The sequence below is a fragment of the Bufo bufo genome, chromosome 10 (assembly GCF_905171765.1).
Source record: "Bufo bufo chromosome 10, aBufBuf1.1, whole genome shotgun sequence".
NCBI lineage: Eukaryota > Metazoa > Chordata > Amphibia > Anura > Bufonidae > Bufo > Bufo bufo.
This window is the reverse complement of record NC_053398.1, coordinates 58,147,164-58,291,342: the sequence shown is the minus strand read 5'-3', so window position 1 is coordinate 58,291,342 and position 144,179 is coordinate 58,147,164. Positions and strand designations below refer to the sequence as shown.

General features: G+C 42.6%; 1 protein-coding gene across 1 annotated transcript; it reads right to left on the bottom strand.

Moving 5' to 3' along the window:
- Positions 1-50,694: 50,694 nt before the first annotated feature.
- Positions 50,695-122,384, bottom strand: FLRT1 (fibronectin leucine rich transmembrane protein 1). Its single transcript, XM_040409902.1, has 2 exons — positions 122,310-122,384; positions 50,695-52,788 (listed from the first exon to the last, which is right to left on the bottom strand). Exon 2 carries the CDS (start codon positions 52,726-52,728, stop codon positions 50,695-50,697), a length of 2,034 nt encoding a protein of 677 aa, XP_040265836.1. The 5' UTR covers positions 52,729-52,788; positions 122,310-122,384.
- Between the last annotated feature and the right edge of the window lie 21,795 nt (positions 122,385-144,179).

Genomic DNA, 144,179 nt, shown 5'->3' with positions numbered 1-144,179 from the left:
TTTATTTTTAATTTTTATTTTACACTTTTCGTTCCCCATAAGGTCATACAAGACCTCTGGGGGACATTTAAAGAGGACCTTTCACCAGAGGAAAGCCTCTAAACTAACTATACAGAGGTGTAGAGCGGCGCCCAGGGATCCCCCTGCACTTACTGTTATCCCCGGGCGCCGCTCCGTTCGCCCGGTACAGCCTCCGGTATGTAAGGAGTTAGGCTCCACCCATTTGATCCTGCCGGCGTCTTCTTCTCCTATGCTGTAGCGCTGGCCAATGGCAGCGCTCAGCTCATAGCCTATGTGGTTAAATACACACACACATGTACACGTATATACACACACATACACATATACGTGTATATACATATACACACACATACACATGTGTATCCATCCACATCCATGTGGCCACATACAGAGATTCTCCATGTGGAGTGGACAGAGCAAATGGTATGAGATGGGATATGACCGATATATTCATAAAATAGTCTCACTAATTTCATGAAGTCCCCGTGGGCTAAGCGTGTCTAGTTGGTATATCCAATATACTTCTCTTTTTTGTAAATTTTCAAAGCGATTCAACGGATTTTCTGGTATGAAGTCAATAGGGGTGATTTTTATCTAATGTTTATCTTTTTCTGGGGTGGACGCACATTGTCTAGAAACACCATGCTTCAAGTATTGTCTTCGGATATTATATCTGTGCTGGTTAACACGACAATGGAGAGCTTGTGTGGTGCGGCCTACATATTGTAAGCCACACCCACATTCAATAAGATATATCACATAGCTGGAGTGACATGTGAGATGGTGTTTTATTGGGAATATCGTACCATTATGGTTAGAAGTGAAAGAAATTTGTTTATGTGTGATGATTTTACAGCATAAAATATTTGGGCTCCGCATCTATAGCTCCCGTTTTCTGTATAGCGATTATGTATAGTGATGAGCGGGAGGTGCCATATTCGATTTTGCGATATTTCGCGAATATTCGATTGAATATTCGTCTTATATTCATCGAAATCGAATATTCGTCATTATTCTATTTATCTCGATTAATATGCAATTTAATTATCCGCGTATTGCGATTTTTAATGGTTTAAGGCAACTATCCTATTGGATTGCTAATGGTATGTGTATTTTACGAATATTTGCTATATTGCCCTATATTCTTGTTTTAGAATATGACGAATATTCTAAAAAACAAAGTTATAGCAATATAGCGAATATTCGTAAAATACACATATAGACTGCAATTTCACTAATATAGTGCTATAATCTTTTTTTTTATAGTCTAATTTTTTTTGTCTCTTTCTGAACTTCAGATTTTGAAAAGATTCACCCTATTAAAGGGTTTCTATCACTTCGTTTCACCTATTTAGCTTTCAGACACTAGAGATCCGCTAGTGTCTGCTTTATCTAACCATCCTAATATAAGAGCTTATTGTCCTGCCGTTTAGCTAAAAAAATAACTTATATAGATATGCAAATGAGCCTCTAGGTGCTATGGGGGCGTGATTAGCACCTAGAGGCTCCGTCTACCTTAACAAACTGCCGCCGCCCAGCGCGTCCCTCCAGCCCGCCCATCTCCTCCGGAATGCGATGCTCCTCGTATTCGGCGCATGCGCAGTGAATGTCTGATCGCTTCCCTGCTCAGACATCTCCACTGCGCCTGCGCCGATGACGTCATAGTGCTCCGAGGAACAGGCGCAGTGGAGATGTCTGAGCAGGGAAGCGATCAGACATTCACTGCGCATGCGCCGAATACGAGGAGCATCGCATTCCGGAGGAGATGGGCGGGCTGGAGGGACGCGCTGGGCGGCGGCAGTTTGTTAAGGTAGACGGAGCCTCTAGGTGCTTATCACGCCCCTATAGCACCTAGAGGCTCATTTGCATATCTATATAAGTTATTTTTTTAGCTAAACGGCAGGACAATAAGCTCTTATATTAGGATGGTTAGATAAAGCAGACACTAGCGGATCGCTAGTGTCTGAAAGCTAAATAGGTGAAACGAAGTGATAGAAACCCTTTAAAAAAAAATACTATACCACTATATTAGCTAAATTGCAGTCTATATGTGTATTTTATGAATATTCGCTATATTGCTATATATTCTTGTCTTAGAATATGACGAATATTCTAAAAAACTAAGTTATAGCAATATAGCGAATTTATTCGTTATTTCGAATATTCGTCTTTTTTTTTTCTATGTGTACTGTTATTTCACTTTGGCATAATCCTCCCCGACAAACGTCCCCGTCACCTTGGGAACGCCTGTGGGTTAGAATATACCATCGGATCTGAGTTTTCACGATCTCAGGGAAAACTCAGATCCGATGGTATTTTCTAGCCCACAGGCGTTCCCATGGTGACGGGGACGCTTGTTGGGGAGGAGAATGCTGAAGTTGATTAACATTAACAGTACACTTTTAAAAAAAAAAAAAATTCTAAATAATGAATATATTCGCTATATTGCTATATATTTGTTTTTTCTTAATATGGGTGCAATAATCTAAATCGTGATTTTGAATAAAAAAAATTATTATTTTTTTTTTTAAAGAAGGTTCGGAGGGCGGATGAGAGTAACCGTCAAATAATGAAAGATATAGTTGCTTTCCATGAAAAAATAAAAAAAATAGGCCAGAAAGGACAGTAAAGGCTACTTTCACACTTGCGTTCGGAGCGGATCCGTCTGGTGTCTGCACAGACGGATCCGCTCCTATAATGCAAATGATGGTATCCGTTCAGAATGGATCCGTCTGCATTATATTTCACAAAACAATGTAAGTCAATGGGGACGGATCCGTTTGAAGTTGACACAATATGGTGCAATTTTCAAACGGATCCGTCCCCCATTGACTTTCAATGCAAAGTCTGGACGGATCCATTTGAAAATTGCACCATATTGTGTCAACTTCAAACGGATCCGTCCCCATTGACTTACATTGTAAGTCTGGACGGATCCGTTTGGCTCCGCACAGCCAGGCGGACACCCGAACACTGCAAGCTGCGTTCGGGTGTCCGCCTGCTGAGCGGAACGGAGGCCAAGCGGAGCCAGACTGAGGCATTCTAAGCGGATCCGCATCCACTCAGAATGCATTGGGGCTGTACGGATGCGTTCGGGGCCGCTTGTGAGAGCCTTCAAACGGAGCTTACAAGCGGAACCCCGAACGCAAGTGTGAAAGTAGCCTAAAATGTTGTAAATTGTTATTGTTAAAATGTTATTAAAAATATTTATCTGCCACAGACTTGATGTTATCTGCCCGATCATGAAAGTTCAGTTCTAGCAGTCGAAGGAACGCGTCGTGTCTTAAGTAGCTAATTTTGTACTTCTTTTTCTTGTTGTTTAAAAAAATAATTATTTATTGAAACAAAAATTTTAGAAAGTCAAATAGTGTAATTTTTTTCATGTTAGCCCATTCCCGCTGCACACTTGATGATGCTGTCAGAGGTGTCTTGGTTTATTTTTGGTGTTGTCCTGGTCTGGTAGGGGCCCATTCCTGGTAACAAATTCCTGCTGCACACTTCGAACATGATGCTGGCTGTCGTGCTTAGTTAGGCCGAGCTATGTGTAGCCCTTATACTAGACCCTTAAAATCTACCTGCTGCTGATGATGAAGTCTATCCTGACCCTGATGACTTATGTGATGGCCTTATACTCCACCGTTACCAATACTTGCTGTTGTAGGTCCTGACACTGCTGAGTTATGTAGGCCTTATACTCCACCATAACCGATAATTGCTGTTGTAGGTCCTGACACTGCTGAGTTATGTGTGGGTTGTATACTACAGTGTTACCATGTACCTAATGCTGTCTGTTCTGACCCTGGAATAAAGGGGCCTTACAACAAACTTATAAAATTACACCGTAACATTACATTAACCTCTTCAGGACACATGACGTACCGGTAAGGCATGTTGTCCTGGTACTTAAAGGGACTCTGTCACCACTTTCTAACCCCCCCTTTTAAAAGTATTGTTATCTCCATGGCGCCCCTGTGATTACAAAGGTGTTGTTAGAAGATAAATTCGCCGTCTCCTTTTGATAAAAAGAGCTTTTATCTAACCTGTCAATCTTCTTGATAAGGTGCCCAGGGCGTTTCTGTTGGTCTCAAGCTGCCGCCCGCCGCCGCCGCCGTTGGTGCCCAGCTCCTCCCCTGATGCTTTCAGCGCCGCCTGAATGTAATGAAATACGCCTCCGGCTCTCGCTCAGTGCGCCCTCCTCCTTTTCAAAGATCCCGCGCGTGCGCACAGGCCTGTGCCTGATGCGCCCGTGCGGACATTTACAATCAGCCTCATTGAGCGAAGTGCGCATGCGCGCACTTCGCTCAGCCTCCTCATCAGACGAGCACTGCAGCCGGCCGGCTGCAGTGCTCGTCTGATGAGGAGGTTGAGCGAAGTGCGCGCATGCGCACTTCGCTCAATGAGGCTGATTGTAAATGTCCGCACGGGCGCATCAGGCACAGGCCTGTGCGCACGCGCGGGATCTTTGAAAAGGAGGAGGGCGCACTGAGCGAGAGCCGGAGGCGTATTTCATTACATTCAGGCGGCGCTGAAAGCATCAGGGGAGGAGCTGGGCACCAACGGCGGCGGCGGCGGGCGGCAGCTTGAGACCAACAGAAACGCCCTGGGCACCTTATCAAGAAGATTGACAGGTTAGATAAAAGCTCTTTTTATCAAAAGGAGACGGCGAATTTATCTTCTAACAACACCTTTGTAATCACAGGGGCGCCATGGAGATAACAATACTTTTAAAAGGGGGGGTTAGAAAGTGGTGACAGAGTCCCTTTAAGGACACATGACATACCGGTACGTCATGTGTATTTCCGATCACCGCCGCCCGGCGGTCGGTGATTGGAACAAGATGCCTGCTCAAATCATTGAGCAGGCACCTTGGCTAAATGCGCGGGGGGCTCCCGGGGGGCTAAATGCACGGGGGGGTCCCTGCGGTTTGCGGCTGCTGGCGGCAGTGCCATCGGGTCCCCATGCGGGTGCAGGAGGGACCCGATGGCATGGAAGGCAGCGCGATGCCCCCTGCATCTCACAGGCCGTAAGCTGTATGAGTAATACACACAGTATTACTTATACAGCCAATGCATTCCAATACAAAAGTATTGGAATGCATTGTAAAGGATTAGACCCCCAAAGTGGGACTAAAAATAATGTGAAAAAAAAGTTGAAAAAATAAAGTTTTCCCCCCAAAAAATTAAAAGTTTCAAGTAAAAATAAACAAAAACTTCATTTTCCCCAAATAAAGTAAAAAAAAATTGGTAAAAAATAGGGGGGGAAAAAAAGTATACATATTAGGTATCGCCGCGTCCGTATCGACCGGCTCTATAAAAATATCACATGACCTAACCCCTCAGATGAACACCGTAAAAATAAAAAATAAAAACTGTGCTAAATAAACCATTTTTTTGTCACCTTACATCACAAAAAGTACAACAGCAAGCGATCAAAAAAGCGTTTGCCCACCAACATAGTACCAATCTAACCGTCACCTCATCCTGCAAAAAATGAGCCCCTACCTGAGACAATCGCCCAAAAATAAAAAATAAAAACTTTGGCTCAGAATATGAAGACACTATAACATCTTTTTTTTTTTGTTTCAAAAATGATATTATTGTGTAAAACTTACATAAATAAAAAAAAAAGTATACATATTAGGTATCGACGCGTCCGTATCGACCGGCTCTATAAAAATATCACATGACCTAACCCCTCAGATGAACACCGTAAAAATTAAAACTGTGCTAAATAAACCATTTTTTGTCACCTTACATCACAAAAAGTGTAATAGCAAGCGATCAAAAAGTCATATGCACCCCAAAATAGTGCCAATCAAACCATCATCTCATCCCGCAAAACATGAGACCCTACCTAAGATAATCGCCTAAAAACTGAAAAAACTATGGCTCTCAGAATATGGAGACACTAAAACATGATTTTTTTTTTGTTTCAAAAATGATATTATTGTGTAAAACTTACATAAATAAAAAAAAGTATACATATTAGGTATCGCCGCGTCCGTATCGACCAGCTCTATAAGAATATCACATGATCTAACCCCTCAGATGAACACCGTAAAAATTTTTAAATAAAAACTGTGCTAAATAAGCAATTTTTTGTCACCTTACATCACAAAAAGTGTAATGGCAAGCGATCAAAAAGTCACACGCACCCCAAAAAAGTGCCAATAAAACCGTTATGTCATCCCGCAAAAATCATACCCTACCCAAGATAATCGCCCAAAAACTGAAAAAATTATGGCTCTCAGACTATGGAAACACTAAAACATGATCTTTTTTGCTTCAAAAATGAAATCAATGTGCAAAACTTACATAAATAAAAAAAAAGTATACATATTAGGTATCGTCGCATCCGTGACAACCTGGTTTATAAAAATATCACATGATCTAATCTGTCAGATGAATGTTGTAAAAAAACAAAAAATAAAAACTGTGCCAAAACAGCTATTTCTTGTTTCCTTGCCTCACAAAAAGTGTAATATAGAGCAACCAAAAATCATATGTACCCTAAACTAGTACCAACAATACTGCCACCCTATTTCGTAGTTTCTAAAATGGGGTCACTTTTATGGAGTTTCTACTCTAGGGGTGCATCAGGGGGTCTTCAAATGGGACATGGTGTCAAAAAAAACAGTCCAGCAAAACCTGCCTTCCAAAAACCGTATGGCATTCCTTTCCTTCTGCACCCTGCCGTGTGCCCGTACAGCAGTTTACGACCACATATGGGGTGTTTCTGTAAACTACAGAATCAGGGCCATAAATATTGAGTTTAGTTTGGCTGTTAACCCTTGCTTTGTAACTGGAAAAAAATTACTAAAATGGAAAATCTGCCAAAAAAGTGAAATTTTTAAATTGTATCTCTATTTTCCATTAATTCTTGTGGAACACCTAAAGGGTCACCGACGTTTGTAAAATCTGTTTTGAATACCTTGAGGGGTGTAGTTTCTTAGATGGGGTCACTTTTATGGAGTTTCTACTCTAGGGGTGCATCAGGGGGGCTTCAAATGGGACATGGTGTCCAAAAAAACAGTCCAGCAAAACCTGCCTTCCAAAAACCGTATGGCATTCCTTTCCTTCTGCGCCCTGCTGTGTGCCCGTACAGCGGTTTACGACCACATATGGGGTGTTTCTGTAAAATACAGAATCAGGGCCATAAATATTGAGTTTGGTTTGGCTGTTAACCCTTGCTTTGTAACTGGAAAAAAATTATTAAAATGGAAAATCTGCCAAAAAAGTGAAATTTTGAAATTGTATCTCTATTTCCCATTAATTCTTGTGGAACACCTAAAGGGTTAACAAAGTTTGTAAAATCAGTTTTGAATACCTTGATGGGTGTAGTTTCTAGAATGGGTTAATTTTTGTGTGGTTTCTATTATGTAAGCCTCGCAAAGTGACTTCAGAACTGAACTGGTCCCTAAAAATTGGGCTTTTGAAAATTTCTGAAAAATTTCAAGATTTGCTTCTAAACTTCTAAGCCTTGTAACATCCCCAAAAAATAAAATATCATTCCCAAAATGATCCAAACATGAAGTATACATATGGGGAATGTAAAGTAATAACTATTTTTGGAGCTGTTACTATGTATTATAGAAGTAGAGAAATTGAAACTTGTAAAAAAAAAAATTTAAATTTGGTACTTTTTTACAAATAAAAATAAATTTTTTTGACTTCATTTTACCATTGTCATGAAGTAAAATATGTGACAAAAAAACAATCTCAGAGTGGCCTGGATAAGTCAAAATTGCCTGGTCCTAAGGTGAAATAAGGCTGTGTCCTTATGGGGTTAAAAAAAACTAAAGCACACGTTATCAAACTGAAAAAATGTATTTCTAACAAAAATAAGAAAACATTCCTCTAGGGCAACTTTTTTAGCTCCAATAATATTTGGTCAATTTTTTGCAATTGGAGAAGGTGTTTTTCCTCCAATTCCCGAACCTTCATATTGACACGATGCTGCAGCTTTTTAGTTCAACAACATCATTAATAAATTATTTTTTGCTGTCCTCTAAGTGCTTTATGCACTTGTTCACTACTGAGAAAAAAAATAAAAATTATTTCAATTAGGGTTACTTACAAGACAATTAGTGCATTGTGTGTAGTATATGTTTAAACACTGCCTATTTACATCTAAATACAATAACTATAGATATTTACATTAATTATATTTTGGTTTTCTTAGTGATAGTTCAGATAGAGTATAATGTTATTTATTTATTTGGTTAGTTAATAGTTTTTCGGTAGTTTACAGAGTATGTCGCAAACAAACAAAGGATCGGCATAGTGATGTCTCTATTGAGGATGACCCGCAACGCTGGGCTTTTAACCTCCAGACAGGGGATCCCGCATTTGACTCAGTAGAGTCTTACCTCTACGGAGAGGGTTCGTCGCCAGAATGAGGGTCTTTGCTTATATTGTGCAGGAGTTGGGCACCGACTAAAGAAATGTCCTTTACTATTGTCGGGAAACGACAAAGCCTAGTGGAGATTGAGGAGAATCCACTAGGTACTCCGCTGCCTCCTCTTAAAAGAAGTCATCTTCTCATACCTATTACTATTAAGTGGCAAGGGAAGAACCATCCCATCTCCGCCTTACTTGACTCGGGAGCTGCCGGTAACTTCATTGACTCTTCCCTGGTCCAACGACTACAGATCCCAGTCTTCAACCGGGATAAGCCATTTCCGTCACCGCTGTGGATGGGTCTCCCCTTCAAGAAGGCCGGTCGTTGTGGATGACACCTGGGTTGTAGGTAACGGTAGGGGCTGGTCACCTGGAAGTCTTAAACCTTTTAACCCTGGACATGCCATCCACTCCTGTGATTTTGGGCCTCCCCTGGTTGAGACTTCATAATCCAGTTGTGGACTGCCGTTCTGGCCAAATTTGTGGTGGAGTTCTGACTGCTTCACCAGGTGCATTTGCCCGGTGTTGCCACTTGCATCCACGGAAGTGCTGAGTGCATTACCCAAACGCTATCATCACTTCCAAGATGTGTTTAGCCCACAAGGGGCTGATGTGTTACCTCCTCATAGGCCATATGATTGTCCTATTGATTTGTTGCCAGGTACCATGCCACCCAGAGGGCATCGGTATAATCTCACTGGGCCTGAAATTCAGGCCCAGCAAGAATATATAAAGGAGAATCTCGATAAGGGTTTCATCCGACCGTCCACTTCTCCCGCAGGGGCAGGATTCTTTTTCGTGGAGAAGAAAGACGGCGGGTTGAGACCCTGCATTGATTTTCGCGCCCACCTGTTTGCTCAGGTGGCAGGGGCCCGGATTTTTACCAAACTCGATTTGAGGGGTGTGTACAACTAAGTACGTATTCGTAAGGGTGACGAATGGAAGACCGCATTTAATACTAGAGACGGGCATTATGAGTATCTTGTGATGCCTTTGACTCTCTGTAATGCTCCCGCAGTCTTCCAGGAGTTCATCAATGATGTCCTAGAGGATTTCTTGGGTAGATTCGTGGTTGTGTATTTAGATGACATACTAATCTACTCATCAGACTTGCAGACTCACCGGGATCATGTTTGTCATGTTTTCTAGAGGCTGAGAGAAAATCACTTGTACGCCAAGCTCGAAAAATGCTTGTTTGAAGTGAAAGAATTTCCTTTTCTAGGGTATATAGTCTCTGAACGAGGATTGGCGATGGACCCCTTCAAACTCTCAGCTGTCCTGGACTGGCCTCAGCCTAGAGATCTGAAGGGATTACAGCGTTTCCTAGGTTTCGCCAATTTCTATCGCAAATTTATTAAGAACTTTTCTGCGGTAGTGCTGCCTCTCACTAACCTCACTAAGAAGGGGATTAACCCTTCTGAGTGGACGAAAGAGGCTGGCGAAGCCTTTGAGACGCTAAAGCAAGGGTTTTGCTCAGCTCCAATCCTCACTCATCCAGACACTTCTCGACCTTTTTTCCTCGAGGTTGACGCCTCTGAGGTCGGAGTGGGGGCGGTTCTGTCTCAGTACTCTGGAGATCCTGAGAGGCTTCATCCTTGTGCCTTTTTCTCTCGGAAGCTCTCTCCAGCCGAGCGTAACTATGATATCGGTAATAGAGAGCTTTTGGGGGTTAAGTTGGCCTTTCAAGAGTGGAGACATTGGCTAGAGGGTGCGGAACATCCCATTACGGTTTACACCGACAACAAGAACTTCGAGTTTATCAAAGGGGCTAAGAGATTAAATTCTCGCCAAGCCCACTGGGCATTGTTTTTTACCCGCTTTAATTTCTGCTTAACCTATAAACCAGGAACCAAGAATGTCAAAGCGGATGCTCTTTCCCGTTGTTTCCCTGAAGCCCCTTCTGGACATGACACTGAGCCAGAACCCATTATCCCTGCGAGGAGTTTCGTAGCCGCCTTGGACACCTCAGGGATAATGGAGGATCTGTCTTCACTGCTCTTACCTTTACAGGTGGAGAGCCCTCCTAACAAACCGAAAGGTCGTCTGTTTGTGCCTTTAAATTTCAGACTCAGGGTTTTGCAACAATTGCATAATTCTAAGTCGGCCGGGGATAAAGAAAACCATATCCCCTTGTAAACGTCATGTCTGGTGGCCCAAGATGCTTTCTGATGTCAAAGCCTATGTCCAAGCATGTAGTGTCTGTGCTTGCTGTAAATCATCTCGGTCCACCCCTTCTGGTACTTTGCTTCCTCTGTCCATTCCTTCGGCCCCGTGGACCCACGTGTCTATGGATTTCATAACGGATCTGCCTAGGTCTTCCGGCTGTCCGGTAATTTGGGTAGTGGTGGATCGTTTTAGTAAAATGGCTCATTTTATTCAACTTCCTGGATTGCCGTCGGCTGGAGAGCTGGCAGATCTGTTTGTGAAACATGTCTTCCGATTACACAGGGCACCGGAGGATATTGTTTCAGATAGGGGAGTTCAGTATTTCCCATTTCTGGCGTTCCTTCTGCTCCCGTCTAGGGATTAGGCTGTCATTTTCATCTGGTTTTCACCCAGAGACTAACGGGCAGACAGAAAGAACGAACCAGATCCTGGAACAGTATCTCCGGTGTTTCGTGTCAGACTGCCAGGAGGAATGGGCAGCTCATCTCCCCTTTGCAGAGGTGGCTTATAACAACTCCGAACATGCCTCTACCATGATGTCTCCGTTCAGGTGCAAGGGGGGCAGGGATCCAAGACTCTCCTCTCTGGCAGGGGCCTCCACTGACTGTCCAGTAGTGAATCAATGGTTCCAGGATAGACAGCCCATTTGGTTGTTGACGCAGCGGAATCTTCATAAGGCGGTGGCACAACAGAAAGAATTCGCTGACCGCCATCGCACTACGGAACAAGAGATTAAGCTAGAAGATCCAGTGTGGGTCTCCACCCGAAACATCCCGTTGCGTCAACCGTCTGCCAAACTGGGGACTAGATTCATTGGTCCATACCCGGTTATACAAAAAATTAACGGGGTGACTTACAAGGTTGCTCTTCCTCCGTCGATTCAAGGAGTGAACACCTTTCATGTTTCACTGCTCTAATCGGCGGCCGAGTCAGCTCCCTTCATTCGAACTCCTGGGTAACGTTAAATGAACCAGCAAATACTTTTGGTCCGACAAAATAAGCTTATGGACATAAATTTAAATCTAGATATATTGTGTGTATGGTATATAGTGTGTGGTATATATTGCATGGCAAGAAAATGGACGTGCTATGTGCATGTGATAGATATTTATCTAAATATGCTAAATATTGTTCTGCCATGCATGTAATATGAAATAAAATACAGTGCTGTGATACTATATTCAAAAAATATCCACTACAAAAAAGCAAAAAGTAGGTACGTCTTTAAAGGGGAAATATTAGATTTAAAGTTAAATATCTAAAATCGGATTGTATTGCGATTATATGTATGTGAGGTCTGAGCAATCAGATATTGGCCAGCAAAAGCTGCGATGTACCTGTCTAGTTAAGTGACGGTACGGTATTGGGTGTACTGCTGGTTCGCCTCCCCGTGGTGCACCCTGGGTAACGTTAAATGAACCAGCAAATACTTTTGGTCCGACAAAATAAGCTTATGGACATAAATTTAAATCTATATATATTGTGTGTATGGTATATAGTGTGTGGTATATATTGCATGGCAAGAAATCGGACGTGCTATGTGCATGTGATAGATATTTATCTGTTGTACATATATACATTCTACTGACATAGTGCTGCGAAGTAACAAGAATACTCAGTGCACCAATCAGTAGTATCTACTATTGGGGGGACGGGCGGCGGAGGAAAAAAAAAAGATTTTTTTTTGTATCAATGAAGTTCTTATTCGCATACACGAATATTTAGCAACACTCAATCTACATATAAATTATTTAGACGTAGATCGAGTGTTGCTAAATATTGTTCTGCCATGCATATAATATGAAATAAAATACAGTGCTGTGATACTATATTACTTACAGTGAGAATAACTTCTTCTTCTTTTTGAAATCGAATTCGCCCCATTTTCGATCTCCGATTTTAATACAGACAGACTGCCAAACTCCACTGGTAGCAAAACCGAAACCAGGGCACATGACACGATTACGTCACTCATAAGATCGCGTCCTCACGCTATCATTAATAACATTCCCGATTTTCGGCTAAAAATCAGGAATTCGAATAACAAGATTGATTCCACCCTGCTAGCGAATATTCGAAAAAACTAATGTACAATTGATCAATTTAGCTAATATAGTAGTATAATCTTCTTTTTCTAATAGTTGTAACTTTTTTTCTCTTCTGAACTTCAGATTTAAAAAAAATTAAGACTCTTAAAAAAAAGATTATAGCACTATATTAGCTAAATTGCTCAATGTTTGTATTTTACGAATATTCGCTAAATTGCTATATATTCTTGTTTTAGAATATGACGAATATTCTAAAAAACGAATATATAGCAATATAGCGAATATATTTGTTATTTAGAATATTCGTCAATTTTTTTTCAATATAAAAAAATTATTCCTTCCAGCTTAATTTGCTTGTGGGCCAGTGACTCATTGGCCCACAAGCAAGAAGCAGTGAGGGATCATGTTTTCAGATGTTTAAAATTCACAAATATTCGATATAGCGAATATATAGCATTATATTAGAAATATTAGCGAATTCTCGAAGTCGATGTGCGCCTATGTAATTTTTGGGGTGGTGGCGAGATATTTGACTATGTACGGGTCCTGTAGGAGGACATGCCAATGTCTCTCAAGACTTTTTTGTATTCGTCTATTGGATGTATTATACTGGGTAATTAACCAAACTTCTTCTATTGTTTCTTGAGGTTTAGTAATTGTCGCTAAGCATTCCTCCTGTGACTGTATGCTACTTTTTTTTATGGCATTTTTCACGAGTTGTTTGGGGTAACCTTTATCTTTAAACCTTTTTTCCAGGATCTTTGTCTGTTATTTAAAGTCCTTATTGTCCATGCAGTTCCGTCCTTTTACATTGACTGTAGGGTATGTTTTGTAGCCATTTTTTATAGTGAAAACTTGAATAATGGATATAGCTGTTGGTATCTACTGTTTTAAAATATGTTTTTGTGACCAGCTGGTTATTTCGGCAAGAGATAACAATATCCAAAAATTCTATTTCAACTTTGTTATAATTCGGGGTGAAGGAGATCCCCCAATCTGTTTTGTTCAATGACTCGCAGAAGGTTTTGGCCGTTTCTTCATTACCGTCCCAGATGATAAACAAGTCATCAATATACCTTTTGTAGTATTTTATTTGTTTCTGGAAGATGGGGTGATTTAGAATGAATTTTTGTTCAAATTTCCCCATAAATATACAGTTGCAAGAAAAAGTATGTGAACCCTTTGGAATGATATGGATTTATGCACAAATTGGTCATAAAATGTGATCTAATCTTCATCTAAGTCACAACAATAGACAATCACAGTCTGCTTAAACTAATAACACACAAAGAATTAAATGTTACCATGTTTTTATTGAACACACCATGTAAACATTCACAGTGCAGGTGGAATAAGTATGTGAACCCCTAAAATAATGACATCTCCAAGAGCTAATTGGAGTGAGGTGTCAGCCAACTGGAGTTACAGCTGCCCTGCCCTATAAAAAACACACACCAGTTCTAGGTTTGCTTTTCACAAGAAGCATTGCCTGATGTGAATGATGCCTCGCACAAAAGAGCTCTCAGAAGACCTACGATTAAGAATTGTTGACTTGCATAAAGCTGGAAAGGGTTATAAAAGTATCTCCAAAAGCCTTGCTGTTCATCAGTCCACAGAAAGACAAATTGTCTATAAATGGAGAAAGTTCAGCATTGCTGCTACTCTCCCTAGGAGTTGCAGTCCTGTAAAGATGACTGCAAGAGCACAGCGCAGACTGCTCAATGAGGGGAAGAAGAATCCTAGACTGTCAGCTAAAGACTTACAAAAATCTCTGGCATATGCTCACATCCCTGTTAGCAAATCTACGATACGTAAAACACTAAACAAGAATGGATTTCATGGGAGGATACCACAGAGGAAGCCACTTCTGTCCAAAAAAACCATTGCTGCACGTTTACAGTTTGCACAAGAGCACCTGGATGTTCCACAGCAGTACTGGCAAAATATTCTGTGGACAGATGAAACCAAAGTTGTGTTGTTTGGAAGAAACAAACAACACTATGTGTGGCGCAAAAGATGCACAGCACACCAACATCAAAATCTCATCCCAACTGTGAAGTATGGTGGTGGGGGCATCATGGTTTGGGGCTGCTTTGCTGCGTCAGGGCCTGGACGGATTGCTATCATCAAAGGAAAAATGAATTCCCAAGTTTATCAAGACATTTTGCAGGAGAACTTAAGGCCACCTGTCCACCAGCTGAAGCTCAACAGAAGATTGCTGCAACAGGACAACGACCCAAATCATAGAAGTAAATCAACAACAGAATGGCTTAAACAGAAGAAAATACGCCTTCTGGAGTGGCCCAGTCAGAGTCCTGACCTCAACCCGATTGAGATGCTGTGGCATGACCTCAAGAAAGCGATTCACACCAGACATCCCAAGAATATTGCTGAACTGAAACAGTTCTATAAAGAGGAGTGGTCAAGAATTACTCCTGACCGTTGTGCACGTCTGATCTGCAACTACAGGAAACGTTTGGTTGAAGTTATTGATGCCAAAGGAGGTTCAACCAGTTATTAAATACAAGGGTTCACATACTTTTTCCACCTGCACTGTGAATGTTTACATGGTGTGTTCAATAAAAACATGGTAACTTTTAATTCTTTGTGTGTTATTAGTTTAAAGGGCTTCTGTCACCCCACTAAAGTCCTTTTTTTTTTTTTGGGCTAGTTAAATTACTTATCCTGCGATATATGAAAATATAATGGTGTTACTTACTTTGATTCAGCAGTTTCTTCTAAAAACAAACTTTTATCATATGTAAATTAGGTCTCTACCAGCAAGTAGGGCGGCTACTTGCTGGTAGCAGCTGCAGAAAACCGCCCCCTCGTCGTGTTGATTGACAGGGCCAGCCGGGATCTCCTCCTCCGGCCAGCCCTGTCGGCGATTTTTAAAATGCCGACAGGGCTGGCCGGAGGAGGAGATCCCGGCTGGCCCTGTCAATCAACACGACGAGGGGGCGGTTTTCTGCAGCTGCTACCAGCAAGTAGCCGCCCTACTTGCTGGTAGAGACCTAATTTACATATGATAAAAGTTTGTTTTTAGAAGAAACTGCTGAATCAAAGTAAGTAACACCATTATATTTTCATATATCGCAGGATAAGTAATTTAACTAGCCCAAAAAAAAAAAAGACTTTATAGTGGGGTGACAGAAGCCCTTTAAGCAGACTGTGATTGTCTATTGTTGTGACGTAGATGAAGATCAGATCACATTTTATGACCAATTTGTGCAGAAATCCATATAATTCCAAGGGGTTAATATACCTTTTCTTGCAACTGTATTAGCAAAGGCCAGCGCCACTTGTGTCCCTATAGCGGTCCCTTTGCACTGGTAATAGATCATATTATTACAGGGAGTGCAGAATTATTAGGCAAGTTGTATTTTTGAGGATTAATTTTATTATTGAACAACAACCATGTTCTCAATGAACCCAAAAAACTCATTAATATCAAAGCTGAATATTTTTGGAAGTAGTTTTTAGTTTTAGCTATTTTAGGGGGATATCTGTGTGTGCAGGTGACTATTACTGTGCATAATTATTAGGCAACTTAACAAAAAACAAATATATACCCATTTCAATTATTTATTTTTACCAGTGAAACCAATAAAACATCTCAACATTCACAAATATACATTTCTGACATTCAAAAACAAAACAAAAAAACAAATCAGTGACCAATATAGCCACCTTTCTTTGCAAGGACACTCAAAAGCCTGCCATCCATGGATTCTGTCAGTGTTTTGATCTGTTCACCATCAACATTGCGTGCAGCAGCAACCACAGCCTCCCAGACACTGTTCAGAGAGGTGTACTGTTTTCCCTCCTTGTAAATCTCACATTTGATGATGGACCACAGGTTCTCAATGGGGTTCAGATCAGGTGAACAAGGAGGCCATGTCATTAGATTTTCTTCTTTTATACCCTTTCTTGCCAGCCACGCTGTGGAGTACTTGGACGCGTGTGATGGAGCATTGTCCTGCATGAAAATCATGTTTTTCTTGAAGGATGCAGACTTCTTCCTGTACCACTGCTTGAAGAAGGTGTCTTCCAGAAACTGGCAGTAGGACTGGGAGTTGAGCTTGACTCCATCCTCAACCCGAAAAGGCCCCACAAGCTCATCTTTGATGATACCAGCCCAAACCAGTACTCCACCTCCACCTTGCTGGCGTCTGAGTCGGACTGGAGCTCTCTGCCCTTTACCAATCCAGCCACAGGCCCATCCATCTGGCCCATCAAGACTCACTCTCATTTCATCAGTCCATAAAACCTTAGAAAAATCAGTCTTGAGATATTTCTTGGCCCAGTCTTGACGTTTCAGCTTGTGTGTCTTGTTCAGTGGTGGTCATCTTTCAGCCTTTCTTACCTTGGCCATGTCTCTGAGTATTACACACCTTGTGCTTTTGGGCACTCCAGTGATGTTGCAGCTCTGAAATATGGCCAAACTGGTGGCAAGTGGCATCTTGGCAGCTGCACGCTTGACTTTTCTTAGTTCATGGGCAGTTATTTTGCGCCTTGGTTTTTCCACACGCTTCTTGCGACCCTGTTGACTATTTTGAATGAAACGCTTGATTGTTCGATGATCACGCTTCAGAAGCTTTGCAATTTTAAGAGTGCTGCATCCCTCTGCAAGATATCTCACTATTTTTGACTTTTCTGAGCCTGTCAAGTCCTTCTTTTGACCCATTTTGCCAAAGGAAAGGAAGTTGCCTAATAATTATGCACACCTAATTTAGGGTGTTGATGTCATTAGACCACACCCCTTCTCATTACAGAGATGCACATCACCTAATATGCTTAATTGGTAGTAGGCTTTTGAGCCTATACAGCTTGGAGTAAGACAACATGCATAAAGAGGATGATGTGGTCAAAATACTCATTTGCCTAATAATTCTGCACGCAGTGTATATATAAAGAAATTGTTCTCGAGAATGAAGCGCAAGCTCTCGAGGAGAAATTCTGCTTGTGGGGGTTTTAGTGTCACATCTTCTTCCAGGACTGTTTTAACACACTCTTTTCCTATGTCATGTTGGATATTGGAATAGAGGGATGTGACATCCATAGTTAGTAGAGAGTATGTATCCTTCCACTCTATTAGTTTTAATTCTCTGATCAACTGGCTCGAATTGTGAAGATAGCTTGGGAGGCTTTTCACGTAAGGTTGTAAATATACATCCATAAACTGTGATAGGTTACTGGTATTTGTACAATAGGTCTACCAGGAGGGTTTTCTATACTTTTATGAATTTTGGGTAAATGGTAAAAGTATGGGGTGCATGGGCTCTTGGGGAGTAGAAAATTTCTATCTTTTTTATTTATATACTGTTTTTCATATGCATTTTTGACCAGATTGTTTAAAAAATATATATACAATCTGGTCAAAAATGCATATGAAAAACAGTATATAAATAAAAAAAAGAAGGCAGGAAACCTCACAGTGCTGTGAGGAATATATCAGCGTGAATATATGGGCAGACATAGGAAGGGGAGCGCCTGATGTAGCGCTCATGTAGCAATGATTATTCTAGTATAACATGTATCATCTTGTTGTCATATATGTTACCAATTACATTGGGTCCATCTCCACCAAACATTGCTATGCAAGCAGTATAAGGCTACTTTCAAACCTGCGTTAGGTGCGGATCCGTCTGGTATCTGCACAGACGGATCCGCACCTATAATGCAAACGCTTAGATCCGTTCAGAACGGATCCGTTTGCATTACCATGAACAAAAAAAAAAAAAAAAAAAATTATTTTTTTTTTGTTCATGATAATGCAAATGGATCCGTTTTGACTTTACATTGAAAGTCAATGGGGGACGGATCCGTTTGAAAATTGAGCCATACTGTGTCATCTTCAAACGGATCCGTCCCCATTGACTTACATTGTAAGTCTGGACGGATCCGTTTGCCTCCGCACGGCCAGGCGGACACCCGAACGCTGCAAGCTGCGTTCAGGTGTCCGCTCACTGAGCGGAGCGGAGGACAAACTGAGCCAGACTGATGCATTCTGAGCGGATCCGCGTCCACTCAGAATGCATTAGGGCTGGACGGATCCGTTCGGGGCCGCTTGTGAGAGCCTTCAAATGGAACTCACAAGCGGAGCCCCGAACGCTAATGTGAAAGTAGCCTTAGAGATCCGTACAGAGTGTTCTGAGAATGAGGTTCACTGATAAGGTGCCTCATTATGCAGAACACGCCCGCTCCCGCCCCTGTACCTTCTCCACAGATGAGCCCCCCCAAAACTGCTATTTAAATTGTACAGCATGTAGCAAACCTGTATTTTGTAAATTGTCCTGGTGAAGGGGGCCCTCCGCCCTTGAAACGCATTGACTGAAATTAATAAAAGGAATCTCTATTAATCCTGAAGACGCCTCTATATGCCAGCAGCGCCAAGGAAGTTGTCGCTCACTTTTTATCTTACCTTGCTAACAGTACTGTAACTATAGCATAGTACCGTATATTTACAGTACTGACAAGACAAACAAGAGATTAATCCCATGTGAGTGGTGGCCCTGCACTCCTCCACTTCCTGACCATGACAGGCAGGTTTCTTTCCTATGCTGTATGTCGAGACACTCTGTTGTGTATAACAGAATGATTTGGCCATATCTGTTTGCAGTGAACCTGCAGAGCTCCGTAAAACATCATACTCAGATATGAGGGTCAAGGATTCAAGCCCCAGTTTGGGCAGCATTCATACTTTTAATTTTAATAAAGACGCATACTTTTTATCAAGGAAAACAAAAAGGTGGGGGTTGTCATATCTTGTATATGGGCATGTGACCACAGTAGCCAGAGTAGAATCTAAAGCCTGATGTAGAAGAGGTAGTGTCAGTGCTGAATTGGAGGGGGGCTCGGGAGGGTGTTTACTTAAAAAAAATAAAAAAATTGATAGCATCCAGCAGGGTGCCCCCAAAAATTATTATTCAGAAAAACCCTTTAAGCATGTGGAAATTACAAATCAATCAGATTTTATCTTTACGGGGCAGTAATATTTAGGATAGTACTGCCCAAACAAATTTAAACAAGTATGGGGACCCTGTTGTAATTCTCCACTCACAATATATGCATCCTTTCAAATGTGCATTGCACTCGCTAGGAAACTTAGTGCCTCTTCTAGACGCCCTTCACTTTTGTTAACTGACACAGCACGGCTTCTTGCCATCTTTAAGAGAGTTCAATTTTTTTTACTGTTGTGATTTTTATCTGTTTGCCTACATCATAGTCAACTTCCAGTCAAACAGTAATTGTACTTCATTGTTGCCAGATGTTGACAAGAATAGCTAAGAATGTACAGTACTAGAGCACATTCTTTTCATATTAAAGGGGTTTTCAAAAAGTAGAATATTAATAATCTGTACTCTGGATAGGTCATCAATATCTGATCAGTTGGGGTCCGACACTCAGCACCCCCACTGATCAGTTGTTTGAAGAGACCGTGGTACTCTGGTGGGTGCTGCAGCCTCTTCATAGGCCTCTGATGCCAAATTCATTGGTGAAATGGCCTATGTGCATCTCAAACAATTTCAATGGGCCTAGGCTGCAATACCAAAAACTGTTTGTTTTTGTGAGGAAGCTGCAGCACACAGTGAAGGTCGCGGTCTCTTCAAACATCTGAGCGGTGGTGTTGCCACCCGTCAGACTACCACCGATTAGATAGTGACAACTAGAAATGAAACATCCGAAGTAGATTCGCATAAAACTTTGTTTCAATACTGTAGGAAGTCTCGCAAGATTTTGCATAACTTTAGTAATGTATTTATACTGTAAAAAATCATTTCCCGAACTCAGGTTCGGTTCCAAGGTACCACTTGGAACCGAATCGGGGTTTAGGTTCTTACAGTATTGAAACAAAGTTTTAAGTGAATCGCTCATCCCTAGTGACAACCTACTGTATCTTGAGGAGAGGTCATCAATATTCTACTCCAGAAAGCCTCTTTAACTCTTTATCCGTACCCAGTGCTATGTTTGTAATCTTCATATCTGGTATATTCCTAGTTCTAATAAAACAAGATTGCAGGAGCTTTAAACCTGCGCTATACATTTACAATGGTGCAGGTTGAAAGCCCAGCACCATGAGCCATGGTCTTTATTAGGTTAAGAGTGTTCCCACATTAATAATCAGTGCAGAGACATAACAGACCTGGATATTAAAGAAAACCTCCTTAAATAGACATAGAATACTAGTGTTTTTTGTTTTGTTTTGTTACCAGAACTTTTTCAATTAGTTTACTAAGTAACGTTCTGAAGTTAAAGGGAGCCTGTCACCAGAAAATGTAGTGCAATCTGCAGGCAGCAAGTTATAGAGCAGGAGGAGCTGAGCAGGTTGATATATGGATTTGTGTGAAAAGATTCAGTAAAACGTGTAATTTATACAGTTAAATCTCTACTCCTTCTGACTTCAGTTGTATACAGAGGAGGTGCTATCAGTGCCGTAGATTTCTGTTTAGGCGCACGGACTGCTGGAGGATCCGTCTAATTTATGATGAGGCCTGTGCTGGCCTTATAAATCTCCCCCATTAGAAAGTGAGATTCATCTACCCGGTTTCCGGGTCCTATTATGGCTTGTTAAGATTGGATATATGAAGCTGTATTTGTACTGTCACTTCTGTTATTTCATCCATTTAAAATTCCTGATAGTTAATTGTTTACATGAAAAAATTGTTAAAATGCACTTTTATTATTGTACTTTTTTCTCTAATAAAAAGACAATTATACAAAAAAAAATCTCCCCCATTATCTTCACAAACCAGCACAACAATAGTGAAGAAAGTGGTATTTTCAAGAGATACTGAGTTGGCACTTCAGTTCTCTATTTGGTACTCGCATATAGGGAAGGCATCCCTGCTGAGATAAGAGGGAAGGCCGGCACTCACTTCACTTGCTATATTGAATCACTTTATTCAAACTTGCATATTCCTTAATGCAAACAGAAATGTTTAAATACATTTTGTTATAGCATCAGCATATTAGATTTTTGGAAATTTGGCAAACATGCCATATGGAATAAGCGCACAGGTTGTTGGTTCAACATGGGTTTTCCTTTGGACGGTATTTTACAATTTTATATAATCTACATTAAAAGGGTAACAGCTTTGTAAGTAAATTGGTTTACTCATTTATAGAGATCCTCATTCAAAGCTGCATTCTGAAATTTACATGCATCTAAATGAAATCGTCCAGAATACTTTGTGAAGTATCTGCAGAGAGCTTGCTATTGTCATTAACTTTTTGGTAGGAGTAGTTTTTACTCTTCCTGTATTCAATCTTGTTGTAGATGTGATATTACACAAAGATCTTGAGAAAAAAAATTAAACTGTCAGTGCTGGATGTCCAACTGATGGAAGGATACAAGATCCAGTGACTTTTTGTATCCACCTATCACCCTATTGCCTTGTCATGCACATTGCAATTGTCTACCATAATGCAGTATGACTTATTTGCCTGTTACAGAACCTGCTGTTCCTGTATTTTGCTTTCCCCAGGCAGTGCTTCATTCATCACTGAGAGATAAAGTAACTTTTCTTACCTCTCAAATGTTAAAATCCAAGAAATCTTACAGTAACAGTCTGGGAGTGAAGAGATCATATCATGCTCATATTATCATTATTGCTTGTAGAGGCTAAGATACAGGAAGAACACATCTTCCTACAGGATCGGGGCTATAAAGAAGTCTCAGCTGAATACTGAAAATCTACTGTGAATTGGTGGAGTCCAAACTGTTTAAAAATGGTTTTGTAACCTTCTCCAGCCTGATGAGCATCAACAACTCTTTGTCACGGATGAGAGTGGGGGAAACCCTCAACCGTGCGATGTTAAAGGATAATGGAAGCTGCTAGGCCAGGTCCACAGGATCAGGGAGCAGGTCACCTCCTATTGCGTCCCTAATACTGACCCTGACTCCTATCCGTATGAGCCAACCCATATGGTAGGAGGGCTCATACTCCGGAACCTAGGGTCCCTACTAGCCCTAAGGAAATCCCTGGACTTAGGAGCAGGGAAAGACGACCTGTTCCTCCTAGACACGGACGAACAAGTGTCTAACTGGCCAAGCTGCAAGGAAGGGAGTACATATACAGCCTATGGATATGGCAGGTGAGTAAAACCACTTCCACACCTACCTGCCACAGACACACTGACTGGAACCCGTACTCAAATGCTGATGTCCACACCAAACATAAAAAGGACACAGCACACACACATAAACACACAGGAAACCAGATCCATAGCTGCAATGAGGATAGACACCACACAAACATAACATCACGACATGTCTTTTATGACCACAAGGGTGGCCCTCACTGGAAGATGGTATAAGGATACCAGGAGGATGACTCCAGCATAACATGCCTGGAGTACCCCTCAGCTACAGGCTTCCAGCAGAGGCTAAATAGCCCAAGTAGCCACACCCACACAGACACACACTGGGAAGGGAGTTAACCCTTCCAACACCAGACTAGGTAAGGTAACCACTTAAAGGGGAAATGAACATACAACTAAATCCCGTGCACACCAAACAAACAAAGTGCACACATAAAACTACACATTGCCAGAGGCAAGCGCATGCATAGACAGCGAGCCGCCTAGCCACCAGCTCCGGCTGCTCCACTGCCAAGAACCTTATGTTGCCAGCGGCAACCACACGTGAGGCAACATACTAGCAGCCCTCACCTGGTTGAGAACAATACCAGACCGCGGGCAACTGCATGCGTCACAAGGAGTCACGACCATGACCATGGTCGTGACACTCTTCTTCTGAGGTCCCCAGAAATACTCTTAGTTTGTGCCATGAAAATCTTCCACAATCTTATTGTGAAGGTCAAACAGATTCCTGTTCTTGAAATAAAACACGCCACCAACTCACACCTGATTTGTTTCCCATTTCCAATTTCACCTCCAAGTTATTTACTAATTTTTAAGGTTCACATACTTTTGCCATTCACAGACATGTGATACTGGATTACTTTTCTCCAGGGTTCATAAACTTTCAAGCACCACTATAAATAAATTAAATAATTTAAAGAGCTTACAGTATGTCAGCATGATCAACCCTTTAAAACAAGGCATACTGCATTATAGGGTTGGTCATGCAGCTAACGTTGTTTATTTTTTTATTTATTAATATGCTAATTAGAGCACTGAGGAGATGGCTAGAACCATTGGGGCACCAGTTTGAGAAAACCCCTGCAGCCTTAGCCACTCCCATCATCACCCTTTCCCTGACATTTCCATATTTGTCAATGCTAGGGAACTGGCACTCCAAGGGCTCTGGCAAACCCCTCAGTGTTCCAATTAGCTAATTAGCATGTTAATAGAAATACAGTTTTCTCTGGAACTGTGCATTGCACAGACATAAAGTATCATTTTAATGAGGGTGATCGACCCTACCATGCATGCAGTGTGCCTGGTTTAATAGGGTTGGTCGTGTTGACAGATGCTATTTAACCCCTTAAGGACACAGCCTTTTTACACCTTAGGACCAGGCCATTTTTTGCAAATCTGACCAGAGTCCCTTTAAGTGCTGATAACTTTAAAACGCTTTGACTTATCCAGGCCGTTCTGAGATTGTTTTTTCGTCACATATTGTACTTCATGACACTGGTAAAATGAAGTCAAAAAATTATTTTTTTTTGCACCAAAAAATACCTAATTTAACAAAAATTTGGAAAAATGTAGCAAATTTCAAAGTTTCAGTTTCTCTACTTCTGTAATACATAGTAATACCCCCTAAAATTGTGATGACTTTACATTCCCCATATGTCTACTTCATGTTTGAATTGTTTTGGGAATGATATTTTATTTTTTGGGGATGTTATAAGGCTTAGAAGTTTAGAAGCAAATCTTGAAATTTTTCAGAAATTTACAAAAACTAAATTTTTCGGGACCAGTTCAGGTCTGAAGTCACTTTGCGAGGCTTACATAATAGAAACCACCCAAAAATGACCCCATCTAAGAAACTACACCCCTCAAGGTATTCAAAACTGATTTTACATACGTTGTTAACCCTTTAGGTGTTGCACAAGAGTTATTGGCAAATGGGGATGAAATTTGAGAATTTCATTTTTTTGTCTAATTTTCCATTTTAACCCATTTCTTCCACTAACAAAGCAAGGGTTAACAGCCAAACAAGACTGTATCTTTATTGCTCTGACTTTGCCGTTTACAGAAACACCCAATATGTGGCCGTAAACTACTGTACGGCCACACAGCGGGGCGTAGAGTGAAAGGTGCGCTGTTTGGTTTTTGGAGGGCTGATTTTTATGGACTGGTTTATTTACACCATGTCCCATTTGAAGCCCCCTGATGCACCCCTAGAGTAGAAACTCACTAAAAGTGACCCCATCTAAGAAACTAAACCCCTCAAGGTATTCAAAACTGATTTTACATACGTCGTTAACCCTTTAGGTGTTGCACAAGAGTTATTGGCAAATGGGGATGAAATTTGAGAATTTCATTTTTTTGTCTAATTTTCCATTTTAACCCATTTTTTCCACTAACAAAGCAAGGGTTAACAGCCAAACAAGACTGTATCTTTATTGCCCTGACTCTGCCGTTTACAGAAACACCCAATATGTGGCCGTAAACTACTGTACGGCCACACAGCGGGACGTAGAGGGAAAGGTGCGCCGTTTGGTTTTTGGAGGGCTGATTTTTATGGACTGGTTTATTTACACCATGTCCCATTTGAAGCCCCCTGATGCACCCCTAGAGTAGAAACTCCCTAAAAGTGACCCCATCTAAGAAACTACACCCCTCAAGGTATTCAAAACTGATTTTACATACGTCGTTAACCCTTTAGGTGTTGCACAAGAGTTATTGGCAAATGGGGATGAAATTTGAGAATTTCATTTTTTTGTCTAATTTTCCATTTTAACCCATTTTTTCCACTAACAAAGCAAGGGTTAACAGCCAAACAAGACTGTATCTTTATTGCCCTGACTCTGCCGTTTACAGAAACACCCAATATGTGGCCGTAAACTACTGTACGGCCACACAGCGGGGCGTAGAGGGAAAGGTGCGCCGTTTGGTTTTTGGAGGGCTGATTTTTATGGACTGGTTTATTTACACCATGTCCCATTTGAAGCCCCCTGATGCACCCCTAGAGTAGAAACTCCCTAAAAGTGACCCCATCTAAGAAACTACACCCCTCAAGGTATTCAAAACTGATTTTACATACGTCGTTAACCCTTTAGGTGTTGCACAAGAGTTATTGGCAAATGGGGATGAAATTTGAAAATTTCATTTTTTTGCCTTATTTTCCATTTTAACCCATTTTTTCCACTAACAAAGCAAGGGTTAACAGCCAAACAAGACTGTATCTTTATTGCCCTGACTCTGCCGTTTACAGAAACACCCAATATGTGGCCGTAAACTAATGTACGGCCACACAGCGGGGCGTAGAGTGAAAGGTGCGCCGTTTGGTTTTTGGAGGGCTGATTTTTATGGACCGGTTTATTTACACCGTGTCCTGTTTCAACCCCTCTGATGCACCCCTGGAGTAGAAACTCCCTAAAAGTGACCCCATTTTGGAAACTACGGGATAAGGTGGCATTTTTTTGGGGACTATTTTTAGGGTAAATATGATTTTTGGTTGCTTTATATTACATTTTTGTGAGGCAAGGTTACCAAAAATTTAAATTCTGAAATTTCATCTCCATTTGCCATTAACTGTTGAGGAACACCTAAAGGGTTAATAAAGTTTGTATAATCAGTTTTGAATACCTTGAGGGGTGTAGTTTCTTAGATGGGGTCAGTTTTGGGGAGTTTTTACTCTAGAGTGCATCAGGGGGGCTTCAAAAGGGACATGGTGTCAATAAAAAAAGGCCATCAAAATCGGCCTTCCAGAAACCATGTCAGTCCTTTCCTTTTGCGGCCTCCCTTTTACTGATACAGCAGTTTACGACCACAAATGTGGTTTTTCTGTAAACTGCAGTATCAGGGTAATAAATATTAAGTTTTGTTTGGTTGTTAACCCTTGTTTTGTTACCGGAAAAAACAGATTGAAATGGAAAAGTGCCAAAAATAGCGGTTTTGGCACCGTTTTTTTTTTTTTTTTTAACCGTGTTAATCTGGGGGGTTAGGTAATGGGATATTTTTATAGAGGAGATTCTTACGGACGCGGCAATACCTAATAAGTCTACTTTTTTTTTACAATTATTTAGGTTTTTGACTATATTATCTTTTTTGATACAAATTATTTTTTGGGTATCTCTAAAGTCTAAGGGTCATTTTTTTAATTTTTTTTTTATCCAATTATCTCATGTGGGGGCTCATTTTTTGCGGGATGAGTGGACGGTTTTATTGGCACTATTTTGGGGGCTATATGACTTTTTTTTCGCTTGCTATTAAACTTTTTGTTATGTAAGGTGACAAAAAAATTCTTTTTTTGCACCTATTTAATTTTTATTTTTTGACCATGTTAATCTGGGGGGTTGGGTAATGGGGTATTTTTATAGAGGAGATTCTTACGGACGCGGCAATACCTAATAAGTCTACTTTTTTTACAATTATTTAGGTTTTAGACTATATTATCTTTTTTGATACAAATTATTTTTTGGGTATCTCTAAAGTCTAAGGGTCATTTTTAAAAAAAAAATTTTTATCCAATTATCTCATGTGGGGGCTCATTTTTTGCGGGATGAGCGGACGGTTTTATTGGCACTATTTTGGGGGCTATATGACTTTTTGATCGCTTGCTATTAAACTTTTTATTATGTAAGGTGACAAAAAAAAACTTTTTTTGCACCTTTTTTTTTTTTTTTTTTCTTGACCGTGTTAATCTGGGGGGGTTGGTCATGGGGTAGTTTTATAGAGGAGATTATTACCGACGCGGCGATAACCAATATGTCTACTTTTAATAAATTATTTTAGTTTTTTTGGGTGTCTCAGGTCTGAGAACCATTTTTTTTTATCCGATGTCAGTGCTAAATTGGGATATAAATTTAGTACTCCATGGAAGTGTGATACTCCCTGAAGCAACCGTCAATGCAGAGGCCCGGATGATCGGGGCACGTGTCACACTGAGTAGTCGTGTCCTTCCGTATCCCCCTCCTGCGACACACTCTGCACTTTTTTTGGGTTCGTCCCTTCTTTCCAGTATGGGGGACCACACCTGGAAAGTGTTGGCCAGGGACGATCCGGGCACCTACAGTTCCCGAGGTACTCCGGCCTGCTCTTTCCCGGTCCGAAAAGATCAGGGCCTTGAGGACTGCCTCATAGAACTGGAGGAATGTCCCTGTGCTGCCAGCGCTTCGGGATAGTACAAAAGAGTTGTACATGGCAACCTGCACCAAGTAGACCGCAACTTTTTTGTACCATGCCCGGGTTTTGCGCATGGCGTTATATGGCTTGAGGACTTGATCAGAGAGATCAACTCCTCCCATATACCGATTGTAGGCGACGATACAATCGGGCTTGAGGACCGTTGCCGCGGTACCTCGCACAGGGACAGGGGTGATGCCGTTACCATGAATTGTGGACAGCATAAGGACATCCCTCTTGTCCTTATACCTGACCAGCAACAGGTTTCCAGTGGTAAGGGCACGGGTCTCACCCCTGGGGATAGGTACCTGGAGGGGGTGGGCAGGGAGGCCGCGTTGATTTTTCCGCACGGTCCCACAAGCGGACGTGGATCTGGCGGCAAGGGACTGGAACAAGGGGATACTGGTATAAAAGTTATCCACGTAAAGGTGGTAACCCTTATCCAGCAGTGGGTACATAAGGTCCCACACAAGTTTCCCGGTAACACCCAGAGTGGGGGGACATTCTGGGGGTTGAATCCGGGAATCTCGCCCCTCGTACACACGAAATTTGTAAGTGTACCCTGAGGTACTCTCACAAATTTTGTATAGCTTTACGCCATACCTCGCCCGCTTGGAGGGCACATACTGGCGGAAAATGAGTCTCCCCTTGAACGCAATGAGAGACTCATCAACCGCGACCTCCCTTCCAGGTACATAGGCCTCCATGAATTTGGCCCCAAAGTGATCGATGACCGGCCGTATCTTATACAGACGGTCATGGGCAGGATCACCTCGGGGGGGACATGCTGCATTATCGGAATAATGCAGACATTTCCGGATGGCCTCAAACCGGGAGCGTGTCATGGCTGTACTGTAAAGTGGGGCCTGGTATAGGACGTCCCCACTCCAGTACAGCCTGACACTGGGTTTCTTGACCAGGCCCATATGCAGCACGAGGCCCCAAAATGTCCTCATTTCGGCTGCACTGACCGGCGTCCAGCCACCGGGCCTGGCCAAAAAGAAGCCCGGGTGTTGAGCGACGAACTGTTGGGCGTACAGATTCGTCTGCTCCACCATCAGATTTACCAGTGGGTCACTGAAAAAATGACAAAAAAAGTCATATTCAGTGTAGCCCACTGTGGAAATCTGGATTCCTGATTGGCCTACAAAATCAGGAATCACAGGCTCGTATCGCTCTGGGCTACACCAGACAAGTTCACCGGCAGGGGGCTCCGGTGGATTTAACTGGTGGGCCGGGAAACCAGTACGAGCCCCAGAGCTGCTCGTACTAGTGTGGGCCACAGGGTCCCTAACATGGCGGTCCCCTTGCTCCGCCTGGCGGCGTCTCCGCCGCCTTGGGGGCTCATCATCATCGCTAGATGATGAGGAGGATGCGGATGACAACAGGAATGTGGGGTCATCCTCATCCTCACTGGGACTCTCGGAGTCGGAGGCAAGCTGGGCGCATGCCTCCTCGGCCGAGAACGTCCGGCGGGCCATAGAGGAGTGTGTGTCTGCGTGTATATGTGCGTGTGTGTAACTCTTTATTTTGTGTGCGTGTATGTGGGGGCACGGGTGTTCACGAACTCACCCTAAAACTAACAGAAAAAAAATAAAATAAACTAACTAAAAAAAATGCAAAAAATGTGGGGAAAAAAAATCAAAACCGCTGATCAACAGCCCGAAGTTGATCAGCGGTGGGGTGTGCGATGCGCTAACAGTGGCCGGACACTAAGTGCCGGCCACAATCAGCGTACACAAAAATAAAAATAAAAAATGCACCCCAAAAAAGGTGGGGGGGGGGGCAAGTGGCAGCACCCCTGGGGGGTCTAGGGTCACACAGCTGTGCTGTGGACCCCAGACACCCTAACTTAGGGTGATGCAATAAAAGTTAGAAAAGTTCAAAAACTAACTTTCCCTTTTTTTCCCCTGCCTAAACCAAACTTTCCCTATGCTGTCCCTATGTACCTGATGGGGGGTCCTGGGGGCACAGATCGGGTCCTGGGGGCACAGATCGGGTCCTGGGGGTGCTGGCAGACACACGTGCAGGCAGCTCCTCTCTCCTCCGGCTCCGGAACATAAAAGGAGGAAGAGAGGAGCGCCTGCCTCTTTTGAATTTGCCGCCGGACCGCCCACAGACCAATCAGGAAGCGATCCTGAGTGGTGATGTCACCATCACCACTCAGGATCGCTGGATGGTGATTGGTGCGGTGAAATCACACCACCATCACCATCCTGTTCCGGGTTATCGGGTCTTCCGGGTTATCGGGACCCGAACAACCCGGAAACGCAGAAAACCGCAGGTCTGAATTGACCTGCGGTTTTCTGCGATCGCATACATGGGGGGGTCACCGGACCCCCCGGCGCATTTGCCCCAAGTGCCTGCTCAATGATTTGAGCAGGCACGGGGTTCCGATCACCGCCCGCCGCGCGGCCGTGATCGAAAATACACAGGGCGTACATGTACGCCCTGTGTCCTTAAGTACCAGGGCACAAGGGCGTACCTGTACGCCCTATGTCCTTAAGAGGTTAAACATTATTGTCAATTGCATGTCTACCTTAGGAATTTACATACTGAGAGCAAAGAGGCGCAATACGCTAGATCTCCATAAGGGTACATCCATATGGCATAAATTCACATGACTGGACGTCAGTTTCTGTTGCAGGGTGTTTTCCCACGGGATTTGCTGGTACAGTAAATGCTGCTGAAATTTCACTGCAGAGGATTCCCAGCATTTACAACATGTCTGTCTGTACCCTTACACTTTACTGTGACCAAAGATTTACATGACCAAAGATTTTCAGTGGCAGAAGTAGAGGGCAGCTCCTGGTCTACAGTGTGGTCCACCTGTCTCCTGTACTTTAGTAGACTGAATCTTCTGTGGAAGTAATGTATACATGTATATAAAGAGACAAACTACACAAAGGACAGGGGGACATGTGAAATTCTATTTATTTCAAGAAAGAGATGGATAGTTGTCACTTACAGATTTTTATACTTATATGAAAGGAAATAAAGAACAAGAGACACATTCATCAGAACAGTGAAAAGATCAAGGCACCTTCTAGAGTCCAAAGGGCTATTTAGCAGTGCACTTTGGTTCTGTTTATTATTATTATTGTATGGAAACCCTTATGTATATTTATATATATTTATATTTTCTTTAACAAAAGCTCACCCAGCAATATACAAAAAGAAAATTATAAAGTTACTCTAGAGGGGCAGGAAGATTTTTAGGCTCCTGATATGAAACAGTCCATGATCATGTTCATCCCTCAGGCAGAAGTTCATAACGTACTGCAGGACAGAAGTCTGCCTGCACTTACAACCATCTACTGTGTGACCGCTATGGAAGATATTAGTATGTACAATACCAAAAACTCTCCAGACACCTTCAATGTGTCGTGTTTCAGCAATACCGGCAGAGTGCATCACCCCACTAAGACAACGCAGAGAAGAAGGGGGAAAAAAAGGAGAAACATTTCTTCCTCGTGGATAAATGACGGTGTTCAATAAATAGAGTTGGTTTTAGTAATGGAATTACAATATGCTCAGAAAAGCTCCTGATGACAAGGTGCGCAGACCATGAAAGGATTCTCTAGTTCCAGGATCATTCCAGCCGCTACATCATTTTACAGAGTATAAATGAAGTTATATATGGTTTTGCATATTCATAGTTTCGTACATTTGTAGCAGTGACACGTTATAAAAGTCCAATGTGATTGACTGAGAGGCAAGGGGGGGGTCTATCTAGTTACATTAATAGCCCTGTACACAAAACACAATGTCCTACACCTCCATGTCCCCAGTGGAGCTTACAATTTAATCACACACTAGGACCAACATCAGCGGAGGATGTGAGAGACCTATTAGTCTGGCCTGTTTTTTTGGCTTTTTATTTTAGAATGCTGGAAGAAACCAAAGTACAGTACTTAGATGAAATCTATGTAAACAGGTAGAACATACCCACTCCTATAAGATCTAACCCTTCGTTGCATCCAAGTGAGGAGGCTTAAACCAAGTCTATGATAATGCATGTATATGTTAATGTTGGACATGAAGACAAATGAACAGTCAGCATCTCACACCTTTATGAATATTTTTCAACATTCAGATCAAAAACATAATTAAGTGTATGACATAATGTAAATTGTATGTGATTTTGATGAGTGTATTTTCCCTTGTGGCTTAGCAAATAAAATCCCACAGCAAATGATATCATTACTCTGGTGGACATGATTGTCACACAGGTCTGCGCCCTCCAGAATCCCTGCCTGGCTCAGAATCACATGCCAGCTCCGTCTTAATTGCTTTCCCTGTACATTTCTGCGCCTCTGTATGTGCCCTTGAGCATATCATTTAGTGGAGTTTAATTTATTAATGTTCAATACATTCTGATGGAAAATAATAATGTTTAATGCTCTGTTCATGTACAACAGCACATTCAGCATATATAAAGGGCTACTATGTGATGCTGCATGAAAACCCTGAACTAGGGCAGAAGAAAAAACAATGGTTTCTTCACTACCTTGTCAAATACCACATTAAGCTGCTGAACTTCATAATTGTATAAATCCAACAATGCACATAATAGATATGTAGGGACCATACAAATGCTCTTGCAATTGGCAAATCTTCTCGAGATTTTTTTTATAATTTCTTAAATTAGTCATAAATTATAATTAGTCTGGTTTGTGGGATTGTAGCATCAGATCGATACTCCCTGAAACAGATGCCCTTACATTGTAAGTCTTTAGTGTGCCAAACTTCAAGGCTGGGCCTCTACTGAACTAAAGGTACAGTTTTGCAACCTAACAGCTACCTGCTTGCCGACAACTGGGAAGCCCTACCTTACTGGGTTTGAAGAAGGCGTTAGTATTTGACTATGCACAGCTATTAATTATTGCATTATTGCTCAGTGGTTGTATCTTGTCATCCGGTCTCTATGGAAAGTCTGCAGAAATTATCATTCCAAGGGATATTAAACTTAGGAGTTGGGGAAAGTTGTCATGAAACCCTTGTATACAGCCCTCCTTGTAGGGTGTTACACAGCACATGTAAGGATTGTTTATTCTGTCATTAAGGTACAGACGACAGACATAGACAGAAAACGATCACATACTCCTACATATAATGAAAGATAACCCAGCTGTCTGCCTCGGGCAAGTAACGTACAATTATTTGAAGATATGTCAGTCAGACATCACAGAGATGCTAGGAAAGAAAAAAGCCGCCAGAGAGCCTCATGGAGTAGTATGTAGAGACAATATATATATTGGGAAGGAAGAACACTCGGTGAGATCTTGTTCACCAATATTGGTTGTGTCCTGGACACAACAACCAGCCGTGCATGTAATACAGTGGGGTGCAGCCACCTTCGTTGGGTCATCATTTCCCCCCAGGAATAGCAGTACCATCTTCTCTACTTGACTGTAGACAACATTCAGATGTACTAGTGAATCTAAATGTATTGGTATCAATGTATTTGCAATTATTACATTTACACACACCAATACGTCTTGATTTTATCTTCTGTCACTAAGAGAGAAGGGTAGTGCAAGTCCTGCATTTTTCTGCCTATTTTCCATGTTAGACATAACATTGATGGCCTGAAGTGAGAACACTTGTAGGTTTCCATAACATTGAGTTCAGTTCAGCTGCAGGAGACCAGGGCCTCATGAGCTAACAGACCTCTGACTGACATAATCCTTATGATATGTCTGATTGACATGTCATAACAGAAGATTTGGGAAACACTCCTTTCCATTATCTAGGGTGGATGTGGGAAATTGCATCTGAAATAGACTGCAAAATCATCATTACTTAGAATCCAGAAACTGGGCATCTTTTTCGCTCTTGTCATCCATTTTCCTGGCGATGCGCTTTATATGGGGGATATGTCCTGTCAATTAATGTAAATGGCCTCTGAAGAGTAAAGGAAAGCAGATCTTCCATGAATCTGTTCAGGTCACATAATGACACCGCACAGCATTTTTTTTTATTATACTGGATGCTGCGTCAGGTCTCTACAGTTACTGTCACATTAGCTCTACGTTCTACACATCTCTGATTCATTTATTGTAAAGTCTCCGAAAATATACTGTTTGGTTATCTGTGAGTGCTGCTCTTGGTGTTCTAGCTGCTATGAACAGTGGGGTGTTGTGCAGTTAGAGACCTATGTACACAATGAAGACGATGCAGCATTAAACAGCTGGTTAACAGGGGTACTGAGAGTCAGAGCAAAATATAAAGATAAATGCCTGCCCCGTGTCTACAGTATATGTGACATCTACAGTTGCTTAGTGTTTCAGTAGAAGCACTTCAAGAAACTTTCTTAGGGCTCATGCACACAGCCGTTGCCCAGCACACGGCCGGTCCGCAATACAAGGGACACTGCCCGTGTGCACCCCGCATCATGGATGTGGACCCATTCACTTGAATGGGTCCTCAAATCCGGAGATGTGGAGCAGAAGCACGGATCTGAACCCCATGGAAGCACTACGGAGTGCTTCCTTGGTGTTTCTGCCCGTGCCTCCGCACCGCAAAAAAGTAGTGCATGCACTATTTTTTTGTGGTTCGGACTGTCGCATGCGAATCGCGGACCCCATTCAAGTGATTTGCGGTCCACAGCACGGGCCCGGCCAGCACACGGCCGTGGGCATGAGCCCTTACCCTGAAAATTAATATACACCATATAGGTAGGGTGCATGGTGCTGGGCCTTAAACTTGCAGCATTGTAATTGCACAGGTTTAAAGCTCTTGCAACCTAGCAGGAACAGGTCCGGTTTCTAACTTCTTTTGCCTTCTGTTTTCCAGTATACACAGTGCTTAGTGAGCTGCTCTTATGGATATAGCAGTTACAGTAGAAAAGTGCAAAATGAAAAAAACTACTGCCTTTTCGGCCCCTTTCACATGAAACTATAGATTTTTTTACATCAAAACTGCTAAGATAAATTATGTCCACTCTATATTGATGGTCTACCATTAGTATAGGCCATCAATATTTGATTGGTGAGGGTCTGACACCTTGCACCTCTCTTCAGGAGTAGGTGTGGAGCCGGAAGTAGACACCAGAACTTCACAAGGGCAGCGGCGCTGTGGTAGCCAGCTCCATCCACTACACAATGGAAGGAGCTGGTGCCAGAGCTACTCCTGGAAAGCTGATCAGTGCAGGTGCACTACCGATCTGATATTGATGCCCTATCAAGAGGATAGCTCATTTTCAGTGGTTAAATAGGTTTATAAGAACACGGTAAGTTCTAAAAAAGTACAGCTGCTAACACTACTAACCAGAGTTATATGAGAGGGCCGAAATCTGAAAGTTATTAAAGAAGGGAATCGTGATCATAAAAAGATATTTGTCTGTAGAAAAGTCCTCAAGAGCAGATTTGAAGATGTTGAGCACTTTTCTACTTACATTGAAAAATCAATCCTGATAATTGAGGAAATGAAAGAAGAAACAGTCAAGATATTAAATATGTGTTTGTGAATCGGCATTCATGGCTCGCTCCTCCTGGCACACATGTACAGTTCATCGCTGCGTACTTCGTACTAACCTCTACAGTCCTGCCACATTCAGTAACTGCGCTGCACAAATTCACCTCATCCAATTTAGCCTCCCAGATGCTGGTGTCTTAGAGGTCATAGACTAACAGGTTTAGCTGAGACACAAGCCGGCAGAGATGACAGCGATCCTGACAGCTGGGATTCCCACATCACTTTACAGTGCATAACTACTAACACTCCCATACAATGGCCCTGTTTCCTGCGGGACGCTTGCTAATCTTATCTGCAGGCACCTTCTTACATGATATGGGCCTGATTCACCGACAGTACGGCATGAAAGCTGCTAACAGAAATGAGGGAGGATAATTGGAATATAAAAAACTTCACAATATTTCCATGAGGATGACTCTACAAGCATACAATTGCAGTCAAGTGTCTCCTGGATTTATAGTGAGGACCTAATGTATTCTATTCTATCCATCATTTCTCTGACAGGTGACTAAACCAGAAGAGAATGGTCACATACAGATAACTGATTTCTAAGGCAATCAATGTATGCCTTTCCAAAATGGAGGAAATTAGGTCATGTCATCTATCTTGCCCAAGGGAGGTACTGGCTCTTCTTAAAGGAGTTTTCCTGGATTTCCATATTGCTGGCCTATCCTCAGGATAAATCATCAGTAGGAAGAGGTAGTGATGCTCTGTGAGCACTTAGACCTCTTCCTCGGCCAAGTGACATCACATTCATTGGTCACAAGACCTAGGCACAGCTCAGACCCATTCAAGTGAACGGGGCTGAGCTGCTATACCAAGTACAGCCACTATACAGTGTACAGCAATGTGCTTGGTAAACAACAACAGGGGTGTCACCATTACTCCTAGAGCAGGGATCAGCAACCTTTGGCACTCCAGCTGCCATGAGACTACAACTCCCAGCATGCAAACTTGCTTGGCTGTTCTTGTAACTCCCATAGAAGTGAAAGGAGAATTCTGGGAGTCTTCGTTCTGGAACAGCTGGAGGTTGCTGATACATGTCCTAGAGGTTCTGTTCTCTCTGGAACTGCAGTGCCCTCTCCACTTTGATTGACAGTGTTGCTCCTATGTTCATATGTGTCCACATTGCTGAGAAAAATGATGTTTTAATATATGCAAATGATCCTCTAGGAGCAATGGGGGCGTTGCCATTACACCTAAAGGGTTTGCTCTCTCTGCAACTGCTGCTCCCTTTCCACTTTGATTGACAGGGCCAGGCATTCGTAATCACATTTACATTGCCTGGCCCTGTCAATCAAAGTGGAGAGGGAGCAGAGCCTCTAGGTGTAACAGAAACGCCCCCGTTGCTCCTAGAGGCTCATTTGCATATATTAAAACACCATTTTTCTCAGCAATGCAGGCACATATGAACATGGGACCAACACAGATGTCTTCAGCTGCCAAGTGCACATGTAACAGGTCAGCCAGTTTCATAGGTACAAAACTGCTGACAGATGCCCTTTAACTAGTGATCTGCAGAAGTGATTCCTATAGTGAGTTCCATTAGTCTGTAAGGACCTGTCACCCCCCCCCCCCCCCCCAATAATGTAAATGTAGAGAGAGGAGTGTTCCCGATGCAATAATAGTTACATTTATGATCTAGGTTGGACATTTGTGTGTTTGTAGCCACTCTGCTAGAGCTGTCGACGTCTCGTGCTTCTGGCTACAGAGATACTAATGTCGAGCAGAGCCCAGATGCGTCCGCTGGTCATTCACAAACACCAACATAGAAAATAGAAAGAGGTAACCATTTTTATTGCTAAAAGGACTGGGACATGACCACATTTGTTACATGGTGAAGAACATGGTGACATACTTTTTAAAGGAATGCATTTAGGCCTGGCTAATATTTAGTCCAGTGTATAGCATATCAAATGTTATAGTGGGGAAACATACAATAAAAATGATAGGAATAGGGTATGCGGCTGCTTGGCACAGAGCCCAAATCCGGCAAAGCTGCTAAATGTGCCATGCTGGTCATTTATTTATTGTATTTTTATATACACAATTACTGTGTGCTCTCTTACTGGGAAGTCTTGTCAGTAAACAGGGATGAACACTCAGGAAAATATGGCAGCCTTCTCCGTGCAGTTGTGGAAAGGTTATCGGACTAAAAAGAACTGTTCTGAAATCTAAGAAAAGGTCAATGCCTGCGGTTCAATGACCTCCACAGATATTAAAATATGGTTTTCAGAATCAGAACATTAAATGTTACTGAAAAGTTGTATTGTTAGTTGTCGTGTTTAATCTGCCGGTAATTGCATTATAGAGTTTGTTTTAACACAAGCTGGTACTGCTCAGGGGACCCCTGATTATCCAACTACCTAAGTAACTGGATTACTGTCACATGTCATCATGTTAACTGGAATAACTAATGTGTTCTTAAGTAGATGATAACAGGCTTATCCCTTCTGGGAAGAGCTGTGTAATATGGTTATAGGCAGAGTATTCCTGGAAATGCCTCCTTGGGGACCATGGCGGCCCCTTTCACTGCTCTGCAGATTTTTAAACCTACACCATCTTGGGATTGCTGCTTCCATAAACGTAGCTTCTTTCTGTTCCTTAAGAGGTGCGCAAGTTTTTTGAGTCTTAGGCTGTCCATGCACCAAAAACAGAAATCTTTAAGCTAGAATGTATGCTAGTTTTCTGGAGAAAATGATGATGAATGTAACCTCCTTACACCAAGTCCTGCCTGCTTTTTTGAAAAGTGCAGTGAGCAGCATGAAACCACAAAACACTGCAACTGAGAACTGACACACAGCTTTGATCCATTCCCCCCGTTGGTTCATGGCAGCCAAATAAATGTAAGTGAACATTTCCCAGTGTTATTAGCTCTAAAAGACCATCAAACCCAGCATGTATGTGACAGGAACCCATCAGATGTTAGGGGGACAGATGGAAAATGTGGTCAGGCTGTCCAAAGTGTATGTGAATATCACTCTACAGCGCTAAAGCGGAATATCTGGTCCTTGTGCTGCAGCGACACATCACTCTGCTATGACTAACCAAATGAATTTACGGTTCCTTTCTGTTTTTTGTGCACCCTGCAAGAAATCTGTATTTAGAAAATGTATAATTTACAATTATTGAGGGAGAGAACTTTATATATTAGCTCAGAGGAGTGGATCTCCCAGACTCAGAAGATCCAGCAAGTGGTCTTAATTCCCACTTTAAACAGTCCATAAGCATTTAAAAGACCTTGTATCATTTCCCTATCTGCACTAGAGAAGATGGGACCATTCCTCAGAGTCTGTCCAACTTGCAGGGCAGCACATCCTTAAAGGGGTTGTCCTACGAAAAATATTCTACAGTTTTCAAACTAGTATCTGGATCTGTAATTGGCTCCTGAGTGGTGATAGGGAGAGAGCTGCAGCAGAAGAGACAACCCCCTCTAAGAAAGGACAGTCCTCCTGACCTGCCAGCTTGATATACATCTAGCAGAATAATGAATGGGGAGATCTCTGGATCCATGTGAGGTACAGGGCTGCTTCTAGCTTTGTTAGAAATAGACTGTCATGTAATATATGAGGTTTGATTTTAATTTTTTGCATCAGTCATGGGATACCCCCTTTTACTTTAATGCTACGAATAAGCATAGATTACTAGAATTCCTAATACAAATGTATGGAAAAATACACCGGTAAGGAAATGGAAAGTGACTTAATGTTATTTTGATAGTAATCATTGCCCATTTATATACATGTAAAGCTGGATATACATATAACAAGAGAACACTGGAGATGAGCTGCAGAAACCAGACGTCACTGTACCATATCTAAACCAGCATCTGGAATCAGTGAGAGCGGCTTTAAATCATCTGAATCTATTACTATTAAATGAGGAGCTATAAATGATTATTCTCACACAGTTGGCAAAGCTTTATAGGTGTCATTAATGTCCTATGCATGTTTTATATTTCTTACCGGCCCAATAAGCACTAAGTATGGAAATCATTATTACTCATTACATTACCATTACCCACAGCGTATTTACACGGTCCAGTTTTGTCGCTGTCTGCGCAGAACATGTTAATGTGACCTAAGATTCTACATTTTAAAGAGCATTTGTAACTTACTATGATAACCCCTTTAAGACACCCACAAAATGTGTTCTAGATATTACTAACATAGTTTATAAGGCCGAAAAAAGACATCTGTCCATCCAGTTCGGCCTGTTATCCTGCAAGTTGATCCAGAGGAAGGCAAAAAAAACTGTGAGGTAGAAGCCAATTTTCCTCACTTTAGGGGAAAAAAATTCCTTCCCGACTCCAATCAGGCAATCAGAATAACTCCCTGGATCAACGACCCCTCTCTAGTAACTATAACCTGTAATATTATTACTCTCCAGAAATACATCCAGGCCTCTCTTGAATTCCTTTATTGTACTCACCGTCACCACCTCCTCAGGCAGAGAGTTCCATAGTCTCACTGCTCTTACCGTAAAGAATCCTCTTCTATGTTTGTGTACAAACCTTCTTTTCTCCAGACGCAGAGGATGTCCCCTCGTCACAGTCACGGGGATAAATAGATGATGGGATAGATCTCTGTACTGCCCCCTGATATATTTATACATAGTTATTAGATCTCCCCTTAGTCGTCTTTTTTCTAAAGTGAATAACCCTAATGTTGATAATCTTTCAGGGCACTGTAGTCCACCCATTCCAGTTATTACTTTAGTTGCCCTCCTCTGAACCCTCTCCAATTCTGCTATGTCTGCCTTGTTCACAGGAGCCCAGAACTGTACACAGTACTCCATGTGTGGTCTGACTAGTGATTTTTAAAGTGGTAGGACTATGTTCTCATGACGGGCATCTATGCCCCTTTTGATGCAACCCATTATCTTATTGGCCTTGGCAGCAGCTGCCTGACACTGGTTTTTACAGCTTAGTTTGTTGTTCATTAAAATTCCTAGATCCTTTTCCATGTCAGTGTTACCCAGTGTTTTACCATTTAGTATGTACGGGTGACTTGCATTATTCCTTCCCATGTGCATAACCTTACATTTGTCAGTGTTAAACCTCATCTGCCACTTCTCTGCCCAAGCCTCCAATCTATCCAGATCCCTCTGTAGTAGTATACTGTCCTCTTCCGTGTCAATTACTTTACACAGTTTAGTGTCATCTGCAAAAATTGATATTTTACTATGCAAGCCTCTACAAGATCATTAATAAATATATTCAAGAGAATAGGGCCCAATACTGACCCCTGAGGTACCCCACTAGTGACAGTGACCCAATCTGAGTGTGTACCGTTAATAACCACCCTCTGTTTTCTATCACTCAGCCAGTTACTTACCCACATACAGACGTTTTCTCCCAGTCCAAGCATTCTCATTTTATATACTAACCTTTTATGCGGTACAGTGTCAAATGCTTTATCCAATGTCTAAAACATTCCCCCATTGCCAGCGCCCCTCACATAGATTATACTAACCCTGCTATGAGGGGCCCGGGCATTAGGGGGGAATGTGTTAGACTTTGGATAACCCCTTTAAGACTCCCAGCTTACCTACATTCCTCTCTAGTGCACCCCCTGTCTAATTTCAAAGCCTTGTAATAATGTTAGGGGGGGGGGGGGGGGTGCTGTCCAGGGGTCTTGAGCTTGATAGAGCCACTCTTCTATGGACAAATACAACAGTTTATGAATGATATTTAAAAGGTATATAAAAAAATTCAAATAAATTTTCAGTTGATATACTACATAGGACTAGGGGCCATTTGCTGGCATTTATTTCAGCTGCTACATATGTACAGTATAGTTCAAGTAAACATCCCCTGTATTACCAGACGTATAGTCCTGATTACTTCTACACACAATTGAAAATGGAGAAATAAATTGCAACCTTTTATAACCCACAATCGTGTACAGTGTCATGCATTTTTCATGACTGTATCTCATTTGTGACAAACACATGCTTGAACGCGGGATAATCAAGGAAAATCTCCCACGCAATCCATCTCTACATTTGCACCCTTAATAAATGCCTTTTTCTGGTGGATCCTTTGTATGCACATGCAGATTTTCTGTGGTGAGGATTATCTTGCCATCTTTTTGGTAGTGCCTGCTCTAGACACCTGATCTACTTTATGCCAAAACTCAACTTCTATCTGCCGATTCCCTCTGGAGCTAAACTTGGTGTCACTAACCTCCTGTGCCACAATGTAAGCACTTCATTGCTGTCTATATGCACAGGTTAGGCTCGGTTCTCATCACGTTTTTGTCATATGTTTAATGTACACACAAAAAGTATATGTTAATGGATGCCTCAGACAGATGCCATACTGTGGCATCCATCATCATGGTAAGGACCACCCTGCAATCCCGCAGAGGTGGCCGCTCTTGCACACTATAGGAAAAAGTGCCGGCCTCTCTGGTGGCCAGGGCCACAGGAGCGCACATAGATCGGTGCTTTTTCCTATAGTGTCAAGCAGGGCCACCGCTGCTGGATTACAGGGTGGTTATAACCATGGAAACGAGCATTGTATACTGTGAAAGAAGTAATATGGAGAATTACAATACATTAGTAACTGCCTGGTATTAATTTCTCTACATTATACATGCAATTTGCTGAAGTGAGACAACTCCTTTAATATAATAATTGCGCCACTAGAGGGAGCTTACTGCTTAACCCCTTCATGACTACCACTGTACATGTACGACGGAAGTACGGAATTTAAAAATGGCGGCAGCATAAGAACAGAGTGGGCGCCATAGCCACCAGTTTTCTACTGTTTTAAATAGCATACATCCAAAGTTAATGGGTGTGATTAGCAATAACGCCGACTGCAGACACTAAACACCTCAGATGCTGTGGTCATGACCACGACATCTGAGGAGGCTTTCCTCGGAAGAGTTCTCTGTAATAGTCCGGCTCTCTCTTAAGAATCCCAGGCTATTACAGCTGTGGTTCTTATACAGACCTGCGGGTGGCAGGGCTCCATAATAACATAGCAAATCTCCCATACACTGCAATGCTAATTCATTGCAGTGTAAGGGAGAAGTGATCTGAAGATGGCATATTCACGTTTCCTAAGGGGAGTTATAAAAAGGTCAAAAAAAATAAAAAAAGTTTTAAAAAATATGAAGAAAAAAAAATTCAAATTCAAATCACCCCCAATTCTGTATAATAAAAAATAAACAAAAATTGCCATGTCCCAGTGTGCCATTACTATTAAAATATAAATGTATTTATCCCGGTGAACGCTGTAATGAAAAAATCTAAATGTCCATATTGCCATTTTTTATCACCTCACTTAAAAAAAAAAAAAACATACATTAAAATGGTATTAATAAAAAGTATGGATTGCTCCACAAAAAATTAGTCCTCACACAGTTCAATAGATGTAAATATAAAAAAGTTATGGGGTCAGAATATGGCTATGCAAACACTGTAATCATACTGGCCCTGAGAATGAAGGGAACAGATCAGTATGTAAATAGAAAAAATAAAAAAGTTACGGCTCTGGGTAGGCTAGGGGTACAAAACGCAAACACAAAAATGGCCCGGTCCTGAAAAGGGTTAGGGTACTTTCACACTTGCGTTGTTTGATTCCGGCAGGCAGTTCCGTTGCCTGAACTGCCTGCCTGATCAGACAAACTGTATGCAAACACATGTTATTTTTTCTGACTGATCGGGCATTTTTCAGACTGATCAGTCTGAAAAATGCCTGATTAGTCAGAAAAATGCATTCCAATACCGGATCCGTTTTTCCGGTATCATCAGGCAAAACGGATCCGGTATTATTTTTTTTTCTCATTTTTAAAGGTCTGCGCATGCGCAGACCGGAAGGACGGATCCGGCATTCCGGTATTTTGAATGCCGGATCCGGCACTAATACATTCCTATGGAAAAAAATGGCAGATCCGGCATTCAGGCAGTTTTTTTCGCCGGAGATAAAACCGTGACATGCTACGGTTTTCTCTTTTGCCTGATCAGTCAAAATGACTGAACTGAAGACATCCTGATGCATCCTGAACGGATTACTCTCCATTCAGAATGCATGGAGATATGCCTGATCAGTTATTTTCCGGTATAGAGCCCCTATGACGGAACTCTATGCCGGAAAAGAAAAACGCTAATGTGAAAGTAGACTTAATGTTATCTCTTTGGACTCAATAATTAAACAATATGCACTAAATGTCTAAGCTCCCCCTAGTGGTGGCGGTAGATACACAGAATTTTATCATTTAAATCTAAGCAGTTTTTTCAGAGCTCTATCAAAAAAACTATACAATTGCAATTATGATATATTAAGAGATTGATGTGCAAAGAATTTTGGACCCACTAGAGGCCTCTTGGACATGGCTGCTGCCTGAGCATGTCCGCAATATATGGGCACTGGCCGTGCATGCACTACTTTTTTTGCGGTACGGACCGTCAGGTGCGGATTGTGGACCCCATTCCAGTGAATGAGTCTGTGTCCGCAGACGGTGGCCACTCTTAGCCTTTGAATTGTAAATATCCATATCTTACAGTCTATACTCTTTTCTACATAGACCTGCCTGCTGCTTACTTATCGATTCCTCTATACATGCTATGGAAATCTATGTACATAATCATAATGCTTAGTAGAATTAGGCCCCTTGCAGATGGGCGTTCCTCCCGCAGCGAGTCCGCATCGCAGACCCCCGGCCTGACCTCCCAGCACTGACGGGATTCACATAGCATTATATTGATTTATGATGCTATGTAACCCTTACAGTTCTGGAATGTATTGGATAACTTTGGCATAATGCTGCCAGTGTTATCCAATACATTCCAGAACTGTAAGGGTTACATAACATCATAAATCAATATAATGCTATGTGACCCCCGGCAGCACCTGGAAGTCAGGCCGGGAGCTGCGTTGCGGACTCGCTGCGGGAGGAACGCTCGTTTGCAAGGGGCCTTAAGATTAGTAATTCATGGCAGTAACTAAGATAATGGGGGAGATTTATCCAAACTGGTGTAAAGGAAAACAGTCTTAATTACCCATAGCAACCAATCAGATTCCACCTTTCATTTTTCAGAGCTCCTTTGGAAAATGAACGGTGATTGGTTGCTATGGGCAACTAAGCCAGTATTCCTTTAAACCAGTTTTGATAAATCTACCCCAATATGTTTTATAGTTGAGCCTTTCATTTTCTTAAAGGGATATCCTGGTTATAAGAAGTTCAGCCCTATTTAACTACTGGGTCCCCATTATTCACGAGAATGGGGGCCATGAACCCCAAAATGAATAGAGTGGCTGGCAGAGCATGTACCGTGCTACTTCATTTATTCTCTATGGGACTGCCAGAAATAGCTGAGCACTGTTCCTGGCTAACTCTAGAAGTCCCCTAGAGAGTTAGGCTGCGTTCACACGGGCGAGTATTCCGCGCGGGTGCAATGCGGTAGGTGAACGTATTGCACCCGCACTGAATCCTGACCCATTCATTTCTATGGGGCTGTTCAGATGAGCGGTGATTTTCACGCGTCACTTGTGCGTTGCGTGAAAATCGCAGCATGCTCTATATTCTGCGTTTTTCACGCAACGCAGGCCCCATAGAAGTGAATGGGGTTGCGTGAAAATCGCAAGCATCCGCAAGCAAGTGCGGATGCTGTGCGATTTTCACGCATGGTTGCTAGGTGACAGTCTATTCACTGTATTATTTTCCCTTATAACATGGTTATAAGGGAAAATAATAGCATTCTGAAAACAGAATGCATAGTAAGTGATCAGTTGAGGGTTAAAAAAAATAAAAAAAATTAACTCACCTTCTCCGTTTGTTCGCGTAAGTCCCGGTCTCTTCTTTACTTCTCAAAAGATGAACTATGGGCTAAAGGACCTTTGGTGACGTAAGATCACATGCTCCAATCACATGGTCCATTGCACACGCACGATAAAAACTGAACATCGGAATGCAATCGCAATCAAAACTGACTGCAATTGCATTCCTACTCGCGCGGGTTTGCCGCAACACACCGGGACGCATCCGGAACTAATCCGGACACGCTCGTGTGAACCCAGCCTTAAAGAGGTTGTCTCACAAAAAATACTCTACAGTTTTCAAACCAGCACCTGGATCTGAGTACTTTTGTAATTGCATGTAATTAAATATTTACCATAGCCAGTGAGTTATTCAATAAAATGTATCTTTACAGCGCCACCTGCTGTTTTTTTTTCTTTCTCATTTCTTTGTTCTGCTCACTGAGATGGTCGCACATGCTCAGTTTCATCCTTCAACTGCCTCCTGAGCTGTGATAGGGAGAGCGTGGACACGCCCCCTGAGCTGCAGCAGAAAAGACACTCCCCTTGAGCTTTCAGCTTGATATAAATCTAGCAGAACAATGAATGGGGAGATCTCGGGATCCATGTGAGGTACAGGGCTGGTTCTAGCTTTATTAGAAAGAGAATGTTGTGTACTATATGATGTCTGATCTTCATTTTTTACATTAGTCATGGGATAACTCCTTTAATGGAGTGCCATGGAGCATGCTCAACCAGCCATTCCATAAATTTTTGGGTAAGGGAGCCCCTATTCTTGAGATCATTGGGAGCCCTAGCAGTCGGACCACTCACTGATCTAATTGTCCTGTGGAGAGGAGATAATGTTGTATTACTGGAATACCCCTTTAAATATGTAAACATGAAATAGTCTATAAATTTTTCCTCCATATACACTTTATTTTTACCAAAACCAGTACAGGTTCCCATCTACGTTCGGCTATGTCCATAACCATCTGATCTTGCCATTCTCAGTATTAATGACTGCATCCTAGTTATCACCTATAAGAATACCATGGAAGCACCTGTAGCTATGCAGAGCCAGTAAAGCAAGTATTTTCTTCTAGAAAAATGTAAGACAATAAGTGGCACATCCATTTGAATAGTAAAGGTTTGTACAGTGGTAGTCTGTAGAGGACCGGTGACCGGGCTTATGACTATATTTTGGATGGACCCTGTGGCTGCTGAAGGGGGGGGACGGGGGACTGGTAAATTAAACACTCTACCCCTGCTGGTTCTGGACTTACATGTGGAAATGGCATCTAATTATTATATATAAAACACTATTCTGATAAGAACACATAATAAAAATATCTGCCAACACATTTAGTTTCATCTGTGAGATTACACATTGTCATCAGCATCTTACCACCCTCTCTCTTGTTATAACCGGTGAGAAATTTGCATTACCCTCCCAAATATATTTCCTCCCATCGCTTTTCTGTTGTTTTCTACCTTCACATTTCAGCTCCCTTCCACATGTTGCAGATAGAGTTTCTCTAGCAGAAGAGAACTGCAAATTGCTTGTTAATATGAAGCCGGCAGCAAACAAAGACAAATCAGCGAGAAAAGAAAATGAATGCTAGAATGAGAGTAGTCCCAACACTCCCAGCCTCTTATGGTGACTTTTACAGTAAAAGATGGGGGGGCCAGGTTTCTGATGGAATATGTATTGGACAGCAGCGATGGACTGGCCATCGGGAGTACCGGGAGAATCCCGGTGGGCCGATCGAATTATGGGCCGGCCAGGGCCGCCATCAGGGGGGTAAAGCTCCAGTAACAGCAGGCAGTGTGGGGGCGGCGCTCACTCACTGACGTCACACGCCTGCTCCTCCCACTAGGCGGCGCAGGCGCGTGACGTCAGTGAGTGAGCGCTGCCGCCCGCACTTGTTACTGGAGGCTGGAGGCGGGAGCTGAATGTAAGGTAGTAAAGACTCTTTACTAAAGAGATGAGCGCTGTGCCCCCACGTGTAGTAGAATACCTACCGGCTACCTGGAGCCAGACTGTGCACAGAAAGGGCACTTTGTCACTGTGGACAAAGTATGGCACTTTCTGTGCACAGATTGGCTCTAGGTGGGTACAGTGTGGCACTGCAGTCACTAAGGGCACTATTTATCTGGGCATAGTAGGGCACTATCTGCCCACATAGTCAACATATGGCGCTCTGGGCACTGCCATATAATAGTGTGGGTACGGCGATATTTGGTTCTATGTGGGCACTGTATGATTGTGGGCAGATAGTGCCATACTATCCACAGATAAATGGCGCATTTAGTGCCTGTCGTGCCCACATAGAACCCATACTCGGAAAGCGCCATACTTGTGTAGACAGAGTATAATTATAGGCAAAGTATGGCACTTTCTGCCCACGTTTTAGCTCTAGGTAGGTATGATATGGCACTTTGTGGGCACTGTAGACACTAAATACACAACTTATCTGAGCATAGTATGCCCAGGTCTTCCCACGGTCATACAGTGCTCAGATAGCGCCATGTTATGCACAGATAAATGGTGTATTTCTTGCTTATGGTGCCATACAGTACCTACCTAAAGTGAAAACCTACAGTACTTTGGCCACAGTCATACAGTGCCGACATAGAGCCAAAGTATGGCACTTTCTATGCACCTAGGTAGGTACTATATGGGTACAAATGCTATATTTTTCTGTGAATAGGAGGGCACTATCGTGCTCTATGTGGGCACTGTATCACTATTAGGGCAGATAGTGCCATAGAGACAAAATGTCTCCCAGCACATTATACATGGCTCGTCATCATGGTTACGACCTCCCTGTAATCCAGCATTGGTGGTCGAAAAAAGCACCAAACTATGTGCACTCCCACAATCCCGGCTACTCCTATAGTGTGCAAGCATGACCACCGCTGCTGGATTACAGGGTGGTCAAAACCATGGAAACGAGCAGTGCATAATGTGATGGAAAAATGACTCCCGCCAGCAAAGGAAGCAATATGGACAATCACAATACATTAGTAAGTGCCTTGTATTAACTTTCTCTACAAGATAAATGCCACTTGCTGAAGAGACATAACCCCTTTTTTGAGTGTGTTTGGGAAAAATAAAGTGGGCCGGTCTGGCTGAAGTCCAGGGCCACTTTATTGTCCCAGTCCATCCCTGTTGGACAGGAGTTTTAGGCACACACAATGACATGAATGAATGTGCTACCAGGGGTTATAGTCTTAAAAGGGGGTAGCTCAGAATTAGAGAAATCGAGTCAGCTTTTTCCAGAAACGGTGCTACGGTTCTCCATGGGTTGTGCCTGATATTGCAGCTCATACCCATTAACTTGAATTGGGCCCATGGATAAAATTGGTGCTGTTTCTGGAAGAAAGTAGCTATGATTTTCTAATATGATATTGAAATGAAATTCAAATGAATTCATAACCAGACATTCTAAATGGCAAGTTCACTCTGGAAGCCATATAACCAAATATTAATTTATCTATGGGTATCCTACATGGCAGCATATCTCGGCCAGGGTTCACAGGAACCCTGGGGGCCCTTAAGCTCTAATCAGGGGTTGCCCAGAATTGCAACAACAAAGAAGGCAAACTGATTTCAGCATGCTTTGCAAAGCAGTAAACATATATCTGAGCCAAATTATAGCCCTGGACGGGAATTACAGAATGCTTCACCCACCTCACAGTGAGTGTCATCGAGGCCTGAATGGCATTAGCAGTACCCAAGGAGTGGAAACAATTTCCAGGAGTTCCCCTTTGGTAATAAGTTTGGGACTCACTGCTATACGAATTATGAGGCTGTAATGACGATACTGTGATGAAAACCACTACTAGTACACAGCACACAGCAATAAGGCACCTTCCAAGCGACCGGCAAAGTTTTAGTTGGAAGCAGAAAGCAATAAGACCTCACATGTTCAAAGCAAGGATGCTCCTTTCCAAGTCTGCCCATATACAATTTCATTAGCTTTATGGCTGGCAAAGGAAAAGGTCAAGTGCTGCCTTTTCCGTATAAATTTTAAGTAAAATATATGTGATCCTGAATCTTTTACCACCTCGCCCAACTGACATTACATTCATATAATCTCTATCTAGGGAATACATTATTCCTGCGCATTAAATTGAGATATTAGGTAACCATATTACATTTAACATGTGCAATCCCATGTAGTCTGCATTAGGGTGCATTCATATCACCGTTTAGCTTTCCGTTCTGATCTGTCAGAAGAAGAGAGACAGAAAAAAAAACTGGATCCTGTAAAAAAAAAACGGATTCTGTTGCATTAATTATGCATAGGATTGCATAGGATACGTTTTTTTACAGGATCCAGTAAAAAAACGGATCCTGTTGCATCAGTTGTCATCCGTTTGAGCCATTTCTGTCTGAGATTCGTTTATTTTTATAGAAACAAAAGTACTGCATGCAGTTTTTTTCCCATGTACAAAAGGCAATTTCTCAGACAGAAATGGCTCAAACGGATGACAACTGATGCAACAATGACGGATCAGAAGAACGGAAAGCTAAACGGTGATGTGAATGCACCCTACACCATACAACTAACATACAAATTGATATAGATCTGACCATTTCCCAGATAGAACATAAAATCATAACATTAAAAAAAATTCACTTCTGAAATATACCTGCTTCATAAAAAGTGTCTTTTTCAGATGAATGAGGGGGGGCTCCAATATAGACGAAGCTGTCATTCTCTGCCTAATTAACCAACCCATGATCCTGCGGTCAGGTAGTGGATTGTATGATACATTAGGATACTGAACACGTATATTACCATCACACGCTACAGATATCTGCTGAATGATCTGAGTTGTCAGTACAGGTTTTCACAGAGACTGAATAAAAAGTCTATTGTATAGAAAGTCTGTCGTAGGTAACATTTCTATTGTTCTCTGCTTCACAACTAGGTTCCTATCATTCAGTTCAATAAACTTTTTTTTTTTTGTAAATTAATGAAAGTTCACTATAAATCTGTGAAAACTCATTTACAATTAGAAAAAAAGATCTCCCATCTGAAGAATTATTTGCTTTCTTATGTTGCCATTTATTTCCACTAGTGATAAATTAATATGTAAAAAAAAAAACATAAAAGGAAAAAACTTGCAGAGGGAAAATTTTACGGAGTATAAGTGAGAGATGTAAAACAAATATTCATTGCACCATGTCTTCATTTTCACCCTGAATTGAACAAAACTAAAAGAAAGTATTGTCAGGTTATATGCAAATTGTATCCTTGTTCTAAAATGGTTTAAACTTCTGTATTAAAGTAACTGAGTTCTCCCACGACCCTTTCAATTTGAAGGATATGGACTACTGCATGTCTTGTCATTTTTATTCTTCTTTATACTCAGGTTTAGGGATATGGATATTTTTCCTTTCCTACAAATTATCCCATATAGTCTTGTGTCATAACTTAGGTTTACCTATATTTCTAATTCTTTCTCTTACACTGTTAGGAATCTTGTGGGCACCAGGAGAACCAGAGTTTTTACTATGGAAAGGAATCTTTTCAGTCCAAGAAATAATGGTTCATCATGTATAGGAGTAGTCTGTGTCAGGAATACCACCATCTCTGTATCCCCTGTGAGTGCCATAACCTATCGTGTGGGTACTTTTGTAAAGACTGGTACCATTGGATGGAAATATGGTATGGATCACATACTCCTCCTTGGCTCTGTGAGGGTTTATTGGTAACATTTGAAGCCCTGGTCCTCTAATCTCCAATATAGAGTTATCTTTCTTGGTGCCAGATTCAATATAATCGTCTTTCTTTCGGCTTCCCCGACTGCAGGCTCTTTCACGAGTAAGTAATTGCCCAGCTCGATGAACATACCAACAAATAGATGCTAAAATGAGAAAAAGGAAGACAAGTGTGACAGCCCCTCCAATAATGCCTGCTAAAGGTAAACCAGCAAGGGGATCAGCATTTTGTTCTCGATTAAGTGTAGTAGTAGGGCCATAGATATCCCCTGTCTCTGCTTTGGCACATACGGGTGACTCATCTGTAAGATAGGAGTTTCCTGTTTCCATTGAAACCATGCAGATAATGTAGGTAGATCTGGGCTCCAGGGCTGTTAATAAATACTCTGTCTTGTCTCCTTGCACCAAAGTTTCTGTTATAGAGCCAACAGCTGGGCTATGACCTAGCCTCAACCAGCTCAGGCGAAAAGAACTGGCTGGAACAGTGGACTTCCAAGTGATGCGAATACTGTCAGCTGTCAGTGGTTTGACACTAATCACCAAAGACTTTGTCCCTGCTCCGGTTTCCATAGGGTAATCCAGATTGGAATCTGGCAATCGAATACCTGGCCTTTTAGACTTGAGAGTAAACAGCGATCCTTGAGGAGGGGTAGTGATTGAAGGACTTGCAGGAGTTGCTCGTGCAGATGCTACATTGTTCTGGGGACCTCCCTCAAAACATTCATCCATCTCATGAGTTATGTCTTTGATGGCCATGCCTCTAACCTTCTCAGGACCCTGACACATTAGGCCCCGTACATTGACGATAGTGGCTCTAGCCTTTACCCAATCTCGAAGCCAAATAAGATTGCAACCACAAAACCAGGGATTATTCCTGAGGAGGAGTTGGCTCAGGTTCTCCAGGTCATCAAAAAGGCCACGAGGAAGTGCAGTAAGATTATTGTTGGACAAATCCAGTCTCTGTAGTTGCTTCATCTTGGACAGTGTATTATAGGGAATATGTGTGATGGCATTGTCCTGTAAATACAGCTTTTGTAGATGAGTAGCGGGTAGGTTTAAAGGTGGAGCAGCCAATGAATTTCTTACTAAGGACAGCTCAGTCAAATTTTGGAGGCGGCTAAATGTGTCATCTGCAATGCGCTGATTTGCCAGGAGATTGCCATCAAGCACTAACCTCCGCAGATTGTTGAGTCCCTTGAATGCATGAAGTGGTATGGTAGAAATGCGGTTATCATCTAATCTTAGCTCTTCCAGAGTGTGCGGCAAACCGTTGGGAATGCTACTGAGATGGTTGCGAGAAAGGAACAGCAAGCGAAGTTGACGACTATCTAGGAAGGCATCATCTTCAATGCTGACAGTTGACACAGAGTTGTCATCTAAGTGAAGCTTTTCTATAAGTGGTATTCGGGAAAGAGCATCCCGTGTCACACTGCGTATGTTGTTATCTTGGAGGTGAAGCTCTCTAAGTGAACGGGGAAGGTTGAGTGGGAACTCATCTAGGTCATTCTCATACAAATAGATAACTCTAACATTGGTTTTAGTTTTCAGCTCTGGTGGGACTCCAGCATTATTTATCTGATTGTTCTGGAGGTAGAGGGTGGTTGCATCATCTGGAATCTCAGCTGGGATAGATGTCAGACCTCGGTCATTACAGTAGATGAAACCATTGTCACAGCGACATACATATGGACAATTGGTGCTATCTATGACTTCTGTCAAAAATGCAATAAGTCCATAGCACAGGAATAGCCAATCACGTAAGTCCAAGGTAGCTGTAGTCATAGCAACTGTGGTGGCAGCTGCAGTTGTAGTGGCCACTGCTGAGGCAGCTGCCACAGTGGTAGTGGTGGTTGTGGTGACGGTCATGTTGTTGCTGAGTCTTCCAAATCACAACTCTGTAAGTTTCTAACGACTTTGGATATATTCCTGAAAAAAAATAAAATAAAGAAATCAGGTACAACATAAAGAAGAAAACCTCAGACACAATTGTGAATCTCAAATACTCAACATGCCATTTATTTTTATGCAACATAATAAAAAAAAAACACATTGGGCGAGATTTACTAAGCGTAATTAACCAGAATTCTGCCTTAAATTAAGACCCAAACTGGTGAACATGCCTTGCACAGCATTTATCATGTATTTCAGTCACTTTTTGAACCTCACTAAAGGGGGCGAAGCTTAAAAGGCAACAAAGTGTGCCAAATTGCACCACAATTTTGGCACAATAGATGGTGAAAAGTTAGATAAAAGTGTCTAAGGCTAGTTTTACACTACCACATAGTATCTGGCAGGCTGTGCATTCTGGCATTGCCGGAAGCTGAAATGTTACTGTCCGCTTGGACCAGTGGAGATCTGGCCACAGCCTTGCAAATATGGAAGAAAACCTGTTTAAACATGTCTCTGTGGGTGCTCATGTCTTAAAGTTTTGATGCTTCGAGTACTGCAACTGAAAGTGCCATGGAGGTTGCCACGTCATGTGTAGTGTACTGGGCTTTGTGCACTGAAGGCTTAACAATCTGTTTGCATGACAATTCTATAGGTCCACTGGTTGAATACAAAAGATGTCACTCAGAAATTGCCCCATGGCACTAGCGGCAAAAAGCATTCAAAATTCTCTTTGGTCATGCAAGAAGCATGATCACCCACAAAGTACATTTAAACAGATTTACCGCTCACCTATCTACCTCTGTCAGAAGTTCTGAAGTTGTGAAACTGCTGACAGACTCTCTTTAGCCTTTTGGTGACATCCTGCAAGTCATGGAGTGTCTGTGATTAGAGATAAGCTACCAGGGCTGCCATAGTAATCTGCCTGTTAAACCCTGCCTTCAGTGGGGCTTAATGGGAAGGCTGCACAATTCCCATAAACTGCAGTAGTAACTATTGCAGTCTATCCTATAACACATTGAATGATCTCATATTCAAGTCCCCTAAGGGCGCTAAAAAGTAAAAGACAACTATTTTAAAAAATATTAAAGTATAAAAAATTTAAACCACCACTTTCCTAAGATCCATATAAATATAAATAATAAAAAATAAACATAATTGGTTTTGCTACATACAAAAATATCTGAACTGCTAATATATAAGTATTTATCCTGAATACATAAGAGAAAAAAAATCACACATAAGAGAAAAGACACAATATTTTGGCCACCTGTCCTGCTAAAAAAATAAAAGTTAAATCAAAATGTTACATGTACTTTGAAATTGAACCAGAAAAAACTACAGCTCACCAAAGCAAAGCATCACACAGCTCAGTAGATGCAAATGGGTGTCAAAATATGGTGATTGAAAGAATAAAGGTAGCGTAGGTGTTAGCTTACATTAAACACTGTAAAACAAAAAACATTTTTTTCATTTTCACCCCACAAAACTTTTTCCCCAGTATTTCAGTACATGATATGGTAAATTAAAAAGTGCCAATTTGTCCTGCAAAAAAATAAAATCCTGCAGCTATGTGAGCAGAAAAGTACAACAGTTATGGCTCTTCGAAGATTGGGGAAAACCGAAATCTAAAAACTAAAAATAGTTTTTCTCCTCAAATAACAATTGCAGCATTGTGGCAGAATGTATCTTTCTTTCACACACTGATATAGAAAATGTAAACAGCCTTAACTGGCATTTAATATTTTAAAATGTTTTTTATTACACTTAAAGGGTATCAGGTTATTAACCCTCTAAATAGATAATGAGCTGTGGCTGATTTTCTAAAGTTTGGCAAGGGACCAGTGTATTGTGCAGAGAGTTATATTATGCAGATCTCAGAGGGCTCGAGAAGGGCTCAATCATTATCAGAATGTGATTTCCATCATAATGCCGGTGACGCAGGCTTTAATCTCCCAGCTGAGATGGCTTGGAGAAGCTATTATGTAAGTCAAAAGATGGACTTGCTTTTACAATCACGCGCTTAAAAATCACTCTCAGAACTTCCTCACACATTATAATCACTTCATCTTCTGCGTCTCTTCACTTATTAATTTGCTTTTATGTGGAGCAAAACGCAGTCACTGTGATTCACACGGGCAATTTAGAGTGCCTGCAGAGAAAACAGATGCAATATATGGATAACAGCCTACATCATAAGGGGAATCCTGCCTGCAGAGCTGACAATCTAATGAAAAGTAATGATCACTATATACAGGGTGGGCCATTTATATGGATACACCTTAATAAAATGGGAATGGTTGGTGATATTAACTTCCTGTTTGTGGCACATTAGTATATGTGAGGGGGGAAATTTTTCAAGAGAGGTGGTGACCATGGCGGCCATTTTGAAGTCGGCCATTTTGAATCCAACTTTTGTTTTTTCAATAGGAAGAGGCTCATGTGACACATCAAACTTATTGGGAACTTCACAAGAAAAACAATGGTGTGCTTGGTTTTAACGTAACTTTATTCTTTCATGAGTTATTTACAAGTTTCTGACCCCTTATAAAATGTGTTCAATGTGCTGCCCATTGTGTTGGATTGTCAATGCAACCCTCTTCTCCCACTCTTCATACACTGATAGCAACACTGCAGGAGAAATGCTATCACAGGCTTCCAGTATCCGTAGTTTCAGGTGCTGCACATCTCGTATCTTCGAAGCATAGACAATTGCCTTCAGATGACCCCAAAGATAAAAGTCTAAGGGGGTCAGATCGGGAGACCTTGGGGGCCATTCAACTGGCGACCAATCCACTTTCCAGGAAACTGTTCATGTAGGAATGCTCGGACCCGACACCCATAATGTGGTGGTGCACCATCTTGCTGGAAAAACTCAGGGAACGTGCCAGCTTCAGTGCATAAAGAGGGAAACACATCATCATGTAGCAATTTCGCATATCCAGTGGCCTTGAGGTTTCCATTGATGAAGAATTGCCCCACTATCTTTGTACCCCATATACCACATCATACCATCAATTTTTTTCTTCCAACAGTCTTGGAGGGATCTATCCAATGTGGGTTAGTGTCAGACCAATAGCGGTGGTTTTGTTTGTTAACTTCACCATTCACATAAAAGTTTGCCTCATCACTGAACAAAATCTTCTGCGTAAACTGAGGGTCCTGTTCCAATTTTTGTTTTGCCCATTCTGCAAATTCAGTGCGCCAATCTGGGTCATCCTCGTTGAGATGCTGCAGTAGCTGTTGTTTGTAAGGGTGCCATTTGTGAGTAGCTAATATCCGCCGAAGGGATGTTCGACTAATGCCACTCTCCAGTGACATGCGGCAAGTGCTACGCTGTGGGCTCTTGCTGAATGAAGCTAGGACAGCCACTGATGTTTCTTCATTAGAGACAGATTTCATGCGTCCACATTTTGGCAAATCCAACACTGAACCAGTTTCACGAAACTTAGCAAGCAGTTTGCTAACTGTAGCATGGGAGATGGGTGGTCTCGTAGGGTGTCTTGCATTGAAATCTGTTGCAATGACCCGGTTACTGCGTTCACCAGACATTAACACAATTTCTATCCGCTCCTCACGTGTTAACCTCGGCGACATGTCAATGGCTGTAAACAAAGAGAAACTTGTAAATAACTCATGAAAGAATAAAGTTACGTTAAAACCAAGCACACCATTGTTTTTCGTGTGAAATTCCCAATAAGTTTGATGTGTCACATGACCCTCTTCCTATTGAAAAAACAAAAGTTGGATTCAAAATGGCCGACTTCAAAATGGCCGCCATGGTCACCACCCATCTTGAAAAGTTTACCCCCTCACATATACTAATGTGCCACAAACAGGAAGTTAATATCACCAACCATTCCCATTTTATTAAGGTGTATCCATATAAATGGCCCACCCTGTAGATCACTATTGTGAGACCATTCAGAGAACATGTCATGGCATCGTGGCAATTGGGACATTTTTGCCGAAGTCAAAAGTTTTTGGGGTAGAGCTGTATTAACTTATTGTCGTACATTTTAGTAACAGTGGGGCATATTTACTAATCCTGTCTATATTTAGACAGCGTAAAGTTAGACCAGGTAGTCTCTTATGCTGTATGACAACATTTCAAGTGTCTTACGCTATATGATAACATTTCATACAGCTTTACCCCTCAGCTACTGAGTCAAAACTGCTGACTTCCTTTAAAAAATACAATTAAAAAGGATTTCCTACATGAAATATTTATCACCTACTCACAGGATAGCTATAAAAGGGTCATAAATGTTAGTTGGGGGGTTTAACCACAGGGTACTGTCCAAAGAAGTGTGCTACAACACTGGGGGAGATACTGAAAAAAGCAATGAGCCCTGGTATTCTAAGGAAACCTGCCATCCTAATTTGCTTGCTTTTGAGAAGGAGTAGTATATAAATGATAATTGTAAAATCAGCTAGTCCAGGTGTCAAACCACAAAGATAATATGGCAATATGGTGTCACAGATCACTCCTGCTAGGAGTTGCCCCCCCACCGTGCTGACCTCTGGAAGAGGATGCTACATGTGGGTGACCACAGATGATAAAAGGAAAGGACGGCAGTGTCGAGGGAATATACTGTTTAATAGGGTTTAAGGTAGCACTTGGAAGGCATTCTGACTAGCAATGGTCTATGGTTGTCCCTGGGAGGTTTTTGGCTTATACTAAGGGGTATTTTGCCTTTCACTGACACTGTGATGCATTTCAGGTTCACCAGCCAGAATGCCCCATGGTGGGAGATGGTTCATGATATTCAGTGATTGATATGTAGATCACATACTCTTCAGAAAGAGGTTCTGCAGCAGTTTTAGTTCAAATTGTAAAATGAATGCCCTCATATTATAAAATATGTATTATGAATGTCAGACATCATTTAGGAGACTCATAAGGACTAAAGAAATCATCTTGTACCTGTGTAAACAAGGGGTGTTGAGGGACAGACAGCACCGACAGCGGGGGATTTTACTGGCTTTTTCTTAGACTGATATTTTGTTATTTTGCCCTATAGCGCAATATACTGTATACAGTATTTATGTGTATTCTTACTCTCCCTTCTGCTGGAATCTACTCCTTATCCATTAGTCAAGACTGGATGACCAGACAATTGTATCCTCTGTGACAGGAATCAGCTGTTCTGAAACTACAACTCCAAGAATCCTTCTTTCACTTCTTTGGGAGTTACAAACCCAGCTGAGCAAGTGTGCCTGTTGGGAGTTGTAGTTTCACAGCAGCAGCTGAAGTACAAAAGGTTACTGAAGCCTGCTCTATGACTAGAGGAAAGAAGGTTTCTACACAAACATAGAAGAGGATTCTTTACTGTAAGAGCAGTCAGACTATGGAACTCTCTGCCTGAGGAGGTGGTGATGAAAAGAGGGGCCTGGATGTTTTTCTGGGGTGTAATAATATATAATGTTATACTACTAGAATTCTGGAGAAAGGTGGTATTCTTATTGCCTGATTTGAGTTTGGAAGGATTTTTTTCCCCTAAAATTAGGAAGGTTGGCTTTGACCTTGAGTGTTTTTTTAAATATTGTTTTTGCCTTCCTCTGGATCAGATGTACTGGATATGATGTACAAGATAAACTATGTTACATGTTTACATGTACTTGTCACAGTACATACACAGATTAAGGTGGAGAAGAAGATCGGAGTGCCTGTGGCCACAGTGTCCCATCACAGGTCAAGCAGGCTTCTGCCATATTCAATAGATACATAGGTAAAGAGATCGTACAGGGAGCCAACAGCCCAGTATATTAACAAGTATGTTTAAAGTATATATGTCTTTGTGATTCTCCAAGCAGCTAAATCTGTCAAAATTTTGAACAAAGTGGACAACCCATTTCAATGGTTATCATAGGCATGCCTGGATACCTGAAAGGAAGCTTTATGTTATACCATCAAATACAATGGTTCGCTTTTCAGGTGCTCAAATAAGAAAAGAATAGAACTAGAATCTTAGTGAACAGTAAGGTATTCTACTTGAAATACAGAAGAGTCAAATGAAAAAAACTGGAAAGACATATAGCCCCATAGTGGCATCTCTAATGGGGCCAGATCTGTCTACCTGTTTAAAGTATTCAAAGAGCAAATAGCTGATAGAAATAAGTAAATTTTCTCCAGTATGATGGTTTATTCATTCCCCAGAGTCAAATCCGCAAATGTTCCTTTCACTCTCTCCCCTCTGTATCCTGGGATTACAGTGAAAGACTCGGAAACCATCTCACAGTGTCAATACTCTGCTCTCCAAGCTCATTCTTTAATCTCTGTACTGCAATAAGAGCTGGCAGCAAGTTGTCCCTGACGGGTCAGACCCGGAGGCCTGCTTACCCCATCACTACTGACGACAGCCTGTTTTTATGGTCCCGTGGGGTGTATTAACCTCTCACCTCCACGGCTAGCTAAATAACTATTTTCTGTTACTGAAACTATCATCTCTTCTACTTTTTTAATATTGTATGAGCTGGGGGGAGGGGGTTACACCATTATTCATTTACAGCAAGAGCTCTATCAGCTTCACACTTCACAGTCCTCAGTGTGGGTGTATTACATGTAGTGTGTTTTGTCATCTGTTCAGGGATATATAGTGTATAATAGACAAATGTAAAAGGAACCGGTCATACACGGCCGGTATCTCTATTTTCATTGTTCTTTACAGATTTATCTCTATTATTTTATGAGTCTTTAATTTTACTAATTGGAAAAATTATCTGTCTATCTAATATTTGTCGATCTATCTATCTATCATCTGTCTGTCCATCTATGTATTGAATATCTGTCTACCTATCTATCTATCTATCTATCTGTCTCTTATCATCTATCTCATATATATTGGTCTATCTATTTTGCTGTCTGGCAATAGCCTGCTTACCAGGGGAGGTGACCGCAGCTATTACATGCAGCGATCTCCTCCACAGCATGGGGAAGAGCGATCGTTATGCCAGCGCTCGTCCCCATGCTGTCTAGTTATCTAGTTAGCAAATCGTGATGTTTCAGCATGCTCAAGGATCATGATTGCCCGATGAACAAGCATTTACTCGTTTATGGGGTAATCGGCAGCAGTAGTACACTGCCAGATGATCGCTAACGAGTGTTACTACGATCATCTGGCAGATAATTTGCCAGTGTAATACAGGCTTTACAGTCTATGTGTCTTATCCTCTATTTCACATATAGTGGTCTATCTATCGCATTTCTGTCTGCATATCTATCTCATATCTTCTGTCTATCTAATATTGATTGGTCTACCTGTGTATTTTATTCTCTAACTCATATATGTTGGCTTGTCTTTGTATCTATCTATCTATCTATCTATCTATCTATCTAATATCTGTCTATCTCATATCTGTCTGTCTAGCTAATATCTATCTAGTAACATAGTACATAAGGCTGAAAAAAGACATTTGTCCATCCAGTTCGGCCTGTTATCCTGCAAGTTGATCCAGAGAAAGGCAAAAAAAAAAAAAAAACCCTGTGAGGTAGAAGCCAATTTTTCCCACTTTAGGGGAATAAAAAATTCCTTCCCGACTCCAATCAGGCAATCAGAATAACTCCCTGGATCAACGACCCCTCTTTAGTAGCTATAGCCTGTAATATTATTACACTCCAGAAATACATCCAGGCCCCTCTTGAATTCCTTTATTGTACTCACCATCACCACCTCCTCAGGCAGAGAGTTCCATAGTCTCACTGCTCTTACCGTAAAGAATCCTCTTCTATGTTTGTGTACAAACCTTCTTTCCTCCAGACGCAGAGGATGTCCCCTCGTCACAGTCCTGGGGATAAATAGATGATGGGAGAGATCTCTGTACTGACCCCTGATATATTTATACATAGTAATTAGATCTCCCCTTAGTCGTCTTTTTTCTAAAGTGAATAACCCTAATTTTGATAATCTTTCAGGGTACTGTAGTCCACCCATTCCAGTTATTACTTTAGTTGGACCCCTCCAGCTCTGCTATGTGTGCCTTGTTCACAGGAGCCCTGTCTGCCTATCTCATATCTATGTATCTTTCTATCTATATCTATCTAATGTCTATTGATCTGCTTATTTCATATGTGTGTGTCTATCAATCTGTCTGTCTTTTTCATATCTATCTATTTATCTAATATCGATTGGTCTGTCTGTGCATCTCATATCTAGACAGTATATATCTTTCTATCTCATATCTATCTATCTAATATCTGTATATCTAATATCTATCAGTCGATCTTTCTGCCTATTTTATATCTATCATTTATTTGAAAGTGCCAGTGATTTCAGAGTGCTCTACATATGAAGAGGGGTACAGTATGTATGCCAAAAACATGTACAATAAGCATGGACTAACTTAATAACTGGTACAGAATGAGAGAACCTTGACCCTAAAGGCTTACAATCTACAAGGGAAGGGGAAAGGAGACAGTAGGTGAAGGTAGAGGCTGCACATATGGCGGTGTGTTGGCAGCATGCTAATTGCAGGTGGTAGGCTTTCAGGTGGTTTTTCAGGTTGCTTTTGAATGTTTGGATGTTGGGGGAGAGTCTAGTGTGTTAGGGTATTGAGTTCCATAGTATGAGAGATGCATGTGAGAAATCTTGTAGACCGCTGTGTGAGGAGCAGACAAGAGGTAGGAGGTTGTTACGGCAGTGGGTGTGAAACCGCTGTGTCAACCAACAGATTTGACTTTGAGCTAATCCTAAGCGCATTATCATAGAAGTCTCCTGGTATTCACCCTTTAAGCCCCTATACAAGGATTTGGACTATTCTGCAGGGGGAACTACCAAGCTGCTACCTCCTGAAGTAGTCTGTGTGGTTGACAGCTGATCCATGGGGATCAGAGACACAGGCAAAACCATAGTCTGTGACAGGCTAAGGTCAGGGCAGGCAGAGTATGAGCAATCCGATAAACAGCCCTAGGTCAGGGCAGGCAGGGAAGAGTAAATAAAAAGCTCAAGCACAGGTCAGGTCATGCAGCAGAGGGTCAGAATTCTGGAATCCAGTAGATGTCGGTACACGGGTAGACAAACAGATAGAGCAGACTTTTGCCGGGAACTTGCAAGCTATGTAAATTATTACTCAGGCACCCTCCCAGCAGACAGGTGAGTGAAGAAGCACCTGTGCCCACCTGGAGGAGTGGGACAGTGGTGGCCATGAGATTTCATATGGAGAATAGGCCAGAAATTTAAGGAGGGGACAAGTTGTGAACAGCATTGTATATAACTGTAAGGCCCCTTGCAGACGAGCGTGTCCGGATTAGGTCTGGATGCGTCCCGGTGCATTGCGGCAAACCTGCGCGAGTAGGAACGCAATTGCAGTCAGTTTTGACTGCGATTGTGTTCCGATATTCAGTTTTTATCGCGTGGGTGCAATGTTTTTTTCACGCGCGTGATAAAAAACCGACTGTGGTACCCAGACCCGAACTTCTTTACAGAAGTTCAGGTTTGGGTTAGTTGTAGTGTAGATTGTATTGTTTCCCCTTATAACATAGTTATAAGGGAAAATAATTGCATTCTGAATACAGAATGCATAGTACAATAGGACTGGAGGGGTTAAAAAAATAAATAAATAAATTTAACTCACCTTAATCCACTTTTTCGAATTTGGCGTAAACAGAATGAGAACATGTATCCATCCTCTGATGGCTACTTCCAGCAGGATAATGCACCATGTCACAAAGCTCGAATCATTTCAAATTGGTTTCTTGAACATGACAATGAGTTCACTGTACTAAAATGGCCCCCACAGTCACCAGATCTCAACCCAATAGAGCATCTTTGGGATGTGGTGGAACGGGAGCTTCGTGCCCTGGATGTGCATCCCTCAAATCTCCATCAACTGCAAGATGCTATCCTATCAATATGGGCCAACATTTCTAAAGAATGCTATCAGCACCTTGTTCAATCAATGTCACGTAGAATTAAGGCAGTTCTGAAGGCAAAAGGGGGTCCAACACAGTATTAGTATGGTGTTCCTAATAATTCTTTAGGTGAGTGTATATATATATATATATATAATTTTTTTTTTTATGGGCTATCTATATTTATCTATGCAAATGAGCCTCTAGGAGCAACGGGGTTGTTGCCATTACACCTCAAGACTCCACTTTCTCTGCAACTGCTGTGACCCCTGCACTTTGATTGGCCAGGCATGATCATGTATACACTGCCTGGCCCTGTCAATTAAAGTGTAGAGGGTGCGGCAGTTGGAGAGAGAGCTGAGCGTCTAGGTGTAACATTTGCATTTGCCTACATTAAAAGATAATTTTTCTCAGCAACGTGGGCACAGATAAACATAAGACCAACACAGATGCTTTGCAACAGGCCAGCCAGTTTCAAAGGTACAAATCTCCTGACAGATGTCCTTTAACAAAATGTAACTAGTTGGGGGGATTTATATAAATTGGGGTAACAGAAACGGCCATAGCAACCAATCAGATTCCACCTTTCATTCTTCAGAGCCCCTTTTGATAAATCTCCTCTGTTGAATATACTGTATGTGGGGACTTGCTCTGGTAACAACAAGTTCTTTGGATCAAACAGTTCAGTGTTTTATTTACACTTTAGGCAAGTGACAAAACAAGCAGTCACATTCAAACAAAAAGTTACCTTGCGGTGTTGGTGGTAATTCACCCGGGTAATTATGCCTCAAAGAGTCCTTGCTGATAGCAGCACCAACCAGTTTTTACGCCAAACAGGTAGCAAACCTTCATCCAGACACAAGGCTCCCAGATCCCAACACAGAGACCTGGCTTCTGAGCCCAGCTGCCTATTTAAGGACAGCCAGGTGCTGCCAAAACCCAGACCGGCATTTAAAATCCGGTTCAGTATTTGACCTCAACCTGGCTGTAAATCCGCCCAGCAGAACATCCTGGGAGGAAAATACCTTTCCCAGACCAAACTTCTTACTGTGTCATATACCCCCCCCCTCTTTGTTCAACCCTGAGGGGGTGAACACACACCAGACAGTGTACCCGGGACAGGGCATCCGCGTTTCCCTGTAACCGGCCTGCCCTGTGCTCCACTGAAAACTTAAAGTTTTGTAGGGAGAGAAACCATCGGGTGACTCGGGCGATTCTGTCCTTGGCCTGGCTCATCCACTTAAGAGGGGAGTGGTCAGTCACCAGGCGGTATTTTCTCCCCAATAAATAATAGCGGAGAGATTCTAGTGCCCACTTGATAGCTAGGCACTCTCTCTCCACTATACTATACCGAGTCTCGGCTGGGGTGAGCTTACGGCTGAGGAAGACAACGGGATGCTCCTCCCCGTTGACTTCCTGAGACAGTACAGCACCGAGGCCATTCACTAATGAAGTCGGGTGTCACCAAAACCAGTGACCCGCACAGGGCCGACTTCAAAGTGGAAAAAACCTCTTCCGCCGGCTCAACCCAGCGAACCATCACTGACTTGTATCCATTCAAGAGTCCTGTCAAGGGCACGGCTAGAGTAGCAAAGTGGGGAACAAGCCCACCATTCCCAGGAATGACTTTATTTGCCGAGTGGTGACAGGTCGGGGCCAATTCCGTATCAACCTCTATTTTGTTCACTTGGGGTTTGATGACTCCGCGCCCAATGACATACCCCAGGTATTTAGTCTCTTCTAACCCTATCGCACATTTTCTGGGGTTAGCGGTTAGGCCAGCTTTCCAAAGGGAGTCCACTACAGCCAGCACTTTGGGTAGGTAACTTTCCCAGTCGGTACTGTAGATGACAATATCATCCAGGTAAGCCAAAGCATACCTACAATGTGGACGAAGCACAATGTCCATTAGTCGCTGAAAAGTGGCGGGTGCGCCATGCAGACCAAAGGGTAAGACCTTATATTGATACAGCCCCTCAGGCGTGATGAAGGCAGTTTTCTCTTTGGCAGCCTCCATTAAGGGCACCTGCCAGTTCCCTTAGGTGAGGTCCAAAAACAGAAAAATACCGGGCTTGTCCTAACCTCTCGATGGGCTCATCCACCCGGGGCATGGGATACGCATCGAATTTGGAAACCTGGTTAGGTTTATAAAAGTCGTTACAAAACCACAATGTCCCGTCTGGCTTGGGTATGAATACTATAGGAATGGCCCTCTCACTTTTTGACTCCTCAATGACGTCTAGCTGCAACATTAGCTGCACCTACTCCGATATGGCTTGTCGCCGAGCCTCGGGCACCTGGTATGGTTTTAATCAGACTTTTGCCTCAGGCTCAGTGACAATGTCACGCTGGATTATGGAAGTGCGTCCAGGGAGGTCAGAGAACACATCCGTGTTCCGACTAACGAACAGCCTGGCCTCCTGAGTCTGTCAGCAATTTTTACCTTGGCAGCAGCCTCTCTTGCATCAGACAGAGGAGCCGGTACCTCTTCTCCTAGAAAACCCATCCGCGGGCTGTTCCACGGTTTGAGTAGATTCACATGGTAAACCTGCTCCGGCTTTTGCCGCCCTGGCTGGTGTACCTTGTAGTTTACATCTCCAATTTTCTCGAGTACCTCGTAGGGCCCCTGCCACCTAGCCAGGAACTTACTGTCCACGGTCAGCACCAGAACCAAAACCCGATCACCCGGGTTAAAGATCCGGACCCGGGCCTGCTGATTATAGACCCGACTCCAGGCTCACTGAGCTGCCTCCATATGCTCCCTAACAAGAGGCAAAACTGTCTCTATCCGATCTTGCATCTGGGTAACGTACTCAATGACACTTTTATGTGGAGTGGGTTGTTGTTCCCATGCCTCTATGGCCACGTCCAAGAGACCGAGAGGGTGTCTGCCATATAGCAGTTCAAAGGGCGAGAACCCAGTAGAGGCCTGGGGTACCTCTTGCACTGCAAACATGAGATAGGGAAAAAGGAGGTCCCAGTCCTTCCCATCTTTAGACACTACCTTTTTCAACATATTTTTTAATGTTTGGTTAAACCGTTCTACCAGACTGTCCATTTGCGGATGGTAAAGGGACTTCCGTAGTTGTTTTATGTGCAGCAACTTACAGAGTTCTCTCATCACCTTGGACATAAAAGGGGTCCCTTGGTCGGTCAGAACCTCTTTAGGTAGTCCTACTGGAGAAAACATCTCCATTAACTCCTTAGCTATGAGTTTGACCGAGGTATGTCACAGTGGCACCGCCTCCGGGTACAGAGTGGCGTATTCTAGAATGACTAAGATGTGTTGATGTCCTCTGGCGGACTTCGGTACTGGGCCTATGAGGTCCATAGTTATTCGGTCAAACGGTACTTCGATAATCAGGAGAGGTACTAGGGGACTACGGAAATGTGGCTGGGGGCTAGTTATCTAGTAGGTCGGGCAAGATTTACAAAACTCTTCCACTTCTTTGAATATGCTGGGCCAGTAAAACCGCTGTAGAATACGATCCTGAGTTTTCTGCAGCCCCAGGTGACCCCCGAGAACGTGTTGGTGGGCTAGATCTAACAAAAGCTTGCGATAAGCCTTGGGGACCACCAACTGTTCAATAGTTTCCCCCCGTAGTTGGTTTACTCGATACAACATATCTTGATGAACTACAAAACGGAGAAACACTGACTCTGCCCCAGGTTATTGTGCACCCACTGGGCCCGGACCTACACATTCACCCCCAGTCTTGCCAGAATCTCACCCTTTACTGTCGTGTAATCGGCCGCTTGATCATCTGGTAAGTCGAAAAACATCTGCTGGGGTCCGGATGCCAGGAACGGAGCGACGACCTCAGCTTACTGATCTCGGGGTAATCTCTCCCTCGCGGCCACCTTCTCGAACACCACCAGATAGGTCTTGACATCGTCTGAGGGGGTCATCTTAGGCAGTGGTCCACAACCTTTTTTGCACTAAGGACAAGTTTCATACAAGACAATTTTCCCAGGGACCGGGTGGGGTGGGGGGTTATGGGGTGGGGCTTATGGGGTGGGCGGGGCTTATGGGGTGTTGGTTGGCACTGACTGATTCACGTGCATAACAAAACACAAGGTGCATATTAAAATATATAACACTATATAACGATGGGGTTAATGGCATCATGTACATGCTGGAGTAACTTATGTTAATATGAGGCACATTGTTTTATCAATTTGGACCTGCATGTGCCTCACATTAATAGTAGGTAACCTCATCATGTGTACCTCACATTAATGGTTACCCCAATGTTGCTTATTATCTGATGAGGTGCTTGGGGGCCACTTACTTTTAATGTGAGGTACATGGGGGTATTAATGTAATAGCACCATCTACCTCAAATTAATAATAGGTGATCCCATCTTCTCAACTTATGGCTACTGGCAACATTGCGGTTAATGAGTCACATTAACCCCAAATCTTGCTGGCTGCCTGATACATGTTTTTTGCCTGCCTTTATTTTGAGGCAGGCTAATATTCTTGCAGTGTGTGGGTACCTGTGCTTTTTTCAGAGCACTAATGGCTGGGGACTGGAGAACACAAGAATCAGGAGGAGGAGGCTGCCGTTCAACGAGCACAAGCTGAGACAGCGTAGCGGTAAACCCTCCCCCGTCTCTCCTCCTACTTTAATATTAGACACACATTTATTGGTGGCAGTAATGCGGGGCCTCAGAGCCTGCTCATTGTATTGGGCTCTGCGGCGGCCGCGTCATGGGAGGGATTCCCTCCCTCCTTCTCCACTGACTCTGGCCTGATGGCCTCCTCTGCGGCCCGGAAAACTATCTTCCAGGGCCACGGCCCGGCGGTTGGGGACCGCTAATCTTAGGGATCGCCACATGGACCGCTTTTCGGGCATCGTGGACACTCTGGGATGCTCCTGCCGCTTGTAAAGCCATCACATGTTGCAATAGCAGCTGGTTGGTTTCCTGCTGCGGCTTATTAGACTCCCACTGTTGCAAGTTAGCCTCCACAAGGGCTTTCACGAAAGCTTCCATTTTGTCGAGAGACACGGGTTGTAATCTCGCTGGTTTGATGTAAGACATACAACCATGCCCGGAAAAACAAAAATATTTTGGCCTTCACGCCAGCCTCACTGCACCTGCTCGCATCCTCCACCAATTGTGGGGAATTGCTCTGGTAGACAGGATTAGCGGAAACAGTATAGAGGCAACAACAAGTTCTTTGGATCAAATAGTTCAGTGTTTTATTCACACTTTAGGCAAGTGACAAAACAAACAGTCATATTCAAACAAAAAGTCACAATTATGCCTCAAAGAGTCCTTGCTCATAGCAGCACCAACCTGTTTTTTGCCAAACAGGTAGCAAGCCTTCATCCAGACACAAGGCTCCCAGATCCCAACACAAAGACCTGACTTCTGCGCCCAGCTGCCTATTTAAGGACAGCCAGGTGTTGCCAAAACCCGGACCGACATTTAAAATCCGGTCCGGTATTTGACCTCACCTGGCTGTAAATCAGCCCAGCAGCACATGCTGGGAGGAAAATACCTGTTTTCCCAGACCAAACCTCTCACTGTGTCACACATATCTAATGTAAAATACATCATAGCATGTGTGTGTGTGTATATACATATTTATATATGTGTGTGCATTGTTACCGACTAAGGCACATTCAGTGTTAGAAAAGTTCTAATTTTGACAACCACTAAAACCCATTTGATCATTCCTTTCACCCCTCCACCTTCAGAATAATTGAATTCATTCAGCCCTCCCTTTATTTTTCCAGCCATTAATTTTGAATCAGGAACATTAATTTTACGCTTCCCTTCCATTACATGTACAACCCTTGTATTCTGTCTCAGTTTTGCCTTCTGTCATTGCTGGAGATCTTTACACCTGAATTGATAATGAATTCAGTTTTGCAGACCTCGCCTTCACAAAGATCTATACATGATGAAGATTCCAGTAAAATCTGCATACTTGCACAATGCCATCACATTTAGATCAGTTCTTTGAAAACCTTTAGGGCACAGCTACACAGCGTTTTGGTATCACAGTGTTGCAGGGCTGCCTTTGGAATGAATGCGGTTGCAGCGCGACTCGCATGTTTGCTGCGACCTTAACACATGAACTGCAAAAGATCCAGCAGTGTTGAATTTTTTGCGATTCATGTGTTGCAGCAAACGTGCGAGTTGTGCTGCGATTCCCATTTGTCTTTTGTCATGTGTCTACTGTCGTGGGCAAAACCACCATGTAGCCAAACCCTTAGGCCCCTTTCACACGGGCGAGTTTTCTGCGCGGGTGCAATGCGTGAGGTGAACGCATTGCACCCGCACTGAATCAGGACCCATTCATTTCTATGGGGCTGTTCACATGAGCGGTGATTTTCACGCATCACTTGTGCGTTGCGTGAAAATCGCAGCAATCTCTATTTTGTGCGTTTTTCACAGCAACACAGGCCCCATAGCAAGTGCGGATGAGGTGCGATTTTCACACACGGTTGCTAGGTGACGATCGGGATGGGGACCCGATCTTTATTATTTTCCCTTATAACATGGTTATAAGGGAAAATAATAGCATTCTGACTACAGAATGCATAGTACAATAGCGCTGGAGGGGTTAAAATATATTTTTTTATAATTTAACTCACCTTAATCCACTTGCTCGCGCAGCCCGTCTTCTCTTCTGTCTTCTTCTTTGCTGTGTACAGGAAAAGGACCTATGGTGACGTCACTCCGGTCATCACATGGTCCATCACATGATCCATCACCATGGTAAAAGATCATGTGATGGACCATGTGATGACCGGAGTGACGTCACCACAGGTCCTTTTCCTGTACACAGCAAAGAAGAGAAGCCGGGCTGCGCGAGCTAGTGGATTAAGGTGAGTTAAATTATTTTTAATTTTTTTTTAACCCCTCCAGCGCTATTGTACTATGCATTCTGTATTCAGAATGCTATTATTTTCCCTTATAACCATGTTATAAGGGAAAATAATAAAGATCGGGTCCCCATCCCGATCGTCACCTAGCAACCGTGAATTTTTTCAGCAAGTGTGTATAAGATTTGCTAAAATCTCATCCCCTTTGATGGTACTGTAGAATGCAAAATGTGTTTTAGCCAACCCAGAAATTAGACCAGTTTTTTTTAAACTAAAAAGAAGTGAATACAACAAAGAGCATGAAATCTAGAAAAAATATACATCCTAAGGCCTCATGCACACGTCCGCTGCCTGACCGTGCCCGTATTGCGTCCTGTAATATATGGGCTTCGGCCGTGTGCACCCCACATCACGGATGCGGACCCATTAATTTGAATGGGTCTGCTACAGGAAGGTCTGGTGCGGAATGGAAGCACGAAACCCCACGGAAGCACTACGGAGCTTGCTGTTATTTTCACACAACGCACAAGTGATGCGTGAAAATCGCCGCTCATCTGCACAGCCCCATTGAAGTGAATGAGTCCGGATTCAGTGTGGGTGCAATGCGTTCACCTCACGCATTGCACCAGCGCGGAAAACTCGCTCGTGTGAAAGGGGCCTTAGGCTTCATGCACAAGGCCGTTGCTCGGCCGTTCCGTCAAAAGCCATGCGGATTCCACAGTTGGATCCATAATCCGTCCGCACCGCAAAAAATAAAACATGTTCTATTTTTTAGCGGTGCGGTCCTGCTGAATGAAGATAGAAGGATCTTCAAAGGTCCTTTTGCAGGTCCTGAAAGAAGAAGAAAGAAGATGATGCCGGCTGCGCGATCAAGTGGATAAGTTAACATTTTACTTATCATTCATTAACTATGTTATAAGGGAAAATAAAATCTACAGAACACCGAACCCAAACCTGAACATCAGTGAAGAAGTCCGGGTTTGGGTCTGGGTACCACATTCAGTTTTTTATCACGCGCGTGCAAAACGCATTGCACCCGTGCAATAAAAACTGAACGCAACGCAATCGCAGTCAAAACTGACTGAAATTGCGTGCGCACTGGCGCGGGTTTCCTGCAATTCACACGCGATAACTCCAGAGCAAATCCGGGATGCCTAAGGATTCACTTCTGTGTTTATTGTGTAATAAAACATTAAAAACTGAACTAGAGTGAAACTCGCCTAAGGCTGGGTTCACAGCACCGTTTCATTTTCAGTTTCTTTTATTAGACGAAAGAATATAAATAGATCCTTTTTTTGCATGCCATGCTTTTTTTTTGTCTTAAAAAACGGATCTCAGATGGAAATGGCTCAAACAGATGCCAAGTGTGCATAACGCATGCACAGGATCCATTTTTTTTTTATGTTCTTTTGATGAATCAAAAGAATGGAAAATGAAACGGTGATGGTGATGTGAATTCTCCGTTAATGTTCTATGAAAAAGTATATACCCTTTCTAGACGACTCCAATTATTGCAGATTTGTCACACTAGGCTGGGGTTTTGGCGTTAGCTTGATATGAATCATGCAGCCTCACTCATGGTCATGGTTTTTTGTGTGCAAGGCCACCTGCTAAAGATCTATTTTATTTCAGTTCAAGTAAAGGTAATAGTTGGAAATTCATTGATACAGTAGTTGCGGACCTCTTAGGCTTCATGCACGCGGCAGTTAAGTAACGGCCGTCACACGGCCATTTTCAGCACCAATGAAAGTCTATGGAGCTATTGACATGGGCATTTTTTTTAATGGCCAGCAAATAGCAGGCGTCAAAAAATAGGACATGACGTCACGGCCAGACGGACTCCATTAAAATTAATGGGACCGTTTCTTAACATCCGCTTAGATAGGAGTGCACTAATAAAAAACAGGTACACGACAACAATATAACCTTTTAGGGGTTAAAAAAAACTGTGCGTGCAATAATTGAATTCATTCACCCCTCCCTTTATTTTTCTAGCCACTAATTTAGAATCAGGAGCCCCTTTTTTTTTTGTAAAGCAAAACATTACAGCTGGGGGCCACTATGGGGGACATTACTAATTCTTGGGGTCACTGTGCGAGACATTACTTAAGCTGGGGGCCACTACGAGGGACATTACTAATTCTGTGAGACATGAATACTGCTGGGGCCACAATGGGGGACATTATTACAAATGGGGGCCACTATGAGTGACATTATTACTGCTCGGGGCCATTATGGGGGACAATATGTGTAATGAGGGCACTGCAGTGGTTGGGATCCTTTAAAAAAAAAAAATAAAGACAATGAAAGTCATCAATTTTTTTATGACCATTTTTAATGGCCATGAAAAAGGACGCAAAACAGGCATTAAAAATGGCCAGACAGCCAGAAAATGGAGGCACAAATGGTTGAAAAAATGGCCATGAAAAACTGACAGTGTGTCAGTTTTTTAAAGGATGTTTTTTTTTTTTTCACTGTCATGTGCATGTAGCCTTCGTAGATTTTGTGCATTTTAAAATCTGACAGTGAGGAAATAAACGTGTCATGATCAGGCACGCACCAATATTTGTGCCCTTTCCTCTTATTCTACATAATTAATGTGGCATACATGATGCCTCCTTTTGAGATCAAACCCATTTTAACAACAGACAATAAAAAGCTTCAAATTTTGCTTTACCTTTTCACATATGACATTTTAGTGGCACAGATTACGCCAAAACCTTGCATAAACTGTACAATAAATGTTATTGGATTACTGATTTGGTGTCCTTGGTGATCCTGGAAATTGACGAGCCCTTGGGGCACTAAGTGGTCCTATCATGAGCAGGAAAAAGATTATAGGAAAATATACTATAGTGTTATAAAGTTTCACCGTACAAGACAAGGAGATGAATCCTGCTCCGATGATTCACAAATTATTGTCCATTTGATTTCACCTCTAACAGATATCGTTAAAGTTTACAATCAGGAAAGCAGATTTCACAGAATCCTAAGTGCTCAAACTAAAGTTCATGCTCTGTAACTAGATGTTCAGCTCAGGAAAATATATGTGGTTGTACCGCGGTGTACTAAAAGACAGGCCGGTGTTCCTTGCTCTGATATGTACAGCAGTCCTATTTGTCTTCATTTTTTTTGTCCTTTTTCACTTTTTTGTTATTCTTAGTTTTCCCTGTATCAAGCTGTTTATTGTCTTAAAAGTCGCTGTACTGATTACATGAAGAGGGTACGTTTTCTTTACATAGCTGGATTAAACGCTCAGTTAAATTTAACCCCCCCACCATGTCTATGCATGGGGCTTGGAGCAGAAAACTGCTGCCCTCCAATATATAGTATAAGGGGTTGGCCACTTGGTAAAAATTTCAACTAAAAGGACTATTTGCGTATGTAAATCTCATCAGATCTTACAACAGCTGCTCAAGTGAGAGGCTTCCGGCTGCCCGTGTATGTATGCACTGCAGAGCCACAGCTGCCATGTGCACAGGGCGCAATATAGCGGTGGTCAGGTGATTTACCCATGGCGGGACACACCCTCTGCTGTGCAGGTGCTGAACGCTAAGTGAACATATTCGGGGTATTCTCAGATGCAGACAGCAAAATCCACTACATGTGCACATGCGCTGAACACGTACAGTTACAGTACATATGTGAGCTTTGTATCTACTACTGGTGCGGACGCCAGATCTTAATCTGCACGTGGGAGTGTAACATGTAGCTCCACAAGCAGTTAGTAACTGATGAGTATTCTTGTAAATGTCTATTATTTATCTGCATAATCCTGACAGGCACACGTTTGCCATATTTTTATTGTCTCTCTCTAATGCCATGACATCACTAAGTTGGCAGCTCTATAACTATACCCTGGACTGCCTGGAAATGCTGCTCAGATTTACATTCCAGAGATGTCACATCGATTAATTACACAATGACTGGCCCCTTCTGTAGTCTACCAGATGCTGCCCAGTGTTTTCTCTGACCCCGCCGCCACTTTCCTCCTGGCCAACCAGATCGGTTCCCTGTCATTTGCATAGCAGGGATGGATGAGACATGGTAGTGACAGCCAGGCGCTGGCGCAGGACCACAAGCTACTGATCAATGCCTTGTTCCAAATCACAAAAGCAGCTGCTGGTTCTGTGGAAGGAAGGAGTTATAGATGCCATCAACCTTAGGTCAGCTCCTGCAATTCTGCAAATATCTCCAAAGAATAAGTCTAGTGTTACCATATTCTACTCCCATTACCTGCCAGCTACAATAATGGGAATAACGACCTCCGTACAGTAAAATTTAAGAATATTAGAAACCAACGAGAACTCTGGTGACCACATGAAAGCACAAGGCTCATGGCCAAGAGCTTCTCATTCTAACATCCTTTATCTTGGATAATCCAAAAAATGCAATCCTTACATTAAATGCTAAGTAAATGATGTATTCATATGGTGACAAAATATTCTACAGTGCAGTCTATTACACTAATGTTAACCAAACCAACCTGTGGCTCTCCAGCTGTTGTACAACTATAACTCCAAGCATGCCCTGTCATTTAGCAACTAATGGGAGCAGTTGCTCAGTTAATCTGAGTCAAATTTACATTACAATATTTTAATTGGTTTAGTAACAGATTCCATTATTGCATCTCTGCAGGTCTGATATACGGCATGTAGACTACAGTTCACGTAGAGAAGAATGGCTGGGGAGATCAGTAGGAAACACATTTTGGGGTAATCATGCAGCAGCCAGCTGTAGTAAATACCCCTGTAGTTACAACAGACATATCCTGATGGACGCCTCTACAATTTTTTGTAGAAGTGTGGGACAGGTATTCCTTCTTAGATCTGCCTAGAAGGCTTATAGAAGCTCATCTACATACTATATGGCCTATGCTAACCCCTCCACAGGAGAGGGGTTAGCATGTGATTGGTGGTTCACCCGCTGAGACCCGCATCCATCTCAAACACAAGACACCTGATGCCCCTGATTGAACTGAACAGCAGTCGAACAAGTGTGCCGCCACCCCATTCATTCTCCATGGGACTGCTAAAAATAGTAAATTACAGCGCTCAGCTATCTTTGACAGACCTATAGAGAATGAATAGAGCAGCGGCATGCATGCTTGACCACCATTTAATTCATTTGGGGGCATCAGTACTACATTGATCAGATGCTTATCCCCATACTGTGGATGGGGGATGTTTTCATCTTTGGTCACAAACCCTTTAATGACTAATGCTAATCAGTTGTGCTATGACAAGGACACATTCTGGTATTCAGCTGCAAGACAAGAAGACTATGGATAGATTACAATATACGTCTATGGCTTTCTTCTTGGGATAATTTAGATCCAGTCACATAACAGTTATATAATCTCTGAATATGTAAAATACATGCCTTATTGTTCATTAACAATTATTATGTAAGAACACATTTACAGGGGCTATCTCATGAAGACTTCCCTTTTTCATATGGTACCTTACAGGATAAGGATGTCCTAGTTGAGGGTCCTCTCCTCTGGTGAACCTGGTCTGTCCATGTATTACTTGAGTGACAATTCATGGATGGTGGTCACTACAAAGAAAATATCTGGGTAGAGGCTGCTTTTTGGGGAATTACAGATGATCGCTGAGGGTTAGAAAAGCTGCTGCGGTGGCTCCAATTTAAAAAGTGGAGGTCTTCATCACCAATTCCTATAATTAAAAAAACGACATAAAACCTACCACCATATTCAGGAGCACAGCTATAGGGGGTGCAGAGGTAGCCATCGCTATCGGGCCCAGGAGCCTGAGGGGGCCCAAAGACCCTTGTGCCGCATAAAAAGACACCAGTATTATAGAAAGTGCTTGATGGTCAAGTTACACCTCTGGCTGGAGGGAAGGGGTTAGGTCAAGAATTTGAGTATTTACAATTAGTCATAAAGACTACTATTTGCCTTGTTTAAACATATGTCTTAATGATACCTCTAAAACTTAACATTTAATATCAATTGTTATAAATCCCTATCTGACCATTGAATAAACTATATTAAAACTATCAGTTGTGTCACTTCATTAATTGTCAAAGTAGGTTTGCAGCATTGTTAGTGGCATAATGCTAGCATATCAATGGTGAGAGGCTGGTAGCCGCGTGCTGGCTCCAGACTCTTCTCATAGCACACTTTCTCTGCCTACCACATATTATTTGCTATTTACTGCTTATCTTAATACAAGTGTCACTTCTCTGCTAAAAGTCCCTCAAACACTGCCCCCCGACATGTGTCGCCAGCTGCTCTGGCGTCTTCAGGGGATCGGGCAGTGAGTGTTTGATGGGCGTGGTACGGATTATTTATAGCCTCCTACTCTGACATCTCTCATAGGCCGCCTACCATATCCTGCGATACGGCCTCTTCAGATTATAATTTTCTTATGCCTTTCGTTATTGGGGCTAAGCAACCTGTTCCTCCTCCCATAGCCGACGGAAGGGGGGGTGCCCATTCAGTTTTTGACTCAGGCTGCAGGAGGGCTATGTGCTCCCCTGCCCCTTGCCACAAAGCACTGAGGGAAGGGGGGCCCAAACTGAACTCTTGGACCAGGCCCATGAGCCTTTAGCTACGCCGCTGACCATATTGTTTGAGTGAGATGCTATCATGTGGGCATTCGACCTAATACCAGTAAACTATAAGGATAAAAGAGCCTGAAAAACATCTACATCTCCCAGGTTAACATATTCCTGACACTGAATACAACCTAGTTGATAGATCTGAGTAAAACAGCAATAACTATGGAGGAAGCAGTGGATAAATCATTAGGATACTATTCTGTCTATATGAAGAAACTATCACAGACATGCGACCTCAATGCTCTTGTGCCCCATGACTGGTCTTCAAAGTGCTCTGGTTCCAATGATCAATGGGCAGAATGCCCTCTCTATTTTCAGCACAAAGTCTATCCAGTCGACATGGTCAGGCCATTGTCAAACCAGGCGGCATGCACAGCGCACTTCAGCTGATGTATGAACAAGCCCTACGGGTTAATTGTCTCCGGAATGTATTAGGCCGTTTTTAAAAAAGACTTAAAGGTTATGGAGAGTCTTTTGGCCGTCTGCTGAGCCCTGCGTGTAGACAAGGAGCAAAGATGAGACAAAGGGGGATTAAAAGTCCAGACTTTGATGTATTCAGTTTATACAGATGCTCTGGAAAATGTGCAGAATTGCTAGAAACGCTTCAAATAGAGCTTTATATCCAGGGACAAAAATAACACCTGTATTGTCTAATCTGAATCAGGAACCTGAGCTCCTCTCTAACCAACCACCTAATGCAGATCTCGTAAGCATCTTTGTGCCAGTGAATCTTTCAAGATCATCTTTTAATTTATCTTCTATTGGGAGACAATAGGAAACAGGGCTGCATTGTGTACTACAGTGTCAAGAGGTAGTATACAATGCAGTGGTTCCATTCTTCCAGGCCGGCACAGAGGCGGTTATGAGCATAAACAGTCTGCTTATTTTCCTTTATAGTTCTGAGCTCTATTGTGCGCCTTGCTGAATAGAGGAAGAATAGAATTATTGTTTCGCCGTATAGACATGTGGTCTTCTACAAATGTTCATGTCATAACTAATGTCATATTTAGAGCAGCAGAGCAGAAACATGAACTCATATTAAAATAGAATTACTATAAAGTGAAGCTGCATTACTGAGGCAAAGCTTGTGCAGCCCCATCTCATTGAATATTTGCCACACAGAATGGTTTCTGATCTTTACAGAAAATTTAATTTTAGGGAAATAGAAACACATCATTTTTGAATAACAGCATTAGTTTCTGTTAATTAACATTCATTTTAAGGAACCAAACTATCCTAAACCCATGTTGATGGGAACCTGAATATGGAATCTCATATGCGGGCATCATGGTTCAGAGCAGGAGGAGCCGAGCAGATTGATATAAGGTTTTATGGGTAAGGACCCGTTCACACGGCAAATTTTGGCACTGACCGATCTTTTAACTGTCGTCCGTGACCTCACAGAGACCGTGCGAAAATTCTCCTGCTGTGAAGATTTAGAAATCTGGAACAGGTCAATTGTTTGTGCAATCTGTGGATTTTACCCTTCACAATGCAGAGGTGGAGCTCTGCCGCTAATCTGCAACAAAAACCGCAAGTAACACATGTGGTTTTTGTAGCGGATACACATCGAATTGCTCCACTCATAGACTCCAATGTATTAGCAAGTGTATGAGAAATAGACTGTACTCCCATGGAGCACAGAGGCTGCTGCACATTACATCCGACTCCTCCGATCCTCACTGGGAGGAGCTGGAACACCCAAAAGCACACACTTCCGGGTTTCTGCTAGTCCAGATGCCATGGTCACATTTGACCATGGCATCTGAAGTTTGAAATGTACGCGATTGGCATTACTGCTGGTTGCGAACATTAGGCCCAGGAGTCTGCTGTTTAAAACAGCAGGCACCTGTTGGCTATGGAGTCTGCTTCAGTCGAGAGCGGGTGCCATCTTTGAAGGCCCATTCAGCGCTGCACGGTGCTGGTTGGGAAGTGGTTAAAGTAAAGAGAATCTCCCTCCTCCCCCTTAATTGAGATGGATGGACATCTCGCCTGGCACTGTCAATCTCGCACCTGTGCCATTGCTCTGAGTAGTGGCACAATCCAGAGGCTATGCTGCTGCTACTGGAGCAGTACAAATGCTGACTGTGCATACACTGCTACACTTCTTGCCCTGTCAATTAAGGTGGATAAGGAGCCTCCTGAGTAGTGGAGCCAGCGCCTTGCTGCTCAAGAGGTCTGTTTTGATGAATGATCAATTCGTATGAATCGATTTGCTCACCTCTACTCCAGATAATAAAATCTCTGCACTCCCAAGCGCCTACCTAGGTTTTTAAGCAGTTTGCAATGGTTGTTTTCCATCTTGATTTCTTCTTCTCCTCTAATATGGTTCCCCTAATGCAGTCTACATTTCCAATGATGCCTCTGACTTTGCAGAGAAGGCAGTGCATTTTTTATGCTCTGAGTCCCAAGGACAACAATTAATAGATCAGTGACCTAGAATTTCAGTCCCCTAACTTGCACTTCAGAGTTTCAATGTATTCCTATGTGACACAACTTCAGCCTGTCTCTCCTGCCTCCTGCTTGTGATAGGTTTCTTCCTGAAACCAGAAGCGTGTGTGAATCTGCATCTCATACGATACACTGGAGATTCTGCACACAACACTCACAGATCGTACAGACAGGCAGTGGGTATCAGGGAAGTTTAATAAGCTTGTAGCTAATTATTGTAAGGACTCACCTACTAGATCACTGCACTCCTGGTATCATAGGCAGAGATTATAACTCCAGCAGCTCTCTATCCATAGGGAGACATACAGACGAACATGGAGGAGGGCAGAGCTTGGTGGAGAAGCGAGGTGTTTGAGAACTGCCAGGAGGGAGTTGATAGATGCTGATATAACCCTTTATTTCACAGGAAGTCAGCCACACAGGAAAGCAAGCTCTGGACTGGTAGTCAGGCTGGGATCACAAGTCACAGCTGCCCATAATAATAAGGCGCAAAATGTTCACACGGGAAAATGAGCTAGAATATTTCTGGGCGTGAGCGTTTTATAAAAAAAAAAAATGTTGTCATTCAAAAAAACATGTTATGGTTACTCAGGTTCCTAGCGTTTAATATAAGATTTCCAACATTTTATATAAAGGTGAGCTGCCAGTATTAGAAATATGCAAAATCAGGGGCCATTTGGATGGGGTGAAAAATCACAGCAGTGTAATTCATCTGTAAGCAGTATTGGTATTAGCCTGTTTGATACAGCAATTCACTATGCAGCATTTGTACTTTTCATCTATCCCGACAGACCTCAATATATCTAAGGAGAAAGACTAAGTGCGCCTTTATAATGGTGCTATTCATGCATCATTATATGCATGAGGGTCAGGTCCATTAAAAATATACTCGAGACTTTGCAGAGAAGCAATGTATAACAATGGCGTATAGTCATTCTGTATATGATCACCTCCTAGAATCAAATAAGAAAACTGCCTGTCATTATCTGTGCATTGTGTGATGAGAGATGCATGCAATTGTCAGCAGCTGATTTATTACTGTCTCTACTTTATGAATTTTGGAACTGTATTCCCATCTCAGCATTTATGGCCTATCCACAGGAGAAGCTGTAAATGTTAGATAAGTGCAGCTGGGACCCGCACTTATCTCGAGAACGGGGCCCAGTCTTGCAACCACTGTAAATGGAGAGGTGGCCGCACATGTGCAGCTCTGTCCATCTGCTTCTGTGGGAGTTCCAAAAGTAGCCGAGTAAGCATATAACCGGCCATCATTGCACTGTATAGGACCAACACTATAATAATGAAAATCATGCCGGTGACAGAAACAATGAGGGGATCGCTGTATTTTATGGGTGCCCTCAGCAAATAAATGTAGCAGTGCATTACAAAAAATGACTACCTTTTTCTGTGAAAAGAAAGTGTTTATTGATGGCAATCGGCTTACAGGACGGAACACACTGTCATGTGCACGGCTCCATTCACGACTAGGCGAGAACTAATCAACCAACACACTGTAGAGTGGCACTAATGTAACTGCACCTAGAATGTAGCATAACATGCACCACTGTATGGCTTATTTTTCATACTAATGTTTTATACAGTTTTCAACCTATTTTATATTATTTATTTATTTTATGCACTTATATAGCGCTGACATATTCCGCAGCGCTTTCCAGACATTGGCATCAAGCTGTCCCCAGCAGAGCTCACAATCTAAGTTTCCTATCAGTATGTCTTTGGAGTGTGGGAGAAACCGGAGAACCCGGAGGAAACCCATACAAACACGGGGAGAACATACAAACTCCATGCAGATGTTGTCCTTGGTCGGAAAAGAACCCAGGACCCCAGCGCTAACCACTGAGCCACCGTGCTGCAGCAAAAATAAGGGGGCATGGCTTAGTGTGAAAGGGCGTGGCAAAAGGGGTGTGGCTTAAGATGCAACATGCACCAATATTGTGCCAAATTCTTTGATGCAAAGTAAACCAACCAATAGCTGGTGTAAAATTAGACAAAAGGTGTCTAACTGTGCACCAAATCTGGTGCCTCTGTAGCCTGTCTGTCTAATGATGTCATACACCTTCAGTACAGCTGCACAGTACAGTATGTGTTTTCATTGGGGAGAGAGTTGAAAGCTGCTGCCAGATACAGAAAGGATTGGGTACTGAAATTCAAAATGCTTGTTCCTTTTTTCCCTCATCATCTTTTGTCGGGGGACAGTCAGGAGCCCCCCATATACATAGTCTAATGCCTTCAGTTGATGCTGGGTAGAGGGCCGAGTACAGCGCTCAGCTATTTACAGCAGTCCTATAGAGACTGAATGGAACGGAACGGCACCACGCATACTCGACCTGCCACTGTGCTCAATCGGGGGAACAGGACCCCCTTTGTCATGGGCAGTCAAACTGAGCTATTGGAGACCCACTGATCAGATAATTATCCCCTGTTCTGTGGACAGTGGATAAGATTGTATTGTGGGAAAACCTCTTTCACTATGCCAGGGCACTAGGAGGGCGAGATGTGTGTACGATATAGGCCGATTTATCAACCTAACCTTGTAATTAACTTAACCTTCCTGGGACAAAGAGGGTCGGGCTAATGCCTCACCTCTAGAATAACATCTGCCTGTGAATCGCCACCTTTAGGGACATCCATACAGATTTCGGCAGGCAGGCTGTTCTGCCACAGCGGGATCTGGCATTGCTGAACTCTTTACTACTAGTGTGAAACTAGCCTTTCTGTAGCAGTAAGGTGTACGAGATTTTACCAAATGTCATCCACATGCAGCAGAAAAATAATCCATAGGGGAAGTCGGCATGCGGTGCAGATTTTAGATCAACAGCATGTCAATTCATGTTGTGGCTTCCATTGCATATTTTACCCTTTGCAAATCTACATGTAAACTGGAGCAGATTTTGCACTGAATTCTTTGTGGATTTTTATCTGCGCAAATTACATCCCACGTGGACGTACTCTACACTTATTGTGGCATTGTATTCCACTTTATAATATCAATTCACAGGGCGGCTCAGAGGTTAGCACTGCTGCCACCCAGGGTCCTGGCTCCAAATTCAGCCAAGGACAGCATCGGCATGAGGTTTGTGTTCTGGTTTCCTCTCACACTCCAAAATAAAGTGATAAGTTACTTGTGTGTGTTTGAGATAAAGAATGAGGACCAATATGGATGGCGACAATCTCTGTACAGCGCTGCAGAATATGTTGGCGCTACATAAGCAACAAGAAATAAACAAATATATCTCCTCTGTTTCCACTGAATCAGCCTGCCGTATAAATCATGAAGAAGCCAGTCACCTTCATGCTTCCTGCAATAAAAAAAAACACGTTAGATACAGGAACATAATTGACTTTGTGAGCCTGTCAAGGCTAAATGCTAGCAGCACACTGTGTGTTTGTGAATGGCCGCTAGCACTGCATGATTCTCCCCTGATGCTGAACCAAAGCCGATGATCAGATATTCTGCCATTATCAATATTAGCAGCCATTGCAGGGTGCGCTCTCACCTGTTCTGCCATAGGACTGTCTTTAGTCTGTATGTAAAACTGCAGCCTGATGCCAGGGCTTTAGAAGTGCAAGTAAACAAGGGGCCGAATGTGACAATGGCACTATGGCACAGGCCGAGCATCATCTTCTGATGAGCTATATCGTTAGCTTTCCTTAGTCACCATTTCAGTGGCTTCTCTTGTGAGCAGAACGCTCCATCGACACTAATGTCTGCTGGGAAGACAGTGACCTGTGAGCGGCTGCTTGATGGAGGCTCACGTCCCTTACCTGCGGCCTGCAAGCTACTGAGCAGAGGACAGGTTTCTTCCATTCAAACATACTGGGGAGAATTTATCACCAGGTTTATGAAATGTTGCACCTTTTTGAGCCTGCAATACTTTTTAAAGATTGTAGTTTATAAAGCTGGCATGCACCTTATTAACATAGGTAACCAAGCCCACTTCTTAAACGTGGCAAGAGTGGCGTAAACATCACAAAAAGTTGGCCTTTTTTTTTCTTTTCAGCAAAAATGTTGTGCGCCAGAATTTGCTACTTTTTTTTCCTGCCAAAGCACTCACGCAAAAGGAATGATAAATTCCTGCCACTGCATATTACCGTTAATGGCTCTCTGAGGTACCCTGTGTGTGACACTTTTTGCCGGGGCACTCTCTGGTTAATAATGGCTGGTTGGTATTGTTAATTGGGGACAAACACTGTTTATGGACGCAGTCTTTGGCAGAGACTATTTATGTAGACACTGTCCCCTGTGCACAATGCTGACAGATGCAGACCTATTCTAATTGAATGGGTCCGCGATCCGTCCGCACCGCAAAATAGAGCTTGTTCTATTTTTTTGCGCTGCGGACGTACGAACCAAAATGCCACAGAAGCACTCTGTAGTGCTTCCGTGTCCTTCGGCTCCGTGCCTCCACACCATATCTTCCGGATTGCAGACCCATTCAAGTGAATGGGTCCGCATCCGTGAAACAATGCTCACATGGCCGGTGCCTGAATATTTCGGACCCGCTGTTTGTGGGCCGCAATACGGGCACAGGCGGCACAGGTTCCTTTGCATGTGCCCTTAGCCAAATATTGCTTCCATAAACACTGCCAAACAGAAAGTGCCTACAAAATTAGTCCTAGCCAAAGCTTGCCTTCATAATTTACAAGGGGCTGATTGACAATTTTCTGCCATACATACAGTAAGTTACAATTTAGCTTTTTTCCACTACTCTCGCCACTGTTAAAAAAGTGGGTCAAAGCTTAGTGGAAGGGGTGTCAATTGTAACTGGATTCTATGGGACCACTGGCTGTTTATGGAGGTGCTGTTCTGGCTTTAATGGAAGCACTCTGTGACTGTCCCATGTTCAGATTGGTGTCACACATAGGTTCTTTCTGGCCTTTATGAGGGGTTTTGTTTTATTTTTAATTCACTGGTGTTTTCTGCTGGATTGTTTAGGCAAAAAATGCCAGCTCCAGATGCTGCACGCCTGGCACATTTTTTTAGGGTAAAACATAATTTTTTTGCTTTTAAAAAAAATGCATGTGCAAGATGTTCTGGCATTTTATAATGGAGTTTTTGCATTCATTTTTTTTATCAATGTTTTTTTTTTTCCATACGGAGGACACAATTTCATGCAGAAAAAAAAAGTTATTAAAAATGTCAGGAACTAAAACGAACTATACAGGCAAAAAAAGCCTGAAAAAGTCTATAAAAAAAGCTACAAAAACCACAGATTTGGTCAGGCCTTTTTAGGCCCCAAAAAACACAAGACAAAGACTGTGCGTGCATGAGCTCTTTATGGAGGCCCATTAATGGGGCGACTCTTTGGCTCAGGGGCTCATATTTTTTGTCCGCATCCGATCTGCATTTTTTGCGGCTTGGATGCAGACCCATTCACAGTGTGCTTTACAGATCCGTACGTCTGTTCCGCGGCCCTGCAAAAAAACAGAACATGTCTGTTTTACGGACAAGGATAGGACAGTTGAATAGGGGGCAGGACATTCTGTTCTGCAAAATGGAGAACACACATGGGTGGAATCTGTGTTTTGCTTTGACTGTGCGCATGAGCCCTAAGTGGGAGCTCTTCAGTACCGCGCCCATGTGGATTACCATAGCATGAGATGCAGCATATAGTGTCCCTCATTACTTTTCTGAGACCTGCATCTCCTTATCTGCAAGACCCTTCTCATGTTTTTGGAAACTGGCTTTGGAAGAAAATAATATACTACCCCCAGAAAATGGAAGCAGATTAGCAGTGCAGCGGTGTACTGAATATACATCTATCTGTGTCAGAGGTGCATCTGAGGACCACAATGCTGTCCTTTGTAGCCTTCATCTGGGGACTTCTCTCTGTTTGGAACTCCAGAGAGGCAGAGATGAGACAGAGAGGGGGTGTGATTTTTGGAACTTGTGCAACTAAACTGTTTTTGTTACTATAAAGATGTCTGGCTACTTTGACAGGTGAACAGTGAGCGACTATTTCCCCGGTAAGGCTACTTTCACAACTGCGATCTCAATAGCGGGGGAAAATGCTTCCGTTTTGTCCCCATTCATTGTCAATGGGGATAAAACTGAACTGAACGAAACGGAGTGCACCAGAATGCATTCCGTTCTGTTTGGCTGAGTCCCCATCGCGCTTCAAGCAGCGATTTTCTGTCCGCCATGTGGTGTGGAGCAAGACGTATCCGTCATTACTTGCAATGGAAGTCAATGGTGATGGACAAAATGGAAAACGGATCTGTTCCCTATTGAATTTCAATGGAGTTCATGACGAATCCGTCATGGCTATTTTAGAGATAATACAACCGGATCCATTCATGGATGCAGACGGTTGTATTATCGTGACGGAAGCGTTTTTGCTGATCCATGAGAGATCCAGCAAAAACGCTGGTGTGAAAGTAGCCTAAGTCGAGTCTCAAAGGGGAAGTGCGTTTTTTTAGTATGCTACACATGGTGTATATGCTGCAGATTTTCAGTTTTCTATTAATAAAGCATGTCAAAATAGAGCAGTATCCTGTAGTATTTTGTCCAGTGAAAACTACCAAAAACTGACAGATGCCATCATAGTCATCGGTATCCATCAGGCGCTATTTCCATCATATGACGGATCTGGTGCTGCATTTTTTATTTATTTTTTACTAGCACAGATGTGAACCTGGCCTCTTACATGGGCCATTGATGGGGCAAATGATCACACTTTCAAATCGATCATCGCCCCATGTAAACATACTCTGTGACTAGTTGTCAAACCAGTACATTGAATATTTTATGTGGGTAGAAAAGTCATCGGTCGCCGGCAGCACATCACCCCATGTAAACATGGACATACTGCCAGTAATAATGTATGTGTCCTAACGACTACATTATCAATGACTGCTCCGTGTGAATGTAACTAAATAAGCAGCAGTGGACTTTCTGTATCAGAGATCAGCACTCGTTTCTGCCAGTGTAAATGGGCACTAATATACTCAGCTCCTCACCGCTCCATTTATACTGTAGAGCACTGGAGTAGAGATTACTTAAATCTATAGCTGCCGCCGAGTGACCTGTGTGCAGCTTATCTCCTGCAGACAGTTTTAGGAGTTCTTGGTAATATCTTGTGCAGGGTGACTTCTATGACTGGAGATTATCAGGTGCAGCCTTGGCTATTGCTAGTCTTCCAGCTGAGAGACCTCCAGAATACATTAATGAAGAGCAGGCTGCCGGCTTTATCTGCACTTTCCTCCCATTTGTATTTTAGTCTGTACCTGGCATCATTTCCATAACTTGTCTCTGCAGGACCCACGAGGTTACTGCTTGTGGAATACGTGGTGCGGGTGAATAAGGCTGAATACAGAACAGGCCGGTGATAAACTTTCAGCATAACGAGCGGCATAGCCCAATAAGGTCTGCTTTTATAGCTAGCTTCTGTCTACTGTTTTTCCGCGGAACTATATAACAGGGCTGGGTATTATATATTCTGGAAAGCGGCATGCTGTCCCTGTATGATGGGGTGCAGAGACACTGGTAACAGCAGATTCACACATGCAGTGCAAGAACAGGCTTTCCAAACAAAACTGCCGAGCCACACACTGATATTTTAATTTTTGGGCACCATGGATATGTGGACTGTTAACCTGACACTGTGATCATGACACATCTCACAATTCACATTTGAAGTGGGCTATCTCATGACAGAGTAGTTCAATTTCAGGTACAGGTAATCAATATAAAAATAATTAAATCAATCAGTCGACACACAGAGATGATCAGGTTTGATATGTCTGTGGAGATCTCTCTTGAGACCGCCCAAACTCTTTATTATATACCCTTAACATATGGGAGTTACATAGGGGTGTTCAGGGCGGTTACACTGCATATTATTGGACTATGTAAATTACATAATTGCATGTGAAATATATTGGCAATGTCTTATAGTCATATTAGGTAATAGATCCTCGAGACAAGATTCTAAACTAAAGATCAGGTTGTCAGGGATAGAATCCAACTTTACCACATATTGCGGTCATCTGTGTCATTCGTTCGGATAACATTTCCTAGTATTTGGAGGACACAGGCAAATATAATCACAAAAGTACAGTATTTTTCGCTTTATAAGACGCACTTTTTCCCCCCAAAAGTGAGGGGGGAAATGTCTGTGCGTCTTATAAAACGAATACTAGTGAGCGCTTCCATTATGGAAGCGCTCACTAGTATGTATTAGGAGCGGGGAGCGAAGCACCGCAAGCGCAGGTAATATTTACCCTCCCTGGTCTGCGCCACGGCTCCTCTTCAGCTGTCGCGCTCCCATCTTTCTGGCCTGCTCTGCACTGTCCTGACCCCGTACAGCATCAGGACGTAGTGTGCGCACTATGACCTGACGCTGCACGCAGTCATGTGACAGTGCAGCGCAGGCCGGGAAGATGGGAGCGCAACAGCTAAAGAGGAGCCGCGGAGCAGGACAGGTAAGATGATTTTTTTATTTTAGTCTGATCTGAGGTCTGATGGGCTATTCTGAGGTCTGGGGGTACTAATGGGCTATTCTGAGGTCTGGGGGAACTGATGGGCTATTCTGAGGTCTGGGGGTACTAATGGGCTAATCTGAGGTCTGGGGGTACTGATGGGCTAATCTGAGGTCTGATTGGGGGTACTGATGGGCTAATCTGAGGTCTTCTTATAAGGCTCTGAGTGGGCTGATATAAGGTCTGATGAAAAATATTTTTTCTTATTTTTCTACTCTAAAATCTGGGGTGCGTCTTATCATCGGGTGAGTCTTATAAAGCGAAAAATATGGTACATTTCTCAACATTCTTCATTGTTTGGATGAAAAACTCCCTTTTCCTCATATTATGCTGACATATCCAGCCTTTAATGAAACAACAACGTGAATCAGGCCTAGTGACAAGACAGGGGAATGTGATAAAGGTCACAATTATAAAGGCATATTAGTAGTCATGCATATGTACAGTACAGACCAAAAGTTTGGACACACCTTCTGATTCAAAGAGTTTTCTTTTTTTTCATAACTATGAAGGCATCAAAACTATGAATTAACACATGTGGAATTATATACATAACAAACAAGTGTGAAACAACTGAAAATATGTCATATTCTAGGTTCTTCAAAGTAGCCACCTTTTGCTTGGATTACTGCTTTGCACACTCTTGGCATTCTCTTGATGAGCTTCAAGAGGTAGTCCCCTGAAATGGTCTTCCAACAGTCTTGAAGGAGTTCCCAGAGATGCTTAGCACTTGTTGGCCCTTTTGCTTTCACTCTGCGGTCCAGCTCACCCCAAACCGTCTCGATTGGGTTCAGGTCCGGTGACTGTGGAGGCCAGGTCATCTGGCCCAGCACCCCATCACTCTCCTTCATGGTCAAATAGCCCTTACTTTCAAAGTTTTCCCAATTTTTCGGCTGACTGACTGATCTTCATTTCTTAAAGTAATGATGGCCACTCGTATTTCTTTACTTAGCTGCTTTTTTCTTGCCATAATACAAATTCAAATCCAAAAAAAGGAAGAGACCACTGTGGTACTCAGCAGAAGTGGCCAAAATCATTAAAAACAAAAAGATAGCATTTAGGAATTATAAAAAAAAAAAAAAACGAGGATGACAGACAAATTTATAAGATTAGGCAGAGAGAGGCCAAACAAGTTATAAGAGCTTCTAAAGCACAGGCAGAAGAGAAATTAGCTCAGTCAGGGAAAAAAGGCGATAAGGCATTCTTCAGATACATAAATGAAAAAAGGAAACTAAAACAAGGAATTACCAAATTAAAAACTAAAGAAGTAAGGTATATGGAAGAAGATAAAGAACTAGCTGACTGCCTCAATGAATACTTCTGTTCAGTTTTTACAAAGGAAAATGAAGGAGAAGGACCTCAGTTGGGAAAGAAGACTAATGAATCTTTTGATGCATGTGTCTTTACAGAGGAAGAGGTTCTAAGTCAACTGTCTAAAATTAATACAAATAAGTCACAGGGGCCTGATGGGATACACCCAAAGCTATTAAAAGAGCTCAGCGGTGAACTAGCAAAACCATTAACAGATTTATTTAACCAATCACTGGCAACAGGAGTAATCCCAGAAGATTGGAAATTAGCAAATGTTGTGCCCATTCACAAGAAAGGTAGTAGGGAGGAATCGGGCAACTATAGGCCAGTAAGCCTGACATCAATAGTGGGGAAATTAATGGAAACCATACTTAAGGAGAGGATTGTGGACCATCTAAAATCCCATGGATTGAAAGATGAAAAACAGCATGGGTTTACTTCAGGGAGATCATGTCAAACTAATCTTATTGATTTTTTTGATTGGGTGACTAAAATAATAGATGGAGGAGGTGCAGTAGACATCGTTTATCTAGACTTTAGTAAGGCTTTTGATACTGTCCCACATAGAAGGCTTATCAATAAAGTGCAGTCATTGGGCTTGGACTCCCATATTGTTGAATGGATTAGGCAGTGGCTGAGGGACAGGCAACAGAGGGTTGTAGTCAATGGAGTATATTCAGACCAAGGTCTTGTTACCAGTGGGGTACCTCAGGGATCTGTTCTGGGACCCATATTGTTTAATATCTTTGTCAGCGAAATTGCAGAAGGCCTCAATGGTAAGGTGTGTCTTTTTGCTGATGACACAAAGATTTGTAACAGGGTTAATGTTCCTGGAGGAATACACCAAATGGAAAAGGACTTAGGAAAACTAGAGGAATGGTCAAAAATCTGGCAACTAAAATTTTATGTTGATAAGTGCAAGATAATGCACCTGGGGCGTAAAAACCCAAGAGCAGAATATAAAATCAGTGATACAGTCCTAACCTCAGTATCTGAGGAAAGGGATTTAGGGATCATTATTTCAGAAGACTTAAAGGTAGGCAGACAATGTCATAGAGCAGCAGTAAATGTTAGCAGAATGCTTGGGTGTATAGCAAGAGGAATTACCAGTAGAAAGAGGGAGGTGATCATGCCGCTCTACAGAGCACTAGTGAGACCTCATTTGGAGTATTGTGCTCAATACTGGAGACCAAATCTCCAGAAGGATATTGATACTTTGGAGAGAGTTCAGAGAAGAGCTACTAAACTGGTACATGGATTGCAGGATAAAACTTACCAGGAAAGATTAAAGGACCTTAACATGTATAGCTTGGAAGAAAGACGAGACAGAGGGGATATGATAGAAACTTTTAAATACATAAAGGGAATCAACAAGGTAAAAGAGGAGAGAATATTTAAAAGAAGAAAAACTGCTACAAGAGGACATAGTTTTAAATTAGAGGGGCAAAGGTTTAAAAGTAATATCAGGAAGTATTACTTTACTGAGAGAGTAGTGGATGCATGGAATAGCCTTCCTGCAGAAGTGGCAGCTGCAAATACAGTGGAGGAGTTTAAGCATGCATGGGATAGGCATAAGGCCATCCTTCATATAAGATAAAGCCAGGGGCTATCCATAGTATTTAGTATATTGGTCAGAGACTAGATGGGCCAAATGGTTCTTATCTGCCGACACATTCTATGTTTCTATGTTTCTATTCAGTAGGACTATCAGCTGTGTATCCACCTGACTTCTCCTCAACGCAACTGATGGTCCCAACTCCATTTATAAGGCAAGAAATCCCACTTGTTAAACCTGACAGGGCACACCTGTGAAGTGAAAACCATTTCAGGGGACTACCTCTTGAAGCTCATAAAGAGAATGCCAAGAGTGTGCAAAGCAGTAATCCAAGCAAAAGGTGGCTACTTTGAAGAACCTAGAATATGACATATTTTCTGTTGTTTCACACTTGTTTGTTATGTATATAATTCCACATGTGTTAATTCATAGTTTTGATGCCTTCAGTGTGAATCTACAATTTTCATAGTCATGAAAATAAAGAAAACTCTTTGAATGAGAAGGTGTGTCCAAACTTTTGGTCTGTACTGTATATATATATATATATATATATATATATTCAGTAGATGTATGGACCATTACTCTCACACTCACAAAAAGTATTACTATGTAATGAATAGGGCATTTTAAAGGAAGAATTACGCCAATATACTATAAAAATATTAGGGGGAATTATAATACCCTCCACGCCACTTTAGTGGCGTTAAAAAGTTGTAAACACCGTGCTTGAGGCTTTTTGAATGCCACTTGAGACAACTTTTGTCACGTGTTGTTTCCATGCCGCCCTCATCTCTTTCCTGTGCCTCATCATAAATTAGGAGCATCATCTGGCAGTGCAGGGGATATCATAGACTGGCATAATACACTGGTCTATGATAAATAGCCCCCTTTTTTCTGTAGCGCCCCCTGCTGTTTATCATTCTGGTCCACCTCCTGCATTCAGAGGTGGACTAACATGCTCAGTAGCTTCTCTGTTCTCTCCTTTGATTCATTCATCCCTAATCTAAATTCATAAAAATATACAGCTACATCTCTCCCGACACTGGAGAAGGAAATTGTGGAGGCATTACATACCATCTCTGAGGCTATATGTGAGGGGCTATGCAGCGGAGGAAGGGTTCACAAGAGTCAATTGCAATGGATCCTGGAAGATGCAGGTGCTTTATTGTTTCCTTATGAGCTTCTGCCCACCCACAGAAAGGGAAAAAAGTCCTCCAAATAAGCAGATAATTGAATAAAAAAGAGTTTTAAAATTGTGGCATAACTCCTTTAATGTTGCCAGAATGTTCATATTATTATTCTCCGTTCTAAACATAAATTTCTGAATCCGCCTGGAATTTTTTTTTTCTGATCCATAACTTCTGTCTTAGTGGCACGCCTACAATAGATTATGATTTTCATACAGAATGTATTCTGATTACTGTCATGATGTCCATTTATAATACAGTCATTCTGAATCATTTTTATAAGGATCGCTAAAATCCTGACTGATCCCACTGACTGACAGGCAATGGCAAGATTATTGCTGCCACTAAATATATTGGAAACTAGCAGAAGGACCCGGGTATATTTCATTTAATGTTTGTGTGTCTTTAAAAGATATCGACAGTATCCCCCATAACAGTGACCTTTACAGTACCCCGCCCCCTTAACAGTGACCTCCACATCCCCTCACCCCTAACACTGCACCCCCCACAGTGCCCCGCCTCCTTAAATGGGACCTCCACAGCATCCCACCCCCTTAACTTTGACCTTAACAGCAGCCTGTCCCTTTAACAGTGAGTCCCACAGCACACCACCGCCTTGACAGTGACCTCTACAGTAACCAGTCCCTTAACACTGACCATAGGTTACAGTCCCCTTAACTGTGACCTCCACCATTCCCTGCCCCCTTAAGAGACCTCCACAGCACCTGCCCCTTTAACAGTGACCTCCACTGTACCCTGCTCCCTTAACAATGACTTCACATTGCCCCGCTGCCTTAACAGTGACCTCCACAGCAGCTGCCCATTTAATAGTGGCCTCCACAGTACCCTGTCCCCTTAACAGTGACCTCCACTGTGCCCGTCCCTTTAACAGTGACCTCCACAGCGGCCTGCCCCCCAAAGACAGGAATTTTATTATGAAAAATCAAAAAGTGAAGTAATAGAAGCATTTCACATCATATATCGAAATCATATTAACTCACACATAACGTGTCTTATACTAAGAATGTCCTTTGTTGCCTATAGCAACCAATCAGAGCTCTGTAGCAAAATAGAAGCTGAGCTGTGATTGGTTGCTATATGCAACCTGATGAATATCCAGGCTAACTGCCACAACAGCCAACAGCTCCTGTAGTTTGGCGGTTAGGCTACTAAGCATATTTTTTGGCAAATAATTGGAAAGCGCGGAGTGAAAATTTCCACTCAAAATATAGTCTATGACGTTCCCCGAGTCACAGGAGGCGGCTGTGCAAAATTTCGTGATTGTAAATGCGACAGTGAGGATTTCATTTAGCGGACATACACACATACATACACTCAGCTTTATATATTATATAGTGATGGAAACTCTGAATGCAAGTGTGAACAGAGCCTTATATCCAGTGTATATATGGCCAGGAGTTTCTTTTGTTATGTCTATAATCTGCTGTAAATGGCTCATGAAGGATCAGCCTATTCCACACCAGTGAAATCAGAAAATCAGTCTACTGTGACACGATTCTTGATTTTATACAGATAATACATGGAGAAATCTGCTAAATTTACTTCATGCTTGTTCGGTGTAGAGAGAAAGGAAGAAATCTCATGAATAAACATGAAGGCTGGCAGAAAGTATTGTAAGTAGTCTCTTGTAGAGACAGGTAAGAGGATACAAAAAATGCTCTTCTCCGGTAAAATAATGCATTAATTGTCGTCTAAATGCAGAATAAAATATGTTTCCTCAAATCTGAGATTGTGTTCTTTCATTTAACATCAGATGTTCTATAAAGTATTGCCTGAAAGAGCGGCAAATATGTATTAAATATTAACATTACTGTTATGTCAGATTACTAGATAGCAAATGTGTTATAGATGTTCGGGGGACACTATATCTCCTTATAGAGAGCACCTAGATGATGGGAGGAGTCTTATAGGCCAGGCAACGCTCCTCTGGAATTCTGGGAAGATGATATGCAAATGAGCTCTTAGAAGACCCTGCCTCTTTTATATAATGTGTTATGTACTGTTTTAGGGTACTTTCACACTAGCGTTAGAAGAATCCGTCTCTTTGGTGTCATCCAGAAAAACAGATCCAGTATTTTATTTTTTCTTCACATATTTAAGTCTGCGCATGCGCAGACCTGGAAACTGAATCCGTTTTTCCAGAACACTTGGTACTGGATCCGGCATTAATACATTTCAATGGAAATTAATGCCAGATTTGGCATTCCGGCAATTTTTCCGGAATTTTGGCCGGAAAAAATACTGCAGCATGCTGCAGTATTTTCTCCGGGCAAATACCGTAAAAGGGACTGAACTGAAGACATCCTGATGCATAATGAACGGATTGTTTTACATTCAGAATGGATTGGGACAAAACAGAAGCGTTTTTTCCGGTATTGAGCCCCTATGACAGAACTCAATACCGGAAAACTTTAACACTGGTGTGAAAGTACCTTAAGCCAGAGATGAAGACACATACCTGTATAAGGCTCTATTCACATTTATTGGCTAGGTCAGAAGGATAAGTGTACTAAAAAGGTAAAGGGTTGATGCAGATGTATTACTAAACAATAAAGATGTGGAATACAGAGGAAGGACATCTTCATTTTTAGTGTAAACCACTGTAATCACCCGCTATACTGCAGAAGGATGATGGTGCATACTGATGGCATAGTAAAAGTCAGAAATGCCCCTCCTAAAAAAGAAAAAAAGTAGCAACCAGAACAGTTATCTTGTAGAGTACATTCATATATGCTGGTGATCTCACATGTTTGCACTGGGTCAAAAAACACTGGCTGTAGTGTATTTCCAATGCTAGATGATAGGTTACATAGTTACATAGTTCATACAGCTGAAAAAAGACATAAGTCCATCAAGTTCAACCAAGGGATAGGTGGGGATGCGAATCCCAGAAGGAAGTGAGACTCAGATTTCTACACCTTTTTATAAGCATTAATGTCATTTACTTTTAAGTATTCATCTAAACCCTTTTTAAAACTGTCCACTGTTCCTGCTGTGACCACGTCCTGAGGAAGTCTATTCCACAGATTCACAGTTCTTACAGTAAAGAAGCTTTGACGCTTCTGGAGACTGAACTTTTTCCTCTCCAGTCGGAGGCAGTGCCCCCTTGTCTTTTGAGGGCATTTTACATGGAACAGTTTTTCACCGTATTTTTTGTATGGCCCATTTATATATTTGTATAGGTTACTCATGTCCCCCCTTAGACGTCTCTTCTCAAGACTAAATAAATTCAATTCTTTTAATCTTTCTTCATAACTAAGACCCCCCATTTCCCTTATCAGTTTAGTCGCTCTCCTCTGTACTTTTTCCCAGCTGCAGAGCGTCCTTTCTATGGACTGGTGCCCAGAACTGGACTGCATATTCCAGATGAGGCCGCACCAACGCTTTGTAAGGTGGTAATATTACATCCCTGCCCCGTGAGTCCATGCCTCATTTAATGCATGACATTATCATGGTGGCCTTAGAAGCAGCTGCTGACATTGTATGCTGTTATTTGATCTACCATATATATATACAAGGACACCCAAATCCTTCTCTATAAGTGACTCTCCCAGTGCTACATCACCTAGGACATATGATGCATGGAGATTATTACTACCAAGATGCAGAACTTTACATTTATCCACATTGAACCTCATTTGCCAAGTTGATGCCCAATCACTCAGAATATTGAAGTCAGCTTGTAGTTTATGGACATCTTCCAGAGACTGCACAGTACCACACAGCTTAGTGTCATCTTCAAAAATAGATATGGTGCTATTAATCTCGTCCTCGATTTCATTAATAAATAAATTAAATAATAGACGACCCAGCACTGAACCTTGGGGTACACCACTTATAACCTGGGACCATTCTGAATAGGAATCATTGACCACAACTCTCTGCACACAGTCCTTCAATATTTTTTCAATCCAATTACAAACTATACTTTCCAAGTCTATAGACCTTAATTTACCTATTAAACGTCTATAAGGGACAGTATCAAAAGCCTTTGCAAAATCCAGAAACCCTACATCCACAGCCGCCCCTCTGCTCAGGCTTCTACTCAACTCTTCATAAAAACATATCAGGTTAGTCTGACAACTTCTGTCCTTGGTAAACCCATGTTGGTTGTCACTTATAATATTATTTACAGTCACATACTCCTGTATATAGTCCCTTAAGAGTCCTTCAAACATTTTTCCCACAACAGAGGTTAAACTAACTGGTCTATAATTACCTGTGAAGGACCTAGATTCTTCTTTGAATATGGGCACCACATTTGCCTTGCACCAATCACTTGGCACTGTACCAGTACCTAGAGAATCTATAAAAATTATAAAGAGGGGCACAGCAATGCCTGAACTGAGCTCTGTAAAAACTCTTGGGTGTAATCCATCTGGACCCGGAGCCTTGTTCTCATTTACCTTATTTAACTTGTCTTGGACCATATCTACAGTTAGCTAATTGAGTATATTACTGGATGTACTAACAGCCCCAGCACCACATATATCACCTCCTTCTTCTTCTTTTGTATATACAGAGCTAGAAAAAACATTTAGTAACTCTGCCTTTTCCTTATCTTCAGTGACTACTCCCGCCCCCCGCCCATTATTATTTAGGGGACTTCCCTGCTCGAACCATGGTTTTTTAGCATTTATATATTTAAAGATTTTTGGGGGATTTCAAAAATAAAAATAAAAACAGGCACTCACCATCTGGTAGGATGTATAAATAGCTAGTTTATTCAATGAGATAGGATTAGTATCGTCTATACAATATATTTGTCAATGCACTGTAGATCAATAAAAACCTGTAGAAAAAAAACTTATAACCTCTAACTTCTAACTTGCTGGTTAACTGGTATACTGCATATGGAGTATTCAATTAGACAGACTTATGTGATACAATCAGTGCTACAATCAACTTATTGATTGTAGCACTGATTGTATCACATAAGTCCGTCTAATTGAATACTTCGTATGCAGTATACCAGTTAACCAGCAAGTTAGAAGTTAGATGTTATAAGTTTTTTTCTACAGGTTTTTATTGATCTACAGTGCATTGACCATTTTTTTAATACATACAAAGATATTGTATAGACGATACTAATCCTATCTCATTGAATAAACTAGCTATTTATACATCCTACCAGATGGTGAGTGCCTGTTTTTATTTTTGAAATTTTTGCAATTAATTGTGGATGATTAGGTGAATCACCCAAAAAACTGAGTTAATTTTTATTTTATCTCCTTTTTACAGATTTTATTAAGGCCTTTGTAATCGTCAAACGCTTCAGCTGACCCCCAGATTTGTATTTTTTAAATGCCCTTTTTTTGTCTTTTATTGCCGTTTTTACAGTAGCTGTAAGCCATGGGGGGGTTTAATTTTAGCCGTTTATACTTGTTACCTAAAGGAATAAAATTTTTTGTGCAATTACTCAATGTGCATTGTTCCACTTGGGCCTGTGCACCACCAGAGGGGACTATCAGAGAAATGCAACCCAATTCTGCCGTCCAGCAATCCTATCTGGGGTGGCTCTCTATTGCTGGACATATGTGTACGCTGCCTTACACAGACTACCATGTGGTGAGGGACACAATAGTTTTTGTGTAAGAAAATGTGATCCCTGCAGCTCCACCCATTAGGCACTAGAAATGGAGAGAAGAAACATGCAGCTAGCTACTGTCTGTAAATGAGGCTTTGGGGCCCAATAAATGAGTCAGCAGGCTGGGTTTATGTGCCTTCAGAGACTAGTGACAAGGGGGAAAATGTGCAGTGACGTCGGCGTATTGATCCATGGAGGGTCCTTAGTCCAACATGGCCATCATATGGTCTGCTTCCATTTAACATAAAGGGAAAAGAAGTTAGACAATGGTTGCAAACTTGTGTGGCCATTCCCAGGGCCTGGACATCATTTCCTCATCAGTATGCATTCCTAGTTCTAGCATGACCACTTTAGAGGGTGCATATATACAAGACGTAGAGTGAACAAGGGCATAGGTTAGCAGAGGCTGGTCAGTGACAGGAATAGTTTCATGACTTGAATGAATGCAGTACTATCTAATAGTTACGAGCTGCTAAAGAGATGATCTGTCCATTCTGTGACCACAGTATAACCCTTTAATGAATGGACAGTAACCTCATTCATTGGACATTGAGCTTGTGGTTGAACATTGCTGCCTCTTACAATACTCATACAATAATGAATGAAGTGACGCCATAAAAATCAAATGTGTATTACGGCCATTAAACATTGTTTTATGTATACAGCTCCAGGGGTGTTCAACATTATAGTAAGAGCTAAACAATATGTTGGATTTTGACCCTGAGGCTACAACAGATGCCATACTGACCTCTCATTAGACCTGTAACCCTTCTTAATATGACAATGCGCTTCCTTTTTGTCTTCAGAGTCAGAGATTTTAGGAGCATTGCAACAAATACTGTTAATATTAGCGGGCAATCTAACACCAAGTCAAGTGGACACCATAAGAGGCACAATTTACGTTGTGATCATTGTACAAATGGCCTGATGTTGTGTTCAGTGCATCTAGAAGATCTTTAGAAGAATGGACAATGTAGATTCTTTTGACTGGAGTTTGCTAATTGCTGAGACTGTAGGATGCTCCCATGCCTCTAGCTACCAGTGAGAAAACCTACTGGTAATAGCTGATCACCAGTTATAACAGGATTGAAGTATACAGTTCTTGCCTATCCATGTATCTGTCATTTGCTTACATCCCTGCCTATCCTCCTTGCTTATTAGAACTTGCTGATATCTCCTACCTAGAACATTAGCATTACTTGTGGTGTTTGCGAGAAAATTGTGGTATCTTCAGAATAATTGCAGTCTACTTGATATTAGATAGTAGTATCCTGCATTTTACTAGCAAGTGGTTGATATAGGTAGATAGATATACAGGGTGGGCCATTTATATGGATACACCTTAATAAAATGGGAATGGTTGGTGATATTAACTTCCTGTTTGTGGCACATTAGTATATGTGAGGGGGGAAACTTTTCAAGATGGGTGGTGACCATGGCAGCCATTTTGAAGTTGGCCATTTTGAATCCAACTTTTGTTTTTTCAATAGGAAGAGGGTCATGTGACACATCAAACTTATTGGGAATTTCACAAGAAAAACAATGGTCTGCTTGGTTTTAACGTAACTTTATTCTTTCATGAGCATAGACGATTGCCTTCAGATGATACGAGATGTGCCGCACCTGAAACTACGGATACTGGAAGCCAGTGCTAGCATTTCTCCTGCAGTGTTGCTATCAGTGTGTGAAGAGTGGGAGAAGAGGGTTGCATTGACAATCCAACACAATGGGCAGCACATTGAACACATTTTGTAAGTGGTCAGAAACTTGTAAATAACTCATGAAAGAATAAAGTTACGTTAAAACCAAACACACCATTGTTTTTCTTGTGAAATTCCCAATAAGTTTGATGTGTCAAATGACCCTCTTCCTATTGAAAAAACAAAAGTTGGATTCAAAATGGCCGACTTCAAAATGGCCACCATGGTCACCACCCATCTTGAAAAGTTTACTCCCCACACATATACTAATGTGCCACAAACAGGAAGTTAATATCACCAACCATTCCCATTTTATTAAGGCGTATCCATATAAATGGCCCACCCTGTACTTCACATAGAAAATCTTAAAGGGGTTTCCTGGTCAAACACATTGATGGCCTGTCCTTAGTATCAGTGGGGCCCTGTGCAGTGCCATGATTTTGCACTCACATCAATTTTTTTAACCTGCTTGACCAGGCACAACCACATGTTTAGATGGGCCGCTTCCCACTGATTACAGAATGAGAATCATCTACTTGATATTATATTGTAGTTTTCTGTATTTTAAGAGCAAGTGGTTAATCTAAGTAGATAGAAAACATATGAAAGGCCTGTCCTTGGGCAGGTCATTTGAGTGATTGCTGGGGAAAGTCATAGTTCCTTCATTCAGCTGATCAATGGGGTCATTGGGTTGGACCCTCACCAATCAAACATTGAACATAATTTTTTTTTTCTATAAAATACTTCCTTTCTGGGGTCAGAATACTAATTCTATTAGGATAGGCCATCATTATCCCCACAAATCAGCTGCAACACCTTGAACAATCATCACTAAGTAGACAGCGCGCAGGTGGATGGAAGCGCCCACAGCACTCGGACAAAGGCCACAGCCCCTTCAAACAGCTGATCGGCAGCGGTGCTGGGAGTCGGACCAGCACTGATCTGATATAGGCCATCAATATTCTTTTTACCTTCCCCCTTATACAAATTCACTTTGTATCTTTTTAGATCTTTTTGTGTTATTTATCCATAAAACCCTTTCTGGTGCATACAAGTCTTGTGCATGTCACACGATTTTAATTGTAGGGTTATGCCATTATAGAGAAAATAAATAATGAAAAGCCAAATTTAAATCAAACAAATCATCCTGAACATTAATTACTGTCGCACTGCCTTATACATTAATCATGTGAGCCTCCCATCCTCTCTATGTAATTACCAGCACAGGCCAAGCCGGAGCGCTCAGTCAGCTGCACAGACTTCATTTAATCACAGCGGATAAGGCCTGGGCGCACAGACTCGGAGAAAGACGGGAGAGGTGTATGTCAGATTATATGAGGCAATTGAAGGAATATTATATTGAGAGCAATAAAATGAGCTGTAAAGGACAGAAATTAGAAGACCAATGTTAGAGTAAATAGAAAAGAGCAAATAGCTTTATGAGTTAAAAGGAGGAGCGAGTCTACCCTGCAGCGTCAGCAGGCCGGCCCGGAAGGGAAGCCTCTGTCGAAACGTCTGCTCAGAACATTAGACCGTAGTTCACTCCCAATGACATGAACTAGTGCTGCACCTAGGACAAGAGCTTTCTCCGGCTGATGAAGGACATCTGGCCATATACAGTCAGCAATGTCAGCTGGTATTGGTGAAAAATACATACAGTTCAATGGAAGTAAGTGGAATGGCATAGAGGAAAATGGAACAAGGAATTGTATTTTTTGCAAACCTATTAACCAGTTTCCTCCGATGGCAGCAAGACACACACGAGCGAGTTCACGGTGAGAAACTTGCAGCGTGTGTCAGTGTGAGGTCCCGTTCTGACCTCATCTCCTCTGACAGGATTACAATGATTTACAATGCTGTGTCACCCTGAGAGACCTGGAATCTACTGAATTAAACTAACAACATTATGTCAGCATAAAGACTCATGCACACGACTGTGGATTTTGTCCGCCTTTTTTTTGTGGATCGGATGCGGACCCATTCATTTCAATGGGGTCACTAAAGATGCAGACAGCAAACCATGTGCTATGCGCATGTCCGCAAAAAAATGAAACCTGTCCTTTTCTTGTCCATTTTGCAGACAAGGATAGGACAGTTCTACAGAGCGCAGGACGTTCCGTGTTTTGCGGATGAGCCCTAATTCAGTAGACTGCAGGTCTCTCAGGGTCACACAGCCTTCTAAATTAGTATAACCCTGTGCGATACTGTCAGAGGATCAGAGGTCAAAACGGGACCTCACACTGACACACACAGCGAGTTTCTCGCATTGAACTCACTTGTCTGCGCCTGGCCTTAAGGTATATTCATGCAGTGTTTTTCTTTTCACTAATTTAAGCATGTATACCAAGCTACATTGTTTGCTATGGGAATCCATGTTGCTGTTCGTATGGTCACATATTTTGTCCATGTGTATTTCAAATCTGAGTCAATGGGGGGAATTTATGAAGCCCTGCACTCCAGGACTCTGGCTTTAAAAATTTGATAAGTAGAGCTTTTGTGACTTTTCGGCCTTATTTGCTCAAATTTTTTTTACACCAGTCACTCCAGATTTTGCTACTTTTTTCCAAAAGTCACAAAAAGGAGGAAAATAATCACAGTAAGTGCCTGCCAGAATGGCCAGAGTAAGGCTACTTTCACACTCGCGTTTGGTGCGGATCTGTCATGGATCTGCACAGACGCATCCGTTCAGAACGGATTTGTTTGTATTAGGCCTCATGCACACGACCGTTTTTTTTGCGGTCCGCAAAACGGATTTCCGTTGTTCCGTGATCCGTGACCGTTTTTTCTTCCGTGGGTCTTCCTTGATTTTTAGAGGATCCACGGACATGAAAAGTGAAAAAAAAAACTAAGTCAAGTTTGCATTGAAAATGATAGGAAAAACGGACACGGATCACGGACACGGATGACTATCTTGTGTGCATCCGTGATTTTTCACGGACCCATTGACTTGAATGGGTCCGTGAACCGTTGTCAGTGAAAAAAATAGGACAGGTCATATTTTTTTTCACGGACTGGAAAAACGGATCACGGACGCGGAAGCCAAACGGTGCATTTTCCGATTTTTCCACGGACCCATTGAAAGTCAATGGGTCCGCGAAAAAAAACGGAAAACGGAAAAACGGCCACGGATGCACACAACGGTCGTGTGCATGAGGCCTTATCTTTAACATAGCCAAGACGGATCCGTCTTGAACACCATTGAAAGTCAATAAGGGATTGATCAGTTTTCTATTGTGCCAGTGAAAACGGATCCGTCCCCATTGACTTACATTGTGTGTCAGAACGGATCCGTTTGGCTCAGATTCGTCAGACGGACACCAAAACGCTGCAAGCAGCGTTTTCATGTCCACCTCCAGAGCGGAATGGGGACGGAACAGAGCAAACTGATGCATTCTGAGCGGATCCTTTTCCATTCAGAATGCATTAGGGCAAAACTGACCCATTTTGGACGCTTGTGAGAGCCCTGAACGGATCTCACAAACGGAAACCAAAACGCCAATGTGAAAGTAGCCTTACAGAACCATCCGAGTGGCCAGTGCGCCACTGTTTCCACAACTCCCATGGCAGTGAATAGGACGTACACAGCACACTGTAGCACAGCAAGCTACGCTGTTTTTGTGCACTGGTTGTGTAGCTCCCATTCATGGCCATGTGAGTTATGGCAATTCCATAACTTTGCCTCACTCGGCTGGCGCTTGCTGTGGTTATTCCCATCTTGGCCATGAGAGGCTAATATGGCAATTACCATCTAGGGTACATGCACATGGCAGTGTAGTTTATGCAGATCTTTCATATGTATTTTGCGTGCAGTTTTAGATAAGTTTCCAACGTATTACTTGCAGATTTTGTCGCAGATTATGACACCCTTTTGTCCTAGATCTTACCCTTTCCATTGCAAATGGTGAAATCTGCACTGAAAATCCACACAATCCAAAATCCAATTGACATGCTGCAGATCCCAAAATTGGCACCGCAGGTCAATTTCTGCGTGGAAAATTTCTACCCCATGTACATGAGATTTTGTAAATCCCATCTACTCAGCTGTACTATTATACTGCACATTTTCCACAAATCTGTGCATAATGCAAACCCTGTGCATTATACCCTAAAGTGCAATCCCCTCATGTATTAGCTAAAGGTGGAGCTTTGCTGATAGTTTGCGTATAGTATGTTCTCAGACCGCAGAGGTGCATTGTACTGTAAGAAATAGAATGATATGTAGAATGAGTCCCTGGTTAGAGGCCAATGTCGGCTAACACCAAGAGCTCTGTGGAGTTTTCTCAATTCTGCTACATGCCCTGGTAGATATCACAGGATGACATAGCATAGGAATCGTATGGCGTTCTACACGGAAAGGATCGGAATCGGTGTAACACAATTATCTGATATATATCCCTCCAGAGCCCTGGTAATAAATAGAACTCTATGGGTGGGGGTTGTTGCTTAGAAAGCAGCAGGTTGATGAGTTAACAAAGCCCGGAGGAGTATGTGTGCTCAGCTTACATCATCCTTTCATCACCCTGATCCACCCTAATCCTCACTGGGGTAATGTGAGCGCCACTGGTACCTGCTCCTCATATCTGCGCTGATCAGAAGGGGGGAGGCAGTGGGCAGATATTACACTGCTACCATGGAGACAGCTCAGTCTAATGGGGAATTTTTCACATAAAACCGCCTTCTCTTTAGTAAAGACAGAGGCTATTATGTCAATTAGACAAGATATACTTATCTGCACTGTGATAAGCAGCAGTGCTGTAAATGTAGTGGAGCTGTCCATACCGGCAGGTTCTCAGGGTGTCCCAGGAGGACCTCTAGCTCTACAGGAACAAGATGGCCGGATTACATTGCTAACAATATGTAGTCAATGGTGTCCACAGGCACCCACTATAGCTGTTGGAAGGATCGATGTTATTAGCTGCACCACCGGCCTACCTCTAGTTTATGTCTATGTGCACCTTTCATTATGTAGTTGTAAGTCCAACATTTTGATTAATTTCTTAATAGTCAGAGTTCCAAATTCCCTGCATATGTGTAGAGTTCAATAATAAAACTCTTACACTAGGGGGAGCTTTAGAGTTCACTGGATATTGATTAAAAACTGTATGCAGTAAGCTCCTAGGCTCCCCCTTGTGGCCACTGCTGGCAGCGTGCACTCTATTATGTAATGCTAGGCCTGCATGGGTTTGTAGCTCTGTCACCAACGACCTCTCTATCCAACAGTTTGCATAGACACATGGCTGTGGTTCACCTGATTAAAAGACTGTTTTTCTTTTGTTGATCTGAGTATCCGTTCCCAAGTTATACTTTTTCTTAGCGTGCAAATCAGGCCTTTGGTGCAATGAGGGCGTCACCATTGCTCTTGTTACATCCAAGCTCCCCGCCTTTCCGTAGACCGCCCCTCCCTCACTGCCTGGCTTCGTCAATCAAAACTGCCAGGGAGGGGCTGGCCACAGAAAGGAGTGGAGCTTGGGTGCAACAAGAGCAATGGTGACACCCTCATTGCACCAAAGGCCTAATTTGCATATTAAGAAAAGGTATCATAATTCGGGAACAGAGCCTCGGACCAGCAAAAGAAAAACAGGGTTTTAATCAGGTGAACCACAGCTATGTGTCTATGCAAACAGTTGGATAGATAAGGTCGCTGGTAAACTTTAAGTTTGGGTGGGTTCACATCACGTTTATTGGCTCAGTTTGACATATATATTAGAAAAATAATAATAATATCAAAACGCAGCACACCACGTTCTTGTATCCTGCAGAGTCCGGTAAAAAAAACTCTATAGACGCGATGCACAGCTATGGACATATCCAGCTAAGACTAGGTTAATATTTGTCTGTGGCTTCAGACTTTAGGCAATGTTTTTTTTTTCAGGCAGTTTAGGATGCTTAATATGTACGCTGGTCTAATAGATGTACTCTGGTATCATAAACTACAGTCAGATCATGACCACAGCTTTCCTGCTTGTTAACAATACTAATCAATATATTGCTATAATAAATATTTTACCACTGCTTGCTGGAGGGCACAAAGAAAATCTACTGCTCAGGCAGCCGAGTACGACCCACAGCGATAGACTGTGAATAGTTACTCTTAATAACAGCAGCTTTTTGTGTAGCAGCTATTTGACACAGTTGCCTCAGTTACAGTATATTCAGCATACAGTGGCCGTTCCTGGGAAATTTATATACTGATGACCTATCCTCAAGATAGGTCATCAGTACCTGATCGGTGAAGGTCCAACACCCGGGACCCCTGCCGTTCAGCTGTTTGAGAAGGCACCACCTCTCCTGTGAGCACTGTGGCCCTCTTGCTGTTTCCCTAGGCTGAGTGACAACACATTTACCTGTCACTTGGCCTAGGAGCAGCTCGGCAGTATTCAAGTGAATGGAAGTGAGCTGCAATACCAAGCACAGCCACTATACAATGTACGGCGCTGTGCTTGGTAAGCTGCGAGAAGGCAGCGGGGCTCACAGGAACGACGGTGCCTTCTCAATCAGTTGATTGGTTAGGGTCCCTTAGGGGCCCCTGAGGATAGGTCATCAGTATAAAAATCTCAGAAAACCTTTTTAAACATACAATACCATAGCCATGTGATTGGCTGAAGGATCCAACCAATCAGCATAGGCATTTCACTGGTAAAATACCTGTATTACTGAAGTGAAGGCACTGGTTGTCAGTCTAAGAGCGCCTCTCTAAAGTACAGTGCAGTACTACATGCTCTTCATGGCTCTTTAACTGGGTCAGGATGAATGGCTCCTTTAGATGTCCAGTGACCTTCATGTACAGGACCTTGAAGTAGCTCCCGTTTGCAAAGCAATTACCAAAGAGATCATTTCTATGACTTGACTGTTAATATGGCATACGTGTGACCACTATAAGTTACAGTATACCTTTATGACAGTACAAAACTAGTGGGAAAGTGGGATCATTAAACCTTCCCTAATATCAGGGGTCCACAGCCATAGTGCCATGAATGCAGTTATTGCAGTAGTCAAACAAGCTCACTTGTCGCCCCAAGCAAAAGCTGTAAAATGCAGCCCCCCATTATCTGCTACCACGGTCTTTGTCCAGAGGTTCTGTGCTTTTAATCCCAATGTCCAGTCATTTATGACCCAGTCCTTGAAGTCTAATGGTCACCTATTTGCCTCCTTTCTTCTATGTACTATTGTACAATTGCAGGAAAACAATGGAACAAATGTCTTGTGGCTGCATTTTTCCATCTTTTCTAGTAGGTGTATAATGATACCTTCCCCTAGACAGGGGAGCCAGCAGTGTCCCAGGCAGATGCCTATCCTGCCCCCTTCCTGTCCTTGCCCTGCACATATTCCATGGCCGTCTGTCTGCCAACCCATATACCCGTTCTTCCAGGGCTATGAACTGACGTACAGAATGGAGATTACTACTAGAATTCACCTCTTGGATAAGGTGGTGCTTCTTCTGCCCTCTTGGTTTGTTTGATTGGGAGTTTGATGGGCAATTTTCCCTACTAATTCTGAAATTTCGCAGCATTTCCTCAGCATGAAATCTTTTGATATGTATTGTGTCCTATGAAGCAATAGTACAGTCTGCTCAGGGTGTAGGGAGGTTGTGGTCGCACCTGGACCCTAAGGGTGCCTGAGGTCCCTCTGCTACACTTGAAGAGACCAGCACCATAAGTTAGGCATGTGGGCCCCTCTAACAGACTTTTGCATTGGCTTCCAGGAGATTCAAGTTACCCCTCTGACGTGTAGGGTCATTCACAATAAACCAAAGAGCTGAATCACATCATATAACTTTGTGATGTCAAATGCTCAAAAATGTCCACTAAATACCAGAAGGGTCAGCGAAATCAGCAGGAGCTCAAATGTGCATGGTACACTAATGAACTATAATATAGGCGGATTGAAAACGGATACGTCCCCTTTGTATTACATGCATCGTCAGTATGATATACATAAGAAACCACATGGAAAAAACACACAAATCCCGTGTGAACGCGGCCAGTGATTTCCTCTATATGTTTAACAGGATAGACATCCTTTATTTGTACTTTGGTTGGAAATGCATACTTCAGCTAATGTAATAAAAACCATTCAACCTATATATGCTGTAAATGTCACCTGCAGTAAACGACACTGCTGGTCCCTCTCATTAAAAACGAACAAGTAACACAGGACAAAAGCATAAAACGAAGCTGACTGAAGGGCGCTCTGCTCAGCACTGATAGCAGTAGGTCTTTAGAGTCACATTTTACTGTTCCCACCTGTCCATTTTTGGTTTTCCGCCGTTCGTAAACTGCGATGTGTAAGGTGCGCTTGCTTAGATCTAGAGGGATTGCTTTGCATAGTTCAGCCCTGTGGTTCATCCATGTTCACGATTCCTTGCAGTTTATCCATGTACGGCTGAATGTTCTATAGAAATATCATTACTATAATTATTATTTTCCTTCTATAATACGCCGCCCACACATTTTCTCACCATGTGGAAGTCTTATCTACTCTATGAAGACACACATATGGTGGCGAGTAGCAGGTCATCCGTTATAAAACAAGAGATCGTTATCTCTCGCCATAGAGAACACTGAGGTTGTTTCTGTTTGTTTCAGATATACTTGAGAAATGAAATGATATGATATTCTTTCCACTTGGTCCCTTCCCTGGAGAAAGCACACGTGATATAGCAATGCTAATACATCATCAGGCCTGATGTATAATACACTTAAGATTAGCAGAGGTGGACAGTTCAGATGTATTCTTGTTTGCTGTTTTGTTGTCGTAGAATAATTTATAAATGTACTGCCATCACCCGACGGCTACAGAGAGAAATCCACTTCTATATCATCTTACATATATCCTAAGACATCACACAATCCAAAGTCACAGAGCACAGGGACATAAAAAAATCCTGTGCAGGGCTGCTAAAAATGTGACGTCATTAAAGGGGTTCTCTGGGAATTAAGAAAATGAAAATACTTAAATATTGCTTTATTATAAATATATTCCCAGATACCTTTCATTAGTTATAATGACTCATTTTGTCTGGGGAGCAATCATTAGGAGAAATAAAATGGCCGCCGTCCTATCAGTGTACACAAAACCTGTCCTAATCACACAGGAGGACAAGTTACTTCACCACAATGAGCCATAGTGCTGCCTCATCCTCCTCTGTGCTCTGCTAGTCAGGAATCATGATCCTGAATACAGGTGAATCTCTGTGGGAATGGAGATGATGAGGAGACATGTGAGGAGGGTGAGGTGTGGTAATGAGCAGCAGCACTTGTTTACAGTCTTCATTACCACAGTCTGTTCTGTCCGTCCTCTCTGTACTTCATGTCTCCTCATGAACTAAATTCCCCAGAGATTCAGCTAAAGTTCTTATCTGTATTCAGGACCATAATCCCTGAATAGATCATCAGCATCTGATGGGGGGGGGGGGGGGGGAGGGGGGGCAGCTCCATTAGCGTTGCAGCCTTCTCACTGTTTACCGCAGGCCCAGTGACTTCTCCGCTATGAAGCTAGCGGTCATGTCCATGGATGTCCATACTGTATTTCTGGGAAGAAAATGTACGGCTGGGATCTCACGCTGCACAATCACTTGTGATGTTACATGAAAATTGGGGATCAAAGACCTCCTTGCTCTCCTTTTTTGGACATGTATCTGTGACACAAGGTCATGTTGTCTGGTTATCTCCTCAAACACACAAGTCACTGATTTTCATAGATTTTTTCTTTTTCAAAATAAATCAAAATAGATATTTGCCGATTCTCTGTTTTCATCATAGATGATTCTACAGGCCTTCACAGGAGTCTATGGACTATAGCTAGTCTGCACTGGGTTTACTCACTCTGGATTTTACGCTGTAGAATCTGCAAACTGACATGAGGTGCGGATTTTGAATTTGACGCCAATCTGCGTTGCAGATTTCATCCTTTCAAAACATGTAACTGATGCAGATTTAGTTGCAGGTCTTTCCACTGTAATGTGTACCTTGTGTAACTGGAGCGGGGGGAGGGGTGGGAGATGATGAATTCCCCCCAATGTGTTTTTTATTTATATTTTAGCCAAAACTAGTGTGTGTATCCACAAAGATAAAATGGTTTTTATCTGAAGTGTATGGCTATCTGTCAGCTCTGCCCATTGGTTAATGCCAATGTTACCAGAGCCTTACAGCTCACTTTTTTGGATCTGGATGGGGTTTGTATGTTCTCCCCAGGTCTGTGTGGGTCTCCTCCGGGTGTTCCAGTTTCCTCCCACACTCCAAAGACATACTGAACTAGACCGATAGAGACAGCTTGATGTAATGTCTGTAAAGCGCTGCGGGATATGTCAGCGCTATATATGTGCAAAAAAAAATAAATAATGAAAAATCTTCATTCAGGTTTTTGAAAAAATAAAAGTGCCTCAAAATTGCTCTGTGTGAACAAGGCCTTACAGGAAATAAATTTAGTATGGAATATGGTTAAGTCAAACCACCCATCTAACATGTACCAGTTCTAAAGACAATTTTTGAAGTATACCAGACTAACTTTTGTATATCAATTATAAGTTACTATTTCAGGGGAGTCTGTCAGCACTTTTGACCATGCTAAACAGTTGTCAGCGTTTGGTAGGGGCTGGGGAGAGCCTTACAAACATATTTTTTATGAGCTTTCATCATCAGTAGTAGTAAGAATATGAACTTGTATTTAAGATTCTGCTGCTGCAAGTGCAATGGAGGTGGAGCTTTTATCACCAGGGGTAGTGTGAATATGAACTTTTATTCTTTCATATTCTGCTGCAGCAAAGAGCCCAAGAGGCGGGGCTTCACTGTGAAGTGCTCTCTGCATTGAGCTGCTTCACAACCAGCAGACTACTACAGCTGTCATACAGAGCACATGGGGAGGGGCTGTGAAGCAGCTCAATGCAGAGAGCACTTCACAGTGAAGCCCCGCCTCCTGGGCTTTTTGCTGCAGCAGAATCTGAAAGAATAAAAGTTTATATTCACACTACTCCTGATGATGAAAAGGTATGTTTGTACGGCCCTTCCCAGCTACTATCTAGCAATTAAAGAGGTTGTCTGGGTTAAGTGCAGAACCCAGACATATCCCCATTTTCACCCAAACAGGCCCTCTGACATGAGCATTGGAGCATTTCATGCCCAGATGCTCTCCTTTGCCCTGTGCTGTATCGAGCAGGACAAGGACTGTTTGTTCATATTTTGAAAACAGCTAGACTAGATGGTCTTAGCAGTGTTGCCGGTGAGGGCAGCGGCACTGATGGGCAAGCTTTAGCACTGCCCTAGCTTTTTTACAGGCTAGGGCAGTCCCAAAGCCCGCCCATTAATGAAGGTGACATCACCGGGCTCACTGCTAGGCCAAAGCCTCCACCTAGATTTACCCATGGAGAGCCCTGTAAATCAACGGATCTCCAAAAAAAGCCTTTGCCCTGTGCGATTCATTTAATGCACCGATGCTCATGTCAGAGGGGCTGAGTGGGTGAAGGAGGGGATATGTCCGGGTTCAGCTCTGAACCCAGACAACCCCTTTAAACATGGTCAAAACTGCTGATAGACTCCCTTTAAGAATATCTAACATTGTATCTCAACACATATATTTTATGAAATATAATGAAATCACTTGCCAGGGGTAATTAAAAAAGTGATAGATAAAAAAGCCACCAAAACTAAACTGGCCTAAAGCAGTTGGAGTTGTTGCTGGCCTTGATAATATACCAATTCCCCTGGCAAAAGTCATACATTAATAATAGTTGTCACTCTAACCTTTTACTGAAATAAAGGCAAGGAGAAATATTGCTGACCAGCATAAGCTCAGACGGGTGTCATTCTGTATTTAGTATGTGTGTTACAATCCTGCCAAGCTCTTCATCATGGAAAGCTCTCCTTTTGATTTATTCGTCCCGATATTCTCCAGTACACCCCAAGAAAACAGTCTCCTTAGTAAATCATAGGCTCTCGTAACTCCACTCTTCTCCCGTATACCTCAGGCAACTCTAAATCTATGCATATCCTGAGCTCGCAGCAGATGTTTCACAACCACCATATGCTTCTACATTGATTAAATATCTTGTAAGAAATTCTCCCCAAAAAGCACATAAAACAGAATTGATGCTAAATTCCAGAATGTGACTAATAAAGGCTGATATGTTACCATGTTAATACCGAGCTGACACGACTAACAAGACAGGGTTGTGATAATGTGTAAAACAAACTCTTACAGGAAAATAAGTGACAAATACTGGACCCCTCTCCCATTTCCAGGAACTATATTTACGCGCTCCTGTTACTAGCAAGGCGAGTATGTGCATTTCTTATTCCTGTTATTGATTGACTTCAGCGATAATACATTGTAATGGATGTATGCTCCCAGTCTGCATCCTCTAGGATCACAGCCTTTGGTGCTCTCAGGACTGCTAGTTCACGTACCGTCCATGTATCCCTGAAATCTCTGGATATGAGACACTGTACCTCTGCCTTTGATTTCATATGGCAGTATACAGAGGTTTTACTGTGCATGTACAAACCTACATCAGAATAGCTACCGTATTTTTCGCTTTATAAGACGCACTTTTTTCCCCCAGTGCGTCTTATAAAGCGAATGGTGCAATTTTTACATGGCTGACACTGATACATCGCGGGCCTTTATGCTGCACAGCACGGCCTGCGATGTATCAGTTACAGTTAACCTCTATCACGCGGGGTGGGAGGAGGGGCTGGAGGCCGGCAACTGCTGTTGCACTCGCGGTGGGGCCCGGTGCAGTCACTGTACTCCATTACACCGGGCCTCCCTTACGGCAGTCTTCATATGTAAAGTCTATTCATGTAATCCTCAACCAGTGGCTCTGCTTTGCTAAGCTAGCGTAATCGTCTGTAGTAGTACTCACTATTAAATCAGCGGGCAGGCCGGCAGCGTAATGTCACTCACTATGTCATGCTCCTCCCACTTCATTAATGAAGCTGGCGGAGCAGGAGCATGACTGAGTAAGTGACGTGATCCTTCTGGCCTGCCCGCCGCTTTGATAGTGAGCACTACTACAGATGATTACGCTAGTTTAACAAAGCAGAGCCACTGCTTGAAGATTACATGAATAGACTTTATATGTGAAGACTGCAGTCAGCAGGGCCTGGTGTAATGGGGGTCACTATTTACACAAGGACATGAGAGGACACAGAGGGGAACTGCATAAAATGCTACATGTGTGTCATCCACAGATCCCTCCCATAACAATGTCATTCACAGATTCCCCATAACAATCCATCATCCACAGATCCCCTCTATAACAGTGTCATAGACAGATCCCCTCTATAACAGTGTCATCCACAGACCACCATTAGCTCAAAACCCACCAAAAGTAGTTTTTTTTTTCTTTTTTTCCTCTTCAAAAACCTATATATATAACCAGACATGGAGTCTATCAGGTGTGATACGGGGCTCCATGCACCTCCCTACTGTCTCCCTTTTGTGTACTAGAGGTCCCTTTACACTGCTAGGATATAGCATTCCTTCCCGACAATCGCCTGCTCGTCAGCAGAGGCTGGTGTGACGACACGATCTGCTGCCGGCAAACTATGATTTAGAAGACCGCATGAAAGATGTGATTACCTGATGAACAAGTGTTTCGCTCATTCATCGGGTAATTGGCGCCACTTTTACATCGGCAGATTATTGCTAATGAACGTTCCTTGGGCAGTGTACAGGGGCCTTAAGTCTAATCACGAAACCCTCATGTCACACTGGCATCCAAATCTCTTGCCACAACCTGTGTAGATGCCTCTGTCCTTCCCAACTGAGCACCAGTACTATTGGATGAAAGGGTCTCAGCCGCCGATCCTGCAGAAATATGTAATTATACTATCTCCATATTATTTCTGAAATGGCGGGACAGTCCCTAATTCTGGGCTGTACACAGATACTGAAGCTCTCGATTACTTTTAATAGAGACAGGTGGCACAAGCACGGTCACTTACCTACAGTGCCTTGAAAAAGTATTCACCCCACTTGAATTTTTTCGTATTTTGGTACATTACAGTCTTAAAGAGGACCTTTCACTACAATAAAAAAATTTAACTAAGCATACAGACATGGAGAGCGGCGCCCAGGGATCCCCCTGCACTTACTATTATCCCTGGGTGCAATTTCACTCCAGTGAGGACCATGCTTAGCTTATGCAACTTTTTAATAAAACATGCGACTTTTTCATAAAGACGTGTGACTTTTGTAAAGCCGTTTACTGAAGGCTAAACTGCTACCGTCAAACCACATTTATCACAATATTAAAGGACCATTCATAAATCTGACTTTGGACTAGGGATGTCCCGATACCATTTTTTTAAGACTGAGTACGAGTACCGATACTTTTATTTAAGTACTCACCGATACCAATTACCGATACTAATTTTAACAATAAAATACACACACATGTATTTTCTGACCACTGACCAACCAAAAGGCCCAAAAACAGAACTATAACATTCCAAGGAGACGTTATACTGTATGGGGGGCGGCCACAAGGAGACGTTATGCTGTATGGGGCAGCCACAAGGAGAGGTTACACTGTATGGGGGTGGCCACAAGGAGAGGTTATACTGTATGGGGGGCAGCCACAAGGAGACATTATACTGTATGGGGGCAGCCACAAGGAGATGTTATACTGTATGGGGCCAGCTACAAGGAGACATTATACTGTATGGGGGCAGCCACAAGGAGACGTTATACTGTATGGGGCAGCCACAAGGAGATGTTATACTGTATGGGGGCAGCCACAAGGAGATGTTATACTGTATGGGGGCAGCCACAAGGAGACGTTATACTGTATGGGGGCAGCCACAAGGAGATGTTATACTGTATGGGGGCAGCCACAAGGAGACGTTATACTGTATGGGGTCAGCCACAAGGAGACGTTATACTGTATGGGGGCAGCCACAAGGAGATGTTATACTGTATGGGGCAGCCACAAGGAGACGTTATACTGTATGGGGGCAGCCACAAGGAGACGTTATACTGTATGGGGGCAGCCACTATTATACTGTATGGGGCGGCCACAAGGAGACGTTACACTGTATGGGGGCAGCCACAAGGAGACGTTATACTGCATGGGGGCAGCCACAAGGAGATGTTATACTGTATGGGGGCCACAAGGAGACGTTATACTGTATGGGGGCAGCCACAAGGAGACGTTATACTGTATGGGGGCAGCCACAAGGAGACGTTATACTGTATGGGGCGGCCACAAGGAGAGGTTATACTCTATGGGGGCAGCCACAAGGAGATATTATACTGTATGGGGGGCAGCCACAAGGAGACGTTATACTGTATGGGGTCAGCCACAAGGAGACGTTATACTGTATGGGGCGGCCACAAGGAGACGTTATACTGTATGGGGTCAGCCACAAGGAGACGTTATACTGTATGGGGTCAGCCACAAGGAGACGTTATACTGTATGGGGCGGCCACAAGGAGACGTTATACTGTATGGGGGCGGCCACAAGGAGACGTTATACTGTATGGGGGCGGCCACAAGAAGATGTTATACTGTATGGGGTCAGCCACAAGGAGACGTTATACTGTATGGGGCAGCCACAAGGAGACGTTATACTGTATGGGGCAGCCACAAGGAGACGTTACACTGTATGGGACGGCCACAAGGAGACACTATACTGTATGGGGGCTACAAGGAGACGTTACACTGTATGGGGGCAGCCACAAGGAGACGTTACTGTAAGGAGTCAGGAAAACAATTTTTGAAGCCCCCCCTCCTCAGTATAATAGTCTTGTGGCCATCATACAGTAATGTATATTTCTTCTTGCCCTAATGCCTGCTTTTAGAGATCAATGTGCAGCTTGCAGGCAGGAAGGGAAGGACCAGGGCCATAGAAGACAGACACTATCACCTTTAGAGGGACTCGCTCCTGGCAAACACAGCTCTGCTGCAGTGAATGCAGTGGAGCAGACTGATATAATTACAATGTATAGTTATTGCAGGGACTCAGAGAATCGTCTGAGAGTTTATTAGTTAAAAGAATCTAATGAGTCAGAGACTGTGTCACCGAGTCCGTGCCAGGCTTCCTGCTCTGCTACATGCACCTGTACACACACAGCTCCACTACATGCTATGCTAATAATGCCCCCCCCCTCCCCCGGACGGACTTACAGGGAGCCGCAGAGCAGGAAGCCTGGCAGGGACTCGATGACACGGTCTGTGACTCATTGGATTCTTTTAACTAATAAACTGTCAGACGATTCTCTGAGTCCCTGCACTACGCTCCCTGTACTGTGAGTCTCTGATTGGTTGGAGGGCGGGGAGGGGCGGGGCGGGGCTAGCTTCCACTGTCGGCTCCTATTACACAGTGCCTGCTGCTGCCCTCTGAAGCTGTATCAGCTGTGCGAGGTGCAGGGGCAGGCTGCGGACTGACACAGACACATAGAAGCGGCGCACAGGTATCGGCAGTGGTATCGGGGACATTTGCACGAGTACATGTACTCGTGCAAATGCCCGGTATCGGTCCCGATACCGATACTGGTATCGGTATCGGGACATCCCTACTTTGGACATATGTAAAAGTGGAGTAAGATGTAAGTGTAATGATAAATCTGGCCCTATGTCTGGCGCAAACCCAACACATCACATCACCCAAAGAACACCATCATGCTGTGGGGATGTTTTTCAACAACCGGGGCTGGGAAACTGGTCAGAATTGAGGGAAAGATGGATGGTGCTAAATACAGGGATATTCTTGAGCAAAACCTGTACCACTCTGTGAGTGATTTGAGGCTAGGACGGAGGTTCACCTTCCAGCAGGACAATGACCCAAAACACACTGCTAAAGCAACACTGGAGTGGTTTAAGGGGAAACAGGTGGCTCTACAAAGTATTGACTTTAGGGGGGTGAATAGTTATGCACATTGACTTTTTCTGTTATTTTGTCCTATTTGTTGTTTGCTTCACAATAAAAAAATATATATCTTCAAAGTTGTGGGCATGTTCTGTAAATTAAATGATGCAAATCCTCAAACAATCATGTTAATTCCAGGTTGTGAGGCACCAAAACACGAAAAAAGTCAACGGGGGGGGGGGGGGTGGGGGGGGTGAATACTTTTGCAAGGCACTGTAAGTAATACCAAGTGAACAGCTGCCCTTCTTGGGAGGTTCAGTAGCCGGATGAACATCTGATCAGAGTTTTACCATATCTTCACGTCTCTTTCTTTTAGAGCATTAGCATCAGGTCACATCACATTTTAGCATCTCATGCAAGGAAAAAAGGCTTTAAAAACTGGATGAAACAGGACAAAAAAGCAGCCTGATTTTTGTGACCTGCTGCATCAAGATTAGCAGTACATGATACAAAAATGTGATGTATTCAAAAAAGCACTCATGTACTGTATGCTTCTGGGACAGTAAAGCTGGCCATAGACTGGGGGTTCAAATGGCCGAGTCTGGGGTTCCACTGATGGGATGTAGATCTGTCATTTGGCATGAATGGCTTTTTAAGTACAGCATGAGACAATTTAAAAAAATCTCGAAAGATATTTGCCATCAGTTGGCATCTGTCGTAAAAAGGTTGGGGGGGGGGGGTGTCCTTGCACAGTGTGCCACTGTCAGCACTGTCTGGATAAGGTCACACTGCGCAGGGACACTGACTGGTAACACCCACAATGGACCTTTATGACAGACTGCTCACAATACATTCATAAACTTCTAGTAGGAAAAATAAAGGAATGGAATAACGTAGAGTAACACAAATAGATGCTGCAGAATTGCTTTTACATGGAGAATGCATCAACATAAGAAAATAATAAAAAAAATTAATCCCCCCGGACCAGACAGGTTTTATTCCCAGTAGACATATACAGTTGAATATTCGCAGAGCGTTCCTGAATGTTCAATCGGGCAGGAAGGGCGGGGGGCTCCATCCTGTCGCTTGACGCCGATAAGGCGTTTGACATGGTTGAGTGGCCCTTCCTCTGGCAGACTATGACCCAGATGAACTTAGGTAGTAATTTTATAAGCTTGACACAGTTAATTTATGTGGAGTCTATAGCCAGAGTTAAAGTTAATGGGGTTAGCTCTGTAGATATTCCTTTGCAACGGGGTACCAGGCAGGGTTGACCACTCTCCCCCCTGCTATTTGCTATTATTTTTGAGCCATTGGCTAGCAAAATTAGGTCAGAGGTGGCGTTAGCAGGGTTGGGGGGGGCTGGGCGAATCTGATAAAATCAGTTTATACGCAGATGATATTTTGATATTTTTGAAGGACGGCATTAAAGAACTGCAATATGTAATCGAGATTATAGATGAATTTGGAGCGTTTTCCGGATTTGAAATTAACTGGTCCAAGTTGACAGTACCACTCGGCATGTCTTGGGCTGAGGGAGGATACTGTAAAGGTGAAAGTGTTGACAAGAGAAGATCATCTGGACTACTTGGGGATAAAAATTGGCCTTAATTTACGTGATTTTATAGACTATAATATTAAGCCTTCCCCCTCTCCCAAGTAGATAGGATTGCTCTGGTTAAAATGACTCTTCTCCCATCTATACTGTATGTTTTGACCGCCTGCCCCACCTGGATTGATGATTCTTTCTTCTTTTCGTTGGAGAGGATCATTAATGACCTGGTGTGGGGCAGAAAAAGGGTTCGGATTAAGCTGAAATTCTTAAATATTGAATATAGAGATGGGTGGTTGTCCCTCCCTTTTATTCAAGGATACTACCTTAGTGCACAAATCCAGTGGTGTTTAAATGCAAATGAAAATGGGTTGCTGAGATATCGCCTCAGAATTTATAATGGTCCTTGGGATAATCTGTTTTGTATCCTAGAGACTGGTCAATTGGGGGTTAAAGGTCTGGACTGCCCGATCTCTATTATGGTACAGAGTATGGAACAAAATTAAGACCATACTCAATATTACGCACGCACTGCATTTTCCCCGCTCTGGGACAATTTACATTTAGGGGAGTTTTATAAGTTAAGGGATTATCACTTTTGGGTTAATAGAGGAATCACAATAGTTGCTCACTCATTTCAGGATGAGAAATTAAAGCCCTTGGCTGAAATTCTTTCAGAAGAGGACATTACTTTTATGTCCCAGTTTAGATATGCACAATTGGCACACGCCATTTTTTCCACGACCAACAAGAAATTATTTTTGGTGCAAGATCAAACCTTTATAGATTTTTATTTTTATTCTTTGGGTGTTAATATTAAATTATCGCAAATCTATGCTAGATTACAACAAGAAATAGGTAGGATCACAAAGTTCAAGAGTGAAAGAAAATGGGATGAAGAATTAGGGGGCACAGTAAGCAACTGGGCAAGGGTACATAAAAATATCAAAGGAGTTTCGGTTGCTAATCAATACAGGTTAATTCAATTTAAAATTGTTCATAGGTTGTATTATACTCCTAATTTCTTGGCCAAAATATATTATGAGACGGGAAAAATATTTTATTGTAAGAAGTGTAAGAGTGAGGATGCCAGATTTTTACATCTGTTATGGAGGTGTCCCAGTATCCAGCAATATTGGCAACCTATATTTGAAAGTTTAGGAATAAGTAGTAAACTAACAGTAGATCCTTCATTTGAGTTTGTAGTTTTTGGGCTTGTGCCAATAGATATCAACTCTAAAATACCATCCTCCCTACTACAATTCTGGATGAAAGGATTAATGATTGCGAAGGTATTGATCATTCAAAAATGGGGATCCCAAAATGCTCCGTCATTTGCTGAATGGAAAAACTATATGGCCAGAATAAAACAGTATGAACAGTATAGTTGTCTTGGGAATAGACAGATGCATAAATGGGAGTCAGTCTGGGCTAACTGGGCAGAACTTTCATATCCAAGAATATAGAAAGGTATGCGAGCGCCAGTGGAGGCTCGGAGGTCCCAGCGAGGCCAACTATGAAGGGGGGAGGGAGGTATGGGGGGGGTATAAGGGGTATAGAGTATATTGTTTCTGTTGACCTCTGAGTCTCCCTAAGGTATAGTGGAGGCCAGAGGTAAAACATGTATTTGATGCTATTTATCGGGACTGCATTGTTAAAGGATTATATGTGTTTTTATCTTTTTTTTCATCCTTGTAATGGTGATTTCTTTTTTGGTAATTATATAAAGATATTAAAAAAAATATATATATATAAAAGATGTTCTAAAAGGGCTACCTGTTTGGAGAAGCTGTTTCCGGGTATATTCACACAATATAGTCACATTTTGTTTTCAGAAATTATTGTGAAAATGTTGTCAAAAACATAATATGACAGAGAGATGCAAATAAAAATTTAGGTCAAAATACATGGCAACAATACAACTGTGATAATAGTGATAAAACATCAGTGCATGTAAAACATATCAACCTATCAGATACAGCCGGAAAATGGAATGTAGGTCAGTAAAAATGCAGTCATGCTTTTTATAAGGTCATACGTATGTAACCTGCTTATGAGGGTGATCCAACGGGTGCGGACCCATTAATTTCAGTGGGGCTGCAAAAGATGCGGACAGTACACCGTGTGCTGTCCACATCTGTAGTTCCGTGGCTCCGCAAAAAAAATAAAGCATGTCCTGTTCTTGTCCGAATTGCATAGGCATTTTCTATCATGGTGCTGGCCATGTGCGGTCCACAAAATGCAGAACGCACACGGGCCAGTATCAAACACTACGGTCGTGTGAACGTAGTCTAATTCCAATAGTCTGGAAACTAACAGTGCAGAAGTCCAAAGCTGTCTTTGAAAGTAAAATCCCAGCAGGATAGGACCATAAGAGTCCAGACTTGTTATGTCTGGATTAGCTCATGTCAGCCGAGGCTTCTCCACAAGGAATGGATCCCTCTTCCCGTTGGAGGAGCCTCTGGTTTGGCTAACATCAGCTAATCTGCATACTTATTACCTTGAAAATATATCTCCATGCCGAGTAGGATTTTAGTCAAGCAAGGATGGGTGCGATTAGATTGGTTACATCACCGATGCAGCACTGGCCAGATGACTGGTGTAGAGCGGCATGTGGCGGTGTCAGAACTTTTTCTCCCGCATCTTAAAGCTGTCGATTTCAACAAAGACATGTCTATAAAGCCCTGCAGCAACATGCTGGAGGCTTAGGCTGAGTTCACACTTTAGTTATTTCGTCAGTTAGAGCCAAAACCAGTAGTGTAGCCTACTCAGAGATCAGGTGTAATGGATGGATTTCCTCCTGTTCTGTGTTTTTGATCCACACCTGGTATTGGCTCACAATAACTGATGGAAATAACTGACCAAATAACTGAAGTGTGAACTCAGCCTTAATAACTACCACTCCAGCTTCCCTTTAGATCATTGCACTGAAGTCAGTTTTTGAAGGTAAAACCTTGAAGACAAAGCTTTTCTAATCAAACAGACGTTAGAAGAGAGGGTCACATATAAAAGCGGTCAACGAATGTATACCACTGACATCATTACACAGACTGCTTCTTCAGCACTGGACAGGGGCAAGCGGGGCCCCATACATCATAATGGCTGATACACAGCACCATACACACCGGCCTACATGTATGACGCTGAGTGCCCCATTTTCATGGCATTATTTGCGCCAGAATTTTGACACATCCAATTTTAGACACATTTACTCTTCAGGTGCGCTTAAAAGAAGAATTTTTTTTTCTGACATCCTCGCTATTTCCTGGCTTCAAACTACAATGGGGGAATGGCCAGCGTTAGTCTACCTACTAGATATGCTTATGAAGTTGGAATCCATGATTCTGGAGCAAAAAAAGGCTCAGATTAGACCAATTTAGAGTTAGTGTAAAGTTTTGGTGGACAGAGTTTTGGCACACTGGGACAGATTGGACAGATGGTATAAACTAACTTAGACAAAATGGAGTTAATACGGTCTACTCTGTCTACAAATGAGACAGGATTAGTAAACCTGGACCACTCTATTAGTATAAGATGTATATGTGTATGTGCTTGACGTACAAAATGGGGCAACTATTATTTGGCCTATACTGGTCTTCAGGCAAATGTACAATTCCATGCCGCTGGTGGGCCACAGGTTGGGGGCCACTGCTCTATGGTAAGAGAAAGACATATAATCACACATCCTGGGGTTGGTATCGACCATGTACAAGGCATAATATTTCTTCTATATGTATAGAAGAACCACAAGTTGGCCATCTGACCATAACAATTTCCAAAGGGATTTCAGTCCTAAAACGCCATGTATTAATAAACCTAGTCATTACATACACAGTGCAGCCTGTCCTCTACAAGTAGGACCCTTTGCAGATCATTGCATGATGCATCCAGCAGTCAGAAATATGTCCTCTCCTGTAGTTATGTGTCTTCTACCCTAAGGCAGGGCTATCCCCGAACTCATGTGTACCTGACAGATGGACATGGGATAGTTTACAGAAGATTAATGAGCTAATGCAGGCTCCAGACACATTTTCTGTTCTCCTCACATCTGATAACTGTCTGGAAGGAGACCCTTGCCATCTTCCAGGTTTGTTTTTCGAGCCCTTTCATTCCATCTTGTTGTTTTCCCAGTTGGCTGGCCGGCTGTAACATTTCTAATGCCAGTCACCGGTGATGCCTCTCATACTTAATACTCAAATGTCAGGGAAATAATATCAGTTCTGACTGCTGTGTTAATGTACTTCTACTCTCATGTGACAGATCACACCTGCACACGAAGATGACATTAACAGGAAATAATGTCTATACAATTGGAAGCATAAAAATGATTGCAATTTGTCACCTCGGGTTATGACCAGCTCGTGCCATGGTGCACTGCCCCAGTTACTGTGGCACTTGTGTTTTGTTACTTGCATGTGCTTCCTTTGTGTATGCAGACTGTAGAGGAGCCCGACCTCCAGTGCCAGCTGGCATACTCATCTTGCCCTCTAGCACATCGCTAAGCTCCAGTCATCATAAGAAGTATGACTGACCACTGCACACTGATCTCCCTACATAACATTTATTTCCTGTAGCGTATATGGCGCTTACATATTCCATAGCGCTTTTCAGAGATTATCTTACACATCAGTCTCTGTCCCTAATGTGGCTCACAATATTTCAGATATTCACAAATTCTAGGTCCAATTTCATAGAAAGCCAAGTGAATTAAAGGGGTTGTCTCATCTGAGACAATGGGGGCATATTGCTAGGACCTGCACCTATCTCCTAAAAAATGGAGACCCAAAAGTGGTGGAGGGCGCACTGCACATGCACAGCCGCCCTCCATTCATTTTTATGGGGCCGCCGAAAATAGCCGAGCACTGACTTGGCTATTTCTTTCGGGCCCATAGAAGTGAATAGGAGCGGTGGCCACACAAGCATGGTGCGCTCCCATTCACTTCTATGGGGAAGGCACTTGGAGGTGGCCAGACTGGTGTCCTCCAGCCACCACTTCGGCCCGCTCCGTTCTCGATATAGGTGCAGGTCCCAGCCGTGAGACCAGCATCTATCAGACAATGGGGGCATATTTTCTATGCCTGTTTTAGGTGTAGAAAATGATCTAAATCTACGCCAGCAAGGGAGCTGAAGTAGATTTAGGCCGCCGGTGGATGCGTAGATTTAGGCCCGCGCCTTTACATAAACTTAGGCACATCTTGTGCCAGCGCAATCGGGTATTAAGACCGCCGTCTAAAACGTCAGTCTTAAATGACCCTAAATGTACACAAAGTAGAGCTTACTGTTAATTTAAGTCACCGTTACTTTGACTCATTATTAATTGAACATTTCTTCTCCTTCCTTTCTACCTGTTTCATGTAGTTTCTTTGTGACGTGACTATACAATCATTGCAGTGCCATGCAGGTATTGTTCAATGAATTATGCCATCATTCTAGAATCACAGAGTATTTGATGACTTTTTTTTATCCCCATTTCATTACATAAGTGATGTACTAATGTCTTTTTTATTGAGAGCATCACAAGGTCTAATAAAATAACATGCCTCCTGAATCTGAAGTCCAATAAGATACCATAAGCAATACAACCATCGAATCCCCAATCGTGCACTTACCTCTCAGTGAAAAACTAAAGGCATCCGTACTTTGTTATTCCCCTGTCTTCATCAGTAGTTGTTTTTTCAGCTCACATCCCTGAAATTTGTAAATCCAACAAAGGATGGTAAAGATAGAAAGTGCAATCCACTGGAGGTCTCTCCCCTGCGCTTGACAGGGCTTATTCCACCGTCCAGGTCAGTAAACTAGATTAAAGCATTTCTTCTTCTTGCTTTTTCCTCTTATCAGTAGAAAAATTATTTTCTATTATTTCAGCCCTCCTATTTCTTGTCTTTACAGCAGTGAGCGATCCTGCTTCATGGCAGGGCGCAGATGGAGGGGGCAGGGTGTACGTATAGAATAAGTGCAATGTTGCGTGGCCAGCAGAAACCTAGGGATCTTTCACCAGAATGTATTCATAGACAAGTGGTGGTTTGATCTTTTTCTCCAGAGTATGGGGGAGCATGAGGAATCTTTCCTCCCATTACACCACTACTTGACAACATGAAGTTCCTGTCAGACTTTTTTGGAAATGGGAAAACGGATGACAAGTTACAGTATACCTGGAAGAGCATGGAAGGAAGACTGTACGCTCCACTTTAGGTTTTCTTTTTATAATCCCGTGGAAAACCGTGTGGTGATGTTACTGCTTCCTGACGGGCTGACTTCTCAAGAAATGTAATTCCTGTATGAAAATAAAAGAGAAAAGATACCATTTAACTAAGCAGAAACTGATGTAGCGTAACCTTTGCTCAGGCGATAATAAGATGTTTACAGTGAAGGAGATGTTGCGCTGCAGTATTAGTTAAATCTGCTAATTACTCTCTACGTTATCAATGAGTCGATGCCCTAAATCCTATTACCATGTAAATATGCTTACAATTGTTGTGTTGACTCTAGCACTACGCAAACCTCTCGCAATCATTGACATCGGAAAAATAGCTTGTGCTAATAAGAAGGTGCTGTGACTAATGAATGCGAGCCCATTGCTAAATTGGTTAAAAAAAACGTTCTATTTTCCTAATACTGAGGATGTATTCGGCCCCTTAAGGTGATCCACAGGTGAGAAGGTCACAGCCCTATTGCGGCAGCCCCCAAAACAGCTTAATGAATACTATTTTTCAATCGGTTTATTTTTGGGCTTTTGCATCTTTTTGTGATCATCGGAAGGGTCATTGATCTATGGAGTTATTCTAATTGTTAGTTTTCGAGTTGGGAAGGATTTTTTTTTCCCCTTAGAAGAGAAAAATTGGCTTCTACTTCATGAGGGTTTTAATTTAGCAGGACATGGATGTATATATTTTTTGGCTTTACAAACTACCAGCTATATGTGGACACCACAGAACACCTACACTTTCATGGACTGCACACAGGACATAACCCCATACGACGTACCATCACCTCTGAAGAGAAAGATGTTTGACTGCTTTATACTAGAAGCGTGTGTGTGTGGAGTTTAGTTATTTTTAGTTAGCTGGCCCTTTTCGTCTTCTTTCTCACAACAGAACACATCACACACACCAGCCATGAATTGAGAAATGTGGCAGATATAACAGAGCCTGGAGGCGTACACACAATGTAAAAACAGGCTGACGAGAGAAGGAGAGAATGATAGAGAAGAGAGGGAGGGAGAGAGAGAAGTGAGAACAGACAGTGCTGTCTATGCGCTGTGAACCCAAGTAACGTCTCAGGCTAATTAAACTTCTTCGTAATAACGTGTACAATTGTCAGATGAACCGGAATATAAGTGTATGAGCTCCTAATGTGTTAACAGAAGGTGGGGAAAAGCAAGAAAGCGAAATAGGCTGGTTTTGATACTTGTTAAGCTTTGCAGGCTTCTTAATGAGGTGAGAGGCGGCAGAAGCAGACGTGAGGAGACACCAAAGCCAAGAGTGTAGAGTTAGTCGCTTTAAATGAAAATTAGACCCCGACCATTATGGGTCAACATAGTGTTAATTTTGCTATCATCTTGTGTATGGACAGAGAAAAAAAACATATGCAGCGAAAAATGATTCACAGGTGAGGCTCTCGGTTGGCTGTGGAGGAGATAAGAAAATGAGCCGAAATACTGACAATTCTGCTCTCCTCACCTGGAGCGGAGGCATGAAATGGCCGTAGTAGCGTAAACTGCAGGTAATAGTAAAAAACTATGAATTACATTATAAGAATAATTCATATGAGGTTAGACGAGGAGTATATGTCAAAGCTATGGTCCAACAGGAGACATGCACATTGATGTGTACACCGTGATCTAAGATAACTTCTCCATGTTACATATATTATGACCTTGTATCTGGGAGCAGACAAAATGATAAAATGCTTCGTATCCACAAGACAGGCTTCTTAGGTGTAGGTGATAGGGAGCAGTTTATGGGGCATTCACAGATTGAGCCTCAGAAGTAGTTTTAAGAATCAGTTTTATAGCGCAATAGAAGGGCTTACAGAAGAACAGGTACGTAAGATATATTAAAATCTGGCATCAAAGCAGACCATTTCCTGTAAAACACATTCGGATGGAAAGAAATGCAGAGATATGAGGAAGAAAATATAGAAAGGCATCTTTCTCACCGCTCTTATACATCGCAGTGCAGAAGCCCTTGTAGACAGGAGAAGAGATTTTCATATACGGTAGATAAATAGCTTTCTTCCTCGGTCCAATCGCCTCCCTTAATCAGCCCCCCTCCATTTATGCACCCCAATGAAAATAGTGACCGCACATGGCAGCTTGACCCCTCTAGGGTAACCTCTCAGGGGAGTGAATAAAGATTGTATTGAATATCAGGGCATGCTCATGAAATCCATTAGAGCAAAAGCATAGAGAAAGGGAGGAGGAGAGAGACGGAGAACAGGAGGAGGAGAGAAAGAGGGAGGGAGAAGAAAGGAGCAGGAGGAATAGAGAGAGATGGCAAAACCTGAATAGCTCCTGGAAAATGAGAAAAACATAAAACATCAACATAAAGAACTTAGGAATAAGCAATAAAGTACTGCTGGCAATGACCTATTGGTGATGTGTGAGAGGGTGTTTGATAATAGGGACATTTAACTACGCATCCAAAACCGATATTAGGGGCTGTAATACATACCACGAGGCCACAATGGTTTTCTACAGTCATCTTGAGGAATTCATCACAATCTGCTCATGTACTGTGGTCTGGGGACATGCAACAGAATCTGTGTCCTGGCCACATCTTCACAAAAAGAAATAGTGTATGACGTAGTCACCAGGTATAAGAGTCATATATTGTTTATTCAAGATCTGACATATTGGTGGAGGGAGCCTTTGACAAATATATTTGGCCATTTATTACATGTACGGAGGAACTGCACTTTAAACGTGGTGTTACGTGCCTTCTGCTTTACACAGCAGACACCCATAGGCATTATCCATTTACTCATGTTAACACCAATCATGGACTTTTAACTCCCGAAATGCCATATTCAATTGTGACTATGGCATCTGAACGGTGAAATCGCTGCGTTCCCAGTGCCTGAATGGCTCCCCTGCGCCAAGATCGATGGAGGCATTCAGTTGCTATGGCAGCCTCGAGCCTTCTGAAGACTCTGAGGCCTGCCACAGAGGAGCACAGGGAATCTCCCATAGGCTGCAATGTTAAATCACTGCAGTCTATGGGAGAAGCAATCAGCCTATTATAGCACATTGCTGCCCTTGCCTGTGCCCGCTCTGCTAAAGCCTGGAATAGCATATCTAAAGATTTTAGCAGAGCAGAGCTCTTACAGGCAATATGGTCAAAGAGGAATCTGTACTCTCATACACACCGCTCTATGGGAGTACGAATTCTAAATCACAAAAGGCATCTGAACTTTCAGATCGCTGAAAAAGGACTTTTATTCCCCTGCAGGTTGAATGTAAATGAGGTTCTTGAAGTCAAGGGGGCAGTGGTTTTCTCACTTAAAGTCAAGCTTGCCGAGCCCCCTTCCCTCCCCTTAGCATTAGATTGACAGCCTTAGGTATAGTTTCAGGAGCGATTCCATCCTAGATTTTGCGCATGCGCCGTATGATTGCAATTCTGGTGCTTGCGCGTTGATCCTTGCAGACTCAAGTGTGCGAGCGCACCACAGAACACTGCCGCATATATATGTCACTCACAGGACCAGGAACACACAAACTACAGATAGCCATGCCAAAAATGAGCCCTCACACAGCTTTGTAGACGTAAATATAAAAAGTTATGTCGGTCAGAATATGGTGATGTAAAGAATTTTTTTTTTCTCTATATTTAAAAAATATATATTTAAGTATTAAAACACAAGAAAAACTATATAAATGTAGTATCACTGTAATCACACTGCCCTGGAGAATGAAGGCAACAGGTCAGTTTTACCCCACTGGGACCACCATAAAAGTGAAAGCCATAAAACTATGGCAAAATTGAGGTGTTTTTTTCCAATTCCAAACTAGGTAACTAGAGAAGAGTATTAGTATTACTATGGGTCCATTCTGCTCCACGTACAGAATCTGAGAGGAAAAAAATGGTGCCACGTTCCCTTGGCTGCAGTCTGCGTCCACAAATAGTGGAAATGTTGCAGGTTTTCTGTCCAGATTTGTGGGCAGACAATCTGCAGTATATTAGTATATTACAGTAGCAGAAAAGTGGATGACATTTACTCTTATGACTCCATATGTTATGCCATTACATTATTCCTGATGGAAGTTATGAATGAATCGCTAAATGTCTGCAGTGAGAGTACAGATGGGTGTTACCAGTTGGGGAAGGGGGGGGGTCTTTGCACAGTATGCAGAAGTTGTCAAAACAGACATGTCAGGAGAGGTTACATCCTCTTTAACAACTCTTATCCACATGCTGCGGAAAAACATCTGCGCGTAAACTGACATACAGTGTGGATTTTCTTCCGCATGTCAAATCATTTTGTTTTCACTCCAGATTTCAGTCCTTGGAACGCTAAGAGCATGCACATCAGGCAGATATTGCAGTGGATTCATTGCAGAGATATTCCTACATATGTTTACAAATACGCATGAAGTTTGCAGCAGTCTTAGGGCTCATGCACACAAACTTGTGTGGCCCATATCTGTATTGTGGCACGCAAACAGCGGGTCCACAATATACTGGCACCAGCCGCGTGTGCTCCGTATCACAACATACGGAGCGAAGGCAGGGATCAGAAGCACTACAAGGTGATTCCGTGGGATTTTGGTCCGTGCACTGCAAAAAAAAACAGAACATGTTCTTTTTTTTTTTGCAATACAGACTGAATTTTGTGGATCAAGTTAATAGTTCTACATCTGCAAACATCGGACACTTGCATTACGGACCGCTATTTGTGGTCCATAGCACGGATACAGGGCGCGCGTGTGCATGAGCCCTTGAATAGGTTGTTCGGTTCTGGAGGAAACCACATGTGATCCACCTGCAATAAAGAATCGACTGCACCCACACTGCTGCTCCGGTTTTACCGGCAGGGCTCTGTTTACCTGGCTGCAGTGGTGACATCACGCTAACAAGTGACTAGTGCAGCTTCAACACTGCAATAAAGAGGCTGTACACATGACATCACTGCTGCAGCTAGGTACACAGAGCCCTGTCGGCAGAACGGAGTGGTGGTGGCGTGTGACCCGTTGGGTAAGTAATAATCTATTCTTTACTGCAGGTAGATCGCATGTGCTGTCCAGTTTCCTTCCGAAACTGGACAACCCCTTTAAGTGCTCTTTTTATACCGTTTTTGAGCCAAAGCTAGATGTAGATCCAGCAGGAAGGAGGAGTATACGTCCGTCATTTATGTGTTCCATTCCTTTTGAATCCATGGCTGTGTGCATACAAAAATGGTACTGGAGTGGAATAGAGGGGCTGACGTTATATAATCAAAACACATAAAGAGCAGCAACATGTTTGTAGGTTGGAGTATATGCCTTTGGGTAAAACGGAACTGAAGCCCAAGAGCCCCTGGACCTTATGTATGAATAATGCCGCCAGAGAAGGTAATTATGGTCCTGTAAAACCACCATACAAATGAGTGTACAACTAGTGAGGAACAGAGGACAGATAATACTTTTTCTAATAGATTGTGGTGGGTTACTGTGCAATAGAATATTAAGAGCTGTATAATTCTGTGTGGAGAGTCAGATTCTGCATCACATTATGTTCGCAGTGTCCTGGGGTGAAGATGTTTAGCTATCATTACACACTATTACTAAAGCTGGCCATAGACTCATAGATTTAGCTGTTGTACATGAGCGTTATCAGATTTCTCCTCCATAACCAACAAACACACACAAATATTCTGCTGCATCTCATCGATCCCATGGAAAATCTTTCTCAGAGTAGTGTAAATTAGTAAAATGATCTTACAGAGATCAGCGGCACTAGTCAGATGATGGGTTATCTGTGGCCAGGGTTGGATTATCTGTCTGTCTGCAAGACAAAGAAAAAACTTCTGTTGCCTCTATCATCATCTGCTCCATAGACAGAAGTAAAGGGGAAGTCTGTGAGTCTTCCCCAAAGGGCTCATAAAAAGCAGCAGTTATCGCCTGTCACTTCCACTGAGCGGACGGCATTAACATCAGTGTATTTAATTATGCTTAACGATCCTAAAACATCAAATATTTAGAAGTGAACTCTGCTTCTCTTCTGGCTAAATAAACCTTCCCCTCCCTGCGCTCAGCACATGGAAAGCAGCCCAGCTCCACTATTAGAGACATGGCAAGCTGCTGGCAGGAGAAGGGCTAAGCATTGCTCTGACTGGATCCTTGCATCACAGGGTTAAGTGGTTCCTGCAAGCAAACATCCAGCCCTGGTGCAGATAAGTGTATGTAGGTGAGCAGTAGCTCAGTGACATGCGTGTGTCATGTTTCATTTGCAATGTCACTGCAGCCTGCTTTCAGCCTGTCTTCATGAATCACCAACAGAAAACAAAGCACATCCCCAAGAGGTGAAGGCGAACCAACTCCTAAAAGCCTGATTCGCAGGCCGCTAGTGTTGTACCGGAAACCTGCAAATCGAAAATGTGCCAACACGAGCTAACAAGGGGCACATGTGGCTCATTGCAAACGACTGTTTACACACAAGGTGGCATCTCCTGGACCTCAGCTTCTGTTGTGTGGCTTCTCATCTCAGGTTAGGTTTGTACAGTTGCAAAGCTCTCAAAAGGTGGTAGTGTGGTCTTCTGACGATTGGAAATTTGATTGACCTGCTGTGGCACAGTACTCCGCCTGGTCTATCGTGGGTCACATCACTATTCGTAAAGCCACTGATGATGAGAGACTATATGTGCTTTACAGCTCATAGCTTTCTAGATGTTGTTCTGCCCCTCGGTCCTACTTGGTTTTATCTGAGCCAAAACCCACTTCCCGTCAGACCTCCGTCTGTCACTCCGTCTGGAAGTTTCAAGTGTTTTTTACGTTAATTAAAAAAAATCCTATTGACAAACCTGTTACATCTGACACAATGAGTGCCTTGCATCAGCAAAGAGCTGACATATTGTCCGTCTAAGTGCACCTAGATTTATATATTCAATGTATACCTTTTATGACCCTCTAAGTGCTTACACCTATATTTATACCTCTATATATTACTTGTTTCCATCACCCTTCAGTTCTGAAACTTACCCCCACTCATGCTGACCTCCAGATACCATTCACCCAAGGCACCTAAGCTAATATATATGTACCTCCCCGGGATTTTGTGTGCTATTGTTGCCTAGAATATACACTTCTATTATAATATTATTTCTTAACCATCCACGAGACTCATAAATCAAGAGCCTTAATGGATTGGGAGTGAAGCAGTGTGTGTTTGTACGTGGGAAGGGGGGAGAAGGGAATAAATATATCTGGCAAGTGTTGGAGATAATGAATTAATATTGATTTGGAGACACAGGAAGGAGAGAGAGAAAAGGGAGTAACAACTTGTGCTTTGCTGATGTTTTATGGGGGGCAATCTCTCTGGACCTACCTGCTAAGATCCAGAGAGGGCAACTCAGAGAAAAACAAAGCTGTAAATAAGGTAAGAAAGGGAGGAGAGACGCTGTTTTCCCAACCAACTCACTATGGGCTTTGCTGAGTTACACAGCCCCTGGCTCCTTAAAATTTATAGCCATCCAGCACTAATGCACTTGGCACCACTGCCAGAAACCGAAGTACAGAGACAGTGCCCAAACAAGATGCAGACGCTGTGAAAGCTGGTAGTCTGAAGCGCTGGTTAGCCCATGGGGCTGAATGGTGAAGTCAAACGCTACTTTAAGGTCAAACGCTACTTGCCTTTACTTTCCACGAACAAAAGCAAAGGTGTCCATGTCCAAATGATTCTAATACAAAGACACCAGACTTGCATCTCTTTCACACGTCAGCGAATCACGGACATCTGCGGTCGGTGTTCTCCATGAACAGCACATGTACCCACTGCTTTTAATGCGGTTAGGCCTCATGCACACGACCATAAATTGCAGATATGCAAAAAATAGATACTGTCCGTGTTGCATCCAAATTTTTTGGCGAACCCATTGATTTCAATGGATCCATGGGCCACATTTTGCTGCCAAAATTAGGACATGCACAGTTTTTTTTTTTGCACAACAGACATACAGATCATCCATGTGCTTTCCGCATCCCTATGTCCATTCAGCAAAAAGAATATGTCCGCAAAATGCAACCACGGACCCACTGAAGTCAATGGTTCCCCAAATAAATGCGGATAACAAATGGACAGCATCTGTATTTTGAGGATCCACAGTTTGCATGCATGAGGTTGTGTGCATGAGGCCGTATTCACACATGGAAACATGCACTATTTTGGTCTGACCAAACACACCCATTAAAGTCTATGGGTCAGTGAAAAACCACCGACACAGCACAGATGGCACCCCTGCTTTGTCAGACCATTGGCAGCCTAGCAGTGTGGAAGATGGATGACACAGAGGGCAAACAAGACACAAACATGGATTCTTTCTTCATGTCTGAACCACTGACCATCTTGTCACGGATGTCACCATGGACACGGACGTGTGAAAGAGGCCGTACTGGTCAGTTACATTTACCACTCTAAAAACATGTTTTTATTCTGGAAAACTCTAGAAATATTTCTCATGACCTATAATTCCACGCAGCTAAACTACCTAATGGAACAACCAAGGTTCATAGAAAATATGTTTTCTCATTTCACTTTTGTTCAGAAAGTGCATTAGTAAAGTGTTTATGCTGTGTTAATGACAGACATGCACAATTCAAGGCTGTGTCTGTTTGCCTGTGGTATACGTTTTGTGAAATTTACAGTTTATTCCTTGCAGCACTCACATCGCGGGAGTCGTCAGTATTCAAGAGCTCCAGGCTACCCTCCACCGCTGATTGACAGCGTTTCCATGTTACTGTGCATAGGGATAAAGCTGCCAATCAGCAGTAGAAGGGACAGATTAATAAGATGGGTGCTGTGACTGAGACCTAGTGGTTTTGTGTTTCTTACAGCATTTAGATTTCCTCACTTCTATAGACTATGTAAGAAGGTACAAGGAATCATCGTGGATGATAGGTACGTGTCACCGAGGTTGGAGTAAGAGCTGTTTTTTTATGTGTCAGCAGCAGTTTATGTTTGACACCTTGGTACTTAGCATGGCTGTAATAGCTGATCCGGGGCGGCTCTTACTGGGAGTAGTCAAAGTGCTGGGTGGGTGACTACTCCCCATGTTCCAGGCCGGGTTTTGCCAGGGATAAAACCAGCCAGCACTGCCAGGTGGAGAGGGATTACCTCCGTCTGACAGTGGAGCTCAGGAGGTCTGTGTGCTGGGATCTGAGGCCTGTGCTGGGCTGGAGACCGGAGACCAGTGTGTCAGGGGAACAGGCCGTCTAAAGCCTGTATTTGAAGTTTCTGAGGCAGAACTGCCACCAAGGTGACCTTTGTTATATTATATATTAACCATTGGGTGTGAAGTAACACAATACTGCAAAAATTAAGTTTTGTTTTTGGCATTATGTGTGAATAAACACTGAAGTTTGAATTACGAACTTGTATTTTGCCTCTGTACTGCGCCCGCTTATCCTAACTACCAGAGTGAATCCCCACAACTCGAAGGACTTAGGGGACCTATCATGTTTAGCATATGATTGTGCCGCTGCCTATAACCTTCACGTACGGTCTTGTTCACATTTTTCTTTTATAAGTCCCGAGATCAGGTTAAAAAGGGTGAAAATCATATTAGTATAATGTTGAGTTCTAGCACTGTATGTTCCTCTTGGCTTGAATTTTTGGCCTCTGCTCCTGGTCCGCCTACACGCTTTGAGTATTATACAATTATACATGAACTTCTATTGGTCATCACGGTTGGGCAGCTTATTAAAGTTATAAGTAACAGGAAATCTATTTCAAAGAGCATAGTATTGGGCACTGAAGAAAATGTAGTATAGTGAAGGCATGTTATAATGGAAAATAACGGAATGCATAAGAAATCAAAACGGAAGCCTTTAAGAGGCATTCTGTTTTGATCCTTCATAATAGAAGTCTATGGGAAAGCCTAACGGATCCGTCTGATGTTTGCCATGTTGGTTGTCAGTCATGTTTGCTATATTTGCCGCTCCTTACAGCAATGTAATAGCTCAGTCTTTGCTCATGCTTATATAGGTGAACCAGACCATTGCTTTATTATGGTGGAAGTGTTCTCAAGTTTTTTCAACTTGAAAGCAAATGTCATTTGTGAGAGTTTGGCTACATAGTGACATTTGTTGTGCGACTTATTAGCCCAGCAATGTTGCCCAACATTTTTTGTAATGTCAATTGTGTCGCAATGCGAAATGCTGCAACTGCGACATGACAGTCGAAAAAATCCATCCAAGTCGGATTTTTTTTTGCGACTGTTGCGTCACACTCACAGCATGTCGCATTTCAACACCATTGACTATCATTACAAAAAATGTTGCACGACACATGTCGCCATGCAGCGGTACCCTTTTTGTCGATGTCAAAGTGCAGCCAGACTGAGGCCAGAAGCTTAAAGGGGTTGTCTCACTTCAGCAAATGGCATTTATAAAGTAGAGAAAGGTAATACAAGGCACTTACTAATGTATAGTGATTGTCCATATTGCTTCCTTAGCTGTCTTGATTCATTTTTCCATGATATTATGCACTGCTCGTTTCCATGGTTACAACCACCCTATAATCCAACAGCGGTGGCCGTGGTTGCACAATACAGGAAAAGACTCTGGCCTGGCTGGTGGGTGGGACGTGAGAGTGTGCATAGTCCAGCACTTTTTTCTATAGTGTGCAAGCACGGCCACCACTTCTGGATTGCAGGGTGGTCATAATTATGGAAAGCCAGCAGTGTATAATGTGATGGAAAAAAATTATCTAGTCGGCAAAGGGAGCAATATGAATAATAACAATACATTAGTAAGTGCCTTGTATTAACTTTCTCTACATGATAAATGCTATTTGCTGAAGTGAGACAACCCCTTTAACTAGAAGCTCCTGATCTGTACCAGGTCCCCACTTAGGCTACTTTCACACCTGCGTTAGGTGCGGATCCGTCTGGTATCTGCACAGACGGATCCGCACCTATAATGCAAACGCTTAGATCCGTTCAGAACGGATCCGTTTGCATTACCATGAACAAAAAAAAAAAAAAAAAATTTTTTTTTTTTTTTTTTTGTTCATGATATTGCAAACGGATCCGTTCAGACTTTACATTGAAAGTCAATAGGAGACGGATCCGTTTGAAAATTGAGCCATACTGTGTCAAATTCAAACGGATCCGTCCCCATTGACTTACATTGTAAGTCTGGACGGATCCGTTTGCCTCCACACGGCCAGGCGGACACCCGAACGCTGCAAGCAGCGTTCAGGGGTCCGCCTGCTGGGCGGAGCGGAGGACAAACGGTGCCAAACTGATGCATTCTGAGCGGATCCGCATCCACTCAGAATGCATTAGGGCTGGACGGATCCGTTCGGGGCCGCTTATGAGAGCCTTCAAACGGAACTCACAAGCGGAGCCCCGAACGCTAGTGTGAAAGTAGCCTTACTATGCACCATTTATAATACTGATGTCTTCTGATATATGGCAGAGGGATCTGTGGGGCATCCCCAATTACTACACCCTTGAGAAACTAAACTGTTAGGCTACATGCACACGACCGTATGTGTTTTGCGGTCCACAAATTGCGGATCTGCAAAAAAAAACAGATGACATCCGTGTGCTATCCATTTTTTTTGCGGATACATTGTAACAATGCCTAAAACGGACAAGAACAGGACATGTTATTTATTTTTTTGCGGGGCTACAGAACGGACATACTGATGCAGACAGCACACGGTGTGCTGTCCGCATTCTTTGCAGACCCATTGAAATGAATGGGTCTGCATCCTATCCGCAAAAAAAAAAAATGGAACGGACACGGAAACAAACAACGTTCGTGTGCATGAGGCCTTATATTGTAGTATTTCCTGAGATTACGCTCTCTACAACGTGGTTAAAAGACCATTTACACCCCCAAGCCGAGCTGTAATATTAGAAATGGCATCCAGTAAACAGCTCCTCAGTAGCAGATCTGAACATTAGGAAGTATTGATTGATAGGCTCGCTTCTTATGCTTATACCTTGAAAGTGAGCTTGATAATAGGATTGTTTTTTTAGTGTCTTGTCTTCTGCAACCCATTTTTTGGAAGCACATTTATTTATTTTATATTTTTCGGCGACTCAGTTAAAATGCAGCTTTCCTGGGCTCTTCTCCAAGGGATCCGTGTTGAGTGAGGGGTGAGAGTGGGAGGGAAAGCTGCAGAAGTCAAATCTCGGCATGACTAAACAGCCATCACCATTTATTTTAATGTCTTTCTGGGCACCCGCTCGGTAATATATATCTATACACACGCACACCGCAAATTTTACTGCTACACGCTGCTAAATTATTTCGGGTCAAGTTCCTGCTCCACAGACGCACTCTATTTATGGGGCGATGCCTTAAATATCTTGTTTAACCACAGTAGACAGGGCACATTATGCACTGCTATTTATGCAGTTGTCTGCATTCGCCGTCCTACCTCATAGGGAGCCTCATTTATTGGAAAGCAGAGACACTCATTTCCAGGCAGCCTTTGGATGTCCTAAAATTTTACCTGGGAAGTGTCCGTGGTGCCATTTTCTGTATACATCTTACTCATATGTATGTAATGCAGTAAAAATGAGATTATTCCAGCAACCAATATTCACAATCTCTGCTAACCCAGTGCTAAACAAAAGCAATATAAAAAAGGATATAAAGGAGAATTATTTTCATTTTTTGCATTTATTTTCATTTTTTGTTTGAAGGGTCACTGATGGTGAATTAATAGCAGAGCTGCCAACAGTCCAGAACTTGCCAAGATTGTCTTTAATTTTCAGAGTTTGTCTGGGGCCAAAAACGGCAGAGTTTATGTAAATCGCACCCAGAAGTGAGTGATACTTGGCAGATTTGATGGTGGAGGGACAGACTTAGGGTCCATTCACACGTCCGTAAGTGTTTTGTGGTCCACAAATTGCGGATCCGGTAAACACGGATACCAGTCGTGTGCGTTCCGCATTTTGCGGACCACACATGGCCGGCCCTATGATAGAAATGCCTATTCTTGTCCGGACAAGAATAGGACATGCTTTCTCTTTTTTTTGCAGGGCCGAGGAACGGAAGTACGGATGCGGACAGCACACGGTGTGCTGTCAGCATCTTTTCTGGCCCCTTTAAAATGAATGGGTTTGCACCCATTCCACAAAATTGTGGAACGGATACGGACCCAGAACTACAGACGTGTGAATGGCACCTTAATGCCTTAAATGTTCCAACAGAAATGTTGTTCAGTACGTACTTGGGTATTTACAAATGGGTTTTCTAAAGCAGATAAGCCCCTTCAAGCAAAATGAGCCAAAACTATTTCAAACTGGGCAAAAAAAAAAAAACATAAAACACAAGTTATGTGCCACCAAAAGCAATTGTAAAAGTTAATCTGTTCACAGACTATCATGGTACATGTACCCTAGCCATGTAGTTGCATCAGAAAGAAATGTTTTTTTATCATACACAGAGAGTCATGACAAATTTGGCACAATTCTGTTTTTGCCCACTCCCAAATACAGGTATCTATTTTTAAGATTAAAAGTAAACCTGCTGTAAATTTTAAATGCAAATATCCTTATTTTGCTACCATCAGTGAGCTAGTTCTGTCCCCCCTCAATGAGACACATATATTGGTGGCATATTGCCACTGCAGTGTGGGCCATATTCCTCATGATGAGGTTCAACCTGGAAAACTTCGCCACCACTTTTGTAGATATTATATGATGCAAAACCTATATAAATTAGCACACGCAGTGCGGTTTACAAGGCAAACTTCCTTGATCAGACAGACATTGGAATTTTTTGTGTTTAAAAAAATATGAAAGTACTAAACATTATTAAAATTATCCTTTTCCACTCAAATATACAACTGCTGACACCCAAACATCAGAGCTGAGATGCATAGTGTGGGCCTCAATACAGAATGTGTAACAGGGACCCCCATCTGCCACGCGTCGCTTACAACAATATTGGTGGCCCTGTAGGGGGGTCCTATAGCAACGTCACTGTCAGAACTATTACCATTATCTATGATGATCTGATAAATACCCATTAATAATTTCTCTGCTGCCAGTACTAATGATGACATCCTCAGTGTTATGTTGCTTGTTATTTGATACTGCTGACTGTAACAAATTACAGATGTTATGCTGTATTACCATTACTCGGCCATCCAGTGTAGTTTCACTCTGCCGGGGTACAGAAATGTCAAAGGGAAGCTGATGCTATGGGATTGTTTCTGACATCCTGCACCTCACTTGTACATCTGCGTTTTTCCTTTCCGGTATTGAGATCCGTCATAGGATCTCAATACTGGAGGAAAACGTTTCAATTATTTTGTCCCCATTCATTGTTAATGGGGACTAAACGGAATGCATTCTGTTCCATTTGGTGGCTTTCCCATACCGCACATCCGGCTTGACAGAGCAAGACAGATCTGGCATGAAACACAATGTAAGTCAATGGTGCTGGATCCGTTTTCTCGGACACGAAAGAAAACTGATCCGGTGTCCATTGACTTACAATGCCATTTTACTGATAATACAACCGGATCCGTTCATAATGGATGCAGCAGGTTGTATTATCATAATGGAAGCATGTCGGATCAGGCAAAAACGCAGATGTGGAAGTAGCCTTAGGCTAGGTCTACACGACGACAAATAGGGCGCAACATTTGTCGCGCAACATTTTTTTGCACCAATGTCGCACGACAATTTTTATAATGGCAGTCTATGGTGTCGCACTGCAACATGCGACATGCTGCGACTGCGACGCAACAGTCGCAGAAAAATCAATCTCGATGGATTTTCTGCGACCGTTGCGTCGCAGTCGCAGCATGTTGCATGTTGCAGTGCGACACCATAGACTGCCATTATAAAAATTGTCGCGCGACATTGGTGCAACAAAATGTCGCGCGACAAATGTCGTCGTGTAGACCTAGCCTAACACTGGATGTCTCTCAGCTCTGGACAGGTAAGTGTAGCATGGTTCTGTCCGAAGCTTTCAGACGGCATAAGCCGGACCAATGCAGAAAGCGCACAGAAATATCATTAGTTTAGTCTGGCCCTGGCTGGGCTGATGTATGTGTAGCCAGCCTTACTTTTCTCAAGATCACATTCAAATGCACAGAAATTCAGTCTGAAAAACCTGAAATCAGTGTGTACGTAATGTAGACCAACAGGCACTTTAAGATAAGTAGAGCCAATCTCCAATTTGTCAGGACACTATAGATTGCTGAGGTCAGACCAGGAATCAATGGCTTCTATCAGTAAACCCCATGAAATATCATGTGTAGGTGGTGCTGGCAGTCTACGTGAGACTCTTCCACCGGCAATATAATAATGCACTAATATAATTCCAGAAAATAACAGTATTGTGGGTTAAATAACGTATGCAGTGTATGAACGGGAACGTATGCTCTGTACTAGGCTACAATCTCATTAATATAGATGAGGTCATGCTGGGTCGGGGCTGGTCGCTCTTAGGCCGCTATAAAACAGCTAAGCGTGGGGACCCCATCTAACTGATAATAATGTCACAAACCAATGTACGTGATGTACAGTATCATAATGAAGACATCATTAGCAATATGGAGATGTCGTTGCACCACTTCACTATCTCTTTAAACTGTTGCTGTTGTTTTATGTCATGAGGCCCTATGGGACCCAAAGCATAAGGCCCCATCTGTGACTTTAATGCTACAATCCTATTACCAAACTACAGCCTCAAATTGTATACTTGCCTGGTACACACTGAGGAATCTGTAATAAAACAGTAATGTAATTTCTTGTTATTCTGTATAAAATCTATTTCTCAGCTCTGAGTTATAAAATCCTATCTTTTCATCAGTAAAGTGCCATAAGGGAATGTAATGCAAAATATTAATGAAATATATTACACCCCTTTGGTTACAAGGCAGTCTGTGCCACCATATGTTTCTGGCTAAGCTGAAAACGAAGCAGGCAAATGTTGTGTTTTCCATGCATAAACAGGCCCGCGGCTCCATTAATAACATTGGACACATGTATTTAGGAGGCTGGCGACAGATATTGTCATATTAATGTAGAGCTAGTACAAGGATCCTAAACCCCACTTCTAATATAAAGCATACAGCAAAAACAGGGCGCTGTTCATAGAAGCTGGAGAGGCAGTATGGCTCCAGTAAGGCTAAGTCCGAGTTCACATCAGCAGTCATCCTTTCCGTTCTCCTGTTCCATTAGGCTAGGTCTACACGACGAGATTTGTCGCGCGACAATAAGTCGCACGACAGATAGGGCAGAACTACACTGCAACATTTGTTGCGCGACATTTTGTTGCAACAATGTCGCGCGACAATTTTTATAATGGCAGTCTATGGTGTAGCACTGCAACATGCAACATGCTATGACTGCGACGCGACAGTCGCAGAAAAATCCATCTCGAATGGATTTTCTGCGACTGTCGCGTCGCAGTCGCAGCATGTCGCAACGCGACACCATAGACTGCCATTATAAAAATTGTCGCGCGACATTGGTGCAACAAAATGTCGCGCGACAAATGTCGTCGTGTAGACCTAGCCTAACACTGGATGTCTCTCAGCTCTGGACAGGTAAGTGTAGCATGGTTCTGTCCGAAGCTTTCAGACGGCATAAGCCGGACCAATGCAGAAAGCGCACAGAAATATCATTAGTTTAGTCTGGCCCTGGCTGGGCTGATGTATGTGTAGCCAGCCTTACTTTTCTCAAGATCACATTCAAATGCACAGAAATTCAGTCTGAAAAACCTGAAATCAGTGTGTACGTAATGTAGACCAACAGGCACTTTAAGATAAGTAGAGCCAATCTCCAATTTGTCAGGACACTATAGATTGCTGAGGTCAGACCAGGAATCAATGGCTTCTATCAGTAAACCCCATGAAATATCATGTGTAGGTGGTGCTGGCAGTCTACGTGAGACTCTTCCACCGGCAATATAATAATGCACTAATATAATTCCAGAAAATAACAGTATTGTGGGTTAAATAACGTATGCAGTGTATGAACGGGAACGTATGCTCTGTACTAGGCTACAATCTCATTAATATAGATGAGGTCATGCTGGGTCGGGGCTGGTCGCTCTTAGGCCGCTATAAAACAGCTAAGCGTGGGGACCCCATCTAACTGATAATAATGTCACAAACCAATGTACGTGATGTACAGTATCATAATGAAGACATCATTAGCAATATGGAGATGTCGTTGCACCACTTCACTATCTCTTTAAACTGTTGCTGTTGTTTTATGTCATGAGGCCCTATGGGACCCAAAGCATAAGGCCCCATCTGTGACTTTAATGCTACAATCCTATTACCAAACTACAGCCTCAAATTGTATACTTGCCTGGTACACACTGAGGAATCTGTAATAAAACAGTAATGTAATTTCTTGTTATTCTGTATAAAATCTATTTCTCAGCTCTGAGTTATAAAATCCTATCTTTTCATCAGTAAAGTGCCATAAGGGAATGTAATGCAAAATATTAATGAAATATATTACACCCCTTTGGTTACAAGGCAGTCTGTGCCACCATATGTTTCTGGCTAAGCTGAAAACGAAGCAGGCAAATGTTGTGTTTTCCATGCATAAACAGGCCCGCGGCTCCATTAATAACATTGGACACATGTATTTAGGAGGCTGGCGACAGATATTGTCATATTAATGTAGAGCTAGTACAAGGATCCTAAACCCCACTTCTAATATAAAGCATACAGCAAAAACAGGGCGCTGTTCATAGAAGCTGGAGAGGCAGTATGGCTCCAGTAAGGCTAAGTCCGAGTTCACATCAGCAGTCATCCTTTCCGTTCTCCTGTTCCATTAGGCTAGGTCTACACGACGAGATTTGTCGCGCGACAATAAGTCGCACGACAGATAGGGCAGAACTACACTGCAACATTTGTTGCGCGACATTTTGTTGCAACAATGTCGCGCGACAATTTTTATAATGGCAGTCTATGGTGTAGCACTGCAACATGCAACATGCTATGACTGCGACGCGACAGTCGCAGAAAAATCCATCTCGAATGGATTTTCTGCGACTGTCGCGTCGCAGTCGCAGCATGTCGCAACGCGACACCATAGACTGCCATTATAAAAATTGTCGCGCGACATTGGTGCAACAAAATGTCGCGCGACAAATGTCGTTGTGTAGACCTAGCCTTATAGGACGGATTCGGCACATAACTGAGCCAAACTAAGCCTATGGGCCCCATAGACTATAATAGGGTCCGTTAGGTTTCAGTTCAGAAGATCCATTTTGTAGCAGGAACAAAAGTCCTGCATGTAAGACTTTTGTTTCCGCTACAAAAATCTTCCTCTGAGCGGAAACCTAACCCCATTATAGTGTATGGGGCCCATAGGCTCCGTTTGGCTCAGTTATGTGCTGAATCCGTCCCTTCCGTTCTCCTGCTCGTAATGGAGCAGGAGAATGGAAAGGATGAACGCTGATGTGAACTCAGCCTTAGGCCTATTGCACACGACCGTATGGTTTTTTCAGTGTTTTGCGGTCCGTTTTTCACAGATCTGTTCCGTTTTTTGTTTCCATTGTGTTTCCGTTTCTGTTCCGTTTTTCCGTTCCGTTTTTCCGTATGCCATATACATTATACAGTAAATTACATAGATAAAATTGGGCTGGGCATAACATTTTCAATAGATGGTTTAGCAAAAAACAGAACGGAAACGGAAGATATACGGATGCATTTCCGTATGTGTTCCGATTTTTTTGCGGACCCATTGACTTGAATGGAGCTACGGAACGTGATTTGCGGGCAATAATAGGACATATTCTATGTTAAAACGGAACGGAAATACGGAAACGGAATGCATACGGACTACACTCCGTTTTTTTTGCGGAACCATTGAAATGAATGGTTCCGTATACGGAACGCAAAAAACGGCCAGTAAACGGGAAAAAAAAACGGCCGTGTGCAGGAGGCCTTAGAGCTCATTCAGACGGCCGTGAGTCCGCATCCATTCCGCAATTTTGCAGAAAGGGTGAAGACCCATTGATTTCTATGGGACCGCAAAAGATGCGGAGAGCACACCGTGTTCTGTCCGCATCCGTGGTTCCATTCCGTGGCTCAGTAGAAAAGATAGAGCATGTCCTATTCTTGTCTGCAATCGTAGACAAGAATAGGCATTTTCTATTATGGTTGTGGCAATGTGCGGTCCACAAATTGCGCAATGCACATGGCCGGCATCCGGTCGTCTGCATGCACCCTTAGGCCCCTTTCAAACGGGCGAGTATTCCGTGTGGGTGCAATGCGTGAGGTGAACGCATTGCACCCGCATTGAATCCTGACCCATTCATTTCAATGGGGCTGTGTACATGAGCGGTGATTTTCACGCATCACTTGTGCGTTGCGTGAAAATCGCAGCATGTTCTATATTCTGTGTTTTTCACGCAGCCATGGCCCCATAGAAGTGAATGGGGCTTCAGTAAAAACGCATTGTATCCGGAAGCAAGTGCGGATGCAATGCGTTTTTCACTGATGGTTGCTAAGAGATGTTGTTTGTAAACCTTCCGTTTTTTATCACGCGTGTTAAAAACGCATCAAAACGCATTGAACCTGCGCGGAAAAAACTGAACAACTGAACGCAATCACAGACAAAACTGACTGAACTTGCTTACAAAATGGTGCGAGTGTCACTGAACGCACCCTGAACGCATCCGGACCAAATCCGTCACGCTCGTGTGAAAGAGGCCTTAGGCCCCTTTCACACGGGCGAGTATTCCGCGCGGATGCGATGCGTGAGTTGAACGCATTGCACCCGCACTGAATACCGACCCATTCATTTCTATGGGGCTGTTCCCACGAGCGGTGATTTTCACGCATCACTTGTGCGTTGCGTAAAAATCGCAGCATGCTCTATATTCTGCGTTTTTCACGCAACGCATGCCCCATAGAAGTGAATGGGGTTGCGTGAAAATCGCAAGCATCCGCAAGCAAGTGCGGATGCGGTGCGATTTTCACGCATGGTTGCTAGGAGACGATCGGGATGGAGACCCGATCATTATTATTTTCCCTTATAACATGGTTATAAGGGAAAATAATAGCATTCTGAATACAGAATGCATAGTAAAATAGCGCTGGAGGGGTTAAAAAAAATATAAAATAATTTAAGTCACCTTAATCCACTTGCTGGCGCTGCCGGCATCTCGTCTGTCTCCTTCTTTGCTGAACAGGACCTGTGGTGAGCATTCATTCCAGGACCTGTGGTGACGTCACTCCAGTCATCACATGATCCATCACATGATCTTTTACCATGGTGATGGGTCATGTGATGGATCATGTGATGACCGGAGTGACGTCACCACAGGTCCTGGAATGAATGCTCACCACAGGTCCTGTTCAGCAAAGAAGGAGACAGACGAGATGCCGGCAGCGCCAGCAAGTGGATTAAGGTGAGTTAAATTATTTTTTATTTTTTTTAACCCCTCCAGCTCTATTTTACTATGCATTCTGTATTCAGAATGCTATTATTTTCCCTTATAACCATGTTATAAGGGAAAATAACACAATCTACAGAACATCGATCCCAAGCCCGAACTTCTGTGAAGAAGTTCGGGTTTGGGTGCCAAACATGTGCGATTTTTCTCACGCGAGTGCAAAACGCATTACAATGTTTTGCACTCGCGCGGAAAAATCGCGGGTGTTCCCGTAACGCACCCGCACATTTTCCCGCAACACCCGTCTGAAAGAGGCCTTAGGGTAACACCTCATCTGGGCTGTATGTGAAGTGCATCTGCCGGGATTTTCTCCTGAAGTATATGTCTAACATGCCTAGAAATTATTATTAGTTAAACCTATGTGTAAACTAAGTGCATCCTTATGGCTGGAATGTGTCGGTGTACCTCGGCTTCAGCTGTATGAAGGGCATAGCCTTTTGCTTTTCACCTGCCAGCAAATAAGATTTTTTCGGTGAGAGATGATGGCAGATCTGGCATCTATGGTGTAAATTCGGAGGAATGGTTTAAATCGTTCCACTGAGGGTAATTGTGCAATTAACCTGACCTAGTGCTTATGTATCCAGAGCAAATGTAGCTCTGAAGCTCCTGGACCCTGTTTTGAATGCACAATCAAGGCTGACACTTGCCAATAGATTAAAGGGGTTGCCTCGCGTCAGCAAATTACATTTACCATGTAGAGACAGTTAAAACAAGCTACTTGCTAACTAATGAATTGTGACTGTCCATATTGCTTCCTTTGCTGGCTAGACTAATTTTTCAATCACATTATACAGTGCTCGTTTCCATGGTTACGACCACCCTACAATCCAGTAGTGGTGGCCATGCTTGCACATGGTAGGAAAAAGCGCTGACCTAGGTGCACTCC

Bases quoted from the DNA above. Each gene is read 5' to 3' on its own strand.
- FLRT1 (XM_040409902.1), bottom strand. From the start codon at position 52,728: ATGACCGTCACCACAACCACCACTACCACTGTGGCAGCTGCCTCAGCA.